This window comes from Cannabis sativa, chromosome 1 (genome assembly GCF_029168945.1).
Source record: "Cannabis sativa cultivar Pink pepper isolate KNU-18-1 chromosome 1, ASM2916894v1, whole genome shotgun sequence".
Taxonomy (NCBI): Eukaryota; Viridiplantae; Streptophyta; class Magnoliopsida; order Rosales; family Cannabaceae; genus Cannabis; species Cannabis sativa.
The window spans coordinates 74,097,646-74,241,824 of NC_083601.1; the positions used below are offsets into that span (position 1 = coordinate 74,097,646).

At 34.4% G+C, this 144,179-nt stretch overlaps 5 protein-coding genes and 1 non-coding gene across 6 annotated transcripts; 4 read left to right on the top strand and 2 right to left on the bottom strand.

Annotated features, from left to right (window-relative positions):
- Window positions 1-24,140: 24,140 nt before the first annotated feature.
- LOC133035806 (uncharacterized) lies at window positions 24,141-86,482 on the top strand. Its single transcript, XM_061112114.1, has 4 exons — window positions 24,141-24,266; window positions 24,779-24,859; window positions 39,088-41,968; window positions 86,156-86,482. Exons 3-4 carry the CDS (start codon window positions 40,040-40,042, stop codon window positions 86,480-86,482), a joined length of 2,256 nt encoding a protein of 751 aa, XP_060968097.1. The 5' UTR covers window positions 24,141-24,266; window positions 24,779-24,859; window positions 39,088-40,039.
- On the top strand, window positions 27,362-28,390 carry LOC133035803 (uncharacterized). The gene has a single exon (XM_061112108.1). The coding sequence runs from the start codon at window positions 27,362-27,364 to the stop codon at window positions 28,388-28,390; it is 1,029 nt and encodes a 342-aa protein (XP_060968091.1).
- Window positions 86,483-86,625: 143 nt separating the features above from the next.
- On the top strand, window positions 86,626-87,239 carry LOC133035807 (uncharacterized). The gene is made up of 2 exons (XM_061112119.1): window positions 86,626-86,942; window positions 87,031-87,239. The coding sequence occupies exons 1-2, from the start codon at window positions 86,666-86,668 to the stop codon at window positions 87,237-87,239; spliced, it is 486 nt and encodes a 161-aa protein (XP_060968102.1). The 5' UTR covers window positions 86,626-86,665.
- A 32-nt stretch (window positions 87,240-87,271) lies between these two features.
- LOC133029861 (uncharacterized) lies at window positions 87,272-88,556 on the top strand. Its single transcript, XM_061101908.1, has 2 exons — window positions 87,272-87,700; window positions 87,783-88,556. The coding sequence occupies exons 1-2, from the start codon at window positions 87,332-87,334 to the stop codon at window positions 87,822-87,824; spliced, it is 411 nt and encodes a 136-aa protein (XP_060957891.1). The 5' UTR covers window positions 87,272-87,331; the 3' UTR covers window positions 87,825-88,556.
- Window positions 88,557-107,004: 18,448 nt separating this feature from the next.
- Window positions 107,005-108,617, bottom strand: LOC133035811 (uncharacterized). Its single transcript, XM_061112126.1, has 2 exons — window positions 107,410-108,617; window positions 107,005-107,191 (listed from the first exon to the last, which is right to left on the bottom strand). Exons 1-2 carry the CDS (start codon window positions 108,615-108,617, stop codon window positions 107,005-107,007), a joined length of 1,395 nt encoding a protein of 464 aa, XP_060968109.1.
- Window positions 108,618-113,105: 4,488 nt separating this feature from the next.
- Window positions 113,106-113,212, bottom strand: LOC115718242 (small nucleolar RNA R71). Its single transcript, XR_009685852.1, has one exon. It is a non-coding gene; the product is annotated as a small nucleolar RNA R71 (small nucleolar RNA).
- Window positions 113,213-144,179: the final 30,967 nt, after the last annotated feature.

The following is a 144,179-nucleotide window of genomic DNA, read 5'->3' on the forward strand; positions in this document are numbered from 1 at the left end:
GGCTCGCTCGCCGCAACTCCTGGAAGTCAAGTCTGAACTTCAGAATGTGTACACTCGTCTTGAAGCAATGGCTGATGTCCAGCATGACATGTCCAGGAAACTGTCCACCTTGATTAAACTCTACAAAAATTAAAGTGCTATCGTTTGTTTCTTTTTCATTAAACTTTGGTCTATTCTTGTTCTTTGTTTACTTTGGCACTCCGATAAACAAAAAGGGGGAGAGATGTTTATTTTTTGGTTTGTTGCCCAACTCTGGACCCTTTTTTCAGGGGGAGTTGTGGTTTATTAGTACTTGTGAACTTATTGTTTAAAGTTAGCATGTTCTTTGTTTTTATTGTGATATTCGATTGTGTTACTCAGGGGGAGTAATATCTTTTGCTCTTGCTAACTTTGCATTGCAGGTACTTTATGGTAAAAATTATTTTGTTCATCTAAAGTGCCAAAGGCGGAGATTGTAAAGTCCTTTTTTGGCAAGTTAGGTGACAAAATAATTTTTCCTTTTTATGGTAAGATTGCTATGCATTCATTTTCGAAATCTTACTTCTTTTATTCGGTTATTAGTTGCCATTTTCCTTGTTTGGAAAGTTGCACTTTCAACCTGAACTTTCCTTTGTTGAAAACTTCTCAAAAGAGAAGGAATTCTCTTTTGGAAAGTTGTCTTTTTAGGGAAACTTTATTTATTGCCTTTTCCTTATTGATTTCGATTGTATCTTGATACAATCAGAATATCTAATCTGTTTTTGGCAGGAATCAAGCGTTGAAAGAAGATCGGACCCGATTTTAGTAAGTTTCCCGTTTCTGGGCAGATCTGCTTCGTCAGCAACCGAATCTGATGTAGCAGATCGTGTTTGTTTTTGGAAAGTTTTTGTACAGCTGCTAATTCGAACTTGTGGTTGCCTCTTTGGTTGCTATGATCTATAAATAGAGCCTAGAGCAACCATTCGAATTACCTCTTCCATTATTCATTTTCTACATTTATCTTTTGAGAGAAGAGAGTCTTTCTTTGTTTTGTGAGAGCCTAGTTGTTCATCTAGGTTCTAGTTGTTCTATTTCTGTTCTTACTCTATCCTAGAGGTTGTGAAGAACTACTTGACTGAACAAGAGATTGGTCTTCGGGAGAAGACTTGATAAAGCCTTACATCGGAGGAAGTAAGCACTTGGTCTTCGGGAGAAGACTTGTTGAAGCCTTACTTCGGGAGGAAGTAAGCACTCACACTTCAAAGACGAAGGGAGTTCGGGCTTGAAGGTGTTTCAAGAAGTCAGATTCATAAAGTGGATTACAAAGGATTGCGCAATACTTTAGAGGGAGTCTAAACTTGTTTAAGTCAATTGTCTTTGTAATTTTGATACTTTATTAATTGATTTCATTCTCTGGGCGTGGCCCCGTGGACTAGGAGTGTTCGGGAGAACACTGATACCACGTATAAATCTCTCGTGTCAAGTTATTTATTTTTCTGCAAATATTTTATATTCTGCCTGTTTCGTTTCTTGTAGAATTACTTTTTCGCCGTCGCAAACGCTTACAGTTTTTATATTTTCTTATATACAACTGACATTTGCAAAAACACGGTTTTTCACTTATGAATTTTAATGTAGTCTCTTTTTTTTGGCTCTTTCTCGTGATAGTTGTAATCGTTGCTTGGTGGGTTTTCTTTGATGCCACTACGTAAATGTTGCTTAGCAATAATCTCTCATGTTGGTTACAATTTTAACATTGCCACCATAAATTGGCTAAGCATGCTCATAATATAACCGCATTTTGCCATGATTTTTGGAATTTTAGTTAGATTAATTTTTTAAAATATCTCTATTGAAAACTGTTTAAAAAAATAGGGATTTAGTTCAACTACTTGGCCAATATTTTTATTTATTTATTATTTTAAAATTTTTGAAAATTATTGTTTGATGTTTAACAGAAAAAAAGTAAAATTTGTTAAACCAAGAAATATGGTTAGATAGACACTTTATACTAGGAGAAAGCTACGTGCAAGGCACGTATACTGAGTTTTATAATAGGTGTTTTATAATATAAATGAGAATGATTCAATAAATAATCATATATTTTAATTTATTATTATAGCTAATTGAATTTTTTTAATAAAGTGATTTATTCAAGAAAAACTTATTTTATTATTGAGTGTAGTAATTTTTATGTATATTCAAATAATTTAAATGATGGTATTGCAATCTAAAATAAATACTGATTGCAATATGTTAGTTTTAATAATTTAATATAATTGAAGAAATTATGATAATGTAATTGCAAACTTAATATTCAAGATATATTTAAACCTAATATTTTTAAATATTTATTTTCTTAAAAAAAAAAAAAAACCAAATAACAATACAATCTAAAATAAATAACCTTCAATGACTTTAGTGAAATACAAAAGCCAAAACTAAAAAAATTTAACCAATTCACAAAGTAGTCAACTTTTTCATTATTACTATTTTACTTTATTTTCTATCTTAAAAATAAATCAAAGAACAATACCCAGGGACGGAGAGACTTAAGCCATTGTGTAGGCTTAAGCCCTCACTCAATTTTATAATATATAAAAAACTTTTATGTTACATATATGTATTTAAATTTTTATTTACTATAAATGTGTATTAAGCCCTCACTCAATTTGTTCCTACCCAATTTAAAGGTAATACCACTAAAATTTAACACTAAATTAAAAAAAAAAAAGAAACAATCAACATTTTTTTTTCTAAGCATATATGTAACACTCTATTCAAGCCCTCACTGAACCGAATTTCTCGCTCCGTCTTTGACAATATCATATAAAAATCAAACACATTTCATAACATACATTGTTTAGAAGTAGACTAAAGTACAATGACATAAAGAATTAATTTTTGTTATTTTTTAATTGTTATTATAAAAAATATCATATAATAAAAGAAAATAAAAAAGTGTAATATAAAGTATGAAATGGAAACTTAAAAAGCAAAAATTTAAAGAAAAAATAATGTATGGTTAGATCTCAGACGACTCACACTGTATATGTCTCTTTTTGTAATTTTTTCTCTTTATTTTCTTTCCCTGTTTCACACAAAGTACTAATCAGTATCTAAACAATACACCTATAATAACAGTTAATAATTGGAAGATATGTAAGAAATAAATTGATATGATTTACAATTTACAGTGTTAATTCACATGAAGATTACAGCATAACTTTACAGATGCATAATTAACAATAGAAGTAGAATGCACTTTAAGTACGAAACCATGGTGTTATTACTAAGTTCAATTATTATGATACCAAATTTATAATTTATAATAGCCAAAAGTAAATAGAGGAAAGTATGAAATTAAGAATTTTTAAAATAAAATGATTAGAACTTTACTTTCAGTAAGTAAATATTTATCATCTATCTTGAATTACTTTTCAATATTCTTGACCATTTGGGGAAAGAAGAGTATTTTTTACTTATACCATTACGAGTACACTTGAGCTTCGCTTCATAAAGATAAAATTTCAAGAAATTTTTTATTGTGGTAAGATGGAAATCAACTTTATGTATGAATAAGAGGGAGTGAAAAACAAGCAAAGAAAAACCAAAGTAATGTGATGTTTAATGCAAATTTTTACAAACAACATAAGATAACAGAATGTGAAAACCACTTCACACACTCAAGATTTTCAAAAACAAATTCCCTCAACACACCTCACAATAGAAGATGACGAAGACAATATCCGAGCTCTAGGAGAGGCTGCTTGGAGCTTTCCTTCCTCCAGCAGAACAGCTCTATCATCATCCTTAACTGGCTCTTTTACCAGGGATGTCAAAATGCCTACTGTGTAGAAGAGCAACCTTCGAAGTAAAGTTTTTTCATCCTTGTTTGCTTAAGAACAAAGCCAAGTTAATAAAATTACACATTAAAAGTTCAAATCCAAATTTGAATGATATATATATAGATTTAAAGTACATAGCTGAATAATTTAAGAGTTGAATTTCACAACACAACCGAAGGTGAGATAGTAAATAAATATCCAACCCAATTCCCACAAAATAACAATTAACATACGAGTTTCTAAAATTTCATTATTAAACTTAAACACGGTAAACCCGGCCAAGAGCATATATAGTTTTATTGCAAAAACAAACCCTCACTCAAAGAGCTTAGTGGGATATTCATATAATCAGAGCTATACGTTAAAATGCAAGATAGATATGATCAATTTTAAAACAAACAAATTAATAAACTCAATGTTTATAACATATATCGTTATGCATCCACTTGTAATATTACATACCAAGCACCTACTAATAAAAAAGTTCTGAAAAAATATACTTCAGGCAGAAAAAATTATAGAGATGTAATTGGGTTGGGGGTTGGACTCGTGCTCGGAGTCAATCTCTTCTTCTTCCTCGGTATGCCCAAAGTCCTAAAGTCACCAAAGGATAGTTAACAATGGTGGGACTTTCACGTTGAAATTGGGGTCTCCATCGAGTTGTAAAATTCTGAACCTTGTTTGTTTTGGGTACATCAATTTTCAACCCTAAAATTCGGTCCACATGACAAATCAAGCATGGATTGCCGCAGATGACTGCTTTGGCATTTCTTGTATCATTTTTTGTTTCTTACCTGAGTGGGGATTGGGGATTGTCAATCTGATTTGTAAAATCTGCCACTTTCGGTCAATTATCTTTTCGGGTAGCTTCAGTTTCACAATTGCTCTCGTTCTAGGCGGCTTCAATTTCTTCTTTCCTCTGAGTTTCACCGTTGTTGTTGCAAGAAAAGCAACAATCGTTCTTCAATTTGGATAGTCATAGCGCCACATTTAGTTGATTTCCTTTGATTTTTTTTCAACTCAATATTTATCAATGATCGATTTCCTTCAATAAGTTTTTTTAAATACAATCAAACAATTTCGTAAATAGTGCTCTGATACAACCAAACGATTTCCTTGTTATTCTATAAATAGTTACTATAGAATTTTTATTTATTATTATTCGGAATAGAAAACGTTAACAAGAAAAGTCACCCAACAATTTTTCAAATTTTGTTATATAGGCAAATTTTATATAGAATAGATATAATATAAAGATATAAAGATAAATATAAAGATAAAGAAATATATAAGGACACTATAGTTGTTTCATATAAATTTAATTTAGGATTTTTAATTTTTGTGAGTTTATTTTCATCTAGAAAAATGATGGTATTTTTAAATTTTCTGATATGTATATATGTTATTAGGGGTGTTCATCAAACCGCTCAAACCGCTCGCACCACACCGCACTGCAAAAAAAATGCGGTTTGAAATTCTTCGCGGTGCGGTCGCGGTTTGAATTTTTCCTAAACCGCGCGGTGCGGTGCGGTTTGCGGTTTTGAATTGTTAATATGCGGTTCAAACCGCACCGCACCGCACATTATAAAAATACTAATTTTTATATTTATTTAGGTATGTCCAACCCAAAGTCGACTAATTATTGTATGGTTGAAACTTAATTTTTTTTGCATTTTTATTTTGAAGACTTATGGTATTTTTGATAAGTGTTGCTCAAATTTTGTTGTATTTGTGATAGTTTAATCATTTTGTGATAGTTCAAACCGCAAAACCGCAAAAACCGCACTGCACCACACCATTTTTTGCGGTGCGGTTTTTGCGGTTTTTTAGTTTCGCAATGCGGGTGTGGTTTGGGAAATTAGAAAAACCGCATGTGCGGGTTGGTTTAAAAAAATAGTCAAAAACCGCACCGCGAACACCCCTATATGTTATATGTACTTGAAGTATTATATCGATGATCTTGGGTTTCATACAATTTTATGTTTTTTTTTTTATTTCAACTAAATTAAATCTATTCACCTTTAAACTTTATAAATTTAATTTGTGGGAAAGAATATTTTCTATGATTTGGATTATTATTTTTTCTGTAAATTTTTTGTTTTTTTTTTTTTTTTTTTTGAATAAAAATCATAAGATTTAATAATTAATAAATTCGTTCAAAATAATAGAACGCACGAACAATCCTCCAAATCGAAGCACACGACACCTGTAGAGAAACAAGAGTCTCTTGCCAAGCAATGAGCCAACTCATTTACAGATCGTTTTACAAAACACAAATTGTGAAAGCATAAAGCACCGCTCTTAATCGCTTGGACACACACCAAGTTATCTGTTTCCAACATGACTCTATCCCACGAATGAGTTGTAATCCAACTCAATGCTTCTTTAATGCCTATTATCTCAGTAATTTCGGGTTGAACACATCCAATCTTCCTCTTCTTGAATGCTTCTATTATAGCACCATGATGATTCTAAGCTACACTATCCATGCCAAAAGACAATACTCGAACCTAAAAAACTAAAAGGAAAAGACTAAAAAACCATGTCAAAAGACAAAACTAAAGAACCATCTCAAAAGACAAGACTAATGGAAAAATTTATAAGTTAGTTTCAACGCATAAAAACGATCACAACATTAAAATTAATTAAGGAATGAACTCTTTATAATTTTAACCCCGTAAAAATATTAATTGGAATTAAACTAATAATAGTAAATTAATAAATGAAAACAAAAATTTGAAACAGAGGACGTCGTTGAGCCAACCGAACCACTCTCAGACGACTGCTATTGAACCCCTTACTGAAGAAGACGTTAATGTGGGAATGAGAAAAACTTTGGCATCAATCAAGGAGATCAATACAATAGTCTTCTCTTGTTGGGTTTTATGCCCTAAATAAAACTCTGTTTCAATGTAATCCAGATTATTCTATATCAATAAAGTAACAGAAGTAATTTTTCATTCACTTGTGTATGTTTTGGTTCACTTAATCAATTGCTTGTCTATTTGATTTATAAATTCATCCAAACCCTTTTCACATACTTGAACATGTTTATTGTGTTGTCAACACAGTGGAAAATAAACATGACTATGTGAATAAAGTATTCCTAGATTTATCAGAACACTGGGTTTCACTGATATGACAATCTACAACGAGTTTACTTACATTTGGAGAAATGTTATGTTCTTTCCAGAACATAGGTTAAAGTAAAGCTCAGGATGGAGTATGCATTGGAATGGACCGATATTGAACTTTGAATTAGATTTTGAAACTTACCGTAAACATCTATTCAATTCAATATTAGAAGTTGATCCTAGATCACATGATCTAAATCCTGATATGGTTAGGCTTAATTTCAAGAGTGTTATTCGTGTTCTTTGATTTGTTAGTTAAGCCTAAAACTTTAGTCTGGGCAATACATACATTTTGGGAACATGGTAGTACGATTGAGTGGGAGCGCTAACATAAATATGGAATCTATAGCTTCTATCTGGCGAATAGTAAGCAAAGGGTGATTTCCTTCGAGCTTAACCAAACGAGATAAATGATTGAGTACTCATTTGACTTAGTTGAAATATCATTTATACAGGGTTAAGTGTTTTAAGGATAAAATACATTGTAGGGTGTTACGGTAATTTAAGTCCCTTTACAGTGTAGATCATCCATATAGAGGATCATTGATCACATTAGGATTATAACAATGGATAACTAATAATGTGTCTATATGGTGGAACTGTTGGGTTTTATGCCCTAAATAAAACTCATTTCAATATAATCAGTATTTGCTTATTAATATAGATCGTAAATAACATTTAATGTTGCATGGTTCACATGATTTATTTCATGATTATATGTACATAATGTATAAATTCATCTGAAACCCTTTTCACATACTTGATCCTGTTTATTGTGTCGTCAACACATTGGAAAGTAAACATGACTATGTGAATAAAGTTTCCTAGATTTATCAGACACAGGGGTTTTACCGATATGATAATCTACAACAAGAGTTTACTTGTATTTGGAGACATACTATGTTCTTTCGAACATTGGTTAAAGTAAAGCTCAGGTTGGATGCATGGAGTATGCATCGGAAGGGACCGATATTGAACTTTGACTTAGATTTATTAAACTTACCGTAAAATCTATTCAAGTCAATATCGCCTAGTTGATCCTAGAACAAATGATCTTAATCCTGTTATGATTAGGCTCAATCTTGAAAGGCTATTCGTGTTCTTTGATTTGTTAGTTAAGCCTACTTTTAGGTCAGGGTGATACGTACATTTTGGGAACACGGTAGTGCAATTGAGTGGGAGCGCTATCGTAAACATGGAATCTATAGCTTCTATCTGGCGAATAGTAAGCAAAGGATGATCTCCTTCGAGCTTGACCAAACGAACATAAATGGTGGAGTACTCATTTCACATAAGCTGAAATATCATTTATACGGGGTCAAGTGTTTTAAGGTAATAAATACATTGTAGGGTGTAACGGTAATCTAATCCCTTTACAGTGTAGATCATTCATATAGAGGATCATTGATCACATTAGGATTATAACAATGGATAACTAATGATGTGTCTATATGGTGGAACATATAGAGCATTCTATATACTGAGAGTGCAATTCTAAGTTCTATGCGTGGATTCAATGAAGAATTAATAAGTTAGTGAATTTTAGTGCTAAATTCTTGATCTACTTATTGGAAGCTCGGTTATATAGACCCATGGTCCCCCCACTAGTTGAGATAATATTGCTTCTAAGACTCTTATAATTGGTTTTGATTAATCAATTATAATTCTCAAATTAGACTATGTCTATTTGTGAATTTTTCACTAAGTAAGGGCGAAATTGTAAAGAAAGAGTTTATAGGGGCATATTTGTTAATTATGATACTTTGTATGGTTCAATTAATAAATATGATAAATGACAATATTATTTAATAATTATTTATAGTTATTAAATAGTTAGAATTGGCATTTAAATGGTTGAATTAGAAAATTGGCGTTTTTGAGAAAATCAGATGCAGAAAAGATAAAACTGCAAAATTGCAAAAAGTGAGGCCCAAATCCACTTGTATAGGGCCAGCCACTTTTGTAGGAAATTTAAACTGATTTTTTCATTATTTTAATGCCAAATAATTCAAACCTAACCCTAGTGGAATGCTATAAATAGATAGTGAAGGCTTCAGGAAATTTACACTTAAATTTCTACACTTCTGATTCAGAAAAAACTGAGCCTTCTCTCTCCCTATCTTTGGCTGACCCTTCTCTTTCTCCTTCCCTCTTCAATTTCGAAAATCTTAGTGTGAGAGTAGTGCCCACACACATCAAGTGATACCTCAATCATAGTGAGGAAGATCGTGAAGAAAGATCATCAGCAAAGGAGATTCAGCATCAAGGACTCAGAGAAAGAGATCCAGGTTCAGATATTGATAATGCTCTGCTACAGAAAGGAATCAAGGGCTAGATATCTGAACGGAAGGAGTCATTATATTCCGCTGCACCCAATGTAAGGTTTCCTAAACTTTATATGTGTTTATTTCATCGTTTTAGAAAGTTCATATTTAAGATGTTAATAAACATACTTGTGAGTAGATCTAAGATCCTGGTAAAATAATTTCCAACAACTGGTATCAGAGCCAGGTTAATTGATTTACTTGCAAGAAATTTGGACTTTAAAACGATTGTTTGTATGTTCTTTGGATGGTATCATGTTGTATTGAGTGTTATTTGATGATTGATTGATGTTCGTAAAATTTTCGTGAAAATAATTGCGATTTTATCTCTGGAATTATTTTTATTGGATAGTATGGAAAAAATTAAGCAAGTTAGCCTTTTACAGAACTTAATTTGGATTTTATTTGAATTAGTTATGATTTTTTAAAGATTTGAAAAAATCGGGGCTGTGCGGATATTTTCCTGCGATCGCAAATCTGTCCGTACAGTTCACAATTTTTTCGTTTTTCTTCGATTTTTCATGCTTTTTCATGGAATTAACTTCCAATTTTTTGTATAGTTTTGTATTTATACTATTACTATTCCTAATTCAATTCTAATTATTATTTTGAATTAATTTAATATTTTTTAAATTTAATTCAAGATATTAGTGTAATTTGAATTTGAATAGAATTAGTATCTATCTTCTTGCTTAAAAATCTATCTTATTTTAAAATTTGATTATATCTTATCTTATTTTAAATTTAAAAATAAGATATTTATAATCATGTAATTTTTAAATGATATAAGATATTTTGCTAATTTTTTAAATTTTGTTATTTTATTTATTTAAATTACATTTAAAATTTGAAAAAGATATTTATTTATTTATTCTAATTTTTTATTTAATTTTTATTTATAAAATAACATTTAAAATTTAAAAGTAGTTAGCAAATTTTTGAAATGATATTTAGGTTGGTTGAAACATAATTTTTCAAAATTGTAGGTTTAATTTTAAATTTAAATATTTAATTAATTTTTGAAATTTTTTTTAAAATTTTTTTTCGAAAATCCATTTTAATAATATTTCGAAATTAATTATTTAATTTAAAATTAAATAAATCCTACATCCAACTATCCAGCTAGCCTTGTTGCAGGAGTATGTGGTTTTAGCTTGTTTGTAAGTTTTCAAAACCTATTATTACTTGATTGCAAATAGCCATGGTTACCTTTTGCCAGATCTAATGATCTGATGGCTCCCTTGGTCAAGATAATAATTTGTAACAGGTATATTTACAATCTTCTTTCATCTGTGTATGACCTAGCAACATGATAGGACCCATCCAAAGTGTGCCTGTGTGAGCCTATTTGTTTAATTTTATTATAGATGCATATAGGTTAATGTTGCTAAAATAAATTATCATAGTTTTTGATAGAATTTATTTAGGCCCATTTAGTTTTTGGGCCTATTCAATTAATAACAGTTGTTCTTATTAAGGTTAAATTCCTCTCTTTTGGGCCTTGTGTGAGAGTTGGGAGCCATAGAAGTGGGTACGACATACCGAACTCAAAGACTCCCTCACACAAACCACCCCAATTGTGAAGGCCCATTTGCTCGATTTGAATGATCGTACTAGGTTAATTACACTAGTTTAACCTAATTAAAATTGATTAGCAACATAATTAATTTCATTTATTTTGAAATTAATTTAAGAAAAAATATAGTTTAAAGAATTATTTTTTATTCTAAGCTAAACTATATGTATTTTCTTATATTTAATTAAATATAGAATTATAATCATCTAGATTCTTTCTGGAACTTAATTTAAATTTTTCATTAAATATTCTTATTTAAGTTGATATTTAGTTATCTACAACTAACCAACTTAAATCTGAATATCTTTTGAATTCAAAATTTCAAAATTAAGTTGAGGAATTTTAGGCATTGGTTATTAAGATTCTTTAGATATTTTTTAAGTTAATATCTTTTCGAATATTAACTTAAAATGGAATATTTTCAAATTAAGTGGTTACAACTTAATTTTTGATATTTAATTAAATTTAAATTTGAAAAATATTTAAGTTCTAGATTTTTTCTAATACAACTTAAATTAGATATTTTTTCAAATTTTGTGGAAAAGATACTTAGTCAAATAAGATATTTTCTAGATAGTTATTTCTAGACTACTTATTATTTCTAATATTAAATAGGAAAATATTATACATTGTGAAATTAATTATTTAAATAATTAATTTTGGTACAATTTATTTTAAGTATATTTTTCCTAGTATTAAACTAGAAATTAATAATTAAGCCTTCTCTACACTTAATTATTTATTTCTTGAATTTAATACATTTAATTAATTTGAAAATTAAATATCTAAGTTGATTTTTATCATCATACTTAAATATTTCTTTTTCATGACATTTAATTAAATAGAAAATTATTTTTAGTTGAAATTTAATTTTTCAACTAAATTTAAATAATTTTCAAAATATATTTTTTCTTTATTTTATTAATCAATTTTCGAAATTGCATTTCTTAAATGCTAGAATTTCGAATTTTATCTTGAAAATAGATTAAGTTGTAAATTAATTATTTATTTTAATTAATTCTTGGATCAACTTAAATCAATGATTTTTTCATTTATTGATTAATTTAAAATAAATTGAATTAAAGTATATTATGAGAAATTGAATTAATTAGTCAAAGGAAAATCTAGATAGGTGATATTTTTGCTTGAAGTATTTTTCTAGTGTATTTAATTAAATAGAAAATTAATATTTAAGTTGATATTCATCATCATACTTAAATATTTGAAATTTTTCTTATATATTTAATTAAATAGGAAAATTATATTTTTTGTTGTAAATTAATTTTATTAATTAATTTTGGGCCAACATTAAATTAGAATAATTTTTCCAGATTAATTTTTTTTTATTTTAACATGCATTTTCGAAAATTGTATTCTTAAATACTTTAATTTTTCGAAATGCAATATATATTTATAGAAAATTAAATTTAAGTTGTAAATTAATTTATATTAATTTTGTAACAACTTAAATTGAATATTTTTCTAAATATTTATTGGAAATTATTACTAAGATGGAAATAATTCATGTTATTTTTATATCCATCTAAGTAAAATTTATAAATATTAAATTAAAATTTATATTTAGAATTTTTCATTCTAAATTGGAAATTTTAAATAAATATATATTTAAAATAAATAAATTAAATAAAGAGAATCAAAGAAAATACAACTCACTTTAAATAATGAGCTTGATTATTATGAAGATATTCGATCTCCATTGTTGGTCTTACAAAAGTTAAATGTTTTCAATATAACCTCGAGACGCTAGACTTCGTCCCCCTATGGATGGTTATTCGTTGAACGCATTTAACACCGTAAGATTTCATTTGATAAGTGTTTGTAAGTTTTCGTCTCTATTAGACTCTCCCCTACGGTGACTACTTAGAGATAAACTTATGAAACATGAAACAATGGTAGAGGCTCATGAAATGAGAATAACCTTGACTCTCGCCTACCGGGACAACGTTGGATTCTTATTTTGATCGAATAAAAGGTTGCTAGAATGGCTTCTATTTTAGATGAGCTGACAACTCAATTCAATAAATGATGCTTTGACTCTCGCCTACCGGGACACTGTATCAGTTTGTTGAAAACCTTGGAAATTATATAGGATTGTATGTTTTAGTATTATCACTAGTCATTCCTACTTGCTATATGTTTATAATTTCTGAATTATGTATGAATTTATATTGAACCATGTTATTTTCTGTTATTAAGTTGTAGTTTAATTTCGAATCTTCATTGTTGGTCCAACATGTTTGTTTATCTAATGAGATAAATCCCTAGTGGATTTTCACCATTAGACATACATAATAGTGTAAGATCTCGAAAGATAAGTATTGTATATGCGACATCTGACTGTTCATCAATTGATGACACCTTAGACTAGTATTTTTACAATATGAAAAAGAAGATTGCATAAATAAGATTACTTTGTCTTTCGCTAATCGAAGCATCGTTGGATTCTTATTTTAAACGAAATTATCCTAATTCCTCTTAGCTTATTCATTTCGAATTAGCTTTATAACATATCATTGGATGAATGGTCTATAAATCATTTCATGTCATTCTATATTTTCTCTTAAGAAATTAAATGACGCATATGATTATAATCCCGAAATTCTATTCCCAATTGATATAAATCCTCAATCTTAGAAATCTCCTACTTGTATGGGCAAATCTGACTTAGAGTTTGTATTAGTAGTGGTTGTCCAAGAAAGAATTACTCATTATATTTGGTTGAATTTAAGTCTTTGACTATAATTTTAGAATCCAAACAGAAATTTTCTTATATTTCTAATTCCGTATACAATACGCTTACACTTTCTCAAGTGTTTAATATCCATCTTCTATTAATGGATTCAAACCGTATGGAATATGAGTTAGGTGATTCTGTGACCAGGATCCACTTGCACTATTCTAAGAATTCTTTGATGTAACTAAACCTAAGTCATCAAAAGACACTACCATTTTTTTTTAATCTATGGCATTTGTATCTTGTTCATAGTGGATTTGACAAGATCAATCTCTGCAAAGAGTTAATATGCCTATATCCACTGAAAGTAGTTCATCTCATTCGCAGATGGATGTACATTCAGGGGTGGATATGAGTTTTTCGTTGTATTCTTAAAACGATAACTCTAGATTATACCTTATGCAAAGAAATTTGAAATGTTTAAAAATTTCATTAATTTCTAGCAATGGTTAATACCATTAAGGTAAGTGGTTAAAGATCTTGCGAACTGATAGGGGTGGAGAAATAGTTAGTAGATATGCAGTTCAAAGATCATTAAATTGATTTTTGAATTATATCCAAACTTACCTCCCCAGAAATTTCGAGTTGCATGTTGATGATTAGTTAGTAGTCGTTGCCTAATTCCTTCTATGGTAATACAATTTCAGAATGATGTAATGGTTGTATACTTAATGTAAATCATTACTAGATTCATGGATGACCTAATCAAAATCTTAAGAAAAGCTAGAACTATTAACCATGTTTTCTTAGCTATTCTAAGTGATTAGGGGTGGACCATCCCATTGTCAATAGATAAGAAAGTGTTTGTTCAAACAAATACTACTTTTCTAAGAAAATGACTAAGTCTGAAAAACAAGTAGCAAATAAAGGAGATATTTTTCTTGATTCCAAAAGTGTTCTATCATCTTATATAACATATGATGATCCCACTGCCTCTGTTGTCTTGTCACAACCGAAGAGATCAATACCATTTAGTTTTCTTAGACATAATTCATGGTGTCTTGTCGTAGTGGGAGAGTTTCTAGGAACTCACCTTCTTATGACTTGGGAGACACTAGTGATTAAAATCCATTGTGAGTTTAAACAAGTAATGGATTGTCAAGATAAGAAACTAAGAAGAAAGCCAATAGAACTATGGTTTAATCCATTCACATGGAGTAACAAAGTTTTCTATTACAAGGACATAAAAGGAAATTTTAGTTAATAAGTCTATTCTATGGACTTAACAAAACTTCCTGTTCCTAGTATTATAGGTTTGAGTTTATCTAAACCTATGGCTTGTGGTATACCTGGTAATTACTTACTCTAATGCAAGCAACTTACTTTAGTAAGATGCTGAAGCATTTTCTTTCTAATGGAAATCTATAGAAGCTTCACAACTTCTAAGGTATAGATTTTATTTATCTAAGGAAAAGTTTCAACTATTCCAGAAAAGATAAAGCCATGAAAGAATTTCTTATTTCAACAGTGAGAGGTCTTAGATATGCTTTTGTATGCCTTAGACCAGACACCTGCTGTTGAGTGGGAGTAATGAGTAAGTATCAGATTAATCCAGGAGAAGAACATTGGAAGACAATCAAGTAAATCTTAAGATTAAGAAGAGGAACTATATGTCAGTCTATAAGGGTGTGTTTAAAACTCTTAGACTACACCATATCAGATTTCAAAATTTGCCTTTGTGCTAGTAAATTTTTCTGATAAGATGGTGATTACTCTGGGGGTGGAATAGTGATTTTGGAGAAGTGTAAAAACCTATCTGAAGTCTCTAGGTCTACCAGAGAGAGACTGAATGTTAAAGCTGCAGGAAAGGTACTTATTCAGTCTAAGAAAAGTTCTATACATTTTTGGCATCATTCCAAATTGCCTTAAACTACTAGTGTTAATTTCTTGATTAACCAAAAGTAGTTGCCAAAGGTATAGAATCCAGTATCCCAAGAGAGTAGACATATAGAGAGGAATTTCACATTATCGATGATTTTGTGTTTAAGGAAGAGTAATAGTGGAGAAAAGGTTGTGGTTGATTCAACCTTACAGATCCTATTACGAGGAGTTTACTACTACTACACTTGATTTGCATATCAAGGTGTTGAGATTATTTGAAACGCACTTTTTGTTTTATATTAGTGCAAGTGAGAGTTTGATGGGTTTTATGCCCTAAATAAAACTCATTTCAATATAATCAGATTTGCTTATTAATATAGATCAGAAATAACATTTAATGTTGCATGGTTCACATGATTTATTTCATGATTATATGTACATAATGTATAAATTCATCTGAAACCCTTTTCACAAACTTGATCCTGTTTATTGTGCCGTCAACACATTGGAAAGTAAACATGACTATGTGAATAAAGTTTCCTAGATTTATCAGACACAGGGTTTTACTGATATGATAATCTACAACAAGAGTTTACTTGTATTTGGAGAAATACTATGTTCTTTCCAGAACATTGGTTAAAGTAAAGCTCAGGTTGGATGCATGGAGTATGCATCGGAAGGGACCGATATTGAACTTTGACTTAGATTTATTAAACTTACCGTAAAATCTATTCAAGTCAATATCGCCTAGTTGATCCTAGAACAAATGATCTTAATCCTGTTATGATTAGGCTCAATCTTGAAAGGCTATTCGTGTTCTTTGATTTGTTAGTTAAGCCCACTTTTAGGTCAGGGTGATACGTACATTTTGGGAACACGGTAGTGCAATTGAGTGGGAGCGCTATCGTAAACATGGAATCTATAGCTTCTATCTGGCGAATAGTAAGCAAAGGATGATCTCCTTCGAGCTTGACCAAACGAACATAAATGGTGGAGTACTCATTTCACATAAGCTGAAATATCATTTATACGGGGTCAAGTGTTTTAAGGTAATAAATACATTGTAGGGTGTAACGGTAATCTAATCCCTTTACAGTGTAGATCATTCATATAGAGGATCATTGATCACATTAGGATTATAACAATGGATAACTAATGATGTGTCTATATGGTGGAACATATAGAGCACTCTATATACTGAGAGTGCAATTCTAAGTTCTATGCGTGGATTCAACGAAGAATTAATAAGTTAGTGAATTTTAGTGCTAAATTCTTGATCTACTTATTGGAAGCTCGGTTATATAGACCCATGGTCCCCCCACTAGTTGAGATAATATTGCTTGTAAGACTCTTATAATTGGTTTTGATTAATCAATTATAATTCTCAAATTAGACTATGTCTATTTGTGAATTTTTCACTAAGTAAGGGCGAAATTGTAAAGAAAGAGTTTATAGGGGCATATTTGTTAATTATGATACTTTGTATGGTTCAATTAATAAATATGATAAATGACAATATTATTTAATAATTATTTATAGTTATTAAATAGTTAGAATTGGCATTTAAATGGTTGAATTAGAAAATTGGCGTTTTTGAGAAAATCAGATGCAGAAAAGATAAAACTGCAAAATTGCAAAAAGTGAGGCCCAAATCCACTTGTATAGGGCCAGCCACTTTTGTAGGAAATTTAAACTGATTTTTTCATTATTTTAATGCCAAATAATTCAAACCTAACCCTAGTGGAATGCTATAAATAGATAGTGAAGGCTTCAGGAAATTTACACTTAAATTTCTACACTTCTGATTCAGAAAAAACTGAGCCTTCTCTCTCCCTATCTTTGGCTGACCCTTCTCTTTCTCCTTCCCTCTTCAATTTCGAAAATCTTAGTGTGAGAGTAGTGCCCACACACATCAAGTGATACCTCAATCATAGTGAGGAAGATCGTGAAGAAAGATCATCAGCAAAGGAGATTCAGCATCAAGGATTCAGAGAAAGAGATCCAGGTTCAGATATTGATAATGCTCTGCTACAGAAAGGAATCAAGGGCTAGATATCTGAACGGAAGGAGTCATTATATTTCGCTGCACCCAATGTAAGGTTTCCTAAACTTTATATGTGTTTATTTCATCGTTTTAGAAAGTTCATATTTAGGATGTTAATAAACATACTTGTGAGTAGATCTAAGATCCTGGTAAAATAATTTCCAACAGGAACATATAGAGCATTCTATATACTGAGAGTGCAATTTTGAGTTCTATGTGTGGATTCAACAAAGAATTAATAAGTCAGTGAATTTAAGTGGTAAATTCTAGATCTGCTTATTGGAAGCTCGGATATATAGACCCATGGTCCCCTCACTAGTTGAGATGATATTACTTGTAGGACTCATTTAATTGATTTTAATTAATCAATTAAAAAATTCTCAAGATAGACTTGTCAGTTTGAGAATTTAGCACTTATTAAGGGCAAAACAGTAAATAGAGATTTTTGAAGGGCATATTTATTAATTAGGAAACTTTAATTAGTTTCATTATTAATAAAATAAATGATAATATATTATTTGATAATTATTGACGATTTCTCTAGATATAGTTTTCTTTACCTAATGCAAAAGAAATCTGAAACGTTTGAAAAGTTTCAGGAATTTCATGCTTTGGCTCAAAACCAATTAGGTAAAACATTAAAGATCTTGCGAACTGATAGGGGTGGAGAATATATGGATATGCAGTTCAAAGATCATTTAATTGAACTTGGAATTGAATCCCAATATACTGCCCCTAGCACTCCACGAGCGGAATGGAGTTGCGTAAAGAAGAAATCGCACTCTCTTAGAAATGGTTAGGTCTATGCTGAGTTACTCAACTCTGTCTACGTCCTTCTGGGGATATGCTATTCAAATGGCAAACGACATTTTAAATGTTGTTCCATCTAAAGCAGTCCCTAAGACACCCGTCGAACTATGGAATGGTCGCACACCTAGTTTGCGCCATTATAGGATTTGGGGGTGCCCTGCTCACGTCTTAAGAAAGAAAGAAAGCAAACTGGAATCGCGAACTGAGGTTTGCATGTTTGTCGGAAATTCTAAAGAGACTAGGGGTGGACTATTCTATAGTCACAAGGATAACAAAGTGTTTGTCTCTACAAATGCTACTTTCCTTGAAGAGAACTATATGAAAGATAACAAACCGAAAAGTGAAATTGTATTAGAGGAAATGCTCACAGATACTGTTCCTTCAAATGTACCATCTTCTTCTACTCAAGAAGAGGAACATCCCACTCCCTCAGTTGTAGCAACTGAGAAGACTACTACTAAAGCTCCTGTTCAGAAAGTCACCGCTCCTCGTCGTAGTGGGAGGGTTTCAACGAAACCATCTCGTTATGGCTTGGAGGGTGAAATCAATATGGTCGTTGGTGACGGTATTGATGACGACCCATTAACCTATAAACAGGCAATGGCAAGTCCGCAACGGAAGCGATGGTCAGCCGGTATGGATTCAGAAATGGATTCCATGAAAAAGAACAAAGTCTGGGAATATGTAGAACCACCTGAAGATTTTCGTCCAATTGGATGTAAATGGGTCTACAAGAAGAAAACAGGTGCTGGAGGCGAAGTCAAAACTTTCAAAGCTAGTCGCCAAGGGTTATACCCAAAGAGAAGGTGTGGACTATGAGGAAACTTTTAGTCCTGTTGCCATGCTCAAATCCATCCGAATTCTTCTCTCCATAGCTGCCGCTTTAGATTATGAAATTTGGCAAATGGATGTCAAGACAACCTTTCTTAATGGGCTTCTTGAAGAAACCATCTATATGGAGCAACCAGAAGGTTATGTTCTTCCTGGGCAGGAGAATAAAGTTTGCAAGTTAAATAGGTCCATATATGGGCTTAAGCAAGCTTCTCGCTCATGGAACAAAAGGTTTGATGAGATCATCAAGACCTACGGCTTTCATCAGAATGAAGATGAACCTTGTGTTTACCAACTCAAGGAAAACCAAGTAGTAGTATTCCTGGTCCTTTATGTTGATGACATTTTGATCATTGGAAACAATGTCAAGAAAATGACTCACATCAAGGAATGGCTTGACACTCAATTCGACATGAAAGACTTGGGTGAGGCAGCCTATGTTCTTGGTATTCAGATTGTCAGAAACCGGAAGAACAAATCCCTTGCTCTCTCTCAAACAGCTTACATTGACAAAGTTCTAGAGAGATTTTCCATGACCAATACCAAAGGGGCAAACATGCCCTCTAGACATGGTATCCGTCTATCTAAGGAACAGTGTCCTACTGATCCTCAAGAGATAGAAGACATGGCCAAAATTCCTTATGCTTCTGCAGTTGGAAGTCTAATGTATGCTATGCTATGCACTAGACCTGACATCTGCTATGCAGTTGGAATCGTGAGCAGGTATCAGTCAAATCCAGGGAGGGTACATTGGAACGCGGTTAAGTATATTTTGAAATACTTAAAGAGTACAAGAGATTATGTATTAGTCTACAAGGGTGGTGCTTTGAATCCCTTAGGCTATACAGACTCAGATTTCCAGTGATGTCTTGAAGACAGGAAATCTACATCTGGGATGGTGTTTACTCTTGGAGGTGGAGCAGTAGTTTGGAGAAGTGCTAAACAAACTGCGATTTTGGATTCTACCATGGAGGCAGAATACACGAGTGCGGCTGAAGCGGCTAAAGAGGTTGTCTGGCTTAGGAAGTTCTTCACCAGTCTTGGTGTAGTTCCTGGAATGGAAAGGCCTCTAGTCCTGCTTTGTGATAACACTGGAGCTATAGCCAACAGTAAGGAACCTCGGAGCCACAAGAGAAGTAAGCACATAGAAAGAAAGTATCATATTATCAGAGAATATGTGGCAAGAGGGGATGTACTGGTGGAGAAAGTGGATACGCAGGATAACTTGGCTGATCCATTCACCAAAGTCTTGGCAGTAACTTCATTCGAAAAGCACCGTCAGAATTTAGGATTAATTGAAATGTACTGATTTGTTTTATATTAGTGCAAGTGGGAGTTTGTTGGGTTTTATGCCCTAAATAAAACTCTGTTTCAATGTAATCCAGATTATTCTATATCAATAAAGTAACAGAAGTAATTTTTCATTCACTTGTGTATGTTTTGGTTCACTTAATCAATTGCTTGTCTATTTGATTTATAAATTCATCCAAACCCTTTTCACATACTTGAACATGTTTATTGTGTTGTCAACACAGTGGAAAATAAACATGACTATGTGAATAAAGTATTCCTAGATTTATCAGAATGCTGGGTTTCACTGATATGACAATCTACAACAGAGTTTACTTACATTTGGAGAAATGTTATGTTCTTTCCAGAACATAGGTTAAAGTAAAGCTCAGGATGGAGTATGCATTGGAATGGACCGATATTGAACTTTGAATTAGATTTTGAAACTTACCGTAAACATCTATTCAATTCAATATCAGAAGTTGATCCTAGATCACATGATCTAAATCCTGATATGGTTAGGCTTAATTTCAAGAGTGTTATTCGTGTTCTTTGATTTGTTAGTTAAGCCTAAAACTTTAGTCTGGGCAATACATACATTTTGGGAACATGGTAGTACGATTGAGTGGGAGCGCTAACATAAATATGGAATCTATAGCTTCTATCTGGCGAATAGTAAGCAAAGGGTGATTTCCTTCGAGCTTAACCAAACGAGATAAATGATTGAGTACTCATTTCACTTAGTTGAAATATCATTTATACAGGGTTAAGTGTTTTAAGGATAAAATACATTATAGGGTGTTACGGTAATTTAAGTCCCTTTACAGTGTAGATCATCCATATAGAGGATCATTGATCACATTAGGATTATAACAATGGATAACTAATAATGTGTCTATATGGTGGAACATATAGAACATTCTATATACTGAGAGTGCAATTCTGAGTTCTATGTGTGGATTCAACAAAGAATTAATAAGTCAGTGAATTTAAGTGGTAAATTCTAGATCTGCTTATTGGAAGCTCGGATATATAGACCCATGGTCCCCTCACTAGTTGAGATGATATTACTTGTAGGACTCATTTAATTGATTTTAATTAATCAATTAAAAAATTCTCAAGATAGACTTGTCAGTTTGAGAATTTAGCACTTATTAAGGGCAAAACAATAAATAGAGATTTTTGAAGGGCATATTTATTAATTAGGAAACTTTAATTAGTTTCATTATTAATAAAATAAATGATAATATATTATTTGATAATTATTTTTAATTATTAAATAATTAGATTTATCATTAATATGGTTGAACAATGGAATTGGCAATTTTTCACAAAAAGGGAAACTATCAAGTGTAGGAAAAGGAAAGTTGGAAAAGAGGCAAGCCTTGTTTCCACATTGCCTAGGCCGGCCCCTTTACCTTCCTTTTCCCTTTGATTTTCTCAGTTCAAAATGTCAATCATAGCCCTTGGCGGTCTTCTATAAATAGAAGGCAAAGGCTTCAGAGTTTCACACATCTGAACAACTGTACAAGCTTTTCACAGCATTATTCTGAAAGAATTTTCTCTCAGAAAATTCTCTCTGAGCCGCCACCCTCTCTCTCTCTATACCTTCACTGTTTCGAAATGTATGAGTGCTAGAGTAGTGCCCACACACATCAAGTAATACCTTAATCATAGTGAGGAAGGCTGTGTAGAATTCAGAAACAACAAAGAAGGACTTTCGGGCTCAGATCTTGATTATACTCTGCTACAGAAAGGAATCAAGGGTTAGATATCTGAGTGGGAGGAGACATATATATTCCGCTGCAATCACTGTAAGATTTCTGATACTCTTATGTGTTTAATTTCATATCGTTTTAGAAGTTCATATTTAGGTTGTTAAATCAACATACTTGTGAGTAGATCTAAGTTCCTGGTAAAATAACTTCCAACATCTCTTCGGTAATATCTTGTCCTCAAGTTTATTGTCTATACCATTGCCTCAGGCTTGCCGAAAAACTCTGTGCATAAATTCTTGAATGGGAGAGATGGTGGACAGCCGATAAAACAAGAGAGAGGGAAGAGGCGATTCAAATCTATTAGGGCTCTTCAGTTGAAAGCCTTTGTAGTTCCGTTTAATTATTATATTTTGCCACTTATAATATCATACTCATAATTTTAATCAAAGGCAAACTCACAAATTTCTTCCAGAAAATTATTCTCACCATGTATAATATTGGTAATGATGATGTCGTTTGTAGAAGACTCGAGTCTTCCTCATACAAATCCTTTTGGAGTTGCTGTAAATCACCAAAGAAAATAATATTACAAAGGTGAAAATAAAGGAGGAGAAGAGACGACGATATGAAAATTAGGTTTTGTGTGTTCATAACTTTATTATTTGTAAATTTTTTGTTTTAATTCTATAATTTTGGATGAAAATGTTCGTCAAAATTCTTAAACCATCACTTTGTTGTGAAAAGCTCGGACACTATTAATAATCTTAAAATTAATATTAAGTGAAAGAGGAGAATATAATTTTAAAAATCCTATTGAAGCAATACATTTTGGGAAGGTTGAAATATATGTATTTGTAAATTATACATTCATCCTATTGAAGCAATACATTTGGGAAGGTTGAAAATATGTATATGTAAAGTCTAGATTTTTATATATATTATTTTTATTATTCTTATCATTATACGAAATTTACATAAGGCTCAATTTTTATTGTTATTTTATTGCTTAGAGTTAAAACTTTAAATTTCTAAAATTAAGAGATCATTTATAATTCAACAACGATAATTCAAATTTGAAAAAGATATTTGTTAATATTTAATTTTTTAATAAATAAATTTAAACTAATAAACATATTCTTCAAATAAAAAATATTTCTAGGTAAACCACATTAATTCTTTTTTCTCTTTCTTTCTTCTATTTTTATAATTTATATTAATTAATAATAAACAAAAAAAAATATTACTAACAAAACCGCATAACCATATTCACTAACAAAATCATTACAATATTATAATTTATTTTGATTACTATTAATTACAATATTAATTAATTATCAAAAAATCATATTAAACTACTATATTTTTTTTTTCAAAAATATCTTAATAATTAAATATTTTTTAAGAACAATCTAAAAAAAATACGTATACTATTTTATTAAATATATATTTTTAATTTAAATTTGTTTATTGATGATTCAAAAAATAAAATTTAAATAAGAAAATTATTTTATATTTCATAAAGAACAAAATTCAAATAAGAACAATTTTTAAAAAATCATAAATTATTTTATTAAATATCTATTTTAGATTAAAAAAAATAAAATTCAAATAAGTATTTTATATTTTTTTTTGTTTTTTTTTTTTTTGGGAAATCAGCAGTGATTTTCATTACTCCAAATAACATTTACAACTATATCAGATCCTTTTATAAAACAAGGATTGATAACACTTACTCCAACCTGATTACACAAATCTTACAACTATTACAACTCACTATACCAATTTGTATCACTTATGGACACTTTTTTGGGCCATATACTTTGTATTCTATTCTTACATGTATGTTTAATCATCTGTACAATTGTCTTCGGATCTTCATGGGCTTTCTGCCACAGTCGAGCATTCCTATTCCTCCATATTTGGTACAAAAGAGCAGCACAAGCAGCAGCAAAAACCTGCTTCCGGAAAGCAGAGTATGACCTTTTTTCTATTACACGCACCAAATACTAAGCATACATTTAAAAAGTGCATCCATATATGTATATCTATGTATCGATGGTGGAGGCGATGGGGTGGGCTCAGGATCTCGATACCATCTATTTCCTCGTTTCTTTCATGCCCGCCTCTCATCTCCTTATCTCTCTCTGTCTTCTTCAGGTGACCAAAGGGATCTCGGTACGTACCTTTTATTTTGAAATGAGTAGTCTCTTTTACCATTTCTATTTTGTTTTATGTTTTCCTCTCTCCCCAATCTATTTTAGTGTTTTTTTTTTTGTTCTTTCTTTTAATAAAACTGTAGAATAATAAGTTGTATACATTTGAGACTTTCATTCTGGATTTAAACAAGTTGGACCTTTTACAGTAGTTTTTCTTTCATTTTGATATTCTTAGTCGCTCAAAGTTTCTTTTCCCTGATTTTCTTGCTTGTGAATTAGGAATGTATATTAATTTGATTTGGGTTTTAAAATGTAAACATGATATATCCCTAATTTTTCTATTGAAAAATAACATACCTGTACTAGAAATCTTTTTTTTTTTTTAAATTTAAAATATGATAATTAATAATAATTTTAATCTATTAAAAAACGTAATAATAGTTTTAATAATAGGAATAGGATTTTAATCTATTCTGACTTTCTATGACTATGCGTCTTTTATTTTTGTGCAAGTGTTTCTTGACTTGAGACATTTATGCTCATGAGGCAAGGCTTTTTCAGAAGTGAAGTGAAGGAAGGAGAAAAGGTTATGAGGTAATAATTTTTTTTTAAATGTCAAAAACTCTTTGTTCCATCCTTTAAGAGGGTGTGGATTTTCCAGAACCTAAACGTGCATCCTTTTTATGTATGTGTATACTTAGATATACATATACATATACATACATATATATAGTTACTTATTAGACTAGAAAATCAAGTTTGTTCCAAGTTCTTTATTCCGTAGCTCAATTGGTTAGGATTCAGGGTGGCAGGGGTAGGAGTTGACAATTATGAGATAAGCATAAGTATTTGATCTCACTTAACAATAGTGTGTTGTACCAAGTGCTTAATTGTTTGGTCCGTGACCTGACTTGGTAGTAAACTTTGGCCTCTTTGATTATAATAAGGAAGATAATGCCTATACTTATTCTCTTACTCTGCTGGATGTAAATTTGTGATTGAGTTCATGGTGGTTTTGAGTCTGTCTTATTTTTAGCTCTTGTGTTTGTTAATTTGTTGGAGCATATAATATAAATTTCATGTACTATAGATTACAATCCTGGTCAAAAATTTGCAGATAATTTTTTACACATTGTACACCGATTTTCTGGTTGATTCTGTGGTTGATTCTCTGGGGCATTACCTGCATTAAATATATATAATATTTTATTTAAAAATAGTGCTCCGAAAATTTCTGTACAGTACAATTATAGGACTTTACATTATTAAAGAATTGTTAAAGAAAGTCCATACATATATGTACATTAATATATATTGAAACAAAACATAGTATGACATAAAAAAAACAATAAACAAACTCAACAAACTCACTTACGCAGCATCCATATTAGAAAGAGTCCAATAACCATTAGTAATAAAAATATGCCGAATGTCTTCTCAGAACTCTTCTCTGTCGATTGTACTGAAAAAATTTATATTTTCAAGAAACAAAAAAAAAAATAAAGAAAAAAATCACATGAACATGTCAAAAATAGAAACACAATATAAATCAATGTATATATATATATATCTCGTAAGATCATCAAATCAAAGTAAAAAAGGAAGAGAGAAGAACATAGAATGCAAAATCAAGATATTTACTCAAGTACCTTCTTGGAGGAGAAGTAGAATGGTGATGAAGAGGATTGATTTTCCAAATGCCATTGGGAAGGATTTTCCTATATGCAAAGTTTCAATGATCGTGAAAGAAAGAAAGAAAAGTAGAAAGAAAGAAAGAGAAAGAACTTAATAGAATTGGAAAACGAGGGAGAGTGTTAGGAATTAGGATTGAAGTGAGAGTGTTAGGAATTAGGATTGAACTGTGAAATGCTTCTTAAATTATTGACTTATTTTTGTAATTTTTTTTTTAATTTTTTTTTGTCTATTTTGTAAAAAAATTATTCTTATATTTGTAATATTAACAAAAAAATAAAATGTTTTCGGAGATTTTTCTATAATTATTATGCGGGAGTTGTTTTAAATTTTTAAATAGTTTCTTATATTTTTTTTTTTTTAAATTTAAAATATGATAATTAATAATAATTTTAATCTTTTAAAAAAACGTAATAATAGTTTTAATAATAGGAATAGGATTTTAATTAGGAAATATATATAGCCAAAATTCATGTACTTATCGTCATCTCTCATTAATTCTCTCCGACTTTATTTATATAAATATATATATATATCCTACAAATTTTCAAAGTTTTATTCTTAAATCTAGATACATATAAATATATATTAGACTGAAATTATACACCCTGATCAATTAAGGGCCATCTAGCAGTTTTACCTGACAAGGATTTGATACATACAGTTACTTAATTATTAATTATTTTCAAAAAATTGAAGTACATGTGTGTTCATCTTTAAGGTTTTGTTTTTTTTTTAATAAGATCTTTAAGGTTTTTGTGGTCCGGTTAATTACAATGAATTAATTTAGTATCATTAAATTAATATATATTATATATATTAAAATATAGCTAACATTGAAATTTAATTTGTGAGTTTGCCTTTGATTAAAATTATGAGTATAAAATATGGAGTTTCAAATTTGAATGTTTTTAAATTATCTATTTACCATTTTAATTTAATGAAGTAATTTATATTTTCTTTTTACTTTCTCTTTCTTAAATTTTAAATATTTGAATGTTAATTTTTTGATAGAAAACTCAATTTTTAAGAAGATGACAATGTCTCTTACTAAAAAGAAACAGAAGACAATCACAATACACCCAGGTATATCCTCGTTATTCTATTTATATACATATATATGCTCAAAATAATAATGCCTTTAATATTCTACTTTCTATTATTTTCTCTATAATTATAAATACTAAATTTTAAAATATTTTTCATACAAGAAAAAAAAAAAAGTATAGCTAATTTTGATGTATAATATATATTTTATTCTATTTTTTAGATTGGGCTAGATTACCATGCCATCTTCTTGATTTAATTTTGGAAAAATTGGAGTCTTTCAAAGATATTCTACGATTTTATGGTGTGTGTGTTTCATGGAATTCTATAGTAAAACACAATAAAACTAAATGCTTGATGAAGACTTCACACCAAGTTCCCATGCTTATGGTTCCTAATAGAAAACGACATACTTGGGATATGTATGATCCAATGACTAATAAGTTCAAAGAAATATCTAAATTACATATACCTTATGATAAGCGTTTTGGAGGATCATCACAAGGATGGCTAGTAACTGTGAATCGTGATTTCACGGTTACACTATACAAGCCTTACTCTACAGATCATGATAGTGCAATCATCAATCTTCCGTGTTTGTTTCCTCCAGAAGTTGAAGATGGGGATCTTGAAGGATTGGAAGATATGAGAGAATATTGTGATCAACATATTTACAAAGCAACAATCACTGCAGATCCATTAATAAATCCAAATGATTATATGGTTGTGGTCATTTATTTACATTATTGGAAAATAGCCATTATAAGTCCCGGGAGAGATAATATTTGGAGAAAAATTGATCCAGATGAAGAAATATTTAGTGATATATTGTTCAATAGCAATAAGTTTTATTTTCTTAATCATAATCATGACACTCTTTCATCTTATGATAGTCGTGAGCCATACTGTGGTACAAAAGTAACTTGGAATAATTCTGACAATTGGTTTGGTATCAAGTCTTATATTGTGAAGTCATTTGAGGGAGATATTTTACAAGTGTTAAGACGTTGTGAATGGGAAGATAGTTTGACAATACGACGTACTACAAAAGTAAATATTTTTAAATTGGATTTTGTTGATGGAGGAGTAAAAAGGGTTATAGTTAAAAGTCTAGGAGATGCTGCTCTCTTTCTAGGAGATAACTCTTCAATATATGTGCGTGCATCAAACTTTCTTGGATGTAAATCAAATTGCATCTATTTCAGTCATGACACTGATTTAATCTCATACGGTCCTCAGGGAGTTCCTTGTGATTGTGGCATCTACAATCTCGGAGATAACAGCTATAAAAAATTTACATTATTATTAGATGATGAAGATTCAACAATAATTTCAAAAATGGAGGCCCAACCACCCATATGGATTCAACCTACCTTGAATTTATGATTTATATTTTTTTTTATTATTTAATTAATATTGATATTATTGGCACGACTACTATGCAGGGGTCCACCCAAGTATTGGACAGCTTGGGCCATTGCACAAGGCTCCCTCTTTTTTAAGGCCTACTTTCTTTTTTTTTGTTCTTTTTTTGAAAAAAAAGCCTATTTTTCTACTTTTTCGAGAAATTATAGTAAACAGTCCCAATTCATAAGACTATGTTAATAAATGTTCTCATTTCAAAACTTGTAGCAAATGACTCTTTTAAATTATTTATTATGTATATTGTCTTATTCCATATAAAAAAAAAATCAATAATTTTTTTTTTCATATTTTTTTTTATAATTAGAAGCAAATTACTTAATGATTATAGTATATCTATATTAGTTTTGTTAAAATATTTTTTATTTGAAACTTATGTCGATTTTTTAATTTTTGATGAGCTGTTGTGGGTTGTTGGTATATGGATTTTGTTGTACAATATATTTCTGTTTTATTGTATAGTATATTATCATTCTTAGATGATATTTATTTTTTATTTTGTTATATATAATCGTAGTATATAATTTTATTAGCATAATACAAATATTTTAATGTATGTATATAATTTTATTACTATAGTATATATATGTAATTATTATTTTTATATATTTTAATTGTATGATATATATTTATTTTAAATAATATTTAGTTAGTTTCTATTTTACTATATACAATGGTGGTATATAATCTTATTGTCATAGTATATATATTTTAATTGTGGTATATAATTTGGTCAGTATAGTATACACATATATATATATATTATTATTATTATTATTATTGTTAGTATATATATTTTGATGAATAGTTTATATATTTTTTGTTATACGGCATATATTTTTTTTAAATAATATTTATATTTTATTTTCTATTGTATTTTTGTTGACATGATATATATTTTTATTAGCATCTTATATATTTTATTTTAATTTGTTGTTATCAATTATATATACATTTCAATTGTAAGGTATATATTTTTTGTTATATGATATTTAAATTTTATTATATAGTATATCATTTTATTTTAGATCGTGCATGTTTAATTTCTATTTTATTATATATAAATGGGATATATAATTTTACAAGCATGGTATGATTATTTTATGGTGGTATATAATTTTTTTAATATAATATATACAATTTTTTTCAATAATATTATATTTTTCTTTTTATTGTAGGTATATATATATTTTATTGTATAGTATATAGTTTTTGTTGTCTAAAAATATCATTTATTTATAATAATATTTCATTTTTATTTTATTATATTTAATATTTTTAGCATGTATACATATTTTAATAGTGGTATATATAATTTTGTTAGCAAGATGTATATATTTTGAGTATTAATTTAGTATTGTTATAATTTTTTTGTGGTGTATAATTTTATTACTATGGTATATTACTTTTCAGTGATACAATATATCAAATACTATTATATATATTTATTCATTTTTACTATAATATAATAATATGCAATACTAAAAAAAATATATAACTTAATTTAATTATTATATTTTTTTTTTGTAAAAAAATAATGTGTAGTAAATGTATTTTTATTAGCTAATTTATTAAAGAAATTTTTACATGAAAAATCCTTTTTACACACTTTATTACATAATTACCCTCACACGCTTATTACTAGATTTATACTTACAAACTTATTTTTATTACACATTTACCACTTACTCATCATTCCATCCATCATCAATCAAATCCTACTCTCTTCCCTATCTTTTTTTATTTTCTATCAATCAATCCATCATTTCACTCTCTTTTTTTCTTCTTTTCTTTTTATTTTTAATTTTATTTCAGTTTTTAATTTTTTATTTTTAATTTTATTTTCAGTTTTTTAATAATCATATTTTGTATGAACTTTGTTGGACACTGTTCCTTACGCGTCAAGCCATATCAAAATAATGTCAAATGTAATTAAAAGTAGTTGAGAGCACTAACCCTCATCAATGGTTGAAATCATTTGTACCTCAGAACATGTTTTAATTTGACAGCCTCTATTCGCTAGCTCTTCTCTTACCTGTAGTTATTTATTTCTTTTTAAAAAAATAATTAAAATAATATAATGCCTTAGTAGTTTTTTTTTTCATAAAAATAAGTTACATACTTTTTTCACAAAACATTGTGCACGTCCTTTGATAGTAAGCCATTGAGGATTATCATATAGCTGCATTAGCCAAAAAAAAGAAAAAAAAAGAAAAAAAAAGCAACATACACACATGTCATTCGAAAAGTAAGTATATATATATAAATATATATCCACACAGGAGAAACTTTTCTCTCTACATATATTTAAATTTATTTATATATACCTGAAAGAGATCGTGATTGCGACAGTATGATAGAAGAGAGAATGCAGAGAAGCTCATAATAATGTCTGAATGGCAACACCATATCGAACAAACCATTGGAATCTATAATATGAAATAATCATATATAATTAAATATTGTTAATGTCAAATTAGTAAATATGTACAAATAGAGTTGAGTAATTAGTAAAGTGATCTCACAAGAAATGCTTTCATAAACAAGTCAGAGTAACCATGAGACTTAATGAACTCTCCTAACGATAAAACGATAATGCAACTATAAGGCAACTATTTGCACTTGCATACAGTTGTTTTGTAGTTTTATTATAGTTTTGCTACTTGCATATGTTATTTCACTATAAAATTAATATGCAACTATTTGCACAAAACTTACTATGTATAACTACTATTTCTTAGTCCCCATCAAATTAAATTCTTGCATAATATATAAACTATCATAAAACGATAATGCAACTATAAGACAACTATTTGCACTTGCATACAGTTGTTTTGTAGTTTTGTTATAGTTTTGCTACTTGCATATGTTATTTCACTATAAAATTAATATGCAACTTTTTGCACAAAACTTACTATGTATAACTACTATTTCTTAGTCCCCATCAAATTAAATTCTTGCATAATATATAAACTATCATAAAACGATAATGCAACTATAAGGCAACCAAAACAAAAAATAAATCAAAATGCAACTTTATATAACGTAGATGTATTATTCATGAGGTTTTTTTTAAAATTTTTCACATCATACATTGTTTTGGATTTAGTGGGAGCTCCAGATCTGTTTGTTACAGATCTACATTTCATGAATATAGATTTCGATATTAGGGGGAGTTATTTTGATCGAATAAAATAGAAAACAAATGTGTAATTTCAGTTTCTTCACAGTTTTTCTGATTTTTTTTTTCGTCATTTTCAGTTTAGATCATTGCAGGTATTCTTTTCCAGTTGATTTTGCCAGAATTAATAGTTGTATTTTTCTCGTTTTGGTTTCATTTTGGTTGTTTTGCGGTTTTGAAACGAGCGCGTATTTTCATCTTCATAGTTCGCTCTGTACAGCTGAAGGCTTAGTGCATGTGGTATTTTTGTAAATATTTGTATGTGGACTGTATAAATGTTTAATGGGCCGGCCCAAAGTATTTTTGTAATTTTTTTTCCTTTTTTGTATTTTTTTGTTTTTTTCCCTTTATTAAATTTGGCTATTTTCTTATTTTTTTTTTTTATAAAAGGGACATTTATTAACGTAGTTTTCAAATTTAGGACTATTTTGCATCTCACCCCATTTCTTCCCTATTATACATACATAAATAGAAAATTTATAATTAAATGTTTAAGAGCCAATCTTAAAAAAAAAAAAAATTAGTGATGGAATTGCAATCTTAATGTACACGATTTTTTTAAAAGGACCCAATCTTAAAATTTGCACAAGACTCTCATAATACTTGTGCCAGCCCTACTACTACATATGCTTTAGTTTTCATAAAATTATATATTACTATTTTGAAAGGATAGATAAAGTTATTATTATATTTAGTTAGAGTTAATAAGATCATTGTCATTTTTTTTTCGTTTGAATAACTTGTCATCCCTTTTCCTTGCTATGTAGATACAAACAATATTACATATTTTACTTTTAATCATAATGAAATTTTTGACTAAAAAAATTGTGAGTAAACATAAATAATCATTCTTATCTTATTATTAAAAAGCCTATAGCTAAAAATATTAGTTACTAAAATCATAAATTGAATTTGCCATTAAATGTATTTTTAACCACAGTACTTCCTGTAACTAAAATTAAATTAACAACTTATATTTAAGTACAACATTTTAATGACATGTAATTTTTTTGTGACTAAAATATTAACACAAAAAAATTATCAATAACATTCATAATTTTTTTTTTTTTTGAATAAAAATCATAAGATCTAGTACTTAATAAATTCGTACAAAACAATAGAACGCACTTCGGAAGAACAATCTTCCAATCCTCCAACTGAAGCACACGACCTGTAGAGAAACAAGAGTCTCTTGCCAAGCAATGAGCCAACTTATTTACAGATTGTTTTACAAAACACAAATCAACAAAAGATAAAGCAAAAAGCAAATTTCGAACACTTGAACAATAAGACCAAATTGTGAAGGCATAAAAATACCGCTCTGAATCGCTTGGACACACACCAAGCTATCTGTTTTCAACATGATTCTATCCCAGGAATGAGTTGCAATTCAACTCAATGCTTCTTTAATGCCTATTATCTCAGCAATTTCGGGTTTAACACATCCAATCTTTCCCTTCTTGAATGCTTCTACCATAGCACCATGATGATTTCGAGTTACACAACCCATGCCAAAAGACAAGACTCAAACCAGAAAAAACTAAAAGGAAAAGACTAAAAAACCATGTTAAAAGACAAGACTAATAAGAAAAACTAAAAGGAAAAGACTAAAAAATCATGTCAAAAGACAAGACTAATAGGAAAAACTAAATTAATTTCAACACATAAACACGATCACAACATTAAAATTAATTAAGGAATGAACTCCTTATAGTGTGTCAGGTATAGAAAAGAGAATCGTATTCTCTTACACCTGAATTGGTCTCTCAAATACGAGTCTCATATTGAAAGCAACTGTGCACGATTTATTCAACCTAAACTAAATATCTCTTAATTATTATTTATATATATATCTATTTCATCCTAAGAGATTTGTATATGAGAAGAAGGGATCAATTTAGAAAAGGCCCTATTACGATGGATGGAGAAAAGTCTGAATAGTTAATTAATTATCTAGGGTTTTTATTCATAAAATTTTATCATAGATCATATATAGCGTTAAATCTAATGTTATGTCATTCCATATTATTAAAAGTGTCTACATTATTTCGTAGCATTTTTTTAAATGAAATTTACTACTATTATTAGAGCTTTAAATACAATATTTATAAAACTTAATAGTAGGGTGTTAAATAGATGTCGCCTATTATTATGCACTAGGTAATAGTTATTATTTATAAAGAAAAAATATATCAAATAAATTTGTGTACAGAACAAACTTCAGTTATCATGTTTTCTTTAAGGAATAATAATGAAAAGTTACAAATAAAATGATCTAATAATAATTATTTACGACTCAAAAATTTTATTATCTTGAAGTGAAATTAACAAATTAATTAGCAATAGAATATTTTTAATGCTCCTTAATTATAGGTATCTAGCTTATTTTGATAGCTAATATTTAAATAAGTGTTGATTGGATTTTTAGTTAACTGACGATGTAGAGACCACTTAGTTTTAATTTGGAATTAGCACATAATTAGGGTTTAATTATAAAACTAGAATATTAATTATGATTTATTATTTTATGGAGATTTATTTGAATTCAGGATGTATTGTTTGTTAGAATATTTTTTACCAGGATCTAGATTTACTAATAAGTATGTTTTTAACAATCTAAATATGAATTTCTAAAACGATGAAAATAAACACATAAAAGGTATGAGAAACCTTACAATGATTGCAGCGGAATTGAATGACTCCTTCTGCTCAGATCTCTAACCCTTGTATCCTTCCTGTAGCAGAGTATCACTAAGATCTGAGCCCGATTCTCCTCCTTATTGTTTGGATTCTTCACAGTCTTACATACTATGATTGAGGACTAACTTGTTATGTGTGGGCATGCACTCAATCACTAATGGCTAAATTTTATTTTGTGAAGAACACTATAGAATTCGAAATATAGAGAAGAAAAGAATAAGAAGAAGTCTCAAAAACGTAGAGAGAAAGAAAGCTAGGTTTTCTTGCCTTTGAAGCATTAGTTGGATAATGAGACTTTCTTTTCCTTTTATACCACTTCTCTTAGGGTTAGGGTTGAATTATTTGGAATAAAAAAATGATAAAAAATGGACCAAAAATACCACCTAGTGGCCGGCCATTAGTGGGCCCAACACTAGTTAGATTTTTTCCATTTTTCTCAATCATTTATCTATTTTTACAAATACAACTTCTTGCAATTTCAACCCTATAAATGCCAAAAATATTTTTTTAATAATTAAAATAATTACCAAATAAATTATCATTTATAATATTTATTAATTAGACTCCACAAAGTCTCTTAATTAATAAATTAACCCTAAAATCCTATTTCTTCACAATCAAGCCATAAGATAGTGAAAATTCATAAACTAGACATAGCCTAATTTTAGAATTAAAATTGATTAACTAAAATCAATTAACTGAGTCTTACAAGCAGTTTGTCTCAACTAGTATGGGGACCATGGGCCTATATAACTGAGCTCCCAATAAGCAGATCTAGAATTTACCAAGTAAATTTTCTAACTTATTAATTCCTCGTTGAACCACTATAGAACTTGGAATTGCACTCTCAGTTATATAGAACGCTCTATATGTTCCACGATATAGATACGCTATTAATTATCCATTGTTATAATCTCAATAATCAATGATCCTCTATAGATGATTTACATTGCATAGGGATAAAATTACCGTTACACCCTTTCAATGTATTTTATCCATAAAACACTTAGCCACATATAAATGATATTTCAGTGAACTAATATAATCACTAAAATGAGCGCTCTATCATTTATCTTTATTTAGCCAAGCTCGAAGGAAATCATCGTTTCACTTCTATGTCCAGATAGAAGTTATAGATTTCGTATCTATGATTAGTGTAACGTGCGTCCTAAGATGGCACGTTACAAGCTAAGTGATGCCCACAAGTTGGCCAAGTGGTGGTCAAGTGGTGGCGCATGTTGTGGTGCATGCTTGTGGCATGCTGATGCTTAGTTTGTATGCAGTGGCATTTTCGTAAATATCTTCAATATTGTCCGGAACGGTACCGGACTTGGTATTTGCCATTTATTTGGGTCTACAAATAGAATGGTGCAATCGGTTTGGTGAAACTAGGTGATTTGGTATATGGTTCTTGCCATATGTCTACAGAACCAAAATCATCTATGTTCTTGGTAGAAGGCTAAAAGCTCAGAATGCTCTTTAAGGGGGTACCCTGGTGTCAGCTCTCCACCACCTCTTGCACCTTGGTGCTGAGTGAGCTACTACTAGTCAGTGGGACTAGTAGGGCGGGCATATGAGGACCACGAGGGGACTCATATGTCTCCATGAGTTGGAGTACTCATGGACATTATCGGGCCGACCCGATAGTGCATCGAAGAATGCCGCTAGAGGTTCATTGGTACGTTTTCCTTGGCTTGCCGGTATGCCGCTTGCATGGGACGTGGCCTAGATCCTCTAAGAGACGTTGTGGCGCGCCTTGGCCACGAGCCTCAACACAAGATGACACTGGTAGTCATTCATGGGCTAGCTTGCATGCACGCATGGGAAGAATGCACCATGTTGGAAAGAGACAGAGGTCTAATGTATGCAACTAGTTTGGTGTCTTGTCTTGAGGGCCTGCCAACATGCGTGGAGGCATGGCGCCTTGAGGGTTGGTCCGTGGACGTATGGGAGTCCTTGGGCAAGGAGGGAGACTATTCGGACAGTATCGAGTGGGGCATGATAGAAGTGTTCGCACGTTGGCTTGGTGTTGGCATCTCGCCACACATGCTACCTTGGTCACAAGTGACAATGTGAGCGTCGGTGTTGGGATTTGTGTTACCATGGTGGGAATGAGCGTTTGCGGGCACCGACAACCTGCGGAACAAAGACAAAGGATGACCATGAAACCTTGGGACACCGGGGTGGTTCCGGCCAAAGGCACTCCGACGGTCAAGTCAGTAAATTTATAGTGCGAAGTAGAAAAAAAAAATGTAAATAAATACTTCCTGTGTCTATAGTTATGCGATGATCGGCGGTCAAACCTTGCTCACCGGAATGAGAAAGAGTACGTCAGATCGTAGAGAAATGATAAGTTTAGTCGTAAAACTATAGAAAGAGAGTAAATATTCGTATCCCCTCCTCCTTTTTTCCTTAATGTCCCAGTGTGGGCCTATTTATTATATTAGGAAAATAGCTACCTCTTGAAACGTGGTCCATCCCTAGAGAAACGGTCTTCCTCCACTTCTCTAGGGATGAACGTCATCTTTTTGGTTCGTTCCTGGATGAGCGTCCCCACATCAGCGTATCACTTAGAGGGTTGATATTCTCGCTCCGCTATGCTAGGAAAGATCGCTATTTTCGTTGGTTAGTCGGGAAACTTAACATTCTTCTTCCTCCACGTGTCAACCCTAACATTACACTTCAAGATCAAGCTTTATTGTTGGTTGGACATTCGAATATGGGTATGAGCCAAACGACATGGATTGGGTGTGGCCCATGTGAGCCATTGGGCTTACGGGTTCCTCGTTTCTAACTTATAAGTGGGCTTTGTAAGTACTTCGATCATTAGGCCCTTTCGTTGGGCTTAGAGCAATTTTCGGCCACTACAGTTTGTCCCTTGCTCTTTAAGTTGAGTTATACTCAAATTAAAGAGCATTACTCGTAGGTGTGCATGATTGACTCAGAGTGCCTGTAGCGTAATTTTAGATCAAGAATGATTGGGTCGGCATAAGTAGTTAGACTGAATATATCTAAAAGTAATTTTGTTTTGATGAGGGTTTGTTACATCAGTGATTTTCAAGACAAGTGTATTGTTTGTCTTCAATTTGTTAGTGCCTCATCTTGTTCAATGTAAAATTGTAGCTACTTAGAGTTGGAGACAATTCGAGCAAGGAAATGAATGGAGATAAGTGAATGAGTATAGTTTTTCAATGAGCAAAACATTAAAAACTCCTCTTCGATGTCTTGTGTATGGCTGATACAAGTTAAGTGCAAGCTAGGTATATGAGTGGACAAGTGATATAAGTATTTATAAGGAGTATAATCAAGCGTTCTTATGATTAACTTTATTGAAGCTTGACCGTTGGTGTGGGTCTCATTTTGTAGCGGATTAAGTATGTAAAGCTTAGCTGGCTTTTGGTCTACCAATATATATATATTCATCTTTGTGTAAAGTATCAATTTCTATGTATATATATGCCACAAAGGAAGATTGAGCTATGTACATGGGCATAGTTTCATATGGACAGTATGATTTAATGTTTATTGTGTGTATGTCCATGTACTAGCAATAGCTATAACTATTTAACTGGCAGTGATTTATCTGCTTCAAGAGAGGCTGACTATGAAAATATTATATAATATTTATATGTATGTAGACTTATTGGATGACCATGGGTAGTTTCCACAAAATATCTTTTTGTATAAACTGACTTATAGACACAAACTTTTGTGATCTATGGCCACTTCTCATGACATAAGATAGATAAAATATTATTGTCTTTTTCTAGTGTGTAGTGTGAGAAGTAAAAAGTACAACACATAGTAGAGTTTATATAAATGAAATGAGTATGTGCTATCACTTCATGTTTTAAACTTGATGTGAATGAATAATATAACAGATTGATTATAGAAAGTTGGTCGTAGTGAATTGTAGTCAAAGAGGTATTTCACATATATATATATAGGGATATGATTTTGTCCCGTGATGTACTTTCACGGAATGTATTTCGTGGTACATTAAACGGATCTCATGGTACATTAAATGAGTCTCAGGGTACGTTTCTACTTTTTAACCCTAATTACCCATAGATCAATCTCAGCCGTCAGATCAAATAACTCCCTCATCTGACGGTTGCCGTACACCACGGATTACAATCCGTGAAAGTACAATAACGGGACAAAATCATATTCCTATATATATATGTGTGTCAAACAGTAATCTCTCATCATAGACTTTTTTCCTATTCATAGACCTTTCTCTTGTCATTTTTTGGGAATCATATACATGTGTTTAGTTGGGATGAGTGTCCCTTTATGTTTGAATGGAAGGAAGCATGTATGAGATGGGCACTTAGAGTATACTACAAGTTAATGCATTGTGTCAAATCACCTCATTACCAAATACTAGTAGAATTGGTTGGTGTTTTGGGATGGATGTCACGTGGGAGTGATGTAGTTTATGGAATTTTTTCTTCTTGTGAAGACATAATGCTTGTTTGATTTGTTAATAGTATATATACCTCATATATTTCATGTAGCTTTGAGTTGACTATTTATTTGTGTGGGTAGCACCAAAAGCATGTATATCATGTACCTTTGTATTTTGGCTTCTATTTATAATTTAGTTAGCATCATTAGTGATATATTGGCACAAGCAATATGATGGGTTGGCTGTGGGATATTTATTGTGTTTTTGTAATTTAGATTTTCCTTCTTCCATGGCATTATTGTACTATATAAATACATAAGTAGGCCCATCTTTTTTTTATTTGTCACTTGTCTTCTTCTCATTTTCAAGTGGTGTGGAGGAGAGCTTTAAGTGGTGAAGAGCTAAAAGGTCTCTCTTGTTGGTAAGTGTTTATAATCTTTCATCCACCATTGTGTTCTTGGTGTTCTTGATATTTTTGGTATTCATAGAACCAGTGCCGGCCCAAGCTATGGGCAAGATGGGCAACTGCCCAAGGCCTTTTTTTTTTTACTTATATGCTCATATTATATAAATATATATTTACTTTGCTCTTTCAAACTAAAAAGAAAAATCAAATCATAATAATGAGATAGTACACACGTTGAGCCACTACTACAAGTAACCTCCAATTATAATTTTTTTTTTATTTTTTATTATCTTCTATTACTTAAATAGTACATATTTTGTGGGAAAATGAAATTTGATTAGACTACACAAATAATATTCAAAATTTATTTATTTTTTATTAATTAGCCGTTGGATATATTGTTTAGATAAATGTATATATATATCCTTCTGTTTTATTTTTCACTAACTTCATTTATTCTTCTTCCATTTTCTTACTCATTTTCATTCTCCTTTAGCAATTACTATTATTTAAGAGCTCTCATTCAATTCCATCATTATTACAAACTTATAGACTATATTGATATTTGATTTTGCATTGAAAGAGACAAAAGAAACACAAAGGTATATATTCTAACTTTTGTTTTTATATGTATTATTAACATTATTACATATTTTTCATCTTACTTTAATTTATAATAATTATTCTTTTTGGATAGGATCTCTTCCAAGAAAAGAAAATTTCAAAGAAAATATTCATATTGAAGTACCTGTTTTGGCTTGCAATTTTTTAGGTTATATATTTCTTTCATTCTTTTTTTCTTTATTATTATTATTATTATTATTATTATTATTATTATTATTATTATTATTATTATTATTATTATTATTATTATTATTATTATTTTGTTTAGTGTTCCTAAATTAAAAAGGAAGCATGTCTAGTAAGAAATATTTATCAGGTTATGAAAAACTTAAGAAAAAAAGAAAAATAGAAAATTTGATAAAAACTCAACAAGGAGCTTTAGATAAATTTGTTACCACTAGCAAAAGAGATGAAAATAACACAAATAAAGAAATTAATGACCAATTAAATTTAAATAATTTAGGTGATTATGAAATTATGGTAGAAAAAGGTTTAGAAAATTGCCATCATAAAATATGTGATAATATGATAGTTGATGAAGAATGTCAAGAAAATAAGGAGGATGATATGGAAACTAGAAATTGTAACAACAATTTAGATTATCTTGATGATCCGGGAAGATGGAAAAATCTTGATAATAAACTAATAGACTTATTAGTAGAAAAAGGTCCAATTAGATTGAGTGATATAGAGTTTCCAAAAGATGATGGTAGACGTTTTTCTACTTATCACTATACTAGAAATTTATCAAATGGAGAACAACATGATAGAAAGTGGTTAGTGTATTCAAAGTGTTTGAATAAAGTATATTGTTTTTGTTGTAAATTATTTAGTGTTAATTCTAGTACGATGAACCAATTGAGCAACGAAGGAACTAAAGATTGGAAACATCTTGGTGATAGGTTAAAAAGTCATGAAACAAGTAACGAACATATAATCAACATGAGTACTTGGTTTGATTTAGAATCGAGATTATTAATGAATAAAACAATTGATAAACATGCTCAAGAAAGAATTAATAAAGAGAAAGAACATTGGAGAAATGTTTTAAAAAGGATAATTTCTCTTATAAAATGTTTAGCTAAAAATAATTTGGCATTTCGTGGGAGTCATGAAAAGATCTATCAAGAAAATAATGGAAACTTTTTAAGTTTTATTGAGATGATCACTGAATTTGATCCAATAATGAAAGAGCATATTCGTCGTATTCAAAATGGTAAAATTCATAAACATTATTTAGGACATAATATTCAAAATGAGTTAATACAAGTGTTGGCTCACAAGATAAAAAGTTTAATTTTAACAAATATTAAAGAAGCAAAATACTATGCAATTATATTAGATTGTACTCCAGATTTAAGCCACCAAGAGCAAATGTCCATGATCTTAAGGTGTGTAAATATTTCTTCTTGTCCTATTGAAATTGAAGAATACTTTTTAGGATTTTTAAATGTGGTAGATACTTCAGGAAAAGGTCTCTTTGATGAACTCATAAAAGAAATTAAGAAGTTAGAACTTGATATAAATGATGTAAGAGGACAAAGTTATGATAATGGATCTAACATGAAAGGGAAACACCAAGGTGTGCAAAAAAGGTTATTAGATATAAATCCTAGGGCACTTTTTACACCATGTGCATGTCATAGTCTTAATTTAGTAATTTGTGATGCTGCCACTTCTTGTGTTAGAGCCATATCATTTTTTGGGGTTCTACAACGAATATATTCATTATTTTCTTCATCACCAAAGCGATGGATAATTTTAAAAAATAATATATCTAACTTAACAGTGAAATCATTATCACAAACTCGTTGGGAAAGTCATATTGAAAGTGTAAAAGCTATTATACATCAAACTCCAAATATTAGAGATGCTTTGTTAGAACTAGCAGACACAAGTGAAGATCCTAAAATAAAGAGTGAAGCTAACGATGCAGTAACTTATGAACTAGAAGATTTTGAATTTTTATTAGGTATGACTATTTGGTATGATATCTTGTTTGCAGTAAACTCTCTTAGTAAGAACTTTCAAAGTGAAGAATCAACAATTAATGTTGCCATAGATCTTCTTAAGGGTCTTATTTCTCTTTTTAAAAAATATAGGGAAAATGGATTTATATCTGCCATGACTTCAGCTAGAAAACTTGCAAATGAATTGAAAATAGAACCAACATTTCGTGAAAAACGTGTGATTCGTAGAAAGAAACAATTTGATGAAGATGTTAGTGATGATAAAATAAAATCTCTTGAAGAATTATTTAGGATTGAGTATTTTATTTATTTGGTTGATCAAATAATTTCTTCACTTAAAATAAGATTTGAGCAATTTGAAGTTTTAGAAAACATTTTTGGATTCTTATTTGATTTTATTAGATTAAAGTCAATGGATGAAGATACTATTAAACAATGTTGTTTGAATCTTGAAAATTTTCTAAGTTATAATGGGAATTCTGATATAGATAGAATAGATTTATTTTCAGAATTAAAAGTTTTAAGAGAAATTTATCAAAAAGATCAATGTAGTCCATTAGAAGTACTTAATTATATATAAAAAAAATTGATTTATTTCCAAATGCTTATATTTCTTATAGAATATTGTTAATAATTCCAGTTTCAGTTACATCTGCAGAAAGAAATTTTTCAAAATTAAAATTAATAAAAACTTATTTAAGATCTTCGATGTCCCAAGAAAGATTAAATGGATTAGGAATGTTGTCTATTGAAAAAAAAATTATTAGATAAACTTGACTATAACGATTTAATAAATAATTTCGCATCTCAAAAAGCTAGAAAAATAAATTTTTTATAAGTTTATTATTTTTTTGATTTGTAAAATTTGTTATTTTACTATTTAATTTGAGATTTTTTTTAGTAAATAATTATTGTAAAAAAAGGCCTTTATTTTGAAGCTCGCCCAAGGCCTCTAAACGGCTAGAGACGGCCTTGCATAGAATAATGTATTATTCATAATTTTAGATGTGTAGTGTTTGTATGCTTTAATTCGAATTTGTAACACAGTAGAATTTTTGTGTTTTGAACTTATCCATGGCTTGTATAGTATGACCATAGAATCAGTATATCAATATAAAGGAAAGTACCAAATAGTTTAGGTGGCATCATTTAAATTTTTTATTCTATTTTTTCTATTTTTTATGAGCTTAACACATTTTTCCAATAAAATCAAATAAAAGCATATCAATGCATTAAATATGTAATAGTAAAAAATTATTTATTTATATGCACATTAATTTATAGCATTTTAAAACTATTGGCATTCCTTATAAAAAAATAAATATATTTAATTTTTATTTATTAAACACAAAAAATATCATATATTCATAATAAAATAGTGATAATACCTTAAAAAAAAAAAGAAATCACCATATAGTTTCTGTGGCATCCTCAAAAAAATATTAATAATATTTCATAACAATTTTATAAATTTATAATTACTCTTAAGAGCAATGAAATTGTATATCTATTTTTTTCGTTCTTTATAATAAATAAACAAAACCTCTTCAATCTATTTACATATATTATATATATAATCTATATAATTGTATTGTTGGGGTATGTGATATGGCATTCTATCATTTTTAGTATTGTCATTTTTTTATTTTATGGTTTTTCTAAGATTTATCTATTTTTATTTATGAGTATCTATTAAATCTTATAACTTCTATTCCATTATTATTATTATGTGCATATTCATTCTCATAACTCCTATTCTATTATTATTATTATTATTATTATTTTATAAATTATTATTGTTGTTGTTATTTATCTATTTATATTTATGTTTTTCTCTTATTTCCTTATTTTTCTCCTTTAATAAATAATTACTAATAATTACTATATCATATAATTAATTAGTAGTATCCATATAATCATCCTAATTAAATTTTATTTCTCATTCTTTGATTTTTTTTTTAATTTTTTCACATTTTTGTTTATTTTTTTTTTTATAATTTAATCATATTTTTATCATTATATATTTTTTTGCTATTCTTTGTTTTATTAATTTTTGTTATTTATTTAATTTGTTTAATTACTTTTTCTATTTGATAATCTATGTACATACATTAATATTTTCAGTTTTAATCTAAGAGATTAATGTACATTTAATTATACTGTATAACTAAAGAAAAAGTCTAAACATGATAATGTGTCTTCATTCATTTTTCCAGTTTCAATTTTATTGTCTTTCAATACAAATTTGCCAATTATCTATTTTATTATTAAAGAGTAATTTATAAACACTATTATTCACAACCTTCCACCTCTCTAATTAATGTAATGAGACATAAAACTGAAAAATAATTTAAAAGAGATGAGGAAGAGAATATTAATGAGATGTATATCAAAAATCAAAAACATTGCTTATATAAGAAGATGCATGGACCTTTGATCCATAATTCAAATTACACATCCAATTTGAAAGCTTTAAGAGTCAAGAGCTAGCTAAGGTATATCCCATTTTTTTTAATTATTAATTATGTTTTTATTTTTTATGATTTTGTTGAACATAAACTGTTTTTTCATAATTTTGGTTTTTTTTTATTTTTTTTCTTTCTCTAATTTTCTTGGTGTAACCATTTGAAAATTATTATGAGTGGAAGAACTTTAGTAACATGATGATTCTCTTCTTAACTGAGCCTTCTTGGTAAATTTAATAGTTTTTTGTTTATTTTTTTTTTCACTTAACGTGAGGTTAAATTCAGTCCTAAAACTTTATAGCTTAATATAGTTAATTCTGGTTTACATTTGACACAATATTTTTGTATTACATATAGGTCGAGGTGCATGAAAATATATATGTTTTATTTGTTTTTAAATATAATAAAGAGTTAAGTTTTTTGTATGTTTTTTTTAAAGAAAGAGAGTTAGTAATTATATTTGTATGGAGTAATAATTTAATTTTAGAATATAATATAGATAACGATAATATTGAATAAATAAATATAAAATTTATTATCACTTTTATATACACATAAAAAATATATAAAAAGGCAATACAAAATGATATTTAAAAATTAACGCGATATTAATTTTGTATTATAATTAGAAACTATTTATATATGTCTAAAAAGAATATAAGTAGGATTTATATATATATAAAACAGTTGTAGCACTCAATACAATTACATGTGTATATTATTATATAAGTTATTCAATAAATATTTTATATTATAAATAATGAGCTTGATTTTGTAAGAAAGGTAATTTATATATGTATGCAAAGTCTAAATTTTGATAAAAATAAGCCTATAAATTTACGTTATATGTAATATAAATAATCTAATTAATTAATTAATAACTATATTTTAAGGAAAAATACAGCGAGAGGTATTTAAAAAATATATAATAATAATGAAAGGAACTAATAAAGCCATTTTTAAAATAGGGTAATTTTATTATTTTACTATGAATATTACATGATTAAAATAAGGGGATTAGTGTGCATATAATCTTGTAATTTTTTCTCTTTCTTTTTCTTTTTTCTTTTTTTTTTTTTTTTAAAAAAAAGACATCATTTTATGATAGGATTGTCATGATTTGGAGGATTATCTACAACACTATCATGTCGTTGTGTCAGTTCAAAGTACGAAGACAAAAAAAATCCAATTGTTGATGATGAAGTTGGTGATGATGCAAGTAATTAGTTCGAACGTGTTTATCAAATTTTATTTGAATTTCCAATTATTAATTTGTTGTGTAATTTTATAAATAAATAAGTGTTGAAAATAAAAGGAGAAAAGAGTCAAAATTTAGATATGTTCCAATAATCGTAAATTATGTTTCAAACTATAATATGTTCACTTATTCAATAAATTTGAACTTTGCTATTGCAATACATCATTTAAAAAATTCATCTCTTATTAATCTTACAATACAATACTATATTTTATATTACATCGCTCATTCAGTACAAAGATTATAATTATTGTGAAAAAACCACGCGGAGCGCGGATTAGTGACTCTCACAATCCGCACAATCTAATACAATATATATGTATAAAAATACGGATAAAAAATTAATATATAAATAAAATAAAATAAAATATATAAATAAAATAAAATAATAAAAGTGCTATTCATGGTCATATTTTTAATTTTAATATTATTACTTTGTTTATAATACACACATCTAAATGTTATATTTTAGATTATATAACTCAAGTATAATATATATTTATATAATTTATAAAAGTTGGGTAACACCGCGCGAAGCGCGGCTTAGTTCCCTAGTTTTTGTATAAAAGTAACAAGAATATTTTGATAAGCATAGTGGGTGTGGTATGACCGTAGGATTTCGTATGAGCTTGATGCATAGTACGTCCATTAGAATTTTAATACAAGCATGATGTGTCGCATGGATGTAATGTTTTTGTATGTTGCATAGTATGATCGTTGGATATCATAGCATATATATTTTGAGTTTTCATAGTGTTACGAAAAATATAAACAATACGCAAGTGCACGTAATCAAGTAGTAAACTCACACAGGTGAGGTCGAACCACAGGGAATTGGACTGAATACTACTAGATTAAATTTATGATTCTATTTGGCAAACCAATAATTTTTATGATTAAAACACAAAACAAGAGTATCAAGAATCTAAAAGTAATAGCAAAAGAATTAATCAAGATGATAAAAATAGGGAAGAGAATTCTCTTGATTTATTTACTCAATTGTTAATGCTTAATTGCTATCTTTTTTCTTGATGTGAATGACAGATTACACAATTTAACCTAATTCTTTTCAGATCTTTTAGGTCCTAAATCACATGTTCTCTAATTAATCTCTAAATTAGAAAAACAAGTAATGAGCTTTATGTTGGGTTTTATGCCCAAAATAAAACTCTTTACAATCTGATTAGTTATCAACATAAAAAATTTGAAGTGATTGATGTTTGCATGAATTCTACATGCTAATGGTTTAATATGTTTAATATGTTTATTACATTCATATACACACAAAATCAGTTAAATCCAGATCATATGTTTATTCACAATTACAGTATCGTCAACACAGTGGAATGTGATTTTGATCATATGAATCAAAAGACTTGGTCCCTGTTTCATCAGTGTTATTGGGTTTACACTAATGTGATAATCAGCGATGATGTATACTTACACTTGGAGTAAGTGTTATGTTCTTTCCAGGACATTAGTAAAGTATACTAGTTTCGAATGTATGGAGTATACATTGGACTGGACCGATATTGCAACTAAGTTAAGATATTACAAACTTACCGTTATACATATCTTTCCAAGTCAATATCAGTAGTTGATCTTAAGATTAAAAGAATCTAAATCCTGATATGCTTAGGCTCAACTCAGGAGTGCTATTCATGTTCTTTGATTTATTAGTTAACTCTACTTTTGGGTCAGGGTGATACGTATATTGTAAAGCCCGCTTAGTTAATTTGGAAATTAGCAGTTGGTTATGTTTAATCATGAAATTATTTATAGTCATTTAAATAATTTATTATTGATATTTATGGAATTCAGATATGCATGAGTATGTTATTAGTAGCTTTTATGTTTCGCATTTCCGGTGTCCGGTATTTTGGAACGCGGCGTTTGGCTCAGTAGAAATCACAACTTAGTATGTTAGTATTTTGGGGACGGGTTTTAGACATTGGGAATGTCGGGAATGGCCGGGAATTTAGAATGTCCCAAAAATACCCCTTTAGTATGATTTTTATGATTTTATGGTGGAGGGGCAAAATGGTCTTTTTGCCCCATTAGTGTTTTGTCTTTTATGATTTAATAAATGAATTAAATGTTTATTTCTAATTAATCTTTTTGGCTGAAATGGTTTTATTAAGATGGTTTAAATGACTTTTCTTTCATTTTACTACACTTAGAAAATTCCAAAAAAAAACTTTCAAACTCTCTCTTTCTTTCCCTTCCATTTTCGGCCAGCCTTGAGCAGCTAGGAGGGGGTGTTTTTCCTTTGATTTTGGCTGGTTATTCATCATCCTTTAAGGTCTATTGCAAGCTAGGTTGGTTCATGTCTCTTTCCCTCTTTAAATTCTTGAAGAAAATGTGTGAAAATGTGAAATGCATGTGGGTTTTTTATGTGATTCTTGCTGCTGTGATTTGAGGTTAATTTCAGAGGTTAATGCTTGTTAGATTAAGGCTAGTTAGGTTGTTTTGAAGCATGATAGTTAGATTGAGCTAAGCTTTGTTGTTTTTATGTAAAAAAATGTGATTTTTGAGAGAAAATGCTATGATATGTTTCTGTGTTATTGCTGGATGTTTATGTTAGTTTGCAGAGGTATTTTTATGCTTAGTTAAGTAGAATTAACTAGGCTAGGATGCATGTTAGTGGATTTAACCAAGTTTGAGTTCTTGAACTCAAAGCTTGGTCTTTAATGGTGAATTTGGTATATGTGTGTTCTGGGTGAATTTGATGCCTTGGAATTGTCATTTGGGGCATATAGAGCAATTCGGGAAGGTTTCATGTGATTTGGGGTTGATTTGTGCAAGTTATGAATTTTTGATGTTGCTGCCTGCGAGGAACCGGAATTCCGGTTGAGCATCCGGAAGTCCGGATGGGGTCCTGAATTTTCCCAGAACCGGAATTCCGGTTGGGCAACGGTTCTACGGTTGGGGGATTTTTCAGAACCCTAGTTTTCCTCGTTTTTGGGTTTTTAGGGGTATTGCCATGCTTTTTATCGATAGGGAAACTTTTAGTTTCGAGTTTTAGTCCCCGGGAAGTGATTTAGCGTGTCACTTATAGCATTGTGATTTTTATGGTTTAGGAGCCGATGTCCGGCCGTTCGGCTTGATTCCGGTCGGGTTGACGGCACACACGAAATCGGAATCCGTAAGATTAGTATAACAAGTATGCATATGTAGATTACATGTTTAGCGTGCATGTAGGAAGCCCGCTAGATTACATTAGATATGTATTTAGGCTTCGAACCATCCAACCCCGTCACGTCGGTACATGTGCCGGAGTATGACCAGGCGGAGTATGGCCGGTTCGACCGATCAGCCGACACTTGGTTGGTGGTTCGGTGCTATTGACCTATCCCGTCGGTACAGCCGGAGTATGACCGGCGGCGGAGTATGACCGGTTCGACCGATCAGGAGGATACTTGTCAATAGTACCGTCCCCCGAACGTTCAAAACTCGCACCATGTTGGACATGGCGGTAGTGCTCAGTACCATGTTGGACATGGCAGTAGCGGGACTCAGTATCGTGTTGGACACGGCAGTCGGTTTTATGTATGATATTATTATGCTTTTCTTATCGAGTACGTCGACTCACGGTTTATGTTCATGTGTAGGTAAAGGCAAGGCCGTGGGCGATGGACCGTGACCGAGCATATGAGATTGTACATGTCGGGGCGGTTAGGCACGGAGCGTACGATCCTCGGGACAACAGGCCGAGATTTTTGTAAATCGTCGTTAGACGACTTTCATTTTGATGTAAAAGTTAAACAGTTAAAACGTTTGTAAATATTTTTATAAATCGGGATCCCGAGACTTTTGTAAAATGGTTTATAAGTTAATGAAAAAGCAAAATTTTAATTAATCACGTTTTTCCATAAACCTCGTTGATTAGCAACGAGCTGCACAGTACGTTTAAAAATCACGTATTACGCCTAAGATAGTTAGGGTGTTACAATTTGGTATCGTAGCCGCTGTTGTCTTAGAAGATCGTCACGACATGTACAATCATCATCGCCAGCTAGCTCGGTTCACGGTTCAGTAAGCCTTTATTGCTTTAGTAGTTTATTTTATTCAGTTATGAAAAAAGAAAAGCCTGTTAGGAAGCATGTTAGTAGCCTGATAGTAGAATAGGCGCATGTTTCATTTCTAATTTCCAAATTAAGCGGCATTAGTAAGCTCGCCTTGAATACGACCTGATATGCCAACTCTTGGTTTCGCAGGCGGTTCTAGTTAGATGGACGCCAGGCGGACTACCAGGAGTCGGGGCAACTCCGTGGGGTCGAATCAGGGAGAGGGAGCTCGGTTTCCCCCACCTGCTAGGGGCCGAGGTAGAGGTCCCCGAGGCAGGGCTCGTGGTCGGGGTGTTGAGAACCCGCCACAGGCTGCCCAGGCTCCCCGGCCGATCGTGGAGCCCCGAATTGGGAGTTACGGTTTGCGGAGATGCAAGCCGGGATCGAAGAGCAAGACCTCGAGATTCGGAGGTTGAGACAGCCAGGTGCTCCTGCAGCTCCGGTGCCGGCGGTTCCGGTGGCACCGCCCGCCGCCTGTGCCGAGATGGTAGTGGCGGCCCACAGATTGGAACCTTTATATGAGCGGTTCCGGAAGCAAGCACCTCCGGTATTCCTGGGAGGTCCAGATGTGTCGAAAGCCGAGCAGTGGCTGACGGTGATTACCCGAATTCTGAATTTCATGGGTGTCACCGGTAATGACAGAGTGGTGTGCGCCACATTTCAGTTCCAGGAGGACGCCCTGGTATGGTGGGACATGGTGTCTCAGATTCACGATGTCACCACCATGACCTGGGAAAGGTTCCAAGAACTCTTCAACGCGAAATACTATAATGAGGCGGTCAGAAGCGCCAAGAGGAAAGAGTTCGTTCACCTGACCCAGCGGGAGAACATGAGTGTCACTGAGTATACTACTCAGTTTGACCGGTTGGCGAGGTTAGCCTCGGGAATTGTGCCGACCGACTTCAACAAAAAGGAGAAGTATCTGGACGGGTTGAATCCCAAGATCAGGCATGACCTGATGATTACCACAGACGACAGCACCACCTATGCTCAGATGGTGGAGAAGGCACTGCGAGCTGAGGGCGCAGTGGGGTGTATGTCTGAATTAGCCAGTACTCCGGTTAGTGGCGGAGCTCCTACCCCTCCTGCATCAGGCTTTAGTAGGGGGAGTAGTGGTTCGGCCATTGATCAGAGGAAGAGGGCACCCACTGCTTCCGGCGGCTCGAGTCAGAACAAGAGGTTCCGGGGGAACCAGAACAGAGGTAGTCGTCCTGGTGGTAATGAGACCCGATTCTCCTATCCCGAGTGCCCTAGCTGCAAGAGGCACCATCGGGGAGAGTGCAAGGGGCAGGGATGCTTTCATTGTGGCATGCCCGGGCACTTCAAGAGGGAATGTCCCCAGCTCCGACCAGAGGCACCGAGAGCTCCAGCGATACCCACTCCAGCCAGGGTGTTCGCTATCACGCAGCCGATGCAGATGCCAGCCCATCAGTTGTTACAGGTCAGCTTTTTATTAACGACTCGCTTTATTCAGTGCTGTTTGATTCTGGGGCTACACATTCTTATGTGGCGGCCAGAGTCTTTAGTAAGTTGGGTAGACCCTTTGATAGATATGAATCAGGGTTTGGAACCCTGTTACACAGCGAGAATTGGTTATCTCCAATAGGTGTATTAGGTCTATGCCGATCAGGATAGATGGTAGAGAGTTAAGCGCTGATCTGATAGAGATGAACTTAGTCGAATTTGATATTATTTTAGGAATGGATTTCCTATCTAAATATTCGGCGAGTATTGACTGTAAAAGGAAGATGGTGGTCTTCCAACCGGAAAGTGAAGAACCGTTCGTGTTTGTGGGTTCGGTTCAGGGATCTCGGATCCCGGTGATCTCGGCTATGTCAGCGAGAGAATTATTGCACGGTGGGTGCTTAGGGTTTCTGGCCGTGGTGGTGGACACCACTCGGCCAGACACCATTCGGCCAGAGGACATCAGAGTGGTTCGGGAATTTTTGGACGTTTTTCCCGAAGAACTTCCAGGGTTACCACCGCAGCGGGAGATTGACTTCGTGATTGATTTGGCACCAGGGGTGGATCCGGTTTCCAAAGCCCCGTATAGGATTGCTCCAGCTGAACTTAAGGAATTGAAGATTCAGCTCCAAGGGTTGCTTGACATAGGGTTCATTCGGCCCAGTGTGTCACCTTGGGGAGCCCCGGTTTTGTTCGTGAAGAAGAAGGATGGATCTATGAGGATGTGCATCGACTACAGAGAGTTGAACAAGCTGACGGTGAAGAATAAATATCCATTACCTAGGATCGATGACTTGTTCGATCAGCTTCAGGGGAAGACGGTCTTTTCTAAGATTGATCTCCGTTCGGGTTATCATCAGTTGAGGATCCGAGAGGAGGACATTCCAAAGACGGCTTTCCGCACTAGGTATGGACACTACGAGTTTCTGGTTATGTCATTCGGACTAACCAATGCTCCTGCAGCATTCATGGACCTGATGAATAGAGTATTCAAGGATTTCCTCGATATCTGTGTGATTGTGTTTATCGACGACATCCTCGTGTACTCTCAGTCAGAAGAGGAGCATGAGTTACATCTTCAGATGGTGCTACAACGACTTCGAGAACACAAGCTCTACGCCAAGTTCAAGAAATGTGAGTTCTGGTTGTCTCAGGTGTCCTTCCTAGGACACATTGTGGGTAAGGATGGGATCAAGGTGGATCCCGGAAAGATCGAATCCGTCAGGGATTGGCCGAGACCGAAGACAGTGACAGAGATCAGAAGCTTCTTGGGGTTAGCTGGGTACTACCGTAGGTTCGTGGAGGGGTTCTCCAAAATTTCAATGCCCCTAACCGAGCTTACAAAGAAGAATCAGCGATTTATCTGGTCAGATAAATGCGAAGCTAGCTTTCGTGAGCCGAAACAGAGGTTGATTACTGCTCCGGTACTAGCTTTGCCTTCGGACAAGGAGAAGTTCGTGGTCTATTGTGACGCATCCAAACAGGGTTTGGGGTGCGTATTGATGCAAGCCGATCGGGTTATCGCTTATGCCTCCCGTCAGTTAAAGGACTATGTGTTGGGTTTTATGCCCTAAATAAAACTCATTTCAATATAATCAGATTTACTTATTAATATAGATCAGAAATAACATTTAATGTTGCATGGTTCACATGATTTATTTCATGATTATACGTACATAATGTATAAATTCATCTGAAACCCTTTTCACATACTTGATCCTGTTTATTGTGCTGTCAACACATTGGAAAGTAAACATGACTATGTGAATAAAGTTTCCTAGATTTATCAGACACAGGGTTTTACTGATATGATAATCTACAACAGAGTTTACTTGCATTTGGAGAAGTGCTATGTTCTTTCCAGAGCATTGGTTAAAGTAAAGCTCAGGTTGGATGCATGGAGTATGCATCGGAAGGGACCGATATTGAACTTTGACTTAGATTTATTAAACTTACCGTAATATCTATTCAAGTCAATATCGCCTAGTTGATCCTAGATCAAATGATCTTAATCCTGATATGATTAGGCTCAATCTTGAAAGGCTATTCGTGTTCTTTGATTTGTTAGTTAAGCCTACTTTTAGGTCAGGGTGATACGTACATTTTGGGAACACGGTAGTGCAATTGAGTGGTAGCGCTATCATAAACATGGAATCTATAGCTTCTATCTGGCGAATAGTAAGCAAAGGATGATCTCCTTCGAGCTTGACCAAACGAATATAAATGGTGGAGTACTCATTTCACATAAGTTGAAATATCATTTATACGGGGTCAAGTGTTTTAAGGAATAAATACATTGTAGGGTGTAACGGTAATTTAATCCCTTTACAGTGTAGATCATTCATATAGAGGATCATTGATCACATTAGGATTATAACAATGGATAACTAATGATGTGTCTATATGGTGGAACATATAGAGCATTCTATATAACTGAGAGTGCAATTCTAAGTTCTATGCGTGGATTCAACGAAGAATTAATAAGTTAGTGAATTTTAGTGCTAAATTCTTGATCTACTTATTGGAAGCTCGGTTATATAGACCCATGGTCCCCCCACTAGTTGAGATAATATTGCTTGTAAGACTCATGTAATTGGTTTTGATTAATCAATTATAATTCTCAAATTAGACTATGTCTATTTGTGAATTTTCACTAAGTAAGGGCGAAATTGTAAAGAAAGAGTTTATAGGGGCATATTTGTTAATTATGATACTTTGTATGGATCAATTAATGAATATGATAAATGACAATATTATTTAATAATTATTTATAGTTATTAAATAGTTAGAATTGGCATTTAAATGGTTGAATTAGGAAATTGGCATTTTTGAGAAAATCAGATACAAAAGGTGTTAAAATTGCAAAATTGCAAAAAGCAAGGCCCAATCCACTAAGTGTAGGGCCAGCCACTTTTGTAGGAAATTTAAACTGATATTTTCATTATTTTAATGCCAAATAATTCAAACCTAACCCTAGTGGAATGCTATAAATAGATAGTGAAGGCTTCAGGAAAATTACACTAAAATTTTCTATTTTTCCTTCAGAGAAAAACTTGAGCCTTTCTCTCTCCCTATCTTTAGCTGCCACTTCTTCTTTCTCTTCCCTCTTGAAATTTCGAAATTTCTTAGTGTATGAGTAGTGCCCACACACAGCAAGTGATACCTCAATCATAGTGAGGAAGATCGTGAAGAAAGATCATCAAGAAAGGAGTTTCAAAGATAAAAGATTCAGAGAAAGAGATCCAGGTTCGGATATTGATAATGCTCGCTACGTAAAGGAATCAAGGGCTAGATATCCGAACGGAAGGAGTCATATTATTCCGCTGCACCCAATGTAAGGTTTCTTAAACTTTATATGTGTTTAATTTATCGTTTTAGAAAGTTCTTATTTAGGATGTTAATAAACATACTTGTGAGTAGATCTAAGATCCTGGTAAAATAAATTCCAACAACTGGCCTCAGAGCCATGGTAATTGATTTACTTGCAAGAAATTTGGACTTTAAAACGATTGTTTGTATGTTCTTTGGATGGTATCATGTTGTATTGAGTGTTATTTGATGATTGATTGATGTTTGTGAAATTTTCGTGAAAAATAATTGTGATTTCGTTTCTGGAATTATTTTTATTGGATAGTATGGAAAAAATTAAGCAAGTTAGCCTTTTACAGAACTCAATTTGGATTTTATTTGAATTAGTTATGATTTTTGAAGATTTGACAAAATCGGGTTTGTCTTGATAGTTTCGCGATGATGAGAACTGTCCGTACAGTTTCGGATTTTTTCCTTTTTCTTCAATTTTTCATACTTTTTCATGGAATTAACTTCCAATTTTTTGTATGGTTTTGTATATATACTATTACTATTCCTAATTCAATTCTAATTATCATTTTGAATTAATTTAAATTTTTTTTAATTTAATTCAAGATATTAGTGTAATTTGAATTTGAATAGAATTAGTATTTATCTTTTTGCTTAAAAAATCTATCTTATTTTAAAATTTGATTATATCTTATCTTATTTTAAATTTTAAAAATAAGATATTTATAATCATGTAATTTTTAAATGATATAAGATATTTTGCTAATTTTTTAAATTTTGTTATTTTATTTATTTAAATTACATTTAAAATTTGAAAAAGATATTTATATCTTTTCTAATTTTTTATTTAATTTTTATTTATAAAATAACATTTAAAATTTAAAAGTAGCTAGCAAATTTTTGAAATGATATTTAGGTTGGTTGAAACCTAATTTTTTTTCAAAAATTGTAGGTTTAATTTTAAATTTAAATTTTTTTTAAAAAAAAAAAAAAATCGAATTTTTTTTCAAATTTTTTTAAATTTTTCGAAATTTTTTATTATTTAATTAATTATTTCGAAATTAATTATTTAATTTAAAATTAAATAAATCCTACATCCAACTATCCAACTAACCTTGTTGCAGGAGTATGTGTTTTAGCTTATGTGTAAGTTTTTAAAACCTATTATTACTTGATTGCAAATAGCCATGGTTACTTTTTGCCAGATCTAATGATCTGATGGCTCCCTTGGTCAAGATAATAATTTGTAACAGGTAAATTTTACAATCTTCTTTCATCTGTGTATGACCTAGCAACATGATAGGACCCATCCAAAGTGTGCCTGTGTGAGCCTATGTGTTTAATTTTATTATAGATGCATATAGGTTAATGTTGCTAAATAAAATGTCATAGTCATTGATAGATTTTATTTAGGCCCATTTAGTTTTGGGCTTATTCAATTAATAACAGTTGTTCTTATTAAGGTTAAATTCCTCTCTTTTGGGCCTTGTGTGAGAGTTGGGAGCCATAGAAGTGGGTACGACATACTGAACCCAAGACACCCCTCACACAAACCACCCCAATTGTGAAGGCCCATTTGCCTGATTTGAATGACTGTACTAGGTTAATTAAACTAGTTTAACCTAATAAAATTGATTAGCAACATAATTAATTTCATTTATTTTGAAATTAATTTAAGAAAAATATAGTTTAAGGAATTTTATATTCTAAGCTAAACTATATGTATTTTCTTGTATTTAATTAAATATAGAATTATAACCATCTAGATTCTTTCTGGAACTTAATTTAAATTTTTCATTAAATATTCCTATTTAAGTTGATATTTAGTTATCTTCAACTAACCAACTTAAATCTGAATATCTTTTGAATTCAAAATTTCAAAATTAAGTTGAGGAATTTTAGGCATTGGTTATTAAGATTCTTTAGATATTTTTTTTAAGTTAAATATCTTTTCAAATATTAACTTAAAATGGAATATTTTCAAATTAAGTGGTTACAACTTAATTTTTGATATTTAATTAAATTTAAATTTGAAAATATTTAAGTTCTAGATTTTTCTAGTACAACTTAAATTAGATATTTTTTCAAATTTTGTGGAAAAGATACTTAGTCAAATAAGATATTTTCTAGATAGTTATTTCTAGACTACTTATTATTTCTAATATTAAATAGGAAAATATTATAAATTGTGAAATTAATTATTTATATAATTAATTTTGGTACAATTTATTTTAAGTATATTTTTCCTAGTATTAAACTAGAGATTAATAATTAAGCCTTCTCTACACTTAATTATTTATTTCTTGAATTTAATACATTTAATTAATTTGAAAATTAAATATCTAAGTTGATTTTCATCATGATACTTAAATATTTCTTTTTCATGACATTTAATTAAATAGAAAATTATTTTTAGTTGAAATTTATTTTTTCAACTAAATTTAAATAATTTTCAAAATATATTTTTTTATTTGTTAATCAATTTTCGAAATTGCATTTCTTAAATGCTAGAATTTCGAATTTTATCTTGAAAAATAGATTAAGTTGTAAATTAATTATTTATTTTAATTAATTCTTGGATCAACTTAAATCAATGATTTTTTTTTCATTTATTGATTAATTTAAAATAAATTGAATTAAAGTATATTATTAGAAATAGAATTAATTAGTCAAAGGAAAATCTAGATAGGTGATATTTTTGCTTGAAGTATTTTTCTAGTGTATTTAATTAAATAGAAAATTAATATTTAAGTTGATTTTCATCATCATACTTAAATATTTGTAATTTTTCTTATATATTTAATTAAATAGGAAAATTATATTTTTTGTTGTAAATTAATTTTATTAATTAATTTTGGGCCAACATTAAATTAGAATAATTTTTCCAGGATTTATTTTTTATTTTAATATGCATTTTTCGAAAATTGTATTCTTATATACTTTAATTTTTCGAAATGCAATATATATTTATAGAAAATTAAATTTGAGTTGTAAATTAATTTAAATTAATTTTGTAACAACTTAAATATTTTTTCTAAATATTTATTGGAAATTATTACTAAGATGGAAATAATTCATATTATTTTCATATCCATCTAAGTAAAATTTATAAATATTAAATTAAAATTTATATTTAGAATTTTTCATTCTAAATTGGAAATTTTAATTAAATAAATATATATTTAAAATAAATAGAATAAATAAAGAGAATAATAGAAAATACAACTCTTTTCAAATAATGAGCTTTATTATAGAGACATTCGATCTCCATTGTGGGTTTTACACCGCGTTTGTTTTAGTGAGTAATCCTCCCTAATGGAGGAACGTTCATTAGCAATTTCGCACCGTTTAACCTCGCATGATAAGTAGTTTGTAAGTGTTTTGTATGGTATGGATCACCCTAATGGTGGCGACCATACTTGACTTGCAAATTATGAAACAATGGTGGAAGCTCATAAGATAGAATTGCCTTGACTCTCGCCTAAACGGGACAACGCTGAATTCCAATCTTGATCGAATAAAAGGTTGCTAGAATGTTTAACATTTTAGACGAGCTGACAACTCTATTCAATGAATGGTAGCTTTGACTCTCGCCTAAACGGGACACTGATATCAGTTTGTTGAAAACCTTGGAAATTATTTAGGATTGTAAGTTTTAGTATTTTCACTTGTCATTCCTACTTGCTATATGCTTATAATTTCTGAATTGTGTATGAAATTTATATTGAACCATGTTATTTTCTGTTATTAAGTTGTAGTTTAATTTCGAATCTTCATTGTTGGTCTAACTTGGCTTGTTTATCTAATGAGATAAATCCCTAGTGGATTTTCACCATTAGACATTCATAATAGTGTTAGATCTCGAAAGATAAATATTGTATATGCGACATCTAGCTGTTCATCAATTGATGACACCTTAGACTAGTATTTTTACAATATGAAACAAGAAGATTACATGAATAAGATTACTTTGTCTTTCGCTAATCGAAGCATCGTTGGATTCTTATTTATAAACGAAATTATCCTAATTCCTCTTAGCTTATTCATTTCGAATTAGCTCCATAATATATCATTGGATGAATGGTCTATAAATCATTTCATGTCATTATATTTTCTCTTAAGAAATTAAATGACGCATATGATTATAATCCCGAAATTCTATTCCCAATTGATAAAAATCCTCAATCTTAGAAATCTCCTACTTGTACGGGCAAATCTGACTTAGAGTTTGTATCAGTAGTGGTGGTCCAAGATAGAATTACTCATAATATTTGGTATAAATTTAAGTCTTTGACTTTAATTTTAGATTCCAAATAGAAATTTTCTTATATTTCTAATTCCAGAATACAATACAGTTACACTTTCTCAAGTGTTTAATATCCATCTTCTATTAATGGATTAAAAGCCGTATGGAATATGAGTTAGGTATTCTGTGACCCGGGATCCACTTGCGTATTCTAAGAACTCTTTGATGTAACTAAACCTATGTCATCATGAACACTTTACACACATTTTTTTTTAATCTATGGCATTTGTATCTTGTTCATAGTGGATTTGACAAGATCAATCTCTGCAAAGAGTTAATATGCCTATATCCACTGAAAGTAGTTCATCTCATTCGCAGATGGATGTACATTCAGGGGTGGATATGAGTTTTTCGTTGTATTCTTAAAACGATAACTCTAGATTATACCTTATAGCAAGAAATTTGAAATGTTTGAAAAATTTCATTAATTTCTAGCAATGGTTAAAACCATTAAGGTAAGTGGTTAAAGATCTTGCGAATCCGATAGGGGTGGAGAAATAGTTAGTTGATATGCAGTTCAAAGATCATTAATTTGCTTTTTGAATTATATCCAAACTTACCTCCCCAGAAATTTCGAGTTGCATGTTGATGATTAGTTACTAGTCGTTGCCTAAATCCTTCTATAGTAATACAATTTCAGAATGATGTAATGGTTGTATACTTAATGTAAATCATTACTAGATTCATGGATGACCTAATCAAAATCTTAAGAAAAGCTAGAACCATTAACCATGGTTTGTTAGCTATTCTAAGTGATTAGGGGTGGACCATCCCATTGTCAATAGATAAGAAAGTGTTTGTTCAAACAAATACTACTTTTCTAAGAAAATGACTAAGTCTGAAAAACAAGTAGCAAATAAAGGAGATATTTAATTCTTGATTCCAAAAGTGTTCTATCATCTTATATAATATATGATGATCCCACTGCCTCTGTTGTCTTGTCACAACCAAAGAGGTTAATACCATTTAGTTTTCTTCGACATAATTCACGGTACCTTGTTGCAGTGGGAGAGTTTCTAGGAATTCACCTTCTTATGACTTGGGAGACACTAGTGATTAAAATCCATTGTGAGTTTAAACAAGTAATGGATTGTCAAGATAAAAAACTAAGAAGAAAAGCCAATAGAACTATGGTTTAATCCATTCACATGGAATAACCTAAAGTTTTCTATTACAAGGACATAAAAGGAAATTTCGTTTATAAGTCTATTCAATGGACTTAACAAAACTTCCTGTTCCTAGTATTATAGGTTTGAGTTTATCTAAACCTATGGCTTGTGGTATACCTGGTAATTACTTACTCTAATGCAAGCAACTTACTTTAGTAAGATGCTGAAGCATTTTCTTTCTAATGGCAATCTATAGAAGCTTCACAACTTCTTAGGTATAGATTTTATTTATCTAAGGAAAAGTCTCAACTATTCCAGAAAAGATAAAGCCATGAAAGAATTTCTTAAATCAACAGTGAGAGGTCTTAGATATGCTTTTGTATGCCTTAGACCAGACACCTGCTGTTGAGTGGGAGTAATGAGTAGGTATCAGATTAATCCAGGAGAAGAACATTGGAAGACAATCAAGTAAATCCTAAGATAAAGAAGAGGAACTATATGTTAGTCTATAAGGGTGTGTTTAAAACTCTTAGACTACACCATATCAGATTTTGAAATTTGCCTATGTGCTAGTAAATATTTCTGATAAGATGGTGATTACTCTGGGGGTGGAATAGTGATTTTGGAGAAGTGTAAAAACCTATCTGAAGTCTCTAGGTCTACCAGAGAGGGACTGAATGTTAAGGTTGCAGGAAAGGTACTTATTCAGTCTAAGGAAAGTTCTATACATTTTTGGCATCATTCCAAATTGCCTTAAACTATTAGTGTTAATTTCCTGATTAACCAAAAGTAGTTGCCAAAGATATAGAATCCAGTATCCCAAGAGAGTAGACATATAGAGAGGAATTTCACATTATCAATGATTTTGTGATTAAAGGAAGAGTAATGGTGGAGAAAAGGTTGTGGTTAATTCAACCTTTCAGATCCTATTACGAGGAGTTTACTACTACTACACTTGATTTGTATATCAAGGTGTTGAGATTATTTGAAACGCACTTTTTTGTTTTATATTAGTGCAAGTGGGAGTTTGTTGGGTTTTATGCCCTAAATAAAACTCATTTCAATATAATCAGATTTACTTATTAATATAGATCAGAAATAACATTTAATGTTGCATGGTTCACATGATTTATTTCATGATTATACGTACATAATGTATAAATTCATCTGAAACCCTTTTCACATACTTGATCCTGTTTATTGTGCTGTCAACACATTGGAAAGTAAACATGACTATGTGAATAAAGTTTCCTAGATTTATCAGACACAGGGTTTTACTGATATGATAATCTACAACAGAGTTTACTTGCATTTGGAGAAGTGCTATGTTCTTTCCAGAGCATTGGTTAAAGTAAAGCTCAGGTTGGATGCATGGAGTATGCATCGGAAGGGACCGATATTGAACTTTGACTTAGATTTATTAAACTTACCGTAATATCTATTCAAGTCAATATCGCCTAGTTGATCCTAGATCAAATGATCTTAATCCTGATATGATTAGGCTCAATCTTGAAAGGCTATTCGTGTTCTTTGATTTGTTAGTTAAGCCTACTTTTAGGTCAGGGTGATACGTACATTTTGGGAACACGGTAGTGCAATTGAGTGGGAGCGCTATCATAAACATGGAATCTATAGCTTCTATCTGGCGAATAGTAAGCAAAGGATGATCTCCTTCGAGCTTGACCAAACGAATATAAATGGTGGAGTACTCATTTCACATAAGTTGAAATATCATTTATACGGGGTCAAGTGTTTTAAGGAATAAATACATTGTAGGGTGTAACGGTAATTTAATCCCTTTACAGTGTAGATCATTCATATAGAGGATCATTGATCACATTAGGATTATAACAATGGATAACTAATGATGTGTCTATATGGTGGAACATATAGAGCATTCTATATAACTGAGAGTGCAATTCTAAGTTCTATGCGTGGATTCAACGAAGAATTAATAAGTTAGTGAATTTTAGTGCTAAATTCTTGATCTACTTATTGGAAGCTCGGTTATATAGACCCATGGTCCCCCCACTAGTTGAGATAATATTGCTTGTAAGACTCATGTAATTGGTTTTGATTAATCAATTATAATTCTCAAATTAGACTATGTCTATTTGTGAATTTTCACTAAGTAAGGGCGAAATTGTAAAGAAAGAGTTTATAGGGGCATATTTGTTAATTATGATACTTTGTATGGTTCAATTATGAATATGATAAATGACAATATTATTTAATAATTATTTATAGTTATTAAATAGTTAGAATTGGCATTTAAATGGTTGAATTAGGAAATTGGCATTTTTGAGAAAATCAGATACAAAAGGTGTTAAAATTGCAAAATTGCAAAAAGCAAGGCCCAATCCACTAAGTGTATGGCCTGCCACTTTTGTAGGAAATTTAAACTGATATTTTCATTATTTTAATGCCAAATAATTCAAACCTAACCCTAGTGGAATGCTATAAATAGATAGTGAAGGCTTCAGGAAAATTACACTAAAATTTTCTATTTTTCCTTCAGAGAAAAACTTGAGCCTTTCTCTCTCCCTATCTTTAGCTGCCACTTCTTCTTTCTCTTCCCTCTTGAAATTTCGAAATTTCTTAGTGTATGAGTAGTGCCCACACACAGCAAGTGATACCTCAATCATAGTGAGGAAGATCGTGAAGAAAGATCATCAGCAAAGGAGTTTCGTGACATAAAAGATTCGAGAGAAAGAGATCCGAGTTCGAGATATTGATAATGCTCGCTACGAAAGGAATCAAGGGCTAGATATCTGAACGGAAGGAGTCATATTATTCCGCTGCACCCAATGTAAGGTTTCTTAAACTTTATATGTGTTTAATTTATCGTTTTAGAAAGTTCTTATTTAGGATGTTAATAAACATACTTGTGAGTAGATCTAAGATCCTGGTAAAATAAATTCCAACACTATGAACAGCGATACCCGACTCATGATTTAGAATTGGCCGCAGTGGTTTTTGCACTGAAGATTTGGCGGCATTACTTGTATGGTGAGAAGTGCGAGATCTATACCGACCATAAAAGTCTCAAGTATTTCTTTACTCAGAAAGATTTGAACATGAGACAGAGGCGTTGGTTGGAACTAGTGAAGGATTATGATTGTGAGATCCTTTACCATCCCGGGAAAGCTAATGTAGTGGCCGATGCCCTGAGCAGAAAGGGTCCCGGGCAAGTAGCTAGCATGGTTCAGATCTCACCTCAGCTAGCAGAGGATATGGTTAGATCCAGCATTGAGTTTGTGGTAGGTCAGCTTCACAACTTAACGCTGCAATCTGATCTGTTGGAAAGAATAAAGGTTGCTCAGATGACAGATCCGGAGTTAGTGAAGATCCGAGATGAGGTATTGGCTGGTCAGGCCAAAGACTTTTCAGTGTCAGACAGTGGAATGCTTTTGTATAAAGCCAGGGTTTGTGTCCCGAGCAGTGTGGACTTGAGAAACGAGATCTTTGAGGAGGCTCATTCTACTCCATATTCTCTACATCCCGGCACCACCAAGATGTACCAAGATTTAAAACCGTACTTCTGGTGGAGCGGTATGAAGAAGAATTTGGTAGAATTCGTTTCGAGATGCGTCACGTGTCAGCAGATCAAGGCTGAACATCAGAGACCAGCAGGGTTGTTGCAGCCTCTAACCCTACCAGAATGGAAATGGGAGGATATTACGATGGATTTTGTGGTCGGGTTACCTAGGACCACGGGTATGTATGACTCCATCTGGGTAGTGGTGGATCGATTTACGAAATCTGCTCATTTTCTGCCGGTTAGAACAACGTTTACAGTGGATCAGTTGGCAGAGTTATATGTCAGGGAGATAGTGAGACTGCACGGGGTACCGAAATCTATAGTTTCGGACAGGGATCCGAAATTCACCTCCAAATTTTGGCAGAGTTTGCAACGGGCAATGGGTACGAAGCTAAAATTCAGTACAGCATTTCATCCTCAGACAGATGGTCAGTCCGAAAGGACAATTCAGATATTGGAGGATATGCTGAGAGCCTGTGTTATGGACTTTGAGGGTTCATGGAGTAAATATCTACCGTTGATAGAGTTCTCCTACAACAACAGTTACCAGAGTACGATAGGGATGGCACCCTACGAACTGTTGTACGGTAGAAAATGCAGATCCCCTATCCACTGGGATGAGACAGGGGAGAGGAAATACCTAGGTCCAGAGTCAGTTCAGCGGACCAATGAGGCAATAGAAAAGATAAAAGCTAGAATGCTTGCCTCACAGAGCAGACAGAAGAGTTACGCAGATCCGAAACGTAGGGATGTTGAGTTCCGAGTAGGGGACCATGTGTTTTTGCGGGTATCTCCGATGAAGGGGATTAAACGTTTCGGGAAAAGAGGCAAGTTATGCCCTAGATTTACAGGACCTTTTGAGATTCTCGAGAAGATAGGTCAAGTGGCATATCGGTTAGCATTGCCTCCAGCGTTATCAGCAGTGCACAACGTATTTCATGTCTCAATGTTGAGAAAATACGTTTCAGACCCCTCTCATATACTCAGTTATGGGGGCCTTCAGCTTCAGTCAGATATGTCTTATGAGGAACAGCCAGTGCAGATCCTGGATAGAAAGGATAAAGTCCTTCGGATTAAGACCATAGCATTGGTCAAGGTTCTCTGGAGAAACAGTAAGGTGGAAGAAGCCACCTGGGAGCTAGAATCAGATATGCGAGCTCAATATCCAGAGTTATTCAGGTTAGATTTCGGGGACGAAATCCTTTTAAGGGGGGGATAGTTGTAAAGCCCGCTTAGTTAATTTGGAAATTAGCAGTTGGTTATGTTTAATCATGAAATTATTTATAGTCATTTAAATAATTTATTATTGATATTTATGGAATTCAGATATGCATGAGTATGTTATTAGTAGCTTTTATGTTTCGCATTTCCGGTGTCCGGTATTTTGGAACGCGGCGTTTGGCTCAGTAGAAATCACAACTTAGTATGTTAGTATTTTGGGGACGGGTTTTAGACATTGGGAATGTCGGGAATGGCCGGGAATTTAGAATGTCCCAAAAATACCCCTTTAGTATGATTTTCATGATTTTATGGTGGAGGGGCAAAATGGTCTTTTTGCCCCATTAGTGTTTTGTCTTTTATGATTTAATAAATGAATTAAATGTTTATTTCTAATTAATCTTTTTGGCTGAAATGGTTTTATTAAGATGGTTTAAATGACTTTTCTTTCATTTTACTACACTTAGAAAATTCCAAAAAAAAACTTTCAAACTCTCTCTTTCTTTCCCTTCCATTTTCGGCCAGCCTTGAGCAGCTAGGAGGGGGTGTTTTTCCTTTGATTTTGGCTGGTTATTCATCATCCTTTAAGGTCTATTGCAAGCTAGGTTGGTTCATGTCTCTTTCCCTCTTTAAATTCTTGAAGAAAATGTGTGAAAATGTGAAATGCATGTGGGTTTTTTATGTGATTCTTGCTGCTGTGATTTGAGGTTAATTTCAGAGGTTAATGCTTGTTAGATTAAGGCTAGTTAGGTTGTTTTGAAGCATGATAGTTAGATTGAGCTAAGCTTTGTTGTTTTTATGTAAAAAAATGTGATTTTTGAGAGAAAATGCTATGATATGTTTCTGTGTTATTGCTGGATGTTTATGTTAGTTTGCAGAGGTATTTTTATGCTTAGTTAAGTAGAATTAACTAGGCTAGGATGCATGTTAGTGGATTTAACCAAGTTTGAGTTCTTGAACTCAAAGCTTGGTCTTTAATGGTGAATTTGGTATATGTGTGTTCTGGGTGAATTTGATGCCTTGGAATTGTCATTTGGGGCATATAGAACAGGTCGGGAAGGTTTCATGTGATTTGGGGTTGATTTGTGCAAGTTATGAATTTTTGATGTTGCTGCCTGCGAGGAACCGGAATTCCGGTTGAGCATCCGGAATTCCGGATGGGGTCCTGAATTTTCCCAGAACCGGAATTCCGGTTGGGCAACCGGTCTGCCGGTTGGGGGATTTTTCAGAACCCTAGTTTTCCTCGTTTTTGGGTTTTTAGGGGTATTGCCATGCTTTTTATCGATAGGGAAACTTTTAGTTTCAAGTTTTAGTCCCCGGGAAGTGATTTAGCGTGTCACTTATAGCGTTGTGATTTTTATGGTTTAGGAGCCAGTAATCCGCCGTTCAGCTTCAGTTCCAGTCAGGTTGACCGGCACACCTGAAATCGGAATCCAGGTAAGATTAGTATAACAGTATGCATATGTAGATTACATGTTTAGCGTGCATGTAGGAAGCCTGCTAGATTACATTAGATATGTATTTAGGCTTCGAACCATCCAACCCTGTCACGTCGGTACAGGCTGGAGTATGACCAGCAGCCGGAGTATGACCGGTTCGACCGATCAGGCTGACACTTGGTTGGTGGTTCAGTGCTATTGACCTATCCCGTCGGTACAGGCTGGAGTATGACCAGCAGCCGGAGTATGACCGGTTCGACCGATCAGGAGGATACTTGTCAATAGTACCGTCCCCTGAACGTTCAAAACTCAGTACCATGTTGGACATGGCAGTAGTGCTCAGTACCATGTTGGACATGGCAGTAGCGGGACTCAGTATCGTGTTGGACACGGCAGTCAGTTTTATGTATGATATTATTATGCTTTTCTTACTGAGTCTGTCGACTCACAGTTTATGTTCATGTGTAGGTAAAGGCAAGGCTGTAGCTGATGGACCGTGACCGAGCATATGAGATTGTACATGTCGGGGCGGTTAGGCCTGGAGCGTACGATCCTCGGGACAGCAGGGCTGAGATTTTTGTAACTGTCGTTAGACGACTTTCATTTTGATGTAAAAGTTAAACAGTTAAAACGTTTGTAAATATTTTTATAAATCGGGATCCCGAGACTTTTGTAAAATGGTTTATAAGTTAATGAAAAAGCAAAATTTTAATTAATCACGTTTTTCCATAAACCTCGTTGATTAGCAACGAGCTGCACAGTACGTTTAAAAATCACGTATTACGCCTAAGATAGTTAGGGTGTTACATATATTTTGGGAACATGATAGTATGATTGAGTGGGAGTGCTGAACATAAATATGGAATCTATATCTTCTACTGGTGTATAGAAGTCAAGTGATGATTCCCTTCGAGCTTAGCAAATAGAAGTAAATGGATGAGCTCTTGTTTAACTGACTAATCATTAGATCACTAAACACCATTTACAGGTAGCTAAGTGTTTTAAGGGGCAAAATACATTGAGGGGTGAGAACGGTAAAGAAATCCCATCTCGATGTAGATCATCTATATAGAGGATCTTTAAATCACAATAAGATTAGAACAATGGTTAAATGAGATAGCATATAGATATCGTGGAACATACAATATGCTCTATATAAGTCTGAGAGTGCAATTCTAAGTTCTAAGAGTGGATTCAACGAAGAATTAATAAGTAGGAATTTACTTGGTAAATTTGGTTCACTTATTGGAAGCTCAGCATATAGATCCATGGTCCCCATTCTAGTTGAGAACATTCTACTTGTAAGACTCATTAATTAATTCGTGATTGATCAATTATAATTCTAAAGTTAGACTATGTCTAATTTTATGAATTTTCACTGAGCAGGGGTGAAATTGTAAAGAAAAGAGTTTCTAGGTTTATTTATTTATTAATGGACTTTATATGTCTAATTAATAATTAAATTAAATGACAATATTATTTAATAATCTATTTTAGTTATTAAATAATTAGTTTTGGCATTTAAAAGGTTAGAATTGGAAAATTGGCGTTTTTGAGAAAATAGAGATAAAATTTGGTAAAACTGCAAAATCAAGTGAGGCCCAATACTACACCATGGCTGGCCACTTATTGTGGGTTTTCAAATTAATATTTTTATTATTTTAATGCCAAATAATTCCTAACCTAAACCTAGTAGTTGCCTATAAATAGAAAGTGATGGCTCAGTCAAATCAACAAGTTTTCAGATCAACTTTCTGACAGAAATTTCTCTCTTTAGAAAAACTGAGCCTTCCCCACTTTCTATACCTGGCCGAAATCATCCCTCTCTTTTCCCTTCATCAATTTCGTGACCCTAGTGAAAGAGTGAGTGCCCACACAGAGCAAGTAGTAACTCAATCATAGATTGGAAGACTGTGAAGGATCAAACTTGAAGTAGAAGGACATTCGGGCTCAGATCTTGATTATACTCTGCTACAGAAAGGATACAAGGGTTAGAGATCTGAGTGGAAGGAGACATTAATTCCGCTGCATCAATGTAAGGTTTTCTTAACTTTATATGTGTTTAATTTATCGTTTTAGAAAGTTCATATTTAGGGTGTTTAAACAACATACTTGTGAGTAGATCTAAGATCCTGGTAAAATATAATCCAACAACTGGCCTCAGAGCTATGGTAATTGATTTACTTACAAGAAATTTGGACTTTAAAAACGATTGTTTGTTTGTTTTTGGATGGTATCATGTTGTATTGAGTTTTATTTGATGATTGATTGATGTTTGTAAATTTTCGTGAAAAATAATTGCGATTCTGTTTCTGGAATGATTTTTATTGGATAGTATGGAAAAAATTAAGCAAGTTAGCCTTTTACAGAACTCAATTTCGATTTTATTTGAATTAGTTATGATTTTTTGAAGATTCGAAAAAAACGAAGCTGTGCTGAAATTTTCCTGCGATCGCGAAAACTGTACGTACAGCTCACAATTTTGCCGTTTTTCTTCGATTTTTCATGCTTTTTCATGGAATTAACTTCCGATTTTTTGTATAGTTTTGTATATATACTATTACTATTCCTAATTCAATTCTAATTATCATTTTGAATTAATTTAATATTTTTTAAATTTAATTCAAGATATTAGTGTAATTTGAATTTGAATAGAATTAGTATCTATCTTCTTGCTTAAAATCTATCTTATTTTTAAATTTGATTATATCTTATCTTATTTTTAAATTTAAGGTCAGATTTTATATATATATATTTTAAATTAAATCTTTTTTTAGATATTTTGACCTTATTTAAATTTAAAATAAGATAATTATAATCATGTAATTTTAAATAGATGTAAGATATTTTGCTAACTTTTAAATTTTGTTATTTTATTTATTTAAATTAAATTTAAAATCTGAAAAAGATATTTATCTTATCTTTTCTAATTTTTATTTAATTTTTATTTATAAAATAACATTTAAATTTTAAAAGTAGTTAGCAAATTTTGAAATGATATTTAGGTTGGTTGAAATCTAATTTTTCAAAATTGTAGGTTTAATTTTAAATTTTTTTAATAATTTCGAAATTTAAATTAATAATTTTTTTTTAAAAATTTCGAAAAATAAATATTATTTTAATTTATTTTTTATTTTCAAAAATTAAATTATTTTTAAATTAATTTTTTTTTTAATTATTTATTTTTTCGAAATTATTTATTTAAAATTAAATTAATCCTACTTCCAACTATCCAGCTAACCTTGTTGCAGGAGTATGTGGTTTTAACTTGTGTGTAAGTTTTTTAAAACCTATTATTACTTGATTGCAAATAGACATGGTTACTTTTTGCCAGATCTAATGATGTGATGGCTCCCTTGGTTAAGTTAATAATTTGTAACAGGTAAATTTTACAATCTTCTTTCATCTGTGTATGACCTAGCAACATGATAGGATCCATCCAAAGTGTGCCTGTGTGAGCCTATATGTTTATTTTGTTTTAATATATATACATATAGGTTGTTGCTAAATAAAATGTCACACCATGATAGATTTTATTTAGGTCCATTTAGTTATTGGACCTATTCAATTAATAACAGTTATTTATTTTAAGGTTAAATTCCTCTCTTTTGGGCCTTGTGTGAGAGTTGGGAGCCATAGAAGTGGGTACGACATACTGAACCCAGTACCCCCTCACATGAACTACCCCAATTGTGAAGGCCCATTTGCCTGATTTAAATAACTGTACTAGGTTAATTATATTAGTTTGACCTAATAAAATTGAATTAGCAACATAATTAACTTTTAAAATATATGAAAATTTATTTTTCATTTTAATATTTTAAAGTTAATTTTAAGAAAAACACTTTTAGTTTTAGATATTATTTCTAGACAAACTATTTGTATTTTTCTTGTATTTAATTAAATATAGAATTTTAACTAACTAGATTCTTTCTGGAGCTTGTTTAATTAAATATTCATATTTAAGTTATAAATTAGTTGTATCAACTGATTTTTCTTATCTAACTTAAATTTGAATATTTGATTTAAATTTTAAATCAAGTTGAGGAATCCTAGGCATTAGTTATTAAAGATTCTTAAGATATTTTTTAATTTAATATCTTTTCAAATATTAACTTAAAATGGAATATTTAGATATTTTTTTTAGGTTAATATCTTTTCAAATATTAACTTAAAAAGATATCTTCAAATTAAGTGGTTACAACTTAATTTTTGATATTTAATTAAATCTAAATTTGAAATTATTTAAGTTTTAGATTTTTTCTATATAACTTAAATTAGATATTTTTCAAATTTTTGAAAAGATACTTAGTCAAATAAGATATTTTCTAGATAATAATTTCTAGACTACTTATTATTTCTAATATTTAAATAGGAAAAATAATATACTTTGTGAAATTAATTATTTAAATAATTAATTTTGGTACAATTTTATTATGTATATTTTTCCTAGTATTAAACTAGAAATAAACAATTAAGCCTTCTCTACACTTAATTATTATTTCTTGAATTTAATACATTTAATTAACTTGAAGAATCTAAATATCTAAGTTGATTTTCATCATGATACTTAAATATTTATTGATTTTTCATGACACTTAATTAAATAGAAAATTATTTTTAGGTTGAAATTTAATTTTTCAACTTAAATTTAAATAATTTTCAAAATATATATTTTTCTTTATTTTATTAATCAATTTCGAAATTTGTATTTTAATTATGCAATATTTTTGATTTTTTTTTTTTGAAAAATAGATTGAGTTGTAAATTAATTATTTATTTTAATTAATTCTTGGACCAACTACAATCAATAATTTTTTTATTTAATTGATTAATTTAAAATAAATTAATTCAAAATATATATATATATATATTATTAGAAATTGAATTAACTAGTCAAAAGAAAATCTAGATAGGTGATATTTTTGCTTGAAGTATTTCTTTTCTAATTTTATTATTTTCGAAAATAGTATATTTCTTTTATATACTTTAAATTTTCGAACTCAATAAATATATTCTCAAAGGAAATTTTTAAGTTCTAATGATTTAATTTAATTCAACTTAAATTAATTTCCTTAATATTTATATTTAAGATTATTACTAAGATGGAAATAATTAATTTTATTTCAATCACCATCTAAGTATAATTTTATAAATATTATATTAAATTCTTATTTTTTGAATTTCAATTCTTAATTTCGAATTTAATGAGAATTTATTTATTAGAATAATAAAGAAAATACATATTAAAGAATGAGCTTTATTATTATTAAGATATTCGATCTCCATTGTGGGTTTTACACCGCGTTTGTTTTAGTGAGTAATCCTCTCTAATGGAGGAACGTTCATTAGCAATTTCGCACTGTTTAATCTCGCATGATAAGTGGTTTGTAAGTGTTTTATATGGTATAGATCACCCTAATGGTGGCGACCATATTTGACTTGCAAATTGCGAAACAATGGTAGAAGCTCATGAGATAGAATAGCCTTGACTCTCGCCTAAACGGGACAACGCTGGATTCCAATCTTGATCGAATAAAAGGTTGCTAGAATGCTTAACATTTTAGATGAGCTGAAAACTCTATTCAATAGATGGTAGCTTTGACTCTCGCCTAAACGGGACACTGATATCAGTTTGTTGAAAAACCTTGGAAATTATTTAGGATTGAATTTTTTAAGTATTTTCTCATATCATTCCTACTTGCTATGTGCTTATAATTTCTGAATTGATTTTGTGTTAAACCATTATTTATTTCTATTTGTTGATTTCTATTATTTTGTAGTATCTTGTTTTGTCAAAATGAATCCCATGTTGTCACTGTTGACTGAAAATAAGCTGAATGGATCTAACTTCAATAAATGGAATGAGAACATTAATATTGCTCTCATAGGAGAAAGTGCCTTGTTTGTTTTAACTGAGCCGTCACCTGAAGTGCCTGGGGAATGCATCCAAAGCTGTGAAAGAAAAGTATGAGCGTTGGCAGAAAGCAAATGACAAAGCTCTATACTTTATGCTTTCTAGCATGGTTGACACCCTCAAAACTCAGTTTTCTAAAACCGAGAAGGCTGCTGAAGTTATGACGAAGTTAAATGAGCTATTCGGTAAGGCATCACTTCAGTCACGCTTTGACGCGAATAAGAAGTACATTAATGCACGGATGGAACCTCATCAAAACGTGCGTGAACATGTTCTCCTCATGTCAAGTTATTTCCAAGAAGCCCAGGATCATGGTGCTGAAATGGACAGTGCTACTCAAGTAAGTCTTATCTTGAATAGCCTGACTCCAGCATTTCTACCATACACATCAAATTATGTCATGAATAAGAAGAAAATTGACTTTCATGAATTAGTCAATGACTTCAAACTTATGAAAATTTGATTGGAGGACCCAAGAAGAAAGGGAGTAAACCTCACAATCCTGGGAATGGTAATGGGACGATAAAACCTGAAGCAAATGTTGCCTCTGCTTCAAAGCCCAAATCGAAGAGGAAGTGGAACAACACCAAGAAGCGAACTAAAGCCATAAAGAATAAAAAGGCTGTTCCTTCTGGTGATGCTACACTTAAAGGAAAGTGTTTCTACTGCAATGAAAAAGGTCATTGGAAATCCCAGTGTCCTAAACTTCTTGCAAAGAAACAAGGTATTTCCATTTAAAAACTTTAAGAGTTTAGTGAATTGTTATCCAATTGGATTTATGATTCTGGACTAACTTTGTTTATTTGTTTTCTTCTTCTTATAGGCCAAGCTACTTGAACTCAGATGAGTTGGATCAGCAAGCTGGACCAAGGGTGAAATCGTCCAGATGAAGATGAAGCTCTTCAATTTATTTTGAATTAATTGTTTTAGTTTAAAGACAATATGGATTTCAAATTTTAGTTAGGGATATTTATCCCTGTTTCTCTCATATTGTTGTAATACATTTTTTTTATTAATAAAGTTTATTATTTTCGAAATTCACTATTGCAATTTATGAGATTGAGCTTCATTTAATTTTATCTTCATCAATTATTACCACATTATATTTGTATGTTTGTATGGGTAAGTGTTTTTATTATTGATGCAAATTCTATAATATTTACAACTCTTCATAGAGTTATATTAAATAAACAATAGAAACTATTTCTATGTTTATTAATAATTGTTAATTCTCATACAATTATTAAGAATTTGTTTAATAAAAGGATCTTTTGATCTGATAGGGGTGGAGAAAAGTTAAGAAAACTATGCAGTTCAACGATCTTTTATATCTAATGAACTCTGGATAGTATTCAACTCCACATAAACTCTATCACACTTAGAGAATCATGATCTTTACAACCTTTAGGGGTGGATCATAATCTCTATATACTTAGGGGTGGACGTTATCCATAGTACCCTATATGTATATTCTTAGGGGTGGAGTCTATTCCACAATTCCCTATGTAACACATATCTTCTTTAAACATGGAAGTAATATAATGAGTCAGCTATTGTCAATATAAATTCTTGATCTTGATTGTATGTTCCATTTCGATTTTACTGTTGTAAGTAAAAGTTTGATACCTTTGAAAGTTCTTTGTTAAAGTTTCACACTACCTTAATTGAGTGGGAGAATTTTAAAGTTCTATACCCATCTTTATTAGGTTGATACTTGTGATAGGTACTTAAGAACACTACTGAAAAGCAAATCTAACCATTCACATGGATAGGAATAGCTTATCAGAATTATGAGAATAAGATAAAGAACTCTAGTTCAGTCCATTCGAATGACTTGAACCAAGAATTCTCAATGCTCATAAAATTTGATGGTATCTTAATTTTGATTACTTTATCTCTGGCATGTATTTTTCACTTCAAAATACTAGTCTGCTATGTTGATGACTTAGTCTTAACTTAATGTTTCAGACTAATACAAAAGTCACAACTAGGTAACTCTCTAAACAATCAGAGGTTAAAAGTATTATTTAACCAGACATCTGCTATTGAGTGGGAGCTATCTGAGATGTAATCAAATAGGGAACATTAGAAGATATTTAAGAAGGATTTATGAAAGTGATCTATATGTTAGATATTAAGGAACTGTGTATCAGTTGTCCTTGTATCTCACCATCTAATTTCGAAATTCTTGAGATGGTGCTTACTTTGGGGGTGGAGGAATTATTGTATAATAATTCAAGCTCTACCAGAGAAGAATTATAACTTTGTGTATTCGAAATCCAAGAAAGTTATATCACTAAAGATAAGTCTACACTGTATTATCTCAATTACATATTTTAAAATATGAGAGATACGTCTTCTGTTAATTCAAATATACTTTTAAAACAGTAAAGATTTCAGTATCCCTTGATAAGTAAAACATATAGTAAAGAATGTTTCATAAGAGTTTTTATGAACTAGTTTCCAGAAGTTTGGGTGGATTCGAATATACTACACTTGATCTGAAGATCAAGACATCAGATTGACCTATTTGCACAGTTTGTTTTATATTAGTGCAAGTGGGAGTTTGTTGGGTTTTATGCCCTAAATAAAACTCTTTACAATCTGATTAGTTATCAACATAAGAAATTTGAAGTGATTGATGTTTGCATGAATTCTACATGCTAATGGTTTAATATGTTTATTACATTCATACACACAAAATCAGTTAAATCCAGATCATATGTTTATTCACAATTACAGTATCGTCAACACAGTGGAATGTGATTGTGATCATATGAATCAAAAGACTTGGTCCCTGTTTCATTAGTGTTATTGGGTTTACACTAATGTGATAATCACCGATGATGTATACTTACACTTGGAGTAAGTGTTATGTTCTTTCCAGGACATTAGTAAAGTATACTAGTTTCGAATGTATGGAGTATACATTGGACTGGACCGATATTGCAACTAAGTTAAGATATTACAAACTTACCGTTATACATATCTTTCCAAGTCAATATCAGTAGTTGATCTTAAGATTAAAAGAATCTAAATCCTTATATGCTTAGGCTCAACTCAGGAGTGCTATTCATGTTCTTTGATTTATTAGTTAACTCTACTTTTGGGTCAGGGTGATACGTATATTTTGGGAACATGATAGTATGATTGAGTGGGAGTGCTGAACATAAATATGGAATCTATATCTTCTACTGGTGTATAGAAGTCAAGTGATGATTCCCTTCGAGCTTAGCAAATAGAAGTAAATGGATGAGCTCTTGTTTAACTGACTAATCATTAGATCACTAAACACCATTTACAGGTAGCTAAGTGTTTTAAGGGGCAAAATACATTGAGGGGTGAGAACGGTAAAGAAATCCCATCTCGATGTAGATCATCTATATAGAGGATCTTTAAATCACAATAAGATTAGAACAATGGTTAAATGAGATAGCATATTGATATCGTAGAACATACAATATGCTCTATATAAGTCTGAGAGTGCAATTCTAAGTTCTAAGAGTGGATTCAACGAAGAATTAATAAGTAGGAATTTACTTGGTAAATTTGGTTCACTTATTGGAAGCTCAGCATATAGATCCATGGTCCCCATTCTAGTTGAGAACATTCTACTTGTAAGACTCATTAATTGATTCGTGATTGATCAATTATAATTCTAAAGTTAGACTATGTCTAATTTTATGAATTTTCAACGAAAGCGAGGGTGAAATTGTAAAGAAAAGAGTTTCTAGGTTTATTTATTTATTAATGGACTTTATATGTCTAATTAATAATTAAATTAAATGACAATATTATTTAATAATCTATTTTAGTTATTAAATAATTAGTTTTGGCATTTAAAAGGTTAGAATTGGAAAATTGGCGTTTTTGAGAAAATAGAGATAAAATTTGGTAAAACTGCAAAATCAAGTGAGGCCCAATACTACACCATGGCTGGCCACTTATTGTGGGTTTTCAAATTAATATTTTTATTATTTTAATGCCAAATAATTCCTAACCTAAACCTAGTAGTTGCCTATAAATAGAAAGTGATGGCTCAGTCAAATCAACAAGTTTTCAGATCAACTTTCTGACAGAAATTTCTCTCTTTAGAAAAACTGAGCCTTCCCCACTTTCTATACCTGGCCGAAATCATCCCTCTCTTTTCCCTTCATCAATTTCGTGACCCTAGTGAAAGAGTGAGTGCCCACACAGAGCAAGTAGTAACTCAATCATAGATTGGAAGACTGTGAAGGATCAAACTTGAAGTAGAAGGACATTCGGGCTCAGATCTTGATTATACTCTGCTACAGAAAGGATACAAGGGTTAGAGATCTGAGTGGAAGGAGACATTAATTCCGCTGCATCAATGTAAGGTTTTCTTAACTTTATATGTGTTTAATTTATCGTTTTAGAAAGTTCATATTTAGGGTGTTTAAACAACATACTTGTGAGTAGATCTAAGATCCTGGTAAAATATAATCCAACACTTTAAGCAATAATATAAATGACACACAGGTTATGCAAATACTTTCGTTTCACATAAAACCTAGATTATCCAATTTTAGCATTCTCAATTCTCACTTTTCAGATTTTGAATTGAGATCATAGAACATGTAGAAGGTGATCAATCTTAAACATAGAATTACACACAAATATAGATAATTTCACAAACAAGATAAAAAGAATGGCAATTATCATTAACTAAGCAAAAACTTTAATCAACATTCATCGTCTTTCCCAATTGGGAATTTAGTTCATAAAAACCATACTAACATCCATAATTAAATCTAGAATAGAAATTAACATAGAGAAATTCAAGAGTTAAGAAAGAACTAGTTGGTGATTGCGCTCCCGATCGTCACAATAGCTTCCTCTCCTCCTTCATTCACTTTTCGGGGCTGATTTCTGATAATTTTTGTCATAAAAGTCGAGTCCCTTATTGTAACACCCTAACTAACATAGGCGTATTACGTGATTTTTAAACATGCTGTGCAGCTCGTTGCTAATCAACGAGGTTTATGGAAAACGTGATTAATTAAAATTTTTGCTTTTTAATTAAACTTATAAAATAATATTACAAAAGACTCGGGATCCTGATTACAAAATCATTTACAAAAGTTTACTGTTCATACAAAATAATTGTCGCCTAGCGACTAGTTACAAAAATAGCCTTGCTGTCCCGAGGATCGTACGCTCCAGGCCTAACCGCCCCGACATGTACAACCTTCATAAGCTCGCTCACGGTCCATCAGCTCTAGCCTTGCCTTTACCTACACATAAACGTAGAACTGTGAGTCGACAGACTCAGTAAGAAAAGCATAATAATACTCATACATAAATCCCGGTCATGATCAGACGCCCATACCCCTGATCATAACCCTAACTGCCGTGTCCAACACGATACTGAGTCCCACTACTGCCGTGTCCAACACGGTACTGAGTTCTGAACGTTCATAGGGACGGTACTATTGACACGTAACAGCCTGATCGGTCGAACCGGTCATACTCCGGCTGCTGGTCATACTCCAGCCTGTACCAACGTGTTACTATATCCACCTGATCGGTCGAACCGGTCATACTCCGGCTGCTGGTCATACTCCAGCCTGTACCGACGGGATACGTCAATAGTACGGAACCACCAACCAAGTGTCAGCCTGATCGGTCGAACCGGTCATACTCCGGCTGCTAGTCATACTCCAGCCTGTACCGACGTGACAGGGTTGGATGGTTCGAAGCCAACATACATAACTAATGTAATCTAACAGGCTTCCTACATGCACGCTAAACATGTAATCTACATATGCATACTGTTATACTAATCTTACCTGGATTCCGAATTCAGGTGTGCCGGTCAACCTGACTGGAACTTTAACTGCGCGGCGGATTACAGGCTCCTAAACCATAAAAATCACAACACTATAAGTGACACGCTAAATCACTTCCCGGGGACTTAAACTAGGAACTAAAAGTTTCCCTATCGATAAAAAGCATGGCAATACCCCTTAAAACATAAAAACAAGGAAAACTAGGGTCCCTGAATTTTCCCCAACCGGTAGACCGGTTGCCCAACCGGAATTCCGGTTCTGGGAAAATTCAAAACCCCATCCGGAATTCCGGATGCACAACCGGAATTCCGGTTCCTCGCAGGCAGCAAACTCAAATTTTCATAACTTGCTCAAATCAACTCCAAATCAATTCAAACCTTCCAGACCTACTCCATATAACCCCTAGAACATTTCTAAGGCAACAAAACTACCCAGATTGCACATAATCACAAATCACCATTAAATCTCAAGCTTTGAGTTCTAAACTCAAACTTGAGCAAACCTAGCTAACATGCAATCAAACCAGCTTGAATCTACTTAAACAAGCATAATATAGCCTCTGAAAACAATTAAAAACATCAACAACAACACAGCAACAGATTCAAGACGTTTCTTTCAAAAATCATATATTTTGCATAGAAAAACCATAGCTTGCTCAACCTAAGAATCATGCTTCAAAAACAACTTCAACAACCTTAATTTAACAGAATCTAACCACAAAACACAGCAACAACCACAACCAAATAATCATGCATGCATAACACTTAATTCATCAAAATTCAACAATTTTTAAAGAAACAAGGAAGAGGAGCTAACCTAGCTTGAAGAATGCTTAGATTGGAAGAGAAATTGCTTGAAATTCAAAGAAAGAATCCAGCTCCTTGCACACACACACCCAGCCGAGAGAGAGAGGAAAAGAGAGAGTGGTTTTTGGAAATTTTTTTCTAAGTGTTGATTTTTGAAAAAAGAAATAAAAGCCACATAGCATATATCACTCATTTCAGCCAAAAAAACAATAAAATAAACATTTATTTTCAATTAATAAAATCACTAAAGACAAAATAACATTGGGGAAAAAAGACCATTTTGCCCCTCCACACCAAAATCACATAAATCACACTAAAGGGGTATTTTTGGGAAATTCTAAATTCCCGGCCATTCCCGACATTCCCAATGCCAAATAACCCGTCCCAAACTACTAACATACTAAGTTGTGATTTCTACTGAGCCAAACACCGGGTTCCAAAATACCGGGCACCGAAAAGCAAAATTATGCAAACTACTACATGACATAAAAATACATCTCTGAATTCAATAAATAACAGTATAATAAATTATTTAAATAGCTATAAATAATTTTCATAATTAATCATAATTAACTGCTAATTTCCAAATTAACTAAGCGGTCTTTACAACTATTCCCCCCTTAAAAGGATTTCATCCCCGAAATCTAACCTGAATAACTCTGGATATTGAGCTCTCATATCTGACTCTAGCTCCCAGGTGGCTTCCTCCACCTTGCTGTTTCTCCAGAGAACGTTGACCAAAGCTATGGTCTTATTCCGAAGGACTTTATCCTTTCTATCCAGGATCTGCACTGGCTGTTCTTCATAAGTCATGTCTGGCTGCAGTTCTAGGCTCTCATAACTGAGTATATGAGAGGGGTCTGAAACGTATTTTCTCAACATCGAGACATGGAATACGTTGTGAACTGCTGATAAAGCTGGAGGCAATGCTAACCGATATGCCACTTGACCTATCTTCTCGAGAATCTCGAAAGGTCCTGTAAATCTAGGGCATAACTTGCCTCTTTTCCCGAAACGTTTGATCCCCTTCATCGGAGATACCCGTAAAAACACATGGTCCCCTACTTGGAACTCAACATCTCTGCGTTTCGGATCTGCGTAACTCTTCTGTCTGCTCTGTGAGGCAAGTATTCTAGCTTTTATCTTCTCTATTGCCTCATTGTTCCGCTGTACTGATTCTGGACCAAGGTATTTCCTCTCCCCTGTCTCATCCCAGTGAATGGGAGATCTACACTTTCTATTGTATAACGGTTCATAGGGAGCCATCCCTATCATATTCTGATAACTGTTGTTGTAAGAAAATTCTACCAACGGTAGATACTTATTCCATGAGCCTTCAAAATCCATGACACAGGCTCGCAACATGCCCTCCAATATCTGAATTGTCCTTTCGGACTGACCATCTGTCTGAGGATGGAATGCTGTACTAAATTTCAGCTTTGTACCCATTGCTCGCTGCAAACTTTGCCAAAATTTGGAGGTGAACTTCGGATCCCTATCCGAAACTATAGACTTCGGTACCCCGTGAAGTCTTACTATCTCTCTGACATACAACTCTGCCAACTGATCCACTGAAAATGTCGTTCTAACCGGCAGAAAAATGAGCAGATTTCGTAAATCGATCCACCACTACCCAGATGGAATCAAACAAACCCGTGGTCCTAGGTAACCCGACCACAAAATCCATCGTGATATCTTCCCACTTCCATTCTGGTAGGGTTAGAGGCTGCAACAACCCTGCTGGTCTTTGATGTTCAGCCTTAATCTGCTGACAAGTGAGGCATCTCGATACGAATTCTACCAAATTCTTCTTCATACCGCTCCACCAGAAGTACGGTTTCAAATCTTGGTACATCTTAGTGGTGCCGGGATGCAGAGAATACGGGGTAGAATGAGCCTAATCAAAGATCTCATTCCTAAGTTCCACACTATTCGGAACACAAACCCTAGCTTTATACAAAAGCATCCCGTTATCTGACACTGAAAAATCCTTGGCTTGACCAGCCAACACCTCATCTTTGATCTTCACTAACCCTCGATCCGTCATCTGAGCGACTTTTATTCTTTCCAACAGGTCAGATTGCAGCGTTAAGTTGTGAAGCTGACCTACCACAAACTCAATGCTGGATCTAACCATATCCTCTGCTAGCTGAGGTGAGATCTGAACCATACTAGCTACTTGCCCGGACCCTTCGCTCGTGGGCATCGACCACTACATTGGCCTTCCCAGGGTGATAAAGGATCTCACAGTCGTAATCTTTCACTAATTCCAACCAACGTCTCTGTCTCATGTTCAAATCTTTCTGAGTAAAGAAATACTTGAGACTTTTATGGTCGGTATAGATTTCACACCTTTCTCCGTAAAGGTAATGCCGCCAAATCTTCAATGCGAAAAACCACTGAGGCCAACTCTAGATCATGAGTCGGGTATCGCTGTTCGTAATCCTTTAACTGACGGGAGGCATAAGCGATAACCTGATCGGCCTGCATCAATACACACCCCAAACCCTGTTTGGATGCGTCACAATAAACTACGAACTTCTCCTTGTCTGAAGGCAAAGCTAGCACTGGAGCGGTAATCAACCTCTGCTTTAGCTCCTGAAAACTAGCTTCGCACTTGTCTGACCAAATAAATCACTGATTCTTCTTTGTAAGCTCGGTTAGGGGCATAGAAATTTTTAAGAACCCTTCCATGAACCTACGGTAGTACCCAACTAAACCCAAGAAGCTTCTGATCTCTGTCACTGTCTTCGGTCTCGGCCAATCCCTGACGGATTCGATCTTCCCGGGATCTACCTTGATCCCATCTTTGCTCACAATGTGCCCTAGGAAGGACACATGAGATAGTCAGAATTCACATTTCTTGAACTTGGCATAAAGCTTGTGTTCCTGAAGCCGTTGCAGTACCATCTGAAGATGTAATTCATGCTCCTCTTCTGATTGAGAGTACACGAGGATGTCGTCGATAAACACAATCACACAGATATCGAGGAAATCCTTGAATACTCTATTCATCAAGTCCATGAATGCTGCAGGAGCATTGGTTAGTCCGAATGACATAACCAGAAATTCGTAATGTCCATACCTAGTGCGGAAAGCCGTCTTCGGAATATCCTCCTCTCGGATTCTCAACTGATGATAACCCGAACGGAGATCAATCTTAGGAAAGACCGTCTTCCCCAGAAGCTGATCGAATAAATCATCGATCCTAAGTAATGGATATTTATTCTTCACCGTCAGCTTGTTCAATTCTCTGTAGTCGATGCACATCCTCATAGATCCATCCTTTTTCTTGACGAATAAAACCGGGGCTCCCCAGGGTGACACACTAGGCCGAATAAACCCTATGTCAAGCAACCCTTGAAGCTGAATCTTTAACTCCTTAAGTTCAGCTGGAGCCATTCTATATGGGGCTTTGGAAACTAGTTCCACCCCTGGTGCCAAGTCTATCACAAAGTCAATCTCCCGCTGAGGTGGTAACCCTGGAAGTTCTTCGGGAAAAACATCCGAAAATTCCCGAACCACCTTGATGTCCTCTGGCCGAATGGTATCTGGCTGAGTGGTGTCCACCACCACGGCCAGAAACCCTAAACAACCGCCATGCAATAAATCTCTAGCTGACATGGCCGAGATCACCGGGATCCGAGATCCCTGAACTGAACCAACAAACACAAATGGTTCTTCACTTTTCGGTTGGAAGATCACCATCTTTCTTTTACAATCAATGCTCGCCAAATATTTAGATAGGAAATCCATTCCTAAAATAATATCGAACTCTACTAAACTCATCTCTATTAAATCAGCACTTAACTCCCTACCATCTATCCTGATCGGCATAGACCTAATCCACCTGTTGGAGATAACCAACTCTCCGCCAGGTAATAGGGTTCCAAACCCTGATTCATATCTATCATACGGTCTATCCAATTTATTAGAGATTCTAGCAGCCACACAAGAACATCCTTGACCTAAACACTCACCCGGAGGATGCCTCTAGCTAATGAGACACTCCAGTAGGAATAACGGATCTCGACACTACCCTCACGACCGTCTTGATTCTGGTTCCCTCGGAACCTCTTGTTCTGCCGCGAGCCACCGGATGCAGTGGATGATTTCCTCCTCTAGTCCATGGTCGAACCACTACCTCCCCTGCTGAAACCTGACGTAGGAGGGGTAGGAGCCCCGCCACATACTGGAGTCCTAATTGATTCCAACATACATCTAACTGCGCCCTCAGCTCACAATGCTTTCTCCACCATTTCAGTATAGGTGATCTTATCGTCGGTAGTGATCATCAAGTCATGCTTAATCTTCACATTTAACCCGTCCAGGTACTTATCTTTCTTGTTGAAGTCGGTTGAAACTATTCCTGAGGCTAACCTCGCCAACCGATCGAACTGAGTAGTATACTTAGTCACGCTCGTATTCTCACGCTGGGTCAGGTGGGCAAACTCTTTCCTCTTGGCGCTTCTGACCGCCTCGTTATAATACTTGGCATTGAAGAGTTCCTAGATCCTTTCCCAGGTCATGGTGGTGACGTCATGAATTTGAGACACCATGTCCCACCAGACAAGAGCGTCTTCTTGAAGCTGGAAAGTGGCACACACCACTCTGTCATTCCCAGTGACACCCATAAAATTCAAGATTTTGGTGATCACTGTTAGCCACTGTTCGGCCTTCATCACATCTGGACCTCCCAGAAAGACCGGAGGTGCTTGCTTCCGGAACCGTTCATACAAGGGTTCCATTCACTTTGCCGCTTAATTTGGAAATTAAAAACGAAACATGCGCCTATTCTACTATCAGGCTACTAACATGCATCCTAACATGCTTTTCTTTTTTCATAAATAAATAAATAAACTACTAAAGCAATAAAGGCTTACTGAACCGCGAAACGAGCTAACTGCTGATGATGATTGTACATGTCGTGACGATCTTCGGAAGACAACCTGGCGGCTCTGATACCAAATTGTAACACCCTAACTAACATAGGCGTATTAAGTGATTTTTAAACATGCTGTGCAGCTCGTTGCTAATCAACGAGGTTTATGGAAAACGTGATTAATTAAAATTTTTGTTTTTTAATTAAACTTATAAAATAATATTACAAAAGACTCGGGATCCCGATTACAAAATCATTTACAAAAGTTTACTGTTCATACAAAATAATTGTCGCCTAGCGACTAGTTACAAAAATAGCCTTGCTGTCCCGAGGATCGTACGCTCCAGGCCTAACCGCCCCGACATGTACAACCTTCATAAGCTCGCTCACGGTCCATCAGCTCTAGCCTTGCCTTTACCTACACATAAACGTAGAACTATGAGTCGACAGACTCAGTAAGAAAAGCATAATAATACTCATACATAAATCCCGGTCATGATCAGACGCCCATACCCCTAATCATAACCCTAACTGTCGTGTCCAACACGATACTGAGTCCCAATACTGCCGTGTCCAACACGGTACTGAGTTCTGAACGTTCATAGGGACGGTACTATTGACACGTTACAGCCTGATCGGTCGAACCGGTCATACTCCGGCTGCTGGTCATACTCCAGCCTGTACCGACGTGTTACTATATCCACCTGATCGGTCGAACCGGTCATACTCAGGCTGCTGGTCATACTCCAGCCTGTACCGACGGGATACGTCAATAGTACGGAACCACCAACCAAGTGTCAGCCTGATCGGTCGAACCAGTCATACTCCGGCTGCTGGTCATACTCCAGCCTGTACCGACGTGACATGGTTGGATGGTTCGAAGCCAACATACATAACTAATGTAATCGAACAGGCTTCGTACATGCACGCTAAACATGTAATCTACATATGCATACTGTTATACTAATCTTACCTGGATTCCGAATTTAGGTGTGCCGGTCAACCTGACTGGAACTTTAACTGCGCGGCGGATTACAGGCTCCTAAACCATAAAAATTGCAACACTATAAGTGACACGCTAAATCACTTCCCGGGGACTTAAACTAGGAACTAAAAGTTTCCCTATCGATAAAAAGCATGGCAATACCCCTTAAAACATAAAAACAAGGAAAACTAGGCTCCCTGAATTTTCCCCAACCGGTAGACCGGTTGCCCAACCAGAATTCCGGATGCACAACCGGAATTCCGGATGCACAACCGGAATTCCGGTTCCTCGCAGGCAGCAAACTCAAATTTTCATAACTTGCTCAAATCAACTCCAAATCAATTCAAACCTTCCAGACCTACTCCATATAACCCCTAGAACATTTCTAAGGCAACAAAACTACCCAGATTGCACATAATCACAAATCACCATTAAATCTCAAGCTTTGAGTTCTAAACTCAAACTTGAGCAAACCTAGCTAACATGCAATCAAACCAGCTTGAATCTACTTAAACAAGCATAATATAGCCTCTGAAAACAATTAAAAACATCAACAACAACACAGCAACAAATTCAAGACGTTTCTTTCAAAAATCATATATTTTGCATAGAAAAAACATAGCTTGCTCAACCTAAGAATCATGCTTCAAAAACAACTCCAACAACCTTAATTTAACAGAATCTAACCACAAAACACAGCAGCAACCACAACCAAATAATCATGCATGCATAACACTTAATTCATCAAAATTCAACAATTTTTAAAGAAACAAGGAAGAGGAGCTAACCTAGCTTGAAGAATGCTTAGATTGGAAGAGAAATTGCTTGAAATTCAAAGAAAGAATCCAACTCCTTGCACACACACACCCAGCCGAGAGAGAGAGGAAAAGAGAGAGTGGTTTTTAGAAATTTTTTTCTAAGTGTTGATTTTTGAAAAAAGAAATAAAAGCCACATAGCATATATCACTCATTTCAGCCAAAAAAAACAATAAAATAAACATTTATTTTCAATTAATAAAATCACTAAAGACAAAATATCATTGGGGCAAAAAGACCATTTTGCCCCTCCACACCAAAATCACATAAATCACACTAAAGGGGTCTTTTTGGGAAATTCTAAATTCCCGGCCATTCCCGACATTCCCAATGTCAAATAACCCGTCCCAAACTACTAACATACTAAGTTGTGATTTCTACTGAGCCAAACACCGGGTTCCAAAATATCGGGCACCGGAAAGCAAAATTATGCAAACTACTACATGACATAAAATGCATCTCTGAATTCAATAAATAACAGTATAATAAATTATTTAAATAGCTATAAATAATTTTCATAATTAATCATAATTAACTGCTAATTTTCAAATTAACTAAGCGGTCTTTACACTTATATAGGAATTAGGGTTGCTACCTCTGAATGGCAAAATTTCGAAATTGGTCAAAAATCTCGTGTTTCACCCCTGGTCGCGACTACATAAAGCCCTTGTTGTGACCATAGGCCAATTGGAAAAACACCCCTTTTTGCCTAATCCCCTAGTCGCGACCATGGTCGCGACCATGGAAAAGGGTCGCGACTATGGCTTCACCTGGTCGCGACTATTGAAGCCCAAATTGGCAGCTTCAGCTGATTTTTCTCCAGAATGTCTCGTCTTTTCACCAACTGATAAAATTTGAACTGTAATGCATCGAGAACCTAAAACAAGGAAAATCGAGCGTAAAATCATTCCAAAAGGCAACATTAACTGAGAAAACGCTTATGAAATCGACTTGGAACTTAGGCTAAAAATAGCCTAACACTTAGATCATTAATATTTGTCTAGTGTTTGTGACCATACTCTTGTTGAGTGGTTAGATGGAATGTTGGGAAAGTGTGACTTCACCATTAATGATTGGGATCCCTTCTTCTACAGAAGGATGTGCTCACTCAATGTTGGATAGTGATGAAGATATCCCTAATGCTCAACCATTACCTCAAGTCACTTTGGTTGACAGTGATGATGAGGGGGAATTTTTTGATGAGAGTGTATGTAAGATTGATGAAGAGCCTCGAGCTCTTGAGTATGCGATAATGGTACATGATTATGAGGGTGATAAGAATGAGTATGTCGGGCGGTCCCTTCACTTTTTGAGGGACAACCCGAGGTCGAGTATGACTAAGGGAGATATCCTACGCATGTGACATCAATATGAGATTCATTCTTCTATACAAATGTGACTTCCAACTATCGTTGAGCGTCCCAATTGGGATAGCGGCGATTGGGTTTGTATGTATGAATTTCCTTTTAAGATTGACTTTTGATTCCCTTTCCCTCTATTTGTACAAGAAGTGTTGGACTATTATGGGGTAGCTCCTAGCCAACTCATGCCAAATGCTTGGAGGTTATTGTTGGGTATAGAAGTCATAGTTAGAGTGAAGGGGAAGAGGGTTGACTTTGTAGATTTCAAGTCAAGTTATTATCTTAAACAACACGATACAGATAAAGGTCGATATCGATTCATTCTTAGAGCAAACAAAAAAGCTTGGGTAACAGAGTTGGTTGCTAGCAACAAGAGGGGTTGGAGGAAGAAATATTGTTTTGTCAAAGGTGACCTGTTTGGAATGAGTGATTATGTGGTTCCTACTTCATGGAGAACCTTAAGTGAGTGAGGAGTGTTGATTTCTTTGTTGTTTTTTATTTGATACTTGATTTGTCTATGAATACTAACTATTTCTCTTTGTCATTGTAGGTAAGGGGCTTGCTCGATGTCCTCGCAGGGGGTGTTGGTCTGAAGCTCAAGTTAACGACTTGCTCTCTATTCCTTCCGATCATAGTGCCCATAAAAAGCTTCTTATTTTGAATAAATCTTGTGTTGGAAAGTTATGGAGAGCTGCGCAACGTCAAAAAGGTAGTATTTTTTCACTCAACGTTGTCAAGCGCGCCCCATCCTTTTGTTGACCCGAGCTTTAGAGAAGGTTAGTGGTCTATTCTCTTTGATTCGTCATTTAACGGAAGAATAACGTTTTCTTGTAGACCGTTACTATAAGAGGATGACTTTCGAGGTTTGTGGAGCAGATGATGCTGTTGCTAGGGGTAAGACTAATTTACTTGGAAAGAGGTCTAAGAAGACCACAAGTCATGTTGCAAAATCTCGAGTTCCTGCTAAGGAACATGAAGCTGGTGGCTCTCTGTTGCTAACTGATGGTGTGGTTGCGGCTTCTCCACTGAGGGGTGACAACGTGTTGTCTATTGAGGAGAGTATGATCAACCTGTCCATCTCTTCTAATATTTCAGCTTACTCTGACCCTGCTTCTATCAAAGGTCATGTTAAGGCTCTTCTCCATTCGAGAGATGAAGAGCGTTTGAGGGGCATCAGAGTTGCGGGGCGAGTGAATTATGGTGTTTCTACGATTTACCAAGTAAGTTTGGAAAGAATTTGTATTTACACATATGTAGTTATTTTTGCGTGTTACTCATGATAATTCGACTTTTCTTTTGTAGGCTATTCAAGCAGTCCTCTACAACAATTTCTCTTCATCATAAGAACATGCTTTGAACAAGGAGCAGTCTAGACTTAGCAAGGAAGTGGAGAACTTGAAACTGGAAGGAGAGACTACCAAATCATCATATGACAAGCTCAAACTGGATTATTCCTCGTTGAACACTGAGTTGGAGCGTGTGCATGCCAGACTCAAGGAGTAGGACGCTAATTATGTCGCATTGTACCAGGAGGTTGATGATATTTCGCTCAAGACTGCCATCAAGACAAGGGGGAGTTGATGATACAGTATAAGAAAGGGCTCCATCGTGGATGGGATGTCGATGGTGCTATTGCACTTCATGAAGAATATTTAGCTCTTGAGCAAGAGAATGAGATGGATGTTGACGCTCATATCTCTATGTCTGGTGTGAGCGTCGATGCTCATACCTCTGTCCCTGGTATGGGTGTCGATGCTCATACTTCTAATTCTGGCGGGTGTGGCATTGACGATGTGATGTTCTCCATTGCTAAATATGGTACCATTGCTCCATAGTGGGTCTTTTTAAGTTTATCCCTTTTGTTTACAAGTGACAATTGATTTAAACTCTTAAGTCTTTTTTGTTTAAAGCATGAACATCGCCATAGTGGTATTGAGTATGTATGCTTAACGATCCTTTTGATGTGCGGACATCCTCTTAGCAATTTCCCTTTTGAATTTTATGACGCTTTGATGTATGAACGTTGCCTTTGCGGTGGTATGACTTATTATCTTAATTTGGTATTAATATTCTTCATTTTGCATTTTGTTGATGTTTTATGTTATTCCGTTGATGTAAATTTAGCATTGATCCATGTACTATATCCCCTAGTCCAAGTCTTAGTGAGTGTCACTAAAACTTAGACTTTGGAACGACTTGACTGAGTACATCGAGTTTGGCTGACTGTAACATTGTTGAGTTAATTTTATATTTAGTTACGATTGAACGTAATCCTATTACTTACTTTGTAAGTGAATCGTTGGATTGAGCGTAGCTCATATCACTTATTTCATAAGTGAATAGTTGGGTTGAGCGTAGCTCCTATTACTTACTTTGTAAGTGAATAGTTGGGTTGAGCGTAGCTCCTATTACTTACTTTGTTGGGTTTAGCGTAGCTCCTATTACTTATTTTGTAAGTGAATAGTTGGGTTGAGCGTAACTCCTATTACTTACTTTGTAAGTGAATAGTTTGATTGAGCGTAGCTCATATCACTTATTTCATAAGTGAATAGTTGGGTTGAGCGTAGCTCCTATTAATTACTTTGTAAGTGAATAGTTGAGTTGAGTGTAGCTCCTATTATTTACTTTTTTGGGTTGAGCGTAGCTCCTATTACTTATTTTGTAAGTGAATAGTTGGGTTGAGCATAGCTCTTATTACTTACTTTGTTGCAGGGCCGGCCAGAGAGTGGGGTAGCCGGGGCATAGGCCCCAGGCCCTAATTTTTGAGACCCGGAAAAATTAAAATTAATATACGTAAATTAAAATATATAATATATAAATATTTGATTGAATAAAATGCATAATAGTGTTATAGCACAAATGGTAAGCGGTTGAGAATATCAATGTTGTGGTGGTTGGTTAGATCCTTCACTCCCTCATTTTGTGGTTATTTTACAATTTAAATAGTTTTACACATATTTAATGTAAAAAATTAGTGAAATATTACTTGAAAATCCTTCATTTGTGGTTATTTTACAATTTAAATAGTTTTACACATATTTAATTTTCTTAGTGGCCTTATAGTATTTCAAGGTACAAACTATTAAAATGAAAAAAAATATATATATATGATAATAAAATATTAATTAAAAATTTATATTAAAGTTTATCTTTCAAGTTTAATACTAACTATTTTTTCGTCAAGAATAGTACATACACTTATTTAATTTTCTTAGTGGCCTAGATATACAGTATTTCAAGGTAAAAATTTATAAAATAAAAAAAAAATATATGATAATAAAAAATTAATAAAATATTAGTCAAAAATTTATATTAAAGTGTATTTTGCATGTTTAATATTAACCATTTTTTCATCAAAAATAATACTGTTAATTATAAATCAAAATATATTTATTAATTATTATGTATCTTCTTAAATTTTTACAGTTATGTATATATTTTAAAAAAAAAATAGACATAATTTTTTATACACTTGATTTTTTTTAACAAGAGTACTAAAATACATAACACTTTAATAGATATGCATGCTCTTCGTAATTAAATATTACTTTATAGAGTTAGTTTACGTGGTGAGAAAAATTTTGGTTATATGGTGATAGGAAAAAGTTAAAATTGATATTGTGTCAAAATTTAAATAATATTTATTTTAAATTTTTATGAAATAAAGGCCTCATTCTAAATTTCGCCCTAGGCCTCTCAATACCTTGAGACGGCCCTGCTTTGTTGAATTGAGCGTAGCTCTTATTACTTACTTTATAAGTGAATAGTTGGGTTGAGCGTAGCTCCTATTACTTACTTTGTTGGGTTTAGCGTAGCTCCTATTACTTATTTTGTAAGTGAATAGTTGGGTTGAGCGTAACTCCTATTACTTACTTTGTAAGTGAATAGTTTCATTGAGCGTAGCTCATATCACTTATTTCATAAGTGAATAGTTGGGTTGAGCGTAGCTCCTATTAATTACTTTGTAAGTGAATAGTTGAGTTGAGTGTAGCTCCTATTATTTACTTTTTTGGGTTAAGCGTAGCTCCTATTACTTATTTTGTAAGTGAATAGTTGGGTTGAGCATAGCTCTTATTACTTACTTTGTTGCAGGGCCGGCCAGAGAGTGGGGCAGCCGGGGCATAGGCCCCAGGCCCTACAATTTTTGAGGCCCCAAAAAATTAAAATTAATATACGTAAATTAAAATATATAATATATAAATATTTGATTGAATAAAATGCATAATAGTATTATAGCACAGATGGTAAGCGGTTGAGAATATCAATGTTGTGGTGGTTGGTTCGATCCTTCACTCCCTTATTTTGTGGTTATTTTACAATTTAAATGGTTTTACACATATTTAATGTAAAAAATTAGTGAAATATTACTTGAAAATCCTTCATTTGTGGTTATTTTACAATTTAAATAGTTTTACATATATTTAATTTTCTTAGTGGCCTTATAGTATTTCAAGGTACAAACTATTAAAATGAAAAAAAAAATAATATGATAATAAAATATTAATTGAAAATTTATATTAAAGTTTATCTTTCATGTTTAATACTAACTATTTTTTCGTCAAGAATAGTACATACACTTATTTAATTTTCTTAGTGGCCTATATATACAGTATTTCAAGGTACAAATAATTAAAATAAAAAAAATATATGATAATAAAAAATTAATAAAATATTAGTCAAAAATTTATATTAAAGTGTATTTTGCATGTTTAATATTAACCATTTTTTCATCAAAAATAATACTGTTAATTATAAATCAAAATATATTTATTAATTATTATGTATCTTCTTAAATTTTTAGAGTTATGTATATATTTTAAAAAAAATTAGACATAATTTTTTATACACTATTGATTTTTTTTAACAAGAGTACTAAAATATATAACACTTTAATAGATATGCATGCTCTTAGTAATTAAACATTACTTTATAGAGTTAGTTTACGTGGTGAGAAAATTTTTGTTATATGGTGATAAAAAAAAGTGAAAATTGATATTGTGTCAAAATTTAAATAATATTTATTTTAAATTTTTATGAAAGAAATGCCTCATTTTAAATTTCGCCCTAGGCCTCTCAATACCTTGAGACGGCCCTGCTTTGTTGGATTGAGCGTAGCTCTTATTACTTACTTTGTAAGTGAATAGTTGGGTTGAGCGTAGCTCCTATTACTTACTTTGTTGGGTTGAGCGTAGCTCCTATTACTTACTTTATTGGGTTGAGCGTAGCTCCTATTACTTACTTTGTAAGTGAATAGTTGGGTTGAGCGTAGCTCCTATTACTTACTTTGTAAGTGAATAGTTGGGTTGAGCGTAACAAATATCACTTACTTTATAAGCGAATATTTTGGGTTGAGCGCCACTACTACAAAAATTGCAATTACCAACACTTATTCAACAACACTCAATTAAAAAATGTTGTTAATTTATTTATTTTTATATTTTGACACACTTGATAAATAATTGTTGCTAATAACTCTCAGATTTTTAAATTTATTTTTTTTAAGTAAATAAAAAATAAGCAATAGCATCACTTCTAAATAAGTGTTGTTAATACCTATATGTAAATAAAAAAAAAACACCTTTTAAATAAGTGTTGCTAGATATAATTACAATTAATAAAAAAAATAAAAAAGTAATTCAAATTAGAATCAAATTAATATTTAGTGGATTGTAACTACTCTGTAACTTCTATTCATATATCTTCTATTCATATAGCTTCTATTAATGAGGAAAAAAAATAAAAACTGCCATTCTCGTAAAACCACCAAAGAGATATCAAACTATCATAATCTCTCAAAAAAATCTATGATGCTTATACTATATATTTATTATATATACATATATTATAGGGAAATTCTATAATGCACCCCCTTTAAAAAGAATACACCGATACATCTCTATCTGGTTTAGTATGCGAAATAATTTTTTAGTCAAATTTTTTCTCATGGTCATGTAAATTATACTTATTTAAGACATCCTACAAAATTTTAAGAAATTTGAAAAAGTTTAACACGCTGAAAATTACGTTCAAGTAGTGTGTTGCACGCGTGACTATTTTATTTTATACGCGTGTAAAATAGACTGTTTGAACATTGTTTTCTATATTGTAAATTATTCCGAATTTCTCAAAATTTTGTAGGATATCTTAAATAGCTATAACGTACATGAATATGAAAAAAAAAATAGACTAAATTTTTTTCTAGATGCCGAAATAAGTAGAGGGTACATCAGTACATCTCTTTTAAGGGGGTACATTGTAAAATTATCCTATATTATATAGGTAGGAAATCATTCTAGCAGTCGATTGTTAATTCAAATTCCTACCTTTTAGGTTCTAAAGGATATGTTTGAACAATTATTATAATATATATTTATATATAATTATTTTTAATTCTGTGAAAATATTATTGGGTTGGGTAATATGATAAATATCATTTGGGTTATTCCATTAACTCATATTTTTATTTTTGTTTTTTCTCTCTTGCAGATATACTTCTTGTCCTATGTTCTTAAAGTGAATGGATCGAGCTCTAACATTAGCTCATTTCTCACTTATAAGCTCTCATCCATTATTATATTTATATAGAATGATAATGATTAAGGTAAACCAACAGACTCATACATTTTATGTTATATATAATTTTTTACTCACTTTCTACTGCTCTTAAATATATAATAATGCTATTTTTTTTTCTTTTTTGCAGTGTTCATGAAATGGATAAGTGCATATATGTATATTTGTCAAAAAATAAAGATGAACAACTTCTAACTTTCAAGAAGAATTAAACTTTTTGGAACATATATTTTTGCGTTTGTACCAATTATATAGCAATGTATTTAATGCAATATTTATAAAAAGAACATTTATATGTATGAATTTTATGTACTGAAATTTTTTATTGTAATTAAACATGAATTTTATTGAATGAAATTTTATTTTTTATAATTTATAAAATAAATAATTATGGATATGGATATATTTAAATAATAAATAATTATTTGAAAAAATTTGTAATTATAGAAAATATATAATTAATATTTTTTTCAAAAAAATTAATTAATATTGTTATATTAAAGGTTGATTAATGAAATTAAATTCGCAACACTTTAATAAAAATGTTGTTGTGTATTTTTTTTAATTAGCAATATATGGTAACACTTTTATAAGTGTTGTCTTATATTAACACTTTTAGTAACACATTAGGAGGCAACACTTTTAAAAGTGTTGTCTTTTAATTTTCTATAGTTAAAAAAAACGTGTTACTAATTGTGTTTTTACTAGCGTAGCTCCTATCACTTATTTTATAAGTAAATAGTTGGGTTGAACGTGGCTCATATAACTTACTTTATAAGTAAATATTTGGGTTGAGCGTAGCTCCTATCACTTATTTTATAAGTGAATAGTTGGGTTGAGCGTAGCTCCTATTACTTACTTTTGTAAGTGAATAGTTGGGTTGAGCGTAGCTCATATCACTTACTTTATAAGTGAATAGTTGGGTTGAGCGTAGCTCTTATCACTTATTTTATAAGTGAATAGTTGGGTTGAGTGTGTCTCATATCACTTACTTTATAAGTGAATATTTGGGTCGAGCGTAGCTCCTATCACTTATTTTATAAGTGAATATTTGGGTCGAGCGTAGCTCCTATCACTTATTTCATAAGTAAATAGTTGGGTTGAGTGTGCCTCGTTTGATATTGCTTTTACTTTACGTTTTGAGCTTTAAAATATAACAGACACTTAAAATAATTAACACAGGTATTTACGTGGAAACCCTTTCGGGAAAAAACCACGGGCAAAGCATGCAAAAATCCACTACGTAAAATGAGAGTGTACAAGGGGGGGCATTGTTTTGCCACACATGTGATTAGAAATGGTATTTCTTAAGGTGTACAACGTTCCAGCTATTTCCTATGTTTCTTCCATCTGTTGCTCGGAGTTTGTATGCCCCTTTGCCAACTATCTTTGTAATCTGGTAAGGCCCCTCGCAATTGGGTCCTAAGTTGCCTGCTCCTTCTTCCTTCGTCTTTTGGAACACTCGTCGTAGTATCCATTCTCCTTCCTTGAATTGTCGGACCCTAATGTTCTTATTGAAATGTTGGGCCACCTTTGGCTGGTATGCTGCTATTCTGATGAGCGATTGTTCTCTCTTTTCATCTAACGAATCAAGTTTTCTATTCATGCTCTATTGATTTAGATCATCCGTCGAGTGTTCATATCTAATGGTTGGTATTTCAATTTCCCCCGGGATGACCGCTTCAGTTCTATATGTCAATGCAAATGGGGTCTCTCCAATCGAGGTCTTTGCTATTGTCCAGTAAGACCACAGTATCCCTAGTAACTCATCTGCCCATCTCCCTTTGGCTTTCTCTTGTCGTTTCTTGAGCGTGTTGACTATTATCTTGTTGGTTGATTCTGCTTGTCCGTTTGCTTGAGGGTATCGTGGAGTTGAGAATGATAATTGTATCCCCCATTCTACACAAAAGTTTTGGAAGTCCTTGCTTATGAATTGTGAACCGTTGTCCGTAACTATCTCCTTTGGAATTCCAAACCTGCATATCATGCTTTTCCAGATAAAGTTCTTTACCTCTCGATCTCTAACTTGTGCAAAGGCTTCAACTTCTACCAATTTGGTGAAGTAGTCAGTTAAGGCAAGTATGAATTGTAACGCCCTAATGCTAAGGCACGCTACAGTACTTTTTCAATAATTGTGCAATCTTTGCTAACCAAAGAAGTTTCTCGAAAAACGTGTCAAATTAAAACTTTTGCATTAAATACTAAATTTTGTAATTTAATAAAATATTTACAAGTGCCGGGATCCCGATTTTTTAAAACTTTACAAACTTTACTTTTCAAGCATACAATCCAAAATATACAGATTTACAGGTCGCACAGCGACTTTCAAAATACAACTCCCAGATGTCCCGAGACCGAACACTCCAGGTCGCGCTGCTTGACATGTACAATCTCACCCGAGCTCAGGTTCACTCCTGTTCAGCCTTCGCCTTTCCTTTACCTACACATGGAAGCAGAAACTGTGAGTCAACAGACTCAGTAAGAAATGCATATAACATATCATATAATTTCCGACCTGTAAATAGGCGCCCATACACCTATTTACAGAGCTTAACAGATGAGTATGAACGTTCAAACTACTTGTGCTATTGACCATGATATCACTCCTACCAGCTTTATAATTGAGCTGTAGGACCGGCACTATGTTCGTGCCGCTATGATAGCGTCAACAACACCCAAAAGTATAATTGGCCATGATATCACTCTTAACCAGTACGATGCCTGTACTGCTGAACCGACACGATGGTTGTGTCGCTATGATAGTACCAATTCATACTTTCAAGGGAGAATATCACTCTTAACCAGTACGATGCCTGTACTGCTGAACCGACACAATGATTGTGTCGCTATGATATCACCCGAACACATATAATGATACAAACAGCATGCATATATATCATACATATACATACACCCAGGTAATCACATCACACATTATACACAGTTCTTACCTGTTTTCCGAATTCAAGTGTGCTGGCCGACCTGAACGGAATTTCTGTTCTAGATGGATGCCCTAATCACATTTTGAAACCGGGTAAGTCACATGATTAAAACCCTAATCCCGGGAAACCCAAAACCAAAACCCTAGGTTCTGTTATACTCTAAAGGGGTTATTCTAACTCTGGAAATGGGGAAACACCCAACCGAGGCACCGAAATGGCAAAAATTGAGAAAATGAAGGGCCCGGGGAACCCTGCCAAAACCGGCTAGCCGGTTTTTGTGGCACTGCAAACCGGCTAGCCGGTTTGCACCAGTATTCCCCAAGCTTTTCATTTGTTGCTCAATTCTTCACCAATTGCCATGAAACCTTCCAGAGCTCCTATTCAATGTACAAACAATATAATCCACCCAGTAATTCACAGAACAAAACAATAAATTTCAACTTGCCATTAAAGCTTAAAGCTTGAACTCAAAGCTTAAAATTGCTCAAAACTAACAACCAATCTCTAAACCAGCTACCATGAACTAAAATCAAGCTAAACAAACCCTAAAATTCGAACTAAGCAAACCTTAAACCCTAACAGCCCCTATAACCCAAAATCACCATTTCAACCTAACTTTAAAAGCTTGAAAAAACAATAACCAATAGGCTAGGGCTTTACCTCACTTGCAATAGATTGAAACCTTGCTGAAAAAACCAAAGAAATCTCAGCCCTTCCCCTTGCTCTTGCTGCCTTCGAAGAGAGAGAGAGAGAGAAGAAAAAGCTTCTCAACCAAATTTTGCTAATTTTCTAATTTCCTTTATTTTTGACTTTCCTAACTTAGAAAAGGATTTAATTAAATCTTTGCTGCCAAAAAAATGGCTAGGTGTCAACCATAAAATTAGCCACCTAATCCCCCCCATAAAAGACTAAAATGCCCTTTACATCAAACTTAGGTATTTTCAAAAGCTAGGGGTAAAATGGTCAAATCCCATACCCCGCTCAAATCCGATAATTTATTTTCTCTAACATATTTCCCTCTATGAAATAAGGTTCTAAACTTACCCATGTGATCAATCTAGCCATCCATCGCATTTTCCGTTGTCGCCGAACAAAAATTACAAAAATAACATATTACACATATAAGCTAGATAATACCCCTAGAGTTTAATAAAATCTCCGGAATTGAGAAATTATAACTCTAATATTTATTTCTAAATATTGGGGTCCACAATTAAATTAATTCACAAATAATAATAAAATAATTAAAATTAGTGCTAATTGCCTTTACTAATCCATATACTAGAGCGGTCATTACAATTATCCCCCCGTTAATAGGATTTCGTCCCCGAAATCTAACCTGAATAGCTCTGGATGCTGAGTCCTCATATCCGACTCAATTCCCGTGGCTTCTTCCACCTTCCTAGTCCTCCAGAGCACCTTCACCAAAGGTAATAGTCTTGTTCCGAAGAACTTTTTCTTTTCTATCCAAAATCAACGAACGAGGTTGCTCTTCATAGGATAAGTCTGGTTGAAGTTCAAGGGCTTCATAACTCAAGACATGAGTCGGGTCTGACACGTATTTCCTTAACATAGAAATGTGAAATACGTCATGAACAGCCGATAATGCTGGTGGTAAGGCTAGTCGATACGCTACCTGCCCGACCTTCTCAAGTATCTGAAATGGCCCAATGAACCTAGGGCTTAACTTACCCTTCTTCCCGAAGCGTCTAATACCCTTCATTGGCGAAACCCGCAGGAAAACATGTTCCCCTGCCTGAAATGTAACATCTCTGCGCTTCGGATCAGCATAACTTTTCTGCCTGCTTTGAGAAGCAAGCATCCGAGCCTTGATCTTATCAATAGCTTCATTGGTTCTCTGTACTAATTCTGGACCCAGGTACTTCCTTTCTCCTGTCTCGTCCCAATGAATAGGAGAACGACATTTTCTACCATATAACATCTCATAGGGAGCCATCCCTATTGTACTTTGGTAGCTGTTGTTGTAGGAGAATTCAATTAAAGGCAAGTACTTACTCCATGAACCCTCAAAGTCCATGACACAGGCTCGCAATAGGTCTTCTAAAATCTGGATAGTTCTTTCTGACTGACCATCAGTCTGAGGGTGAAAGGCTGTACTAAACTTTAACTTGGTACCCATAGCCTTTTGGAGACTCACCCAAAACTTCGATGTGAACTTTGGATCCCTGTCTGATACAATAGATTTAGGGGCTCCATGGAGACGAACTATCTCCTTCACATACAGTTCAGCATATTGATCCACTGAATATGTAACTTTCACTGGTAAGAAGTGAGCTGACTTTGTGAATCTGTCCACGATGACCCAAACAGAATCATACATTCCTGTAGTTCTAGGCAAACCAGTTACAAAGTCCATTGCGATGTCCTCCCACTTCCATTCTGGAAGGACTAAAGGTTGTAATAACCCTGCCGGCCTCTGATGTTCAGCCTTAATCTGCTGGCAGGTTAAACACTTGGACACGTAGTCCACCACATCTCTTTTCATGCCATACCACCAGAAGTAGGGTTTTAAATCCTGATACATCTTGGTGGTTCCCGGATGCAATGAATAAGGTGTGGTGTGAGCTTCATCAAGTATCTCTTTCTTAAGCTCATCCACACTAGGAACACAAACTCGAGCTTTATATAGCAACATTCCACTGCTCGAGACTGTAAAGCCTCTAGGCCGACCAGCCACCACTTCATCTCGAACTTTAACTAGCTCGGGATCTTCCAGTTGTGCCTTTCTGATTCTCTCCAACAAATCAGATTGGAGGGTTAAATTATGTAATTTCCCGACCACGAACTCAATTCCTGCACTAACCATTTCCGAGGCTAGTTGAGGAGCTATCATAGCCGTAGTACACACTTGACCGGGACCTTTTCTGCTCAGAGCATCGGCCACAACATTGGCCTTCCCGGGGTGATACAGTATTTCACAATCGTAATCTTTAACTAACTCCAGCCACCTTCTCTGCCTCATATTCAAATCTTTTTGGGTGAAAAAGTATTTAAGACTTTTATGATCAGTATAAATCTCACACTTTTCACCATAAAGATAATGTCGCCAAATCTTTAACGCAAAAACCACAGCAGCGAGTTCCAAATCATGGGTTGGGTAACGCTGCTCATAATCCTTCAGTTGACGAGAGGCATAGGCTATGACTCTGTCAGCTTGCATCAGAACACATCCCAGACCCTGTCTGGATGCATCACAATACACAACAAATTTCTCTTGATCTGATGGCAAAGCTAACACCGGAGCTGTTATCAAACGCTGCTTTAACTCCTGAAAGCTTGACTCACATTTATCTGACAACACAAATCTCTGATTTTTCTTAGTCAATTCGGTTAGGGGCATAGAAAGTTTAGAAAATCCTTCGACGAAACGTCGATAATACCCTGCTAACCCGAGAAAACTTCGAATTTCTGTCACAGACTTGGGCCTCGGCCAATTCTTCACTGATTCCACCTTGTTTGGATCGACCGTAATTCCATTCTTCCCCACAATATGACCCAGAAAGGATACCTCGGACAACCAGAATTCACACTTTTTGAACTTGGCGTACAGCTTGTGATCCCTAAGTCGCTGTAACACCATTCGAAGATGATGCTCGTGCTCCTCTTCTGACCGAGAGTATACAAGAATGTCTTCGATAAACACTATAACGCAGTTATCGAGGAAATCCTTGAATACTCTATTCATAAGATCCATAAAGGCCGTAGGAGCATTAGTCAATCCGAATGACATTACCAGAAACTCATAGTGCCCATATCTGGTTCTAAAAGCAGTCTTCGGTATGTCCTCCTCCCGAATTCTGAGTTGATGATAACCCGACCGTAAATCAATCTTCGAAAACACTGTCTTTCCCTGAAGCTGATCGAACAGATCATCGATCCTAGGCAACGGGTACTTGTTCTTAATCGTCAGCTTGTTTAGTTCCTGATAATCAATACACATTCTGAGGGAACCATCTTTCTTTTTCACAAAAAGAACCGGAGCTCCCCAGGGCGACACACTGGGTCGAATAAACCCAATATCAAGCATCCCCTGAAGTTGTAGCTTAAGCTCCTTGAGTTCCGCTGGAGCCATCCTATATGGAGCTTTAGAAACAGGTTCGACTCCAGGTGCCAAATCAATAACAAAGTCAATCTCTCGCTGTGGCGGCAATCCCGGCAACTCCTCGGGAAACACATCAAGAAAATCTTTCACCACCCGGACTACCTCAGGCCCAAATGTTTCAGGTCTGCTGGAGTCAAATACCACCGCTAGAAATCCTACACCACCATTGAATAGTAAATCCCTAGCTCTCAACACTGAAATAACCGGGATCCGAGACCCCTGAACCGATCCAACATAAACAAATGGATCTTCACCTTCCGGCTGAAAAGTCACCATTTTACGCCTACAATCTATACTGGCCGAATACTTGGATAAGAAATCCATTCCCAGTATAATATCAAACTCAGTTAGTTTCAATTCTATGAGATCAGTACTCAACTCCCTATCTTCGATCCTAATCGGCATAGACCTAATGCGCCTATTAGAGATAACCAATTCCCCGCTAGGCATTAGGGTTCCAAACCCTCTTTCTAAAATATCACAAGGCCTACCCAAAAGATCAATCACTCTTGTAGCCACATATGAACGTGTAGCTCCCGAGTCGAATAATACTGTAAATAATAAGTTGTTGACGGGAAGCTGACCTGTCACAACAGAAGGACTGGCTGCAGCATCAGCTTGGGTAATGGCAAACACACGAGCAGGAACCGGTTTCATGTCAGCTTTCGGCTCCTCTTTCTTTGCCTGGGGGCAATCTTTCTTGAAATGCCCCACCATGCCACACAAGAAGCATGTCTTCCGGTTACATTCTCCCGGATGATGTTTCTTACACCGTGGACACTCAGGATAAGAGTAACCCTGGCGTCCTCCTCTACCTTGGTTCCCACGAAACCGCTTGCTTTGCCCCGAGCCACCAGAAGCTGGAACAATTTTTCTTTTCTGCTCAGTGGTGGAGTCACCACCATCCCTACCATAAACAGGAGTAGGAATAGTGGGGGTTCCACCACCACTCGGAGTCACCCGGGGCTCCTGAAGGAATTTCACCGCACCCTCGGCTCTCAAAGCCTTTTCAACCATCTCCGCATAAGTGGTTGCCTCAGTAGTAGTAATAACCAAATCATGTCTAATTTTTGCACTCAAACCCGCCAAGTATTTTTCCTTCTTACTGAAGTCAGTTGGCACAATTCCCGCTGCCAACTTGGCCAACCGGTCAAACTTTGTCGTATATTCAGTAACCGACATTCCCTCAGTTTGAACCAACTCGGTGAACTCTTTCCGCTTTACACTGCGGACTGCTTCATTGTAATACTTGGAGTTAAACAACTCCTTGAATTCTTCCCAGGTCATCAGCGTGACGTCTCGAGTGAGGGTTATTAACTCCCACCACACGAGAGCGTCTTCCTGAAACTGGAAAGTGGCACAGGTTACCCGGTCATTTCCAACCACTCCCATAAAATTGAGGATGCGTTCTATTACCGAAAGCCACTGCTCGGCCTTCATCACATCAGGGCCTCCCAGAAACACTGGAGGTGCCTGTTTTCGAAATCTTTCGTACAACGGTTCCATACGGTTGCCAACAGCAGGTTGTTCTGCTGGCACCGCGGGAACCGCAACAGCCTGAACCACTTGAGGAGGCACGACAGGAGGACCCTGCTGCCTCAATCTTTGGATCTCTTCATCTTGTTGGCGGATTCTATCTTGCATCTCCGCAAACCTTTGCTCCCAATCGGGAGGAGCTTGAGGTGGATTTACAGGGCGACCACCCTGAGCTCTGCCACGGCCACGGCCGCGACGAGGATTTTGAGGATTCCTCTGACCGCCTCCAGTCTCAACCATGCCACCCTGACTTCTTATATTTCGCGGGGCGTCCATTTAATAGGACTTAGCCTGCGAATCCATAAGCCAGGCAGGTTAGACAGCGATCAAAATTAACACCGCTCTTAATAACTTAAAGGCAACACACTTTCTTTTCTTTTTAAGAAAATATATTTAATTTAAATCTAATATGCTTCCTAACATGCTTTCACATTCACATTTATTTAAGGTACTAAACAAGTACAGGCTTACTGAACCGTGAACCGAGCTTTCTCTGATGAAGATTGTACATGTCATAGCAAGCTTCGGTAGACAAACCTGGCGGCTCTGATACCAAAATTGTAACGCCCTAATGCTAAGGCACGCTACAGTGCTTTTTCAATAATTGTGCAATCTTTGCTAACCAAAGAAGTTTCTCGAAAAACGTGTCAAATTAAAACTTTTGCATTAAATACTAAATTTTGTAATTTAATAAAATATTTACAAGTGCCGGGATCCCGATTTTTTAAAACTTTACAAACTTTACTTTTCAAGCATACAATCCAAAATATACAGATTTACAGGTCGCACAGCGACTTTCAAAATACAACTCCCAGATGTCCCGAGACCGAACACTCCAGGTCGCGCTGCTTGACATGTACAATCTCACCCGAGCTCAGGTTCACTCCTGTTCAGCCTTCGCCTTTCCTTTACCTACACATGGAAGCAGAAACTGTGAGTCAACAGACTCAGTAAGAAATGCATATAACATATCATATAATTTCCGACCTGTAAATAGGCGCCCATACACCTATTTACAGAGCTTAACAGATGAGTATGAACGTTCAAACTACTTGTGCTATTGACCATGATATCACTCCTACCAGCTTTATAATTGAGCTGTAGGACCGGCACTATGTTCGTGCCGCTATGATAGCGTCAACAACACCCAAAAGTATAATTGGCCATGATATCACTCTTAACCGCACGATGCTGTACTGCTGAACCGACACGATGGTTGTGTCGCTATGATAGTACCAATTCATACTTTCAAGGGAGAATATCACTCTTAACCAGTACGATGCCTGTACTGCTGAACCGACACAATGATTGTGTCGCTATGATATCACCCGAACACATATAATGATACAAACAGCATGCATATATATCATACATATACATACACCCAGATAATCACATCACACATTATACACAGTTCTTACCTGTTTTCCGAATTCAAGTGTGCTGGCCGACCTGAACGGAATTTCTGTGCTAGATGGATGCCCTAATCACATTTTGAAACCGGGTAAGTCACATGATTAAAACCCTAATCCCGGGAAACCCAAAACCAAAACCCTAGGTTCTGTTATACTCTAAAGGGGTTATTCTAACTCTGGAAATGGGGAAACACCCAACCGAGGCACCGAAATGGCAAAAATTGAGAAAATGAAGGGCCCGGGGAACCCTGCCAAAACCGGCTAGCCGGTTTTTGTGGCACTGCAAACCGGCTAGCCGGTTTGCACCAGTATTCCCCAAGCTTTTCATTTGTTGCTCAATTCTTCACCAATTGCCATGAAACCTTCCAGAGCTCCTATTCAATGTACAAACAATATAATCCAGCCAGTAATTCACAGAACAAAACAATAAATATCAACTTGCCATTAAAGCTTAAAGCTTGAACTCAAAGCTTAAAATTGCTCAAAACTAACAACCAATCTCTAAACCAGCTACCATGAACTAAAATCAAGCTAAACAAACCCTAAAATTCGAACTAAGCAAACCTTAAACCCTAACAGCCCCTATAACCCAAAATCACCATTTCAACCTAACTTTAAAAGCTTGAAAAAACAATAACCAATAGGCTAGGGCTTTACCTCACTTGCAATAGATTGAAACCTTGCTGAAAAAACCAAAGAAATCTCAGCCCTTCCCCTTGCTCTTGCTGCCTTCGAAGAGAGAGAGAGAGAGAGAAGAAAAAGCTTCTCAACCAAATTTTGCTAATTTTCTAATTTCCTTTATGTTTGACTTTCCTAACTTAGAAAAGGATTTAATTAAATCTTTGATGCCAAAAAAATGGCTAGGTGTCAACCATAAAATTAGCCACCTAATCCCCCCCATAAAAGACTAAAATGCCCTTTACATCAAACTTAGGTATTTTCAAAAGCTAGGGGTAAAATGGTCAAATCCCATACCCCGCTCAAATCCGATAATTTATTTTCTCTAACATATTTCCCTCTATGAAATAAGGTTCTAAACTTACCCATGTGATCAATCTAGCCATCCATCGCATTTTCCGTTGTCGCCGAACAAAAATTACAAAAATAACATATTACACATATAAGCTAGATAATACCCCTAGAGTTTAATAAAATCTCCGGAATTGAGAAATTATAACTCTAATATTTATTTCTAAATATTGGGGTCCACAATTAAATTAATTCACAAATAATAATAAAATAATTAAAATTAGTGCTAATTGCCTTTACTAATCCATATACTAGAGCGGTCATTACATGAATACCCTTTGTCTTGGAGTAGTTGGCATCTTGCCTACAATGTCCATCCCCCATCTCATAAATGGCAAAGGTGTAAGTGAAGAGTGGAGCTTCTCTGGAGGTAGATGAGATATTTGAGCAAACCTTTGGCACTTGTCGCATTGTTGAACAAAATTATAGGAGTCTGCTTGCATGGTTGGCCAATAGTAGCCTATTGTTAGAGCTTTGTTGCATAAACTCTAATGGCCTGAGTAATTTCTGCATTCACCTTGATGTAGCTCTTGGAGAATGTAATTGGATTCAGCCGGTAAGAGACATCTGAGCAATGGCCCTGAGAATGATCGTCTGTAGAGTTTCCTATTGTATAGTGTAAATCTGGTCGTTTTAGCTCTTAGTTTTCTTGACTTGTTCTTGTCATGTGGAAGGGTTCCATCCTCTAGGTACCGCATTATTGGTGTCATCCAGTTGTCTTGTTGAGTCAGACTTTTTACATCTTCATTGGCTTTCCATGTCGCTGGCCATTGCATTATCCCCACAAGAATTGTGACTCCATCTTTGGTTTGAATAGATGAGCCGAGATTAGTAAGAGTGTCGGCGTGGTTGTTCTCTAGTCTTGACACTTGGTTAATGGTGAATTTTGTGAATCTTGAAATCTTGTCTTGAACAATCTGGAGGTAGGATGCCATTTTTGAATCTTTGGCCTGGTATGACCCGTTGAGTTGGTTTACGGTAAGTTGAGAATCTGACATGACTTCAATGGTTTTGGCATTCAACTCAATGGATAGGTCTAGCCCATCGATTAACGCCTCGTATTCAGCCTCATTGTTGGTAAGTTTGAAGTCACATTTGATTGCCCGTTGGATAACATCTCCTTAAGGGGAGGTAAGGACGATTCCTAGGCCATTCCCCTTGCTATTGCTTGATCCATCTACCGCTAGCATCCATGTCGAGTTTGTTTGCTCATTTAAGCATAATAATTCCTTTTCTACTTGTACCTGTCCAACACAAGAAAAGTCAGCAATAAAATCTGCCAATACTGTGACTTGATGGCTGTCCTCGGTTGATATGTTATGTCGTATTCACTGAGCTCAACAACCCACTTGGTCATGCGTCCAGAAAGTTCTCGTTTGTGTAGAATGCTACGGAGTGGGTATTGGGTCAGCACCACTATAGGATGACACTTGAAATAGGGCCTGAGCTTGCGCCCTGCTGTGACAAGTGCTAAGGCCAATTTTTCCAGCTGAGTGTATCTTGTTTCAGCATCTAGCAATGTCTTCAAAACATAGTAAATTGGTTGTTGCTTTCCTTCATCTTCTCGAACTAGTGCAGCGCTGACCGCTGCTTCTGAAACTTCCAGATACATGTACAGTGTTTCTCCATCCTTTGGCTTTGCTAGGAGTGTAGGCGGGTGAGATAGCTCTCGAGCCGTCTTAGCGCTTCTTCGCATTCCTCCATCCACACAAAGTCTTTGGTCTTTTTGAGAGTTGAAAAGAATAAGTGGCAACAGTCGGATGATTTTGAAATGAAATGGCTGAGTGCTGCTATCCTTCCGTTGAGATGTTGAATGTCTTTGATTGACTTTGGAGATTGTATATTTTTTATTGATCTTATCTGGTCTAGATTTGCTTCGATCCCTCTTTTTGTGAGGAGGTAACTTAAGAATTTTCCTGAAGAGACACCAAAAGAGCATTTAGTAGGATTAAGTTTCATATTGTATTTTTCTAATACCTGGAATGCTTGCTTGAGGTGATCGAGGTGATTCTCTGCTGCTAAAGATTTGACAAGCATGTCGTCGATGTAAACTTCCATCGTCTTTCTAAGCATATCAGCAAACATTCGGTTGACCAGCCTTTGGTACGTGGCACCTGCATTTTTTAGTCCAAACGGCATGACTTTGTAGCAAAAAGTCCCTCGCTCAGTTATGAATGATGTCTTTTCTTGATCATTGGGATGCATTAAGATTTGGTTATAACCGAAGAAGGCATCCATGAAACTCAACAATTCATGTCCAGCTGTTGCGTCTGCAATTATGTCGATGTGAGGAAGTGGAAATGAATCCTTTGGACATGCCTTGTTGAGATCAGTAAAGTCGATACGTACCCTCCATTTTCCATTCTTCTTCGTGACAACTACTACGTTTGCTAACCAGTCAGGATAGTCAACCTCTCTAACTAATCCCACGTCGATTAGTTTTTGTATCTCTTCATTTATCACCTTTTTGCAATCGAGTGCAAATTTACGTCTTTTTTGCCTGACCGGCGGGTAATCAAGGTCAACCTGCAACTTGTGAACAATAATGTTAGAATCAATACATGTCATGTCGTCATGGGACCATGCAAAGCAGTGATGGCGTTTGATTAGGAATTCGATTAGCCTAGCTCGAAACTCAGGTGTAAGCTTTGTTCCAATCTGGACTTTATGGTTTGGGAACTCCTTGCTAATGCACACATCATCTAGGTCTTCCATAATGGGTTCATCTGGTGCAAAGGTCGGACTAAACTGTTGTAGTTGCTATAATGTTGTCGATTTCTCTTTAGCGAGTTTTGATAACAATCACGAGCAGTGTTTTAGGCTCCCCACATTTCTTTCACTCCCCACTTGGTTGGGAACTTGATCACTTGGTGGTATGTGGATAGCACAGCTTTCATGGAATGGATCTACAATTGGTCCAAGATTGCATTATAAGCTGATGGAGAGTCAACTACAAGGAACTTCGTCTGTAGGTTGACTCCTTCTGCAAAAACGTGGAGTATAACCTCGCTGACTGAGTGTTTCTGCTCTCCACTGAACCCAACCAATAATGTGGACTTGCGGATGATGGTGGCCTCGTCGATCCCCATCTCCCTGAGAGCATTCAAAAATAAGATGTTAATAGAGCTACCGTTATCGATCAGTATACGTTTAGTAAAACAATTCGAAATAAATAAAGAAATGACTAAAGCATCATGGTGAGGATTAAGAAAATTTCAAGCTTCGTCATCCATGAAGTTGATGGTTTGGCCGTTATAGGTTGTTGGTTGTTTCTTTGGTCTACCCTCTATCCGACTATTTCGCGTGCATGCCTCTTAGCGGCTGAGTATGTTATGCCGCTGACCTCTGATCCTCCAGAGATGACATTACATGTCCAGGTGTGCTGAGGTGGCTCTGGTGGTGTTATCAGCCTCTTGTCTGCTTCCGTCACGATCGTCTTTCCCTTGTCTGATAAAAAATCTCGCAATTGACCTTTGCACAAGAGTCCATCCACTTCATACCTTAATGCTACGCACTCTGGAGTGGTATGTCTGTGGTCATTATGAAATTCACACCACTTTGTCGTGTCGCGCATTGCTGCTGGTTTTTTAATCCTTTCAGGCCACTTGACTTGGTTTCCCATTCCCTTCATTACTACAACTACTTCGACAAGGCTAATGTTTAGGTTGTATTGAGGAATCGGTCCCTTGTCAGATTCCCTCATCCGTCGAGGTAGTGTTGTCTTGGCAATGTAATCCCTTGGTCTGTGTGATTGGGTGGAGTTCTCGCTATCTCTGTATGACCGTGATTTGTTGGTTGGATAAGGTTTTGAATAATGGTAGGACTGGCGTCGCTCTACCCTCTTTGGTACTCTACTGTCGCGAGAGTAAGAGTAGGATGTTGTCGATTGTCTATTGGATTCGTCTTCCTCCCACTTGATTTGCGCCCAAGCTTTGGCAAGCATGTCCTCCATTGTCTTGCATGGATATTTTGTCAATTCTTTGTAAAGGTTAAATTCTATCAGCATGCCTTTACGGAAGGCAGTAATGGTTGTGTCCACGTTGCATGTTGTGATGGAAACTTTTTCAGCATTGAATCTTGCCACATAGTCTCGTAAGGATTCGCCTCTCCTTTGTTTGATGCGGTATAGGTCATCTAACAGTGTCTCCAATTTCCAGCTGCTCGCAAATTGTTCTCCAAAAACATCCGTTAATTGAGCAAAAAAAGAAATCAAATTATTGGGTAAATTCATATACCATTGGAGGGCTGGGCTAGCCAAGCTAGACCCAAACCCCTTACACATGCATGCCTCGCGCAACTCACGAGGGATGGCGGCAGTGAACATCCTTTGCTTATAACTAGCTATATGATCATTTGGATCGGTTGTTCCGTCGTACATCCTCATTAATGGGAAGACAAGCTTCTTTGGCATCTCGACCAATGCAATGGCATCAACAAAAGGTGAGTCGGCAAAACTGCTAGGAAAACTTTTCTTTATTGGTGTTGGAACCCCTGGGATACGTTGGATCATTGCTTCCATCCCTTCGAACGTCCGAGCGATTGCTCATTCAATCAAATCCTCCTAAGCTAGAGTATGAATGGTGGTATGACATGCATCAACAGAAGATGGAATCAGATTGGAGTTTAGCATAACCTGTGTGGCAGTTACCTGTGATGGTGGGATTCCTTCAAGAGGAGACGTTGTTGAAGAATCAGATGTTGTAGTGCTAACCCCCAAGTTGCTAGTCGTTGGGAGGCTGACTGTAGGCAGGCCAGTTGTAGGAAGGCTGACCATAGGCAGACCAGTTGTAGGAAGGCTGACTGTAGGCAAGCCAGTTGTAGGAAGGCTGACCGTAGGTAGGCCAGTTTTAGGGAGACTGATCGTAGGCAGGTCATAGGCCACGTTGCTGGTCGTTAGACCTCCAATGTTTGTCCCATCTGTTTGCATATCAGTATGTTCAGATTGCTGAGGTTGAGAACCTCCTACGACAGAATGACTTCCTAACATTAGAGTCGATGTCCCTCTGAGTGTTTACTGATCAGAGACTTGGGTCTCTGTTCTTATAGGAGTTAAGTCTAGTGATGCCATTGGTGTAATTGGAACTCGGTAACGACTTTGAGCAACACCAGGAGTCGTCATGGTAGCCTTCAGTGACTCCATTTGTGATTTTATTGCGGCATTTTCACTCTTAAATGTTGCGTTCTCCTCCTTAAAGGTTGCATTTTCTCGCTCAAGAATTCCAGTTGTGTTGGGTTTTATGCCCTAAATAAAACTCTATTTGAATGTAATCCATTTTATTCAACATCAATAAAGAAACAGAAGTATTTTTCATTCATTTGTGTATGTTTTGGTTCATGTTATCAATTGCTTGTCTATTTGATTTATAAATTCATCTGAAACCCTTTTCACATACTTGATCCTGTTTATTGTGTTGTCAACACATTGGAAAGTAAACATGACTATGTGAATAAAGATTCCTAGATTTATCAGACACAGGGTTTTACTGATATGATAATCTACAACAAAGTGTACTTGCATTTGGAGAAATGCTATGTTCTTTCCAGAGCATTGGTTAAAGTAAAGCTCAGGTTGGGTGCATGGAGTATGCATCGGAAGGGACCGATATTGAACTTTGACTTAGATTTATTAAACTTACCGTAATATCTATTCAAGTCAATATCGCCTAGTTGATCCTAGATCAAATGATCTTAATCCTGTTATGATTACGCTCAATCTTAAGAGATTATTCATGTTCTTTGATTTGTTAGTTAAGCCTACTTTTAGGTCAGGGTGATACGTACATTTTGGGAACACGGTAGTGCAATTGAGTGGAAGCGCTAACATATACATGGAATCTATAGCTTCTATCTGGCGAATAGTAAGTAAAGGATGATCTCCTTCGAGCTTGACCAAACGAAAATAAATGGTGGAGTACTCATTTCACATAAGCTGAAATATCATTTATACAGGGTCAAGTGTTTTAAGGATAAAATACATTGTAGGGTGTAACGGTAATCTAATCCTTTTACAGTGTAGATCATTCATATAGAGGATCATTGATCAAATTAGGATTATAACAATGGATAACTAATGATGTGTCTATATGGTGGAACATATAGAGCATTCTATATACTGATAGTGCAATTCTAAGTTTTATGCGTGGATTCAATGAAGAATTAATAAGTCAGTGAATTTAGGTTATAAATTCTTGATCTGCTTATTGGAAGCTCGGTTATATAGACCCATGGTCCCCCCACTAGTTGAGATAATATTGCTTGTAAGACTCATATAATTGGTTTTGATTAATTAATTATAATTCTCAAATTAGACTATGTCTATTTGTGAAATTTTCACTAAGTAAGGGCGAAATTGTAAAGAAAGAGTTTTAGGGGCATATTTGTTAATTCTGATACTTTGTATGGTTCAATTAATAAATATGATAAATGACAATATTATTTAATAATTATTTATAGTTATCAAATAGTTAGAATTGGCATTTAAATGGTTGAATTTGAAAATTGGCGTTTTTGAGAAAATGAGATGCAGAAATGATAGAACTGCAAAATTGCAAAAGTGAGGCCCAAATCCATATAGCCATGGCCGGCCACTTTTATAGGGTTTATCATCTGATATTTTCATTATTTTAATGCCAAATAATTCAAACCTAACCCTAGTGAATGCTATAAATAGATAGTGAAGGCTTCAGGAAATTTACACTTAACTTTCACACTTTCATTCAAAGAAAAACCTGAGCCTTCTCTTTCTAAACCCTAGCCGCCACTTCTTACTCTTCTTCTTCCTTCATAATTTTGAACCACTTAGTGATTAGAGTAGTGCCCACACACAGAAAGTGATACCTCAATCATAGTGAGGAAGATTGTGAAGAAAGACATTCAACAAGAAGGAGTTTCAGCACTAAAGAAGGAGAGAAAGAGATCCGGGTTCAGATCTTGATAATACTCTGCGACAGAAAGGATACAAGGGTTAGAGATCTGAACGGAATGAGACATTTAATTCTGCTGCACCCAATGTAAGATTTCTAATACTTTATATGTGTTTATTTCATAATCGTTTTAGAATTTCATATTTAGGGTGTTAATCAACATACTTGTGAGTTGTTAGGCTAAAATTAGTCTAAGTTTCGGGTCGTATTTTCGGTTAGTTTTCACTCTTTGTTTCTAGTTTTAGGACTATTTTACGCTTGATTCTTTTGTTTCAGGTCCTCGGGTGTTTAAAGAAAGTATTTACAAGAATTGAGGACAAGTGGTGAAAGAATTGAGAAGAAAAATAAAAAAAAATATGTTGCTGCCAAATCCCGTCGCGACGGGAAATATCCCAGTCGCGACGGGAACTGGCGTAAAGATTTTCAAGAATTCGGCTTAACCCGTCGCGACGGGGGCACACCCGATCGCGACGGGGACCCCAGTGACGGGATTTTTGGGCAGTTTCGTAATTTCACGAATTTTAAAGATGAGATTTGTTTTAAATAGAGAGAGTTCGTGAAAATTAGGGATTATTCAGAATTGGAACCCTAGAAACAAAGGAGGAGGCTAGAAGAGCGGCTTGTGGCGACCCGAATCAATTGCTTCAACTAGTTCTTTCTCTTCTCTTTAATTTTTCTATGTTCTTTTCTATTTCAATGTTAATTATGGATTTGATTATGGATGTTTTGAACTAAACTCCTATTTAGGGAGAATGATGAATGTTGTTTAAGTTTTTCCTAGTTAATGGATAATTGCCATTCCTCCATCTTGATTGTGAACACTATTCATATTTGTGTTTAATTTCCATGTGCAAGATTGATCACCTTTTGCATGTTTTATGATCTCAATTCGAAATCTGAAAAGTGAGAATTGAGAATGCTAAAATTGGATAGTCTAGGTTTTGATGTGAAACGAAAGTATTTACATAGCCTTTGTGACATTTAGATTATTGCTTAATGCTGATTTCATGTTAGTTTAATTAAGAGATTAATTAGAGAGCATGAGATTTAGAACCTAGAAGATCTGAAAAGAGCTAGGTTAATTCATAATTTGTCATTCACTTCAAGAGAAGGATAGCATTTAGACATTAACATTGGTAACTTAACAACAGGATTCGTCTCCCTATTTTCTTATCTTGATTAATCTTCCTTTGTTATTTTTAATTTCCTGAATTTTCTTATTTAATTCATAAAAGTATTCTTTTACCAGATAGAATCAATAGTATAATTTAGTAGTAATCAGTCCAATTCCCTGTGGTTCGACCTCACCTGTGTGAGTTTACTACTTGATTGCGTATACTTGCGTAGTGTTTATAAATTATAGCAACAAGTTTTTTGCGCCGTTGCCGCGGAATTGTTTAAAGATTAATATTACACAAAATTATACTAACTTCTACTTTGGTTTATTTCTCTTGCTGAATTTCTAACCCGTCTCTTGCAAAGCTACTTTTATCTATTTCAGGTATCTTGAGTGCATGCGCCGCCAAGGGCAAGCAGTTGTGTTACCCGTCGAGCCTGAAATCGAGAAAACTTGTAGGAGAAACAGGAGGAACAAAAGGCAAGAGAGAGTTTTAGCACCTGCTGAAACACTAGAAATCATGGCTGACAACGCTAATGTTGTGAATAATGCTGCAAACAACGGTAATAATGGTGGTGCCGTGGAAGATCAAGCTAATGGTCGTAGCTTGAGAGATTACATCCTCCCAACTCTTACGGGGGTTCAGTCATGCATCAGGCCACCGGCAGTGGATGCGAATAACTTTGAGATCAAACCTGCCATACTTCAAATGGTACAGTCTTCAGTTCAGTTTGGTGGCCTCCCTTCTGAAGATCCTAATCTGCATCTCTCGAACTTCATGGAACTTTGTGAGACTTTTAAAGTCAATGGAGTTAGTGATGATGTCATTCGTTTGAGACTGTTTCCATTCTCACTTAGAGAAAGAGCCAAGAGCTGGTTAATCTCCTTGCCACCAAATTCCATAGCAACATGGACAGACTTAGCAACTAAATTTTTGTCTAAGTTCTTTCCCCCAGCAAAGTCTGCTAAGCTGCGAGGAGAGATCAACAATTTCTGTCAACAAGAGAATGAGTCTCTCTATGAGTCTTGGGAGAGGTTCAAGGACTTAATCAGAAAGTGTCCTCATCATGGTATTGAGAAGTGGATGTTGGTTCATAATTTCTATAACGGGTTGGTTGGTAACACTAGAACACGATAGATGCGTACGGTGGTGGAGCCTTTATGAGAAAGAGTGCTAATGAGGCTTATGATCTATTGGAGGAGATGGCTCTAAACAATCAGCAGTGGCCAACTGAAAGGAGTCAAACTAAGAAGGTAGCTGGTGTGCTAGAGGTGGATGCCATTACAAAGCTGACAGCTCAGGTTGAGGCCCTAACAAAGTTGATCGCAGTGCAAGCCAAACAAGCTCAAGTAATTTGTGAGATATGTGGAGGTCCCCATCTCTTTTCTGAGTGTCAGGCAGATGTGGATGATTTGCCAATGGATCAAGCAAAAGCCATTGGAAACTATTCCCAAAACAATAATTATGGGCACAACCAACAGGGGTTCTACCAGCAGAGAAACCAACCCCAACAAAACCAACAACAGCTGCGACAACAAAGTTCTAGTGGAGGCTCCACTATCCAAGCTGATTTATTGCTCCAATTCATGATGGAAACTAGAGCCTCTATTAAAACTCTAGAAACTCAAATGGAACAATTGGCTACTCAAGTGGAAAAACAAGCTCAAGTAAATTCGCCTAGCACTAATGATGCAAAAGGAAAAGAACAATGTAAAGCAATTTCCTTAAGGAGTGGAAAGAAATATGATGGGCCTGAGATGATACAACCAGTGGATGAAGAGATTAAAGATCAAACAACACCAACTCAAGCATCATCAGATAAGAAGATTACTGATAGTCCAGCACCACCACAACAGTCTCCACCAATCAGTATTGATCATCATGTGAAAATACCCTATCCTCAAAGACTCCGAAAGACCAATCTAGACAAGCAGTTCACAAAATTTCTAGAGGTCTTTAAAAGACTACACATCAACATTCCTTTTGCTGAAGCCTTGGAACAAATGCCCCGTTATGTGAAGTTCATGAAGGAGATATTGTCTAAGAAGAGAAAATTAGAGGACTATGAAACAGTGGCATTAACTGAGGAGTGTAGCGCCATTTTGCAAAAGAAACTACCGCCCAAGCTTAAAGATCCGGGTAGTTTCAATATTCCATGCTCTATAGGGGGTTCGGTGGAAACTAAAGCTCTATGTGATCTGGGAGCAAGCATTAATCTAATGCCCTTGTCTGTCTTCAAAAGGCTAGGATTGGGAAAAGCAAAGCCCACAACAGTGACTTTACAACTAGCGGATCGTTCTTTGACTCATCCTCGTGGGATAATTGAAGATGTACTGGTGAAGGTTGGTAAGTTTATCTTCCCTGCTGATTTCCTAATTCTTGATATGGAGGAAGATTCAACTATTCCCATTATTTTGGGAAGACCATTCTTAGCCACGGGCCGAGCATTAATAGATGTTCAAAAGGGAGAGTTAAAGTTGAGAGTGCAAGATGAAGAGGTCAATTTTAATGTTTTTACCCCAACCGACATTCCTACCTGTTGCAAGATTGAGATGGTGAAGGATTCTTTTGTTAAAGATGATAAGAAGAGAGCAAAGCCTAAAGAGAGACTTCGAACGATTCGACGTCGTTGGAAAAGATTGATGTGTGGTTGTTCTAAAGGTGAACTTACTCTTGTGCAAAACTCTGAAATTAGCAACATTGGAGGTCAATTTTCTTCATTTGGTACAAGGACCCTATTAGATGCAAGAGGTGGACTTGATCCAATTTAAAGCAGTATTGAGGCCAAACCCCCTCTGATGGGGGTTCAGGTAAGTCGTTCTCACCTTGAGTATAATAACACATTGGGGACAATGTGAATCTTTAGTTTGGGGGGAGGGATTTAAAAATTTTATTTTCTGCATTTTTAATTTTCTACTTTAGTTTTCTGTTTTAGTTAGGAATGGCAATAAGATAAAAGATAACTGTGTGCTGTTGTTTAATGTAATGTGCTCTAAAATTGCAAAATAAATGTGTGCTTAATTCTCTTAACTCTTTGGATTAGTTTGGATGCTTAGAAACATGGGTAAGAATGCAATTTGACGATCTGTGAAATATGTTATAATTGTTTTACTATGGTTTGTGGTAAGATTGACAGGATAGCTTAGAACTTGCATGTCTTATTCTTTTGAGGCGAAATCCTTGACAACATTCAATAGGAATATGATTTAGGCATTTGTTGGATAATTTGAGCCTTTCAAGCCTACCATGAAATGATTATCCTTAGTTAACCCTCTTGAGCCTAAACTTGTTTTGTTCTTCACCTGTTGAACCGAAATACATGTATCCACACTGTTAATTTTGTCCTCACTATTTTATCAATGATATCATAAGCTATACAATTAGTTTGGGGGAGGAAAATACATGGTGTGAGAGCAGATAGAAAAAAAAAAAAAAAGAAACTTGCAAGATTGAGAAAAAAAAACAGATATTTGGTAAGATCAATATCACTGAAAAAAAAAAATTGAAAAAAAAAACATGATTCAAGAAAAATAATAAAATTCAGTGATGTTGGGAAAAGCAAAAAAATTCTCAATCATGGTTAGTTGTGGGAAGAAGCTTGTGGGTTATTTTTGTGCTTATGATATCTTTAGCCAAAATTGTTTTTCATTCTCCAAATATCTAAGCCATACTCTCTAAATATCAAAAAGCCCTATTGATTCCGAAAGGATGTTGTCAACATTAGTGGAGAGAGGTAAGCATGCAAGCATATGAGTTATCGGGTAGTGGAATGGCTGGAAAGAGTAAAACCATTATAACATTGTTTCGAGCGTCAAGTCATCTTGTGTTTGTGCAGTATGTGACAAACTAAGCATCTAAATTAATTGTTAGAGTTGGTGGAATTGAAATTCTAGTTTGAGCAATAGAAGAGAACAACACATGAGGCAGTAGTATTGTGATTATCTGATAGCGTAGTTAGTAGATTAGTAGTTAGTAGTATTTATCTTACTCGAAGGCGAGTAAGAATCTAGTTTGGGGGAATTTGTTAGGCTAAAATTAGTCTAAGTTTCGGGTCGTATTTTCGGTTAGTTTTCACTCTTTGTTTCTAGTTTTAGGACTATTTTACGCTTGATTCTTTTGTTTCAGGTCCTCGGGTGTTTAAAGAAAGTATTTACAAGAATTGAGGACAAGTGGTGAAAGAATTGAGAAGAAAAATAAAAAAAATATGTTGCTGCCAAATCCCGTCGCGACGGGCAATATCCCAGTCGCGACGGGAACTGGCAGAAAGATTTTCAAGAATTCGCTGCTTAACCCCGTCGCGACGGGGGCTTTGCCAGTCGCGACGGGGACCCCAGTGACGAGATTTTTGGGCAGTTTCGTAATTTCACGAATTTTAAAGATGAGATTTGGTTTAAATAGAGAGAGTTCGTGAAAATTAGGGATTATTCAGAATTGGAACCCTAGAAACAACGGAGGAGGCTAGAAGAGCGGCTTGTGGCGACCCGAATCAATTGCTTCAACTAGTTCTTTCTCTTCTCTTTAATTTTTCTATGTTCTTTTCTATTTCAATGTTAATTATGGATTTGATTATGGATGTTTTGAACTAAACTCCTATTTAGGGAGAATGATGAATGTTGTTTAAGTTTTTCCTAGTTAATGGATAATTGCCATTCCTCCATCTTGATTGTGAACACTATTCATATTTGTGTTTAATTTCCATGTGCAAGATTGATCACCTTTTGCATGTTTTATGATCTCAATTCGAAATCTGAAAAGTGAGAATTGAGAATGCTAAAATTGGATAGTCTAGGTTTTGATGTGAAACGAAAGTATTTACATAGCCTTTGTGACATTTAGATTATTGCTTAATGCTGATTTCATGTTAGTTTAATTAAGAGATTAATTAGAGAGCATGAGATTTAGAACCTAGAAGATCTGAAAAGAGCTACGTTAATTCATAATCTGTCATTCACTTCAAGAGAAGGATAGCATTTAGACATTAACATTGGTAACTTAACAACAGGATTCGTCTCCCTATTTTCTTATCTTGATTAATCTTCCTTTGTTATTTTTAATTTCCTGAATTGTCTTATTTAATTCATAAAAGTATTCTTTTACCAGATAGAATCAATAGTATAATTTAGTAGTAATCAGTCCAATACCCTGTGGTTCGACCTCACCTGTGTGAGTTTACTACTTGATGTTTGTGAATTTTCGTGAACAATAATTGAATATCTGTTTCTGGAATTATTTTTATTGGATAGTATGGAAAAAATTAAGCAATTTACTTTTTTACAGAACTCAATTTCGATTTAATTTGAATTAGTTATGATTTTTTGAAGTTTCGAAAAATATCAGGAGTCGTGCATCATCACACGCGCGCGCGGACGAGGGGCAACCTTCGGATAACACGCGCACAGACAAGATTCTTGTCTGAAGTCGAGCCTCGCGCGCGTGGAGAGGCTGCTAGCAACCTCCTGCACCGAGGTTTCTCGGTCATGCATGCTGATGCGCGCGCGCGGACAGTATGCAATGCATATTGTCCGTATAGCTCGTAATTTTTTCGTTTTTCTTCAATTTTTCATGCTATTTCATGGATTTAACTTCCGATTTTTTGTGTAGTTTTGTATTTAGATATTTACTATTCCTAATTCAATTCTAAATATCATAATTAAATTAATTAATTTTTTTTAAATTAATTCATGATATTAGTGTAATTTGAATTTGAAAATAGTAAATATCTATGTTTTTTGCTTAATTATCTATCTTATTTTAAATTTGATTATATCTAATCTTATTTTTTAAATTTAAGGTCAGATTTTAAATTTTAAATTAAATATTTTTTTTAAATAATTTGACCTTATTTAAATTTAAAATAAGATAACTGTATAATCATATAATTTTAAATAGAAGTAAGATATTTTACTAACTTTTAAATTTTGTTATTTTATTTATTTAAATTAAATCATAAAATCTGAAAAAGATATTTATTTATCTTTTTTATTTTTATTGAATATTTAATTTATAAAATAAAAATAAATTTTTAAAAGTAGTTAGCAAATTTTGAAATGATATTTAGGTTAGTTGAAACCTAATTTTTCAAAATTGTAGGTTTAATTTTAAATATTATTTTATTAATTTCGAAAATATATATATTTTATTATATTATTATTATTTTTCGAAAATAATTTTTTTAAAAAATTATTTTTCAAAATTTAATTATTTAAAATTAAATAAATCCTACATCCAACTATCCAGCTAACCTTGTTGGAGGAGTATGTGTTTTAGCTTGTTTGTAAGTTTTATAAAACCTATTATTGCTTGATTGCAAATAGCCATGGTTAACTTGTTGACAGATCCAATGATCTGATTTTAACTCATGGTTCCATTGGTCGAGTAAATAATTTGTAACAAGTAATTTTTACAATCTTCTTTCATCTGTGTATGACCTAGCAACATGATAGGATCCATCCAAATTGTGTGCCTGTGTGAGCCTATATGTTTAATTTTGTTATAGATGCATATAGGTTGTTGTTGCTAAATAAAACATCATAGTTTTTGATAGATTTTATTTAGGCCCATTTAGGTTTGGGCCTATTCAATTAATAACAGTTGTTCATTTTAAGGTTAAATTCCTCTCTTTTGGGCCTTGTGTGAGAGTTGGGAGCCATAGAAGTGGGTACGACATATTGAACCCAGCACCCCCTCACATGAACTACCCCAATTGTGAAGGCTCATTTGCCTGATTTGAATAACTGTACTAGGTTAATTACACTAGTTTAACCTAATAAAATTGATTAGCAACATAATTAATTTCATTTATTTTGAAATTAATTTAAGAAAACCATAGTTTAAAGGATTTTATTCTAAGCTAAACTATATGTATTTTCTTGTATTTAATTAAATATAGAATTATAACCATCTAGATTCTTTCTGAAGCTTAATTTAAATTTTTCATTAAATATTCCTATTTAAGTTGATATTTAGTTATCTATAACTAATCAACTTAAATCTGAATATCTTTTGAATTTAAAATTTCAAAATTAAGTTGAGGAATTTTAGGAATTGGTTATTAAGATTCTTTAGATTTTTTTAAGTTGATATTTTTTTCAAATATTAACTTAAAATGGAATATTTTCAAAATTAAGTGGTTACAACTTAATTTTTATTTAATTAAATCTAATTTGAAAGGTATTTAAGTTGATTTTTTAGATTCTTCTAAAACAACTTAAACAAGATATTTTCAAATTTGTTCCATTTTATTCGAATTTATTTTTCGAATTTAAATAATAATTGAAATTTAATTAAAGTTGATTTTTTATTTAAACCAACTTTAATTTGTATTTTTTCATTATTATTATACGGAGTAAATGATTAAATAAAATACATATTTTAAAATAATGAGCTTTAATCAAGAGATATTCGATCTCCATTGTTGGTTTTACATAGCGTTTGTTTTAGTGAGTAATCCTCCCTAATGGAAGAACGTTCATTAGCAAGTTCGCACCGTTTAATCTCAAAAGATAAGTAGCTTTGTAAGTGTTTTATATGCTATAGATCACCCTAATGGTGGCGACCATATTTAACTTGCAAAATATGAAACAATGGTGGAAGCTCATAAGATAGAATTGCCTTGACTCTCGCCTAAACGGGACAACGCTGAATTCCAATCTTGATCGAATAAAAGGTTGCTAGAATGATTATCATTTTAGATGAGTTGACAACTCTATTCAATGGATGATGCTTTGACTCTCGCCTAAACGGGACACTGTATCAGTTTGTTGAAAACCTTGAAAAATAAACTATGTTAGATTTAGTATTTTTATAACATATGTGACTATTTGTTATTTTCTGAACATGTGTATGAATTTATGAACCAAAACCTTACTTCTGTTTTATTGATGTGTTGTAGTGCCAATATGAATAACCCTCACCCCGATCCTCTCCTAGTTAATATCTTAGCAAAAGAACTCTATAGTGTGAAAATGCATCCTGGTAGTTGCATAAACTCGCACCTGTTGATGATGAATCTTAAGTTCCAAAAGGAAAATCTACTAGGGATTGATTTATCAAGAGAACAATGGTTCCAATTCATTCTTAATAGTCTTCCTCCCGAGTATAATGAATTTGTTGTTTCTTACATGATCAACAATTTCAACTCCTCCGACATGGACAAGCTTGAAGCAGAATTACGAGCCCATGAACGGAATCTGATTGCAATGGGTCCTCTTGGGTTTGCAAATCTTAATCAGAGGAAAAGGATTAAGCATGAAGGCTCTAGCAAAGCTGCTTCCTCAAGTACAATTATCAGACATAATCTTCTATGTTCGAATTGTAATGAAAAGGGACATCAAGAAGAACGATGTCCCCGGCTTCTAAACAATTCAAACGAAGGTAATGCTTTTGTCTTTGAATCATGTGCTTTAGAGAACGACAAATCCGCTTGGATTGTTGACTCTGGGTCTACTAACCATGTATGTTCTTCACTGCAGCTGCTTGAGACTTGGGAAAATCTGCTTCCAGAAGAGTTAAAGCTTAAAGTTGGTAATGGCGAGTTAGTGTCGGTCAAAGCTAGAGGAAAATCCCGCATCAAGTTTCAACAAAGATTTTTAATTTTAGAAAATGTTTTATTTATTCCCAACTTTAGTAGAAACTTGATTAGTGTCTCATGTTTGCAAACACAATCTTATATTTTGAATTTTTTGAGTTCTAATTGTTCAATTTCTCGTAATGAATTTCAAATATGTGTTGCTACCATGGAACAAGGGCTTTATGTTTTAAGACCAAATACACAAATCTCATTAAACAGTGAACTTTTTGTTGGAATTATTTTACCAGGATCTTAGATTTACTCACAAGTATGTTTATTAACACCCTAAATATGAACTTTCTAAAACGATGAAATAAACACATTTTAAGTTTAAGAAACCTTACATTGGGTGCAACAGAATTAAATGACTCCTTCCGTTCAGATCTCTAACCCTTGTATCCATTCTGTAGCAGAGTATTATCAAGATCTGAACCTGGATCTCTTTCTCCGAATCTTTGATACTGAAACTCCTTTGCTGATGATCTTTCTTCACGATCTTCCTCACTATGATTGAGGTATTGCTTGCTGTGTGTCAGCACTACTCTAATCACTAAGGGTTTCGAAATTATCAAGGAAGAAGAGAGAGAGAGGGTGGCGGCCAAGGTAGAGAGAAAAAGGCTCAGGTTTTCTGATTCAGAAGTGTAATTTTCCTGAAGCCTTCACTACCTATTTATAGCATTCCACTAGGTTAGGTTTGAATTATTTGGCATTAAAATAATGAAAATATCAGTTTAAAATGCCTACAAAAGTGGCCGGCCATGGCTTATTGGGTTTGGGCCTTGCTTTTTACAATTTTGCAATTTTAACACTTTTGTATCTGATTTTCTCAAAAATGCCAATTTTTAATTCAACCATTTAAATGCCAATTCTAACTATTTAATAACTATAAAAAATTATTAAATAATATTGTCATTTATCATATTTATTAATTGAACCATACAAAGTATCACAATTAACAAATATGCCCCTAACAACTCTTTCTTTACAATTTCGCCCTTACTTAGTGAAAATTTCACAAATAGACATAGTCTAATTTGAGAATTATAATTGATTAATCAAAACCAATTACACGAGTCTTACAAACAATATAATCTCAACTAGTGCGGGGACCATGGGTTTATATAACCGAGCTTCCAATAAGTAGATCAAGAATTTAGCACTAAAATTCACTAACTTATTAATTCTTTGTTGAATCCACGCATAAAACTTAGAATTGCACTCTCAGTATATAGAATGCTCTATATGTTCCACCATATAGACGCATCATTAGTTATCCATTGTTATAATCATAATGTGATCAATGATCTTCTATATGAATGATCTACACTGTAAAGGGATTAGATTACCGTAACACCCTACTATGTATTTTATCCTTAAAACACTTGACCCCGTATAAATGATATTTCAGGTTATGTGAAATGAGTACTCCACCATTTATGTTTGTTTGGTCAAGCTCGAAGGAGATCATCCTTTGCTTACTATTCGCCAGATAGAAGCTATAGATTCCATGTTTATGTTAGCGCTCCCACTCAATTGCACTACCGTGTTCCCAAAATGTACGTATCACCCTGACCTAAAAGTAGGCTTAACTAACAAATCAAAGAACACGAATAGCCTTTCAAGATTGAGCCTAATCATAACAGGATTAAGAACATTTGATCTAGGATCAACTTGGCGATATTGACTTGAATAGATTTTACGGTAAGTTTAATTAAATCTAAGTCAAAGTTCAATATCGGTCCCTTCCGATGCATACTCCATGCATCCAACCTGAGCTTTACTTTAACCAATGTTCTGGAAAGAACATAGCATTTCTCCATATGCAAGTAAACTCTTGTTGTAGATTATCATATTAGTAAAACCCTGTGTCTGATAAATCTAGGAAACTTCATTCACATAGCCATGTTTACTTTCCAATGTGATGACAACACAATAAACAGGATCAAGTATGTGAAAAGGGTTTAAGATGAATTTATAAATCAAATAGACAAGCAATTGATAAAGTGAACCAAAACATACACAAATGAATGAAAAATACTTCTGTTTCTTTATTGATGTTGAAAAAAATTGATTACATTGAAATGGAGTTTTATTTAGGGCATAAAAACTAACAAACTCCCACTTTCACTAATATAAAACTAATTAGTACATATCAATTAATCCTAAATTTTGACGGTGCTTTTCAAAGGCTGTCACGACCAGGACTTTGGTAAATGGATCAGCTAGGTTGTCCTCTGTGTCAACTTTCTCAACTAGTACATCCCCTCTTGCCACGTATTCTCTGATAATGTGATACTTCCTTTCAATGTGTTTGCTTCTCTTGTGGCTTCGAGGTTCTTTAGTGTTTGCTATTGCTCCATTGTTATCACAAAGTAAGACTAGAGGCTTTTCCATTCCAGGAAGGACATCTATACTGGTGAAGAACTTTCTTAGCCAGACAAGTTCTTTAGCAGCTTCGGCTGCTGCTAAGTATTCAGCTTCCATAGTTGAGTACGATATCGCGGTTTGTTTAGCACTTCTCCAAACCACTACTCCACCCCCAAGAGTAAACACCATCCCAGATGTAGATTTCCTGTCTTCAAGACATGCCTGGAAATCTGAATCAGTGTAGCCTATGGGATTTAAAGTACCACCCTTGTAGACTAACACAAGATTCCTTGTACTCTTCAAGTATTTCAGAATATACTTAACTGCATTCCAATGTTGTTGTCCTGGATTAGACTGATACCTGCTCACGATTCCAACTGCATAACAGATGTCAGATCTAGTGCATAACATTGCATACATTATACTTCCAACTGCAGAGGCATAGGGAATTTTCCCCATGTCCTCTATCTCTTGAGGATCAGTCGGAGACTGTTCCTTAGATAGACGAATACCATATCTAGAAGGCATGTTTGCCCCATTGGTGTTATTCATGGAGAATCTCTCTAAGACTTTGTCTATGTACGTTGTTTGAGAGAGAGCAAGAGATCTGCTCTTCCGGTTTCTGATAATCTAAATACCAAGAACATAGGCTGCTTCACCCAAATCTTTCATATCGAATTGAGTGTTAAGCCACTCCTTGATGTGAGTCATTTTCTTGACATTGTTTCCAATGATCAAAATGTCATCAACATAAAGGACCAGGAATACTACTATTTGGTCTTCCTTGAGTTGGTAAACACAAGGTTCATCTTCATTTTGAAGAAAGCCGTAGGTCTTGATGATTTCATCAAACCTTTTGTTCCATGAGCGAGAAGCTTGCTTAAGTCCATAGATAGACCTATTTAATTTGCAAACCTTCTTTTCCTGCCCAGGAAGAACATAACCTTCTGGTTGCTCCATATAGATGGTTTCTTCAAGTACCCCATTAAGGAAGGCAGTCTTGACATCCATTTGCCAGATTTCATAATCGAAAGCAGCAGCTATGGAGAGAAGAATTCGGATGGGTTTGAGCATGGCAACAGGACTAAAAGTTTCCTCATAGTCCACGCCTTCTCTTTGGGTATAACCCTTGGCTACAAGTCTAGCTTTAAAAGTTTCGACTTCGCCTCCAGCTCCTCTTTTCTTCTTGTAAACCCACTTGCATCCTATCAGATGATAGTCGTCAGGTGCGTTTACATATTCCCAGACTTTGTTCTTTTTCATGGAATCCATTTCTGAATCCATGTCGGCCGACCATCGTTGCGGACTAGCCATTGCCTGTGTATAGTTTAATGGATCGTCTTCAATATCGTCACCTACGACCATATTGATTTCACCATCCAAGCCATAACGAGCAGGTTTTGTTGAAACCCTCCCACTACGACGAGGTGCGGTGATCTTCTGAACAGGAACTTTAGTAGTAGATTTCTCAGTTGGTTCAACTGAGGGAGTGGGATTGTCCTCTTCACATGTGGAAGAGAACGGAACATTGGAAGGACTTATATCTGAAAGCATTTCCTCCAATACTACTTTACTTTGTGATTTGAAATTCTTAATATAGTCATCTTCAAGGAAAGTGGCGTTTGTAGAAACAAACACTTTATCATCCTTACGACTATAAAATAGTCCACCCCTAGTCTCTTTAGAATTACCGACAAACATGCAAACTTCAGTTCGTGACTCAAGTTTGCCGTCTTTCTTTCTTAAGACATGAGCAGGGCACCCCCAGATTCTGTAATGGCGTAAACTAGGTGTACGACCAATCCATAGTTCTAAAGGTGTCTTAGGGATTGATTTAGATGGAACAACATTTAAAATGTCGGTTGTCATCTGAATTGCATATCCCCAGAAGGACGTAGGTAGAGTTGAAAACTAAGCATGGACCTAACCATTTCCAAAAGCGTGCGATTCCGTCTTTCTGCAACTCCATTTTGCTGTGGAGTGATAGGGGCGGTTAATTGGGATTCAATTCCAAGTTCAATTAAATGATCTTTGAACTGCATATCCATATATTCTCCACCCCTATCAGTTCGCAAGATCTTTAATGTTTTACCCAATTGGTTTTGAGCCAATGCGTGAAATTCCTGAAACTTTGCAAATGTTTCAGATTTCTTATGCATAAGGTAAATATGTCCATATCTAGAGTAATTGTCAATGAAAGTGACAAAATACTCATAACCACCTCGGGCTTTGACATTCAAAGGTCCGCAGACATCGGAATGCACTAACCCTAGGGGTTGTTTGGCACGCTCTCCATTTGCAGAGAAAGAACATTTAGTCATTTTTCCTTCTATGCAGGACTCGCATACTGGCAGTTCACCTAGGACGATATTTTTCAATGGACCGTCTTTGGTTAGCCTATTGAGTCTATCAAAGCCTATATGACCTAAACGTAAATGCCATAGATATGTTTCATTATGATCAACAATCTTTTGCTTTTTGTGGTTTCTAGGTTTAGCTACCTTAAAAAGTTCGTTATGTAGGGCAAATGGTGTTTCTGGTCTAAGAACATAAAGCCCCTGTTCCATGGATGCAACACAAATCTGAATGTCATTTCGAGAAATGGTAGAACTAGAACTCGAAAAATCTAATTTTATTGTTGCAATTGTAAGCATGAAACAGAAACCAAGTTTCTACTGAAATTTGGAATGTATAAGACATTGTCTAATTCCAAAATTCTGTTTTGAAACTTGAGTTTGGCTTTTCCTCTAGCTCTAACCGAAACCATTTCGCCCTTACCAACTTTAAGTTTCAACTCTCCGGATTTCAAAGAATTCCAATTCTCAAGCAATTGCAATGAACAACTTACATGGTTTGTAGACCCAGAATCAAGAATCCAAATGGATTTATCATTCTCTAACAGACATGATTCGAAGACTAAAGCATTACTGCTTATTCGTTTGTTAATTGTTGTTCTTGCTGGTTCATTATGTTGTGAAGTATAACTTGAAGAAGTGGAATCACTTTCTCTTATCTTCTCAACTAAGCTTGAAGTAGTAGGATTTATGGAGTTATGAACTATTTGCTCTTCAGAGTGAACAATTCCCAGCTTACCTGCTTTCTGGAATTTAAAGTCCATCATGAGCATATGTGAAGTATTTACTCTGACAAGGAGTTTATAACTTCAAGTTCAATTGCTAAGATATTAACTAGGAGTGGAATAGGAAGAGGGTTATAGACACTACAACACATCAATAAAACAGAAGTAAGGTTTCGGTTCAAAATTCATACACAAGTTCAGAAAATAACATATAATCACATATGTTATAAAAATACTAAATCTAACATAGTTTATTTTCCAAGGTTTCCAACATAATGAAATATAGTGTGCCGGTAGGCGAGAGTCAAAGATAACATTAGTTGAATAGAGTTGTCAGCTCATCTAAAATAAAACCATTTTAGCAACCTTTTACTCGATCAAAATGAGAATCCAATGTTGTCCCGGTAGGCGAGAGTCAAGGTTATTCTCATTTTATGAGCTTGCACCATTGTTTCATATTTTATGAGTTTATCTCTAAGTAGTCACCGTAGGGGAGAGTCTAATAGAGACGAAAACTCACAAAACACTTATCAAATGAAATCTTACAGTGTTAAAAGTGTTCAACGAATAACAATCCATAGGGGGACGAAGTCTAGCGTCTCGAGGTTATATTGAAAAAATTTAACTATTGTAAGACCAACAATGGAGATCGAATATCTTTTGATTAAAAGCTCATTATTTTAAAAAAATATATGTATTTTGTATAATCATATTATTCGATATTATAATAATAAAAAATTACAAATTAAAGTTGGTTTAAATAAAAAAAAATTAACTTTAATTAATTTTCAATTATTATTTAATTTGAAAAATAAATTCAAATAAATATCGAACAAGTTCCATAATATAATAATGAAAAATTACAAATAAAAAATAGTTTAAATAAAAAATCAACTTTAATTAATTTTCAATTATTAATTAAATTCAAAAAAATAAATTCGAATAATAAATGGAACAAATTTGAAAATATCTTGTTCAAGTTGTTTTAGAAGAATCTAAAAAATCAACTTAAATATCTTTTAAATCAGATTTAATTAAATTAAAATTAAGTTGTAACCACTTAATTTGAAGATATTCCATTTTAAGTTAATATTCGAAAAGATATTAACCTAAAAAATATCTAAAATATTCCATTTTAAGTTAATATTCAAAAAGATATTAACTTAAAAAATATCTAAAGAATCTTAATAACCAATGCCTAAAATTCCTCAACTTAATTTTGAAATTTTAAATCCAAAAGATATTCAGATTTAAGTTGGTTAGTTGTAGATAACTAAATATCAACTTGAATAGGAATATTTAATGAAAAATTTAAATTAAGCTTCAGAAAGAATCTAGATGGTTATAATTCTATATTTAATTAAATACAAGAAAATACATATAGTTTAGCTTAGAATATAAAATTCTTTAAACTATTGTTTTCTTAAATTAATTTCAAAATAAATGAAATTAATTATGTTGCTAATCAATTTTATTAGGTTAAACTAGTGTAATTAACCTAGTAGAGTTATTCAAATCAGGCAAATGGGCCTTCACAGTTGGGGTGGTTCATGTGAGGGGGTGCTGGGTTCAGTATGTCGTGCCCACTACTATGGCTCCCAACTCTCACACAAGGCCCAAAAGAGAGGAATTTAACCTTAAAATGAACAACTGTTATTAATTGAATAAGCCCAAAAACTAAATGGGCCTAAATAAAATCTATCAAGAACTATGATATTTTATTTAGCAACATTAACCTATATGCATCTATAATGAAATTAAACACATAGGCTCACACAGGCACACTTTGGATGGGTCCTATCATGTTGCTAGGTCATACACAGATGAAAGAAGATTGTAAATATATACATGTTACAAATTATTAACTTGACCAAGGGAGCCATGAGTTAAAATCAGATCATTGGATCTGTCAACAAGTTAACCATGGCTATTTGCAATCAAGCAATAATAGGTTTTGAAAACTTACACACAAGCTAAAACACATGCTCCTGCAACAAGGTTAGCTGGATAGTTGGATGTAGGATTTATTTAATTTTAAATTAAATAATTAATTTCGAAATAAATAATTAATTAAAAAAATTTCCGAAAATTTTATAAAATTTATAAAAAATTTCGAAATTTAAATTTAAAATTAAACCTACAATTTTGAAAAATTAGGTTTCAACCAACCTAAATATTATTTCAAAATTTGCTAACTACTTTTAAAAATTAAATGTTATTTTATAAATAAAAATTAAATAAAAAATTAAAAAAGATAAATGAATATCTTTTTCAGATTTTAAATGTAATTAAAATAAATAAAATAACAAAATTTAAAAGTTAGCAAAATATCTTACATCTTTTTAAAATTACATGATTATAGTTATCTTATTTTAAATTTAAATAAGGTCAAATTATTTTTTAAAAAAAATTAATTTAAAATATTTAAAATCTGACTTTAAATTTAAAAATAAGATAAGGTATAATCAAATTTAAAAATAAGATAGATTATTAAGCAAAAAAAGATAGATACTAACTATTTTTAAATTCAAATTATACTAATATCATGAATTAAATTTAAAAAATATTAAATTAATTCATTATGATAATTAGAGTTGAATTAGGAATAGTAATAGTATAAATACAGAACTACACAAAAAATCGGAAGTTAATTCCATGAAAAAGCATGAAAAAACGAAGAAAAACGAAAAAATTGCAAGCTGTACGGACGGGATGCAGTGCATACCCGTCCGCGCGCGTATGCAGGGTGCTGGGCCGAGTTTGCTCGGCGGAATCATGTCGTGCATGATTTCTGCGCGCGCAGGTGGGTTTCACCACAACCCCGATTTTTTTCGAATCTTCAAAAAATCATAACTAATTCAAATTAAATCGAAATTGAGTTCTGTAACAAAGTAACTTGCTTAATGTTTTCCATACTATCCAATAAAAATAATTTCAGAAACAGATATTCAATTATTTTTTACGAAAATTCACAAACACCAATCAATCATCAAATAACACTCAATACAACATGATACCATCCAAAAACAAAACAAACAATCGTTTTAAAGTCCAAATTTCTTGCAAGTAAATCAATTACCATGGCTCTGAGGCCAGTTGTTGGAATTATTTTACCAGGATCTTAGATCTACTCACAAGTATGTTTATTAACACCCTAAATATGAACTTTCCAAAACGATGAAATAAACACGTATAAAGTTTAAGAAACCTTACATTGGGTGCAGCGGAATTAAATGACTCCTTCCGTTCAGATCTCTAACCCTTGTATCCTTTCTGTAGCAGAGTATTATCAAGATCTGAACCTGGATCTGTTTCTCTGAATCTTTGATGCTGAAACTCCTTTGCTGATGATCTTTCTTCACGATCTTCCTCACTATGATTGAGGTATTTCTTGCTGTGTGTGGGCACTACTCTAATCACTAAGGGTTTTGAAATTATCAAGGAAGAAGAGAGAGAGAGAGGGTGGCGGCCAAGGTAGAGAGAGAAAGGCTCAGGTTTTCTGATTCAGAAGTGTAATTTTCCTGAAGCCTTCACTACCTATTTATAGCATTCCACTAGGGTTAGGTTTGAATTATTTGGCATTAAAATAATGAAAATATCAGTTTAAAATGCCTACAGAAGTGCCCGGCCATGGCTTATTGGGTTTGGGCCTTACTTTTTGCAATTTTGCAATTTTAACACTTTTGTATCTGATTTTCTCAAAAATACCAATTTTCTGATTCAACCATTTAAATGCCAATTCTAACTATTGAATAACTATAAATAATTATTAAATAATATTGTCATTTATCATATTTATTAATTGAACCATACAAAGTATCATAATTAACAAATATGCCCCTAACAACTCTTTCTCTACAATTTCGCCCTTAGTGAAAATTTCACAAATAGACATAGTCTAATTTGAGAATTATAATTGATTAATCAAAACCAATTACATGAGTCTTACAAACAATATTATCTCAACTAGTGCGGGGACCATGGGTCTATATAACCGAGCTTCCAATAAGTAGATCAAGAATTTAGCACTAAAATTCACTAACTTATTAATTCTTCGTTGAATCCACGCATAGAACTTAGAATTGCACTCTCAGTATATAGAATGCTCTATATGTTCCACCATATAGACGCATCATTAGTTATCCATTGTTATAATCCTAATGTGATCAATGATCCTCTATATGAATGATCTACACTATAAAGGGATTAGATTACCGTAACACCCTACTATGTATTTTATCCTTAAAACACTTGACCCCGTATATATGATATTTCAGCTTATGTGAAATGAGTACTCCACCATTTATGTTCGTTTGGTCTAGCTCGAAGGAGATCATCCTTTGCTTACTATTCGCCAGATAGAAGCTATAGATTCCATGTTTATGTTAGCGCTCCCACTCAATTGCACTACCGTGTTTCCAAAATGTACGTATCACCCTAACCTAACAGTAGGCTTAACTAACAAATCAAAGAACACGAATAACCTCTTGAGATTGAGCCTAATCATAACAGGATTAAGATCATTTGATCTAGGATCAACTAGGCGATATTGACATAAATAAATTGATGCTGACTAGAGACAAAAATTATAATTTAGGGATAAATCTCGGGAGAAACAAAGAAAGAAAAATTTGCAAGCAAAGAAAGAAAAGCAGTTGCATGAGCAACCTCGAAAGCCCAGCAAAAGTTCAAATGCTGAACCTAGTGCAATGAGGAAGAAAACAGCTAAACAGAGACGTCTTTGTGCGAACAGGTTGAAGATGACGATGAGTTGACACGAGATTACCGTCTCCTGAAGAAGCTGAAAAAGGGGACTATTGATGAAAGTGAGTTTGCAAAATTATCAGGGATTGAAGACTTGCTTTGAAATTCATGATACATGATAGAGGTATTTTGCAAATACATTCAGAGCCCACCAAAAGAGCTCCAAAGATGAAATGAATCATAACCAGTGGTTGCAAAATTTACACAAATTAAAGAAATACTTTGATGTTTACGGGATGAGTATAAGAAGTTTTTGGAGGATATTAAACCTTGGATCTTCATAGTTTTGAAGGCTAACCTGCTACAACGAACCACCATATTCTATTCTGCTGGGTACCTTGCTGCTGGTGATGAAGAATTATAAATTTATAATGTAAAGCCCGCTTAGTTAATTTGGAAATTAGCAGTTGTTTATGATTAATTATGAAATTATTTATAGCTATTTAAATAATTTATTATACTGTTATTTATGTTATTCAGTAGCTTGCATATTTTGCATTTCCGGTGTCCGGTATTTTGGAACTCGGCGTTTGGCTCAGTAGAAATCACAACTTAGCATGTTATTAGTTTGGGACGGGTTTTAGACATTGGGAATGTCGGGAATGGCCGGGAATTTAGAATTTCCCAAAAATACCCCTTTAGTATGATTTATGTGATTTTATGGTGGAGGGGCAAAATGGTCTTTTTGCCCCATTAGTGTTTTGTCTTATGTGATTTATTAAATGGATTAAATGTTTATTTTAAATGATTATCTTGGCTGAAATGAATAGTGCTTGGTTAATTTTATTTCATTTTCAATTTCACAAAATACTAAGTTTAGAAAAAGAAAGAAAATTTCAAAGGAAAACACTCTCTTTTCTCTCTCTCTTTTTCGGCTGAAACTTGGGGTTCAGGAGCTGGAATTTTTGTGGTGATTCAAGCTTGGGTTGCAAGCTCTAGTAATCCTTTGTTGAGGTATTTCTTTATGTGATTTCTCTACCTTGTTTTCTTGAGTTTGTTTGATGAAAAAGTTGAGAAAATGCATGATTATTTGAGTATGTTGTTGCTGTGTTTAATTGTTGTTTGCAGAGGCTTGATTAGGTTTTAATTGAGTGGATTATGTAGGTTTTAATGCATGCTAGTTGTGCGGTTCAAAGTTTGGAATTTTTAAGCTTAAAAATGTGATTTTGAAGAAAATGAGAAAATTGGTTGCTGTGGTTGTGGTGATTGTTTTCTATTGTTTGCAGAAGCTTATTCATGCTAGTTTAAGTAGAATTAATCAAGTTTTATTGCATGTTTGTGGGATTTGCTCAAGTTTGAGTTTAGAACTCAAAGCTTGAGCTTTAATGGTGTTTTGTGATTCTGTGAGTTCTGGGTGTTTTTGTTGCCTTTGAATGGTTATTTGGGGCATATAGAACAGTGTCCGGAAGATCTTGCATGATTTGGGTTAGAATTGATCGAGTTAGGAATTTTTGAAAAATTCCTGCGAGGAACCGGAATTCCGGTTGTGCAACCGGAATTCCGGATGGGTGTCCAGTAATTCCCAGAACCGGAATTCCGGTTGGGCAACTGGTCTACCAGTTGGGGAATTTTCAGAAACCCTAATTTTCCTCGTTTTTATGTTTTTAGGGGTATTGCCATGCTTTTTATCGATAGGGAAACTTTTAGTTCCTAGTTTTAGTCCCCGGGAAGTTATTTAGCGTGTCACTTATAGCGTTGTGATTTTTTATGGTTTAGGAGCCAGTAATCCGCCGCTCAGCTTCAGTTCCAGTCAGGTTGACCGGCACACCTGAAATCGGAATCCAGGTAAGATTAGTATAACAGTATGCATATGTAGATTACATGTTTAGCGTGCATGTAGGAAGCCTATTAGATTACATTAGTTGTATGTTGGCTTCGAACCATCCAACCCTGTCACGCTCGGTACAGGCCGGAGTATGACCAAGCCGAGTATGACCGGTTTGACCGATCAGGCTGACACTTGGTTGGTGGTTCCGTGCTATTGACGTATCCCGTCGGTACAGGCTGGCGTATGACCAGCAGCCGGAGTATGACCGGTTCGACCGATCAGGAGGATATAGTAACACGTCGGTACAGGCTGGAGTATGACCAGCAGCCGGAGTATGACCGGTTCGACCGATCAGGTTGTTACGTGTCAATAGTACCGTCCCTATGAACGTTCAGAACTCAGTACCATGTTGGACATGGCAGTAGTGGCTCAGTACCATGTTGGACATGGCAGTAGCGGGACTCAGTATCGTGTTGGACACGACAGTTAGAATTATGTATGATATTATTATGCTTTTCTTACTGAGTCTGTCGACTCACAGTTTACGTTCATGTGTAGGTAAAGGCAAGGCTATAGCTGATGGACCGTGAGCGAGCTTATGAGATTGTACATGTCGGGGCGGTTAGGCCTGGAGCGTACGATCCTCGGGACAGCAAGGCTGAATTTTGTAACTGGTCGTTAGACGAATTTTATTTTTATGTAATGGTTAAACAGTTAAACCTTTTTGTAAATGATTTTATAATCGGGATCCCGAGTCTTTTGTAATATGGTTTATAAGTTTAATTAAAAAGCAAAATTTTAATTAATCACGTTTTTCCATAAACCTCGTTGATTAGCAACGAGCTGCACAGTACGTTTAAAAATCACATAATACGCCTAAGGTAGTTAGGGTGTTACAATTTGGTATCAGAGCCGCCAGGTTGTCTTCCGAAGATCGTCACGACATGTACAATCATCATCAGCAGTTAGCTCGGTTCACGGTTCAGTAAGCCTTTATTGCTTTAGTAGTTTATTTTATTCAGTTATGAAAAAGAAAAGCCTGTTAGGAAGCATGTTAGTAGCCTGATAGTAGAATAGGCGCATGTTTCGTTTCTAATTTCCAAATTAAGCGGCATTAGTAAGCTCGCCTTGAATACGACCTGATATGCCAACTCTTGGTTTCGCAGGCGGTTCAAATCAGATGGACGCCAGGCGGACTACCAGGAGTCAGGGCAACTCCGTGGGGTCGAATCAAGGACAGGGAGCTCAGTTTCCCCCACCTGCTAGGGGCCGAGGTAGAGGTCCCCGAGGCAGGGCTCGTGGCCGGGGTGATGAGAACTCGCCACAGGCTGCCCAGGCTCCCCCAGCCGATCAGGGAGTCCCGAATTGGGAGTTGCGGTTTGCGGAGATGCAAGCCCGGATCGAAGAGCAAGACCTCGAGATTCTGAGGTTGAGACAGCAGGGTGCTCCTGCAGTTCCAGTGCCCATAGTTCCAGTGGCACCTGCCCCTACCGCCTGTGCCGAGATAGTGGTGGCGGCCCATAGATTGGAACCATTGTATGAGCGGTTCCGGAAGCAAGCACCTCCGGTATTCCTGGGAGGTCCGGATGTAATGAAAGCCGAGCAATGGCTGACGGTGATCACCAAGATACTGAATTTCATGGGTGTCACCGGTAACGACAGAGTGGTGTGCGCCACGTTTCAGTTCCAGGAGGACGCGTTGGTCTGGTGGGACATGGTGTCTCAGATCCATGACGTCACCACCATGACCTGGGAAAGGTTCCAGGAACTCTTCAACGCAAAGTATTACAATGAGGCGGTCAGAAGCGCCAAGAGGAAAGAGTTCGTTCACCTGACCCAGCGGGAGAACATGAGTGTCACTGAGTATACTACCCAGTTTGATCGGTTGGCGAGGTTAGCCTCGGGAATTGTGCCAACCGACTTCAGCAAGAAGGAGAAGTATCTGGACGGGTTGAACCCCAAGATCAGGCATCACCTGATGATCACCACAGACGACAGCACCACCTATGCTCAGATGGTGGAGAAGGCACTGCGAGCTGAGGGCGCAGTGGGGTGCATGTCAGAATCAGCGAGTACTCCGGTTAGTGGCGGGGCTCCTACCCCTCCTGCATCAGGCTATAGCAGGGGGAGTAGTGGTTCGGCCATTGATCAGAGGAAGAGGGCACCCACTGCTTCCGGTGGCTCGAGTCAGAACAAGAGGTTCCGGGGGAACCAGAACAGAGGGAGTCGTCCTGGTGGTACTGAGACTCGATTCTCCTATCCCGAGTGCCCTAGCTGCAAGAGGCACCATCGGGGTGAGTGTAAAGGTCAGGGATGCTTTCATTGTGGCATGCCCGGACACTTCAAGAGGGAATGTCCCCAGCTCCGACCAGAGGCACCGAGATCTCCAGCGATACCCACTCCAGCCAGGGTGTTCGCTATCACGCAGGCTGATGCAGATGCCAGCCCATCAGTTGTCACAGGTCAGCTTTTTATTAACAACTCGCTATATTCAGTGCTGTTTGATTCTGGGGCTACACATTCTTATGTGGCGGCCAGAGTCTTTAGTAAATTGGGTAGACCCTATGATAGATATGAATCAGGGTTTGGAACCCTGTTACCTGGCGGAGAATTGGTTATCTCCAATAGGTGGATTAGGTCTATGCCGATCAGGATAGATGGTAGAGAGTTACGCGCTGATCTGATAGAGATGAGTTTAGTGGAATTCGATATTATTTTAGGAATGGATTTCCTATCTAAATATTCGGCGAGCATTGACTGTAAGAGGAAGATGGTGGTCTTCCAACCGGAAAGTGAAGAACCATTTGTATTTGTTGGTTTGGTTCAGGGATCTCGGATCCTGGTGATCTCGGCTATGTCAGCGAGAGAATTGTTGCACGGCGGTTGCTTAGGGTTTCTGGCCGTGGTGGTGGACACCACTCGGCCAGATACCATTCGGCCAGAGGACATCAGAGTGGTTCGGGAATTTTTGGACGTTTTTCCCGAAGAACTTCCAGGGTTACCACCTCAGCGGGAGATTGATTTCGTGATTGACTTGGCACCAGGGGTGGAACAGGTTTCCAAAGCCCCGTATAGGATGGCTCCAGCTGAACTTAAAGAATTAAAGATTCAGCTCCAAGGGTTGCTTGACATAGGGTTCATTCGGCCTAGTGTGTCACCCTGGGGAGCCCCGGTTTTGTTCGTCAAGAAGAAGGATGGATCTATGAGGATGTGCATCGATTACAGGGAGTTGAACAAGCTGACAGTGAAGAATAAATATCCATTACCTAGGATCGATGACTTGTTCGATCAGCTTCAGGGGAAGACGGTCTTTTCTAAGATTGATCTCCGTTCGGGTTATCATCAGTTGAGAATCCGAGAGGAGGACATTCCGAAGACGGCTTTCCGCACTAGGTATGGACATTACGAGTTTCTGGTTATGTCATTCGGACTAACCAATGCTCCCCGCAAAGATTCATGGACACGATGAATAGAGTATTCAAGGATTTCCTCGATATCTGTGTGATTGTGTTTATCGACGACATCCTCGTGTACTCTCAATCAGAAGAGGAGCATGAGTTACATCTTCAAATGGTACTGCAACGACTTCGAGAACATAAGCTTTACGCCAAGTTCAAGAAATGTGAGTTCTGGTTGTCTCAGGTGTCCTTCCTAGGGCACATTATGAGTAAAGATGGGATCAAGGTGGATCCCGGGAAGATTGAATCCGTCAGGGATTGGCCGAGACCGAAGACAGTGACAGAGATCAGAAGCTTCTTAGGTTTAGCTGGGTACTACCGTAGGTTCGTGGAGGGGTTCTCCAAAATTTCAATGCCCCTAACCGAGCTTACAAAGAAGAATCAGCGATTTATCTGGTCAGATAAATGTGAAGCTAGCTTTCAGAAGCTGAAGCAGAGATTGATTACTGCTCCAGTAATAGCTTTGCCTTCGGACAAGGAGAAGTTCGTAGTCTACTGTGACGCATCCAAACAGGGTTTGGGGTGTGTATTGATGCAGGCCGATCGGGTTATCGCTTATGCCTCCCGTCAGTTAAAGGAGTATGAACAGCGATACCTGACTCATGATCTAGAATTGGCCGCAGTGGTTTTTGCACTGAAGATTTGGTGGCATTACCTTTATGGGGAGAAGTGTGAGATCTATACCGACCATAAAAGTCTCAAGTATTTCTTTACTCAGAAAGATTTGAACATGAGACAAAGGCGTTGGTTGGAATTAGTGAAGGACTATGACTGCGAGATCCTCTATCATCCCGGAAAAGCCAATGTAGTGGCTGATGCCCTGAGCAGAAAGGGTCCCGGGCAAGTAGCTAGCATGGTTCAGATCTCACCTCAGCTAGCAGAGGATATGGTTAGATCCAGCATTGAGTTTGTGGTAGGTCAGCTTCACAACTTGACGCTGCAATCTGATCTGTTGGAAAGAATAAAAGTCGCTCAGATGACAGATCCGGAGTTAGTGAAAATCCGAGATGAGGTGTTGGCTGGTCAAGCCAAGGACTTTTCAGTGTCAGACAGTGGGATGCTTTTGTATAAAGCCAGGGTTTGTGTTCCGAACAGTGTGGAACTTAGGAATGAGATCTTTGAGGAGGCTCATTCTACCCCGTATTCTCTGCATCCCGGCACCACCAAGATGTACCAAGATTTGAAACCGTACTTCTGGTGGAGCGGTATGAAGAAGAATTTGGTAGAATTCGTATCGAGATGCCTCACTTGTCAACAGATTAAGGCGGAACATCAGAGACCAGCAGGGTTGTTGCAGCCTCTAACCCTACCAGAATGGAAATGGGAGGATATTACGATGGATTTTGTGGTCGGGTTACCTAGGACCACAGGTTTATTTGATTCCATCTGGGTAGTGGTGGACCGATTTACGAAATCTGCTCACTTTCTGCCGGTTAGAACAACATTTACAGTGGATCAGTTGGCAGAGTTATATGTCAGAGAGATAGTGAGACTTCACGGGGTACCGAAGTCTATAGTTTCGGACAGGGATCCGAAGTTTACCTCCAAATTTTGGAAAAGTTTGCAACGGGCAATGGGTACAAAGCTAAAATTCAGTACAGCATCCCATCCTCAGACAGATGGTCAGTCCGAAAGGACAATTCAGATATTGGAGGATATGTTGAGAGCCTGTGTTATGGACTTTGAAGGCTCATGGAGTAAATATCTACCGTTGATAGAATTTGCGTACAACAACAGTTATCAGAGTACAATAGGGATGGCTCCCTATGAACTGTTGTACGGTAGGAAATGTAGATCCCCTATCCACTGGGATGAGACAGGGGAAAGGAAATACCTAGGTCCAGAGTCAGTGCAGCGGACCAATGAGGCGATAGAGAAGATAAAAGCTAGAATGCTTGCCTCACAGAGCAGACAGAAGAGTTACGCAGATCCGAAACGCAGAGATGTTAAGTTCCAAGTAGGGGAACATGTGTTTTTACGAGTATCTCCGATGAAGGGGATTAAACGTTTTGGGAAAAGAGGCAAGTTATGCCCAAGATTTACAGGACCGTTCGAGATTCTCGAGAAGATAGGTCAAGTGGCATATCGGTTAGCCTTGCCTCCAGCCTTATCAGCAGTGCATAACGTATTCCATGTCTCGATGTTGAGAAAATACGTTTCAGACCCCTCTCATATACTCAGTTATGAGAGTCTTCAGCTACAGCCAGACATGACCTTTGAGGAACAGCCAGTGCAGGTCCTGGATAGAAAGGATAAAGTCCTTCGGAATAAGACCATAGCATTGGTCAAGGTTCTCTGGAGAAACAGTAAGGTGGAAGAAGCCACCTGGGAGCTAGAGTCAGATATGAGAGCTCATTATCCAGAGTTATTCAGGTTAGATTTCGGGGACGAAATCCTTTTAAGGGGGGGATAGTTGTAAAGCCCGCTTAGTTAATTTGGAAATTAGCAGTTGTTTATGATTAATTATGAAATTATTTATAGCTATTTAAATAATTTATTATACTGTTATTTATGTTATTCAGTAGCTTGCATATTTTGCATTTCCGGTGTCCGGTATTTTGGAACTCGGCGTTTGGCTCAGTAGAAATCACAACTTAGCATGTTATTAGTTTGGGACGGGTTTTAGACATTGGGAATGTCGGGAATGGCCGGGAATTTAGAATTTCCCAAAAATACCCCTTTAGTATGATTTATGTGATTTTATGGTGGAGGGGCAAAATGGTCTTTTTGCCCCATTAGTGTTTTGTCTTATGTGATTTATTAAATGGATTAAATGTTTATTTTAAATGATTATCTTGGCTGAAATGAATAGTGCTTGGTTAATTTTATTTCATTTTCATTTTCACAAAATACTAAGTTTAGAAAAAGAAAGAAAATTTCAAAGGAAAACACTCTCTTTTCTCTCTCTCTTTTTCGGCTGAAACTTGGGGTTCAAGAGCTGGAATTTTTGTGGTGATTCAAGCTTGGGTTGCAAGCTCTAGTAATCCTTTGTTGAGGTATTTCTTTATGTGATTTCTCTACCTTGTTTTCTTGAGTTTGTTTGATGAAAAAGTTGAGAAAATGCATGATTATTTGAGTATGTTGTTGCTGTGTTTAATTGTTGTTTGCAGAGGCTTGATTAGGTTTTAATTGAGTGGATTATGTAGGTTTTAATGCATGCTAGTTGTGCGGTTCAAAGTTTGGAATTTTTAAGCTTAAAAATGTGATTTTGAAGAAAATGAGAAAATTGGTTGCTGTGGTTGTGGTGATTGTTTTCTATTGTTTGCAGAAGCTTATTCATGCTAGTTTAAGTAGAATTAATCAAGTTTTATTGCATGTTTGTGGGATTTGCTCAAGTTTGAGTTTAGAACTCAAAGCTTGAGCTTTAATGGTGTTTTGTGATTCTGTGAGTTCTGGGTGTTTTTGTTGCCTTTGAATGGTTATTTGGGGCATATAGAACAGGTCTGGAAGATCTTGCATGATTTGGGTTAGAATTGATCGAGTTAGGAATTTTTGAAAAATTTCTGCGAGGAACCGGAATTCCGGTTGTGCAACCGGAATTCCGGATGGGTGTCCAGTAATTCCCAGAACCGGAATTCCGGTTGGGCAACTGGTCTACCAGTTGGGGAATTTTCAGAAACCCTAATTTTCCTCGTTTTTATGTTTTTAGGGGTATTGCCATGCTTTTTATTGATAGGGAAACTTTTAGTTCCTAGTTTTAGTCCCCGGGAAGTGATTTAGCGTGTCACTTATAGCGTTGTGATTTTTTATGGTTTAGGAGCCAGTAATCCGCCGCTCAGCTTCAGTTCCAGTCAGGTTGACCGGCACACCTGAAATCGGAATCCAGGTAAGATTAGTATAACAGTATGCATATGTAGATTACATGTTTAGCGTGCATGTAGGAAGCCTATTAGATTACATTAGTTGTATGTTGGCTTCGAACCATCCAACCCTGTCACGTCGGTACAGGCTGGAGTATGACCAGCGGCGGAGTATGACCGGTTTGACCGTCAGTGACACTTGGTTGGTGGTTCCGTGCTATTGACGTATCCGTCGGTACGAGTGGAGTATGACCAGCAGCCGGAGTATGACCGGTTCGACCGATCAGGAGGATATAGTAACACGTCGGTACAGGCTGGAGTATGACCAGCAGCCGGAGTATGACCGGTTCGACCGATCAGGTTGTTACGTGTCAATAGTACCGTCCCTATGAACGTTCAGAACTCAGTACCATGTTGGACATGGCAGTAGTGGCTCAGTACCATGTTGGACATGGCAGTAGCGGGACTCAGTATCGTGTTGGACACGACAGTTAGAATTATGTATGATATTATTATGCTTTTCTTGCGGGTACGCCGACTCACGGTTACGTTGATGTGTAGGTAAAGGCAAGGCTAGAGCTGATGGACCGTGAGCGAGCTTTTGAAGGTTGTACATGTCGGGGCGGTTAGGCCTGGCGCGCACGATCCTCGGGACAGCAAGGCTGAATTTTGTAACTGGTCGTTAGACGACTTTTATTTTTATGTAATGGTTAAACAGTTAAACCTTTTTGTAAATGATTTTATAATCGGGATCCCGAGTCTTTTGTAATATGGTTTATAAGTTTAATTAAAAAGCAAAATTTTAATTAATCACGTTTTTCCATAAATGTAACACCCTAACTAACATAGGCGTATTACGTGATTTTTAAACATGCTGTGCAGCTCGTTGCTAATCAACGAGGTTTATGGGAAAACGTGATTAATTAAAATTTTTGCTTTTTAATTAAACTTATAAAATAATATTACAAAAGACTCGGGATCCCGATTATAAAATCATTTACAAAAGATTTAACTGTTTAACTGATACACAAAATAAATGTCGTCTAACGACCAGTTACAAAAATCAGCCTCGCTGTCCCGATGATCGTACGCTCCAGGCCTAACCGCCCCGACATGTACAATCTTCACAAGCTCGCTCACGGCCCATCAGCTTTAGCCTTTCCTTTACCTACACATAAACGTAAACTGTGAGTCGACAGACTCAGTAAGAAAAGCATAATAATACTCATACATAATTCTAACTGCCGTGTCAAACACGATACTGAGTCCCGCTACTGCCGTGTCCAACACGATACTGAGCCACTACTGCCATGTCCAACATGGTACTGAGTTTTGAACGTTCATAGGGACAGTACTATTGACACGTAACAACCTGATCGGTCGAACCGGTCATACTCCGGCTGCTGGTCATACTCCAGCCTGTACCGACGTGTTACTATATCCTCCTGATCGGTCGAACTGGTCATACTCCGGCTGCTGGTCATACTCCACCCGTACCGACGGATACGTCAATAGCACGGAACCACCAACCAAGTGTCGGCTGACGGCCGAACCGGTCATACTCCGCCGCTGGTCATACTCCACTCGTACCGACGTGACAGGGTTGGATGGTTCGAAGCCAACATACAACTAATGTAATCTAATAGGCTTCCTACATGCACGCTAAACATGTAATCTACATATGCATACTGTTATACTAATCTTACCTGGATTCCGAATTCAGGTGTGCCGGTCAACCTGACTGGAACTTAGCTGAGCGGCGGATTACAGGCTCCTAAACCGTAAAAATCACAACACCGATAAGTGACACGCTAAATCACAACGGGGACAAAGGTTTTAAAACCAAACTTAACCTACTGTAACTTAATACTAAAATATCCCCAAACTAGCAGAGAACAAACTGTCTGAAAACCCGAAACTAGCACAAAACGGAAAGTTGAGAAAAACCGGTTTCTCACCCTGCTGCAAAATCCGGGTAACCGGTTTTACAAGCAGTGTAAAACCGGTTAGCCGGTTTTACCCAGAAAAACCACAAAATTCAATTCTCCAACCAAAACGTTTCCAAACTCAACCAAACTTTCCAGACCTGCTAATTAGACCCTAATAAACATTTTCCAGGTGATAAAACAAAGCTTCATGCACGAAAACAAAATCCACCATTAAAGCTCCAAGCTTTGAGTTCAAAACTCAAACTTGGTTAAATCTAACAAACAAGCACCCAAACCAACTCAAATCTACTTAAACATGCATAAAATCACCTCTGAAAACTACAGTAAGCATCACAAAACAGCAGCAACATATTTCAACAATTTCTTTCAAAAATCATAGTTTTGAGCCAAAATTTCATAACTTAATAAACTCAAGAAATCATCAGCCCAAACATGCATGAATCAACATTTTAAATCAAGAATAAACCTCTGAAAACTACATCAAAATACAGCAGCAAGCATAACTCAAAAACAAGCATGCAACATACCAATTTCATCATTTATTCAACAAAACAAAGAAAGAAATGACAAGAGCTAACCTAGCTTGAAGTGGACCTTAAAATGGGATGAATAACAAGCAAACTTCAATGGAGAAATCAGCTCCTTGCTGCTCCATGGCTTGGCCGAAATGAGAGGAAAGAAAGAGAGAGTGTTTTGAAGGCTTTTTCTCAAAATTTTCTAAGTGTTGAGTTTTTTTGTAAAATGAAGGAAATGAAATAAAAGCCACATAATAAACATTTCATTTCAGCCAACAAACAATTAAATAAATATTTATTCATTTAATAAACTCACATAAGACAAAACACTAATGGGGCAAAAAGACCATTTTGCCCCTCCACCATAAAACCACATAAATCATATTAAAGGGGTATTCTTGGGAAATTCTAAATTCCCGGCCATTCCCGACATTCCCAATGTCTAAAAACCCGCCCCAAACTACTAACATACTAAGTTGTGATTTCTACTGAGCCAAACGCCGAGTTCCAAGATACCGGGCACCGGAAATGTAAAATATGAAAACTACTGAATAACATAACCATGCATTTCTGAATTCCATAAATAACAGTATAATAAATTATTTAAATGGCTATAAATAATTTCATAAATAATCATGATTAACTGCTAATTTCCAAATTAACTAAGCGGGCTTTACAATAAACCTCGTTGATTAGCAACGAGCTGCACAGTACGTTTAAAATTCACATAATACGCCTAAGGTAGTTAGGGTGTTACATATAATTTGTCCCTCTCTGCTCATGCATAGGTTTTTGATATTGCCTTTTGGCTTTGTAATTCAGTTTTTTTCCCTTCCTTATTTAATTCGTTGTTTTTCCGTTGATGAATTGATATTTTGCTTAGCTTGACAAACAAAAAAGAAGAGACATTTAGAGAATTGTATTCTGATACAGTGGTAGTGGAAAAAAAAAATAACATATTTAAAGTTTTACTATATGGTTAGCACTGGAGAAGTTCACTGTATATGGAACCTTAAATTTGTTAGCTGAAATTTCTGTGTATATTTAAAGCATCACCCCACATTTTTTTTCTCCTTATATTCAGCTTGAAATTCATAATCTGCCACTCGAGTAACTTCAGCAAATCTAACATTTTTAAGTAGTTGACTCACTTTAAGATGCACTGCAGGTGTTAGTTTGGTTTTGCATCTTTCAGCTATTACTTTCCTCGCATACATCATGTTCATTAATTTAGTTCTGAGACATTCCAATAACTCCATGGGAGGCTTGTAACGTACTTCATCAATCCAACCATTAAAGGACTCCACATGGTTGTTTGTAAGATGTTCAACCTTGGCATTAGGGTCAAAACAGCTCAAATTCCAATGTTTTGCATCAATATTAGATAGCCATACATATGCATCTCTGTTTAAAAGTTGAATTTGCTTCATTACATATTGGAAATGTTGAAAGTTCACCGTCTCAGCCGCTGCCCAAAAAAGATTTTGTAAATTGGATGTACCGAAATGTTTCGTCATGTTGTTTTCAATATGGAAACAACAATAACGATGGAAAGCTCTTGAGATAGTTTGGACACCCTCTATCAGTCCCTAAATTTAATTAGAATCAGTTAAAACATGCTGAAAACTAATTTTTACTAGCTATAGCAATTTGTTAGATATTCCACAATATATATACTAGAATATATATACTCAAGTGTTAAAAAGAAAGAGACACATACTGGTATACTAAAAATAAGGTAGCATAATCAAATTATTATATACTTTTACTG

Excerpts from the sequence above, each read along its gene's own strand:
- LOC133035803 (XM_061112108.1), top strand. The coding sequence starts at position 27,362 with ATGAAGACTTCACACCAAGTTCCCATGCTTATGGTTCCTAATAGAAAA.
- LOC133035807 (XM_061112119.1), top strand. The coding sequence starts at position 86,666 with ATGCCAAATGCTTGGAGGTTATTGTTGGGTATAGAAGTCATAGTTAGA. Across the intron at positions 86,943-87,030 it reads TACTTCATGGAGAACCTTAA|GTAAGGGGCTTGCTCGATGT; the intron begins GTGAGTGAGGAG and ends TTGTCATTGTAG.
- LOC133029861 (XM_061101908.1), top strand. The coding sequence starts at position 87,332 with ATGACTTTCGAGGTTTGTGGAGCAGATGATGCTGTTGCTAGGGGTAAG. Across the intron at positions 87,701-87,782 it reads GTGTTTCTACGATTTACCAA|GCTATTCAAGCAGTCCTCTA; the intron begins GTAAGTTTGGAA and ends TTTCTTTTGTAG.
- LOC133035811 (XM_061112126.1), bottom strand. The coding sequence starts at position 108,617 with ATGGAAGCAATGATCCAACGTATCCCAGGGGTTCCAACACCAATAAAG. Across the intron at positions 107,192-107,409 it reads ACATACTCAGCCGCTAAGAG|GGAGATGGGGATCGACGAGG; the intron begins GCATGCACGCGA and ends GAATGCTCTCAG.
- LOC133035806 (XM_061112114.1), top strand. The coding sequence starts at position 40,040 with ATGTCTAGTAAGAAATATTTATCAGGTTATGAAAAACTTAAGAAAAAA. Across the intron at positions 41,969-86,155 it reads AGAAACAATTTGATGAAGAT|ATGGAATGTTGGGAAAGTGT; the intron begins GTTAGTGATGAT and ends TTGAGTGGTTAG.